General features: G+C 51.6%; 2 protein-coding genes and 3 long non-coding RNA genes across 15 annotated transcripts in view; 4 read left to right on the forward strand and 1 right to left on the reverse strand.

Annotated features, from left to right (window-relative positions):
- Nucleotides 1-3,616, forward strand: part of KIF23 (kinesin family member 23) — a 19,088-nt gene extending 15,472 nt beyond the window's left edge. For 2 of the 5 annotated variants that reach the window (XM_090149200.1, XM_090149201.1), the window contains exons 21-24: nucleotides 556-638; nucleotides 925-1,003; nucleotides 1,117-1,187; nucleotides 2,809-3,616. In XM_090149200.1, coding sequence (XP_090005326.1) covers nucleotides 556-638; nucleotides 925-1,003; nucleotides 1,117-1,187; nucleotides 2,809-2,824 — 249 coding nt within the window. In that variant the 3' untranslated portion in view covers nucleotides 2,825-3,616. Of the gene's footprint in view, nucleotides 1-555; nucleotides 639-924; nucleotides 1,004-1,116; nucleotides 1,188-2,117; nucleotides 2,775-2,808 lie in introns of those variants that run through there. The other 3 variants (XM_031587899.2, XM_031587903.2, XM_090149202.1) reach the window with 2 other exon arrangements.
- Nucleotides 3,617-15,184: 11,568 nt separating this feature from the next.
- LOC116225582 (uncharacterized) lies at nucleotides 15,185-62,001 on the forward strand. The gene is made up of 4 exons (XR_004166117.2): nucleotides 15,185-15,248; nucleotides 15,484-15,592; nucleotides 17,325-17,779; nucleotides 61,205-62,001. It is a non-coding gene; the product is annotated as an uncharacterized LOC116225582 (long non-coding RNA).
- Nucleotides 62,002-72,104: 10,103 nt separating this feature from the next.
- LOC149916314 (uncharacterized) lies at nucleotides 72,105-73,312 on the forward strand. Its single transcript, XR_016470540.1, has 3 exons — nucleotides 72,105-72,457; nucleotides 72,621-72,753; nucleotides 72,843-73,312. It is a non-coding gene; the product is annotated as an uncharacterized LOC149916314 (long non-coding RNA).
- Nucleotides 73,313-79,775: 6,463 nt separating this feature from the next.
- LOC149916315 (uncharacterized) lies at nucleotides 79,776-83,010 on the forward strand. Its single transcript, XR_016470541.1, has 3 exons — nucleotides 79,776-80,138; nucleotides 81,048-81,182; nucleotides 81,752-83,010. It is a non-coding gene; the product is annotated as an uncharacterized LOC149916315 (long non-coding RNA).
- Nucleotides 83,011-125,752: 42,742 nt separating this feature from the next.
- TLE3 (TLE family member 3, transcriptional corepressor) overlaps nucleotides 125,753-141,184 on the reverse strand; it is an 18,802-nt gene continuing 3,370 nt past the window's right edge. The window contains exons 5-20 of one of the 7 annotated variants that reach the window (XM_031587913.2): nucleotides 138,046-138,108; nucleotides 137,847-137,921; nucleotides 133,451-133,652; nucleotides 132,752-132,768; nucleotides 130,729-130,848; nucleotides 130,462-130,512; nucleotides 130,221-130,376; nucleotides 129,997-130,129; nucleotides 129,689-129,870; nucleotides 128,992-129,068; nucleotides 128,582-128,831; nucleotides 127,769-128,016; nucleotides 127,386-127,533; nucleotides 126,449-126,599; nucleotides 126,126-126,202; nucleotides 125,753-125,984 (exon numbers count right to left, since the gene is read on the reverse strand). In XM_031587913.2, the coding sequence (XP_031443773.2) occupies nucleotides 125,877-125,984; nucleotides 126,126-126,202; nucleotides 126,449-126,599; nucleotides 127,386-127,533; nucleotides 127,769-128,016; nucleotides 128,582-128,831; nucleotides 128,992-129,068; nucleotides 129,689-129,870; nucleotides 129,997-130,129; nucleotides 130,221-130,376; nucleotides 130,462-130,512; nucleotides 130,729-130,848; nucleotides 132,752-132,768; nucleotides 133,451-133,652; nucleotides 137,847-137,921; nucleotides 138,046-138,108 (2,058 nt within the window). In that variant the 3' untranslated portion in view covers nucleotides 125,753-125,876. Of the gene's footprint in view, nucleotides 125,985-126,125; nucleotides 126,203-126,448; nucleotides 126,600-127,385; nucleotides 127,534-127,768; nucleotides 128,017-128,581; nucleotides 128,832-128,991; nucleotides 129,069-129,673; nucleotides 129,871-129,996; nucleotides 130,130-130,220; nucleotides 130,377-130,461; nucleotides 130,513-130,728; nucleotides 130,849-132,751; nucleotides 132,769-133,450; nucleotides 133,656-137,816; nucleotides 137,922-138,045; nucleotides 138,109-141,184 lie in introns of all 7 variants that reach the window. The other 6 variants (XM_031587911.2, XM_031587912.2, XM_031587910.2 and 3 more) reach the window with 6 other exon arrangements.

The raw sequence follows: 141,184 nt of genomic DNA on the forward strand, positions 1-141,184 counted from the left end.
CCCTGTCAAATCCTATTTCTGGCAATGTATTTGTGCTACAGGCTCGTGCCTTGCACAAAGGTATGTTTGACTCCATGTGCTAAGAGATTTGCAAGTTTTGTGCTGTTGGATGCAAGGGAGGTTTTAGAGTCTGAAAATGCTTTTCTTGAACTTTGTCATTTATGTATGCATCATCACATACTTATTACTTTATCACTTTCTTGAAAGTAATTAAGGTTTCTTTTTCCCCTCTAGTAAAACACAATAATCCATTCATAATGAAAGTTTCTTAGACTTGTGACTGCAGCTAATCTTGCAGAGTTGCTCTTGTTGGAATGATATTTGATTTAGGTGGCTGCAGTGATGGATGCTCAACTGCTCCATAACAGAATTCCTAGCATACAACCAATGAGCAAATTGGTGGGATGACTTAAGCTTTGAACTCTTGCACGTGTATGCTTACTAATTTGAAAGAAAGCTGTAGCAGTAAGTGCTTAAGTTTTCATGTGAAAACTGACAGTGTAGCTGCCACAGTAACCTCATGGCTGTAACTTCTTAACTGTTTTTGGCTCCCAGGGTGATGTTTTCAAAACCAGAGGTGGTGGACAGGCTGTGCAGTTCACAGAGATAGAAACTCTAAAGCAAGAATCTCCAACTGGGTGAGTTGTGCCCTTAACTTTGGGCTCTGGTTCTGTTGGAAATGTATAACTTCAGTGTTTGATGTGTAACTGATCCTGCTCCAAATGACTGAGTAAGAAGTTGTTGTGTCTAACTCAAAATCATATGAAAGTAACTTTGAGGAGCTTTTAGGTGCTGTTGAGAGGAAAAAGTATTTAATTGAAAAATATATAATGTATTCTATTGTGCATGAGAATCTTGTAGATTCTTTAAAGAAAGTGACATTCCTGTAAAATTTTCTTGTTTTTCCTCATCCTTGTCTTACAGTCGAAAGCGAAGATCACCTTCCAATGCTGATCCACCAGAGGATGCTGCAGACTCTGAATGGACTGATGTGGAAACCAGAGTAAGCTACAAAGGAGGGAGAGAGATCTCACATTTGATCTCAATGAGGGCTTGGATTAGTGTTGATAGCTGGGTCAGGTTAGGGTTAGAGACTGACTTTCTGTGTCTTCTCAGTGTTCTGTGGCAGTGGAAATGAGGGCGGGATCTGCCCTTGGACCTGGATATCAGCATCATGCTCAGCCCAAGTAAGTGCCTCTCTTCTCTAATTGGTGCACTGTTCTCTTTCCTGGTAACTCCTAAAGTGAGACAACACTTTTTTTTTCACCTTGTTGCCCTTCCTGCTTTGGGTTTGTGATGCATACACTTTTAATATTATACTGTGAAGTGAACAGGCTTGTTGAGTGTTGGAAATACTGACTGTACAGATCTGTAGGGGACTTTTACCCAGAAGATGTGTTCTGGCACGTTCTCTGGCATTTAGTGCTGTGAGCAGAATGTCAGGTTTGATCTTGTCCTTCTGCAGCAATTCGGAGTGCTCTTAGCTGGACTGTAGCAAGCGTGGGACTGTAGCATGCCTGGCAGGTCACAACTGGAGTGGGATCAAAGGTGACAGTGGCATAGGGCTGCACCGTTCTTCTCCAGTCCCTCTAGCCTTTATCAGATTCTGATGTAGTTAAAACAAAACCTTCATCTTTGTATTTTTAGATAAATTTAAATATGGTTACAGATACCTCACCATTCATTTTGGTGCCTCAGTGAGGAAACTGAGGGAATCATTGGATGTACTTAATAGTATACCTGAATGCAGCTAATATTTTAGCTGCTACCTGCTATGCAACTGCTAAGGCATCTGCTGAGGAGGCATGGGCTGTAGTCATGCTAGAAGAATCTTTCTTCCTCTTGAGGTGCATAGATAAGTCTGAGTTTGTCAGGGTTCTCATCTATCTTTAATGTGATGGGATCAGAGTTGCAGTTACACAGCACACCTACCACATCAGAAGCCTCAATTTCTAGGAAAAGTTGAAAGGATGTACTTGGTAAAGTTAGTACCTAACTCTTGAACCAGACATCTAAAAAAAATCTCTTGCCTATAAAAGAAATGTTGCAGATGATCTAGTCTTGCTAAACTCGATGTTGCGGAACAGAACTAAGTATCCAGGTTTGGACTCTTGCAGATAGGTGCTGGCAATGCTGTGGAAGTCACCTGTTCAACTCAGGGGAAGACAACTTGCAGTTTTGCAAGACATGTTTACAGGGAGGAGAGAGGGCTGGAGAGGTAAAGAGGCTTCTACAAAGCCAAAGCAAACCAAACTGATTATCTTTGGAATCAAAATAGTAAGAATTAGTAAAACACAGGTTCTCATCTCTTGTGTGATGTGTATTATTTGTACAAAAAGGGTTTAGAACTGTAGCGGCGAGGTGTTCTGGGGAGTTTCAGAAATGAGGAGTTCCTGTTCTGGGTAAGGTCCCAAATGTTTGTTGCTGTGTTGATATGCACTCCATCACACTTCTCACAGAACCTGTTCAGGGTGGCTGCTGCTACTGGCAGCCTTGCAGCAGCCTTACAGTACTGTTGTCAATCCCGTAGTTTTCCTGTGTATTGAATTGCAACTTCTATTTTTTAAAAGTTAATAAATTGAACTAAAACTCGGTTTTAAGCCCATGGCTATTTTAAAAACAAGAAAACAGAATTCATCTGTTTCTGGGTAAATAAGCTCTTTAGTTTGCTTGTAGTGTTTCTCAGCACAGAAAGTACATTAAATTTATGCATGCAGCAGAACAGATAAATGAGTTATTGACTGCTGTTACAGAAAATGACTGCTGTGTAAGATCTGAAAGTTGTTTGATTGCCTTCTTTTCTTTTAGGCGAAGAAAGCCATGAACTTAACGTACTGCTGCGTTGGAATCTTGTTGATTTTTATCAGACTTATCTGCTGCCAGTGATAAACTAACTGCTTTGTTATCACTACAAGCTTGTATTTTTTTTAATACTGGCCTATGCTAGGCAATGGTTACATGGAAAATACTTTTTGCAAACCTGAAGAAGCATGTGAGTGGTGCAAATACTTTCAGTGGACAGGGGGAGGTTCTGCCATTGCGCGCTGTGGACTTCTGAAGAAATCCTTCTGTCTTGTATTCATGAAGCCCTCGTTATTAAGCTGTACCTTTATAGAGTAATGACACAAGGCTTCTGCCTTGCATATATTTCAGCTCTTTATAGGATGTACTTGTACTCTGGTCACTATCCCTTTCTTGTTAGGCCCTCTGTTTTGAAGAGGTGTAAATGCTGCAATTTATTCAGATGCAGTAATGCACTTTAAGAGTGTTCCTATGCCATTTCACGTATTATTATAGCCAGCAGCAGCTTGGTAATCTAAATTTCTTCTTGGAAGAATTACCTTTAATTATTTAATATACGAATCAGCTTATGAAATCAATTTCAATCTCAATCTTCTAGTCTTCATGGTAACAAAGTGAGAATACCAAGATGATGAGTAATGATGACTTGACGTCATGGCTACTTTATTTTGTAGTGCAAGTAAGTAATTAAGTATTTTACATCTGTAGATATGGGGTAAAAGGGTAAGTGCTCACTGATATGGTGATGACCTTTTATATATGTGGCTCTGCAAGCATGTTAAAATAAATATAAATAAATAAATAAATAAAAATAAATACTTTTATTCAGTGGCTCTTACCAATCATGTTCTTGTCACACCACCATACGCTAAACTACAAAAACTAAGGTAAGCCCTGCAGTTTGTTTTGCTTTTCTTTTTTTGGAGGGATTTTGTGAGTTTGATGTAAATGGACAAATCCTGTACTGCAATGGAACTGTGGGAAGCTCTGCCATGGCAAGCTAGTGCCACTAGGTGGTGTGAAATAACCACTGTGGGGTGCTGGCCTCGGAATCCTGTGCTCATCTGCCCTGCACGGAGGTTGGCTTTGACCTGAATTCCTCTTCTGAGCACTGCTGAGTTTTGGGGCATTGCTAACCTGTGCTCTGTGTCCCCACTGCCACACATCTCCTGCCTTGGACAGGAAGGGCAGCCAGCAGAAATAACAGGCAAAGAAACTCATCAAGGCTGTACTCTTCTTTCTGGTGTTTGAATTAACTCCTTCACGTGCTGTAAAATAATTTGTCTACTATTAATGATAAGCAAGCTATCAAAGGCATTATCTCTTTGATTTAGATTCAGTCATTCTGTCATCAGCATAAGTCATATTGAGTGTTTCTGGGGAAACCTGGGAGGGAGCCTTGGGAAATGAGTGTTCAGGACTTGTGAAAGAAAGCAGTAGCTGCACAATGTGACTTCATCTGAGTTGCTTCAAAAGCAATGTGAATGAGGAATTCTGACTCAGCTCTCAATGTGCTGTTTTCTCTGTCACTTGTGGCAAAAGATGTTTGGCTGAAGTGTCTGTTTCTCAGTCCTTGTGAAGTTCTGTGTCTCGACACACAGTGTTTTGCAGGAGCTTTTCTCAGAAGCTCCATGTTTTGGATGAGGGTGCACAAAGAGTTGCTGCAGCCGCCTTGTCCAAATAAAGGTTAATATAAAGCAAATCTGAGACCATGTGAAGGAGGATGCCTGTGTCCTTGGCAGTGCTACAAGGAAGGTGGCAGCTTGTTAACAAGTTGTATCAAGTCTGTGACTTGTTCTTCACATGCTGCCCGTGAGGTCAATGCGAGCTAGCTGCTCAGGTTTGTGTTTGGAAAGAAACTGAGCTCAGCAGTGTGCTCTGTGCTCTTGGGATGGATGGAGCGTGAGGCCTGGCAGGGAGGGCACAGGGACTCCTGCACTAGTGATGGCAGCAGAATTTCAGTGCATATCAAGCTGTTTCCTGGCCCAGATCTAGCAATGCTTCTCCATGGGTGGAATTGCATTCAGTGCCACTCAATTGCATTCCTGTGAAGTCGTTCTTCGTGTCTTTGCGTCTTCTTCACATATTTACTCTAGCACACAGCACTGGCGGTGTTTACTCTGCAAAGATTCCTCTAAGACTCAGCTAAGCACACAATTTACTCAGCTAACAAGGGCTGGCATTTATTGTGGGTATCTTTGTGTACTTGTCATTCTTTCGTCTCCGTTGACATTCAGTGGGAAGCGTTAAAGCAAACAGCAGCACGCAGTAGGAGGGTTGCCTGTACCAATGCTCCTCTGTGCAATAGCTGAGCGAGGCCTTCTGCTTGGTGTTGGCCCTCAGCTCCCCCCACTTGCTGTCAGTGGGGGTGGAAAAGCCTTCATGAAGGAATTGAACTTCTTGGGGGGGGGGGGAATGGTTGGAAATGCAGGTATGGGGCTTTGCTTGTTTCTGCTGTGTGCTAACGCCTACCTTTATTTTTCCCTCGATCTCTGCACAGACTGAGGCTAGCATTACTTAAAGCAGGTAAGAATGTGGCCCTATGGAGTAAATAATTTTCAGTTATTGTTGGGCAGGATTTGAGGAGGTTGGCTCTGTATTTGTATTGCCCAAGCAGGGGCTCTAAAGCCAAGGACATCTTGGGGTCTCACTAAGTAGGACGCTTGAACATGCTGCTCAGGAGAGCTCAGCTGTACATGAAACCAAATCAACCAGGGGGATGTAGAGGCATGGTAAATTATGCAGTGTTACTTCTAAAAAAAAAAATATATATTAACTTGAACAGGGAAGATCCTGGTAATTGCTTTCTCCAGTAGCTTCCTCTCAGAGCTCTCCCAGGTTCATTGCAGGCTTTTGTTTCTTCTGCCAGTCCTTCCATTGGCAAGCTGGATCAAACCATATTCCAGTGGGATGCACCACTCCGTTTTGCAGAGGCGTGGAGCCCACTGGTGAAAGCAGCTCTTCAGTGCTTTTGTTCTGAGGCTTGTTTTCGTGATCTCTAGTTCCTGTAGCTAGCAGCCAGCAGCATTTCAGCACTTCAAGTCAGCTTCTTTGGAAGAGAACTGATGAGCAGTGGATGCTCTGTGCTTTCTGCAGGCCAGCCTGGTGTCAGAAGAATCTTGATTAGTTTGCTTGTAGTTAAGTTCTTTGGTATTCTTGGCAAACACTGCTGTACACTCAGTTTGCTGAACTGAGTTTGTGTTTACCTTTTGAGGTAACAAATTCCTACCACAATGGGCTGAAGTCTGCAGTTAGTGCTGCCCGTTCTTCCTGCCAGCTCTGGAACATCAGAGTTTCCTACTGGCATAAGGTGGAGGCTCTGGGCTCCGTTGCCTGTGTTGCTTGGATGTTCTTGGCATTAATTGGCTGCAGCCTCTGCTGAGTAATAAAAAGCAGAAGAATAACATGCAGGCTCGACCTTGGAATCACAGACTTCTCACAGCGAGCTGCAGTAGATCTGTTCTTGAACCTGGGCTTTTCTGGAATCTGTCTCAAAACAGTTCAGGATATGGTATGAAAGTTCAGGGCATCAATCTTATTCCAGGTCGTGTTCCACCCCTTTGCCTCGACGGCAGTGAATCACTGCTAAGCATGTAAGCACCAGAAGCCTGTAGGATTAGCTGAACTCTTCCCAGTGAAGTTAACGGGATTTTACTGCCTACCTCACTACCCTGCCTGCTCCTCCTGCCAAGTGCTTTGCAAAAAAGGTGACTGCACTCTGCTCCTGTGAAAGCGTTCTGGCTGAACTCAGCCTGCGTGCTAGGCAGCCTGCCAGAGAGCAGGGGATGAAAAAGCTGATACGGAGGAGCCTGTCTGCTTTTGGACCTGGCAGCTCCCGTGCGTGCTTCACACTTGCATGCTAACATGCTCCAACCCTGACCCCGGCAGCTACAGCTGTTCTCAGCTCAGGGCCTGCCATTCCCTGGATCCTCCCGTGCTGCCTGGTGGAAGCTATTTGCAGACAGGGATCAAAGGTCCAGCCAGCAAAACTGTCTGCTTGAGGCTGACACGGGTTGTCTGAGGTGGAATCCTTTAGCTTAAAGTCACTGCAGAGCACTTGCACTGCGGCCACGTGCCCTGCTGGAGCTGCTGGCGGTGCCGGCTGCTGTTGCCTCATCCTGGCTTGGAGCGGCTGCTGGGCTGGCATGGGGTGGAGGCATCACCCAGGAGCTGTGCTCCATCCCCACCAGATCTCTGCTCTGTCCTTCTATCTGTAACAGCAGTGGTGCAGACATTGGGCTCCCAGCTGTGCCTTCCCCAGAACAGAGCTGAGGATCAGGGAGCAGCCGCTGCTGGCTGCCCAGCATGCAGTCATGTCCTTGCAGTCGGTTTTGGTTAAGGAGCTTTCTCTCAGTGAGCTGTCTTTGCTGTTTTCTGCTCCCTTTTGTGATCTCTGTTACATCCAATGCTGACTTTTGCAGAACGTGTGTGGCCTCTGTTGCCTTCCAGTGGGACACTTCTTGGTGGTGGCCCATAGCAGGGTGAGCTCTGCATCCCTGCAGCCAGTGGGACTCAACGTGCCAGAGTTGTGTGCGTGGCACCTGGGGGCTGGGCACGAAGGCTGAGAGCTCTTCAGAGCTGGCAGCAGTCAGCTTAAGGTGGCCTGAAGGAATTGGAAGCAGAGCTGCTATTCTTCTGAGAGAAGCTTCACTGCTCACAGCACAGCATGAATAATTACAAGCAATAATCCTGGCAGGCGTGAGCGGCCCTCTTGAAATTGTGAAAGTGGATGAACTGCTGGCAAATGGCAGTGCCTGTGCTGGACAAGCAGGGTGCTGTGGCACAGGGATGGCATCGCAGCTTGCTGTGCCCCCCTGCCAGCGTGATGAAAGCCACCCTGACTGCCCCGCTCAGGGCAGTTGTCACCTTGCATCTGAAGGACACTGGTGGCTGCCAGCTTGGCAGCATGCACTGAGCGCAGGGTCTGATCCCTCCTTGTAAACAGGGCTGATGTTTATGTGCAGGAATCCCCCACTGCAGTGCTGGGCTGAGCAGAGTGAGCCCAGGGCTGCCCGCTGTCCCAGCAGTGTGTAAGGAGCTGCTCTGCCCATCCTGCACACAGCGTCTGTCTGCAGCCTCTGTCCTGATTTATGTTGAGCTCAGAGGCTGTTAAAAATAATCCTCCCACATGCTAAAATTACATCGTCCCTGATTTATATTCAGTTTTGTGGACGAAGCGCCTATAAAAAGATGAGTAAAGCACTGCTTGTGGTGGCAGAGGGGAGAACAGCCTTCTGTAGGAAAGAGTTCATCGTCTCTTTGGCTGCAGGAGAACAGCGCAGGGACAGCACTGGCACAACTGGGATGCCCACGTTGGTGCCCAGCACTGTGAACCCTGCAGGGAGGTCAGCTGTGTCCAAATGTGTGGGGTTCACACATCTCACCAGCAGCTCAGCTCTCTCCAATGGCGCAGTCAGCAAGAACTTTGTTTGAGACAGTGGCAAAGCAGCCCCTTCCTGCCCCAACAGCTTGTTCTGCAGCTTTGGGTGCTTGGATTTATATTGAAAATACCGTGAGCTGCTCTTGTTGTTTTATTAGGAAAAATCTAGAGTCTGTAAAATACAATTCCCTGGGATAGGAGGCTAATCCTCTTATTTCTACACATTTCTGGATGATTAAATGGCTGGATTATTTAAGTAGTGATTTGTTGCTGGATTGCATCATCAAGGAGATCTGAAGCATAAATATTAGCTTTGGGCTTTTGGCTCTTTACTGCTGAAAGGGGTAGAAGGTGTTCTGCAGACAAAAGCCAGGGAAATTAAATTAAATGAGCATGTGGAGTAGCGGGTCACAGCGGAGTCCCTAAACCCTTATTGGCTCCGAGAGCTTTAACCTTTATAAAGATCGTGTCCAGTAAGTAACATCAGCTTTGCCTAGTAAATCTGGTATCCTACTGTGTTTCTAAGTGAACTGGCCCTTCTGCTGTACTTGGAAATGTTTCTGCAGTGTTTGTTAGCTTCTAAGGCTCGGATTAGTCTTTCCCTCTCACCGAGCCAAGTCCTGGCAGCCCTTCATACAGCTTTGCCCAGCGAGTGGGCATGTGTGATGGGGGCTCAGTGGGAGCCCCAGTGCTGTTCTGTGCTGCTGGGCTGCCCTCCTGCTCCACTGCAGGCTGGGAGTGAGCTGGGCTGTGTGGACGGGGGGGTCTGGGGGCTTCCAACAGCCAACGGCAGCATGAGACTGATGTGGGGAGACCAGTGGTGCTGCTGGGATGTGGCCTTTGGAGAATGACTGCAGAAACACTGGGAGAAGCTAAGGAGAGTATTGGAGATGCTTGGGTCGAAGGGGGCTGTGGGGGAGCACCCTGCCTGCTCCAGCATGCTGCATCCTTGTGCCTCATGGCAAGGCCCAAATGCTGAAGGCTCCCATGCTGTGCATCAACACGTGCTGGACATCCTCCCAGTGCATGAATTCCCCAGCACGTTGGTGTGAGAGGGGGGTGGTGGAGATGTGCTGTGGTTAGTGGTAATGGGTTGGAGGTTGGATTTGGTGCTCTGAGAAGTATTTTCCATGGTTCTGTGATTTGCTGCTCCTGTCTGCCTGATGCGGGAAGATAAAAGCTGCTGTTGCAAAAATGCTGTGACTTCCAAAGGTGCCCAAAGCACAGCACATCTTGGTGGAGTGTGCTGCTTGACAGGTCTGGCTCCTCAGCAGTGCTGAGGGTGTCCTCATCCTGTCCTTCACCAGCAGTTAGAAACCTGCAGAGAGGGCAGCATGCAGATGGGGGAAGGGTGGTGGTGAAATCCCCACCTTGCTGCTTGTTGTATTGCTCTGATGTGAAGGATGCTGGTGGGGGCTGCCTGGGGCTGTGTGAATCCAGCCCTGCCTGCTGTGCAGGAAGCAGAGGCAGGATCCTCTGTGCAAATCATCTGCAGCAATGTCCTTTGCTGACAATATGCATCAAGTCTGATGCGCCTTGAGGAGAGGAGGTGGGAAAAGGAGGGAGAAGCAGGAGAAGCTGTAGCAGGCAGCCAGAGAAGCGTGGGGCTCCCAGAGCATGCTCTCCTGTGGGCTGCTGGTCAGGTGCTGCTGGTAGATATCATACCTCAAAACACCTCTGCACCTCCCCCAGGATGCTTGGCTCTTCCCAAGATGAGCCCAGGCTCCATTTTAGAGCTTATGGTTCTACTAGCACTGATTAGAAGATGCCTAATTAAGTGTGGCTGTTGTGTGTTAGCCGGTGGTTCAGCTTTGTGCGTATGCAGCACTGGTTGCATTTGGTGATGGATGAAAGGTTGGACTGGATGATCTTCTAGGTCTCTTCCAACCTTGGTGATTCTGGGCAGCATTTATCATAGTACCTTCTACTGCTTTATGCGTTTATTGCAATGCCTTTTACCCCTTTGTACCCACTAGGCTGTGGTTGTGCTCTACATCACAGACCAAAAGCTGTGAGGGGAAAAGATCTTGGCCCAAAACTGCAATGCAAAAAGATGAGTAGGTAAAGAGACAAGGATGTCCTCAACGTCGGTGGTAATCGCTGACACTAAACCCAATGGGGCAGTCATTCACAGCCTGCTGGGATGTGGTGGTGAGGATGAGAGCACTTGGGACACCCCCTGTGAGGTTGCCTTTGCTGGGTGATGGAAGTGAGCAGGGCTGGCTTTAAGGATGCAGCCTGGCTGTGCAGGGACCACTGCTACCTCCAGGCAGCCGGGAGAACCCCACCTGCCACTGGGTTGTGCTGGCATCACCTCTCCTGCCTGGGGCTGCAGCCCTGCAGATGCAGGACACAGGCTGTGCCCAGTGCCATGGATCCCTGCAATGTGCTCAGATCTGGGACTGGAATCACTTGAAGGCTGCCAGATGGAGGAGGTGTGAGGCTGAAGGTGGAGGACCCTCCTGCTTTGGGTCTCCGAAGTCTCCGAAGTTTGGAAGAAGTGCAATTAGAGTGAACTAGTACAAGGAAAGATGCGATAACAGAGGTACGTTAATCACAGTACAGGTATGAGAATCAGTGCATGCAGGAAGGGCGCTTTGCTGCGGACTCAGAACTGGAGCAGAGCTGGAAAGCAGAACTCCGCAGCCACTTTAAGAAATCCAGTTGGAAAATAAGGCAAAGTAAATATTTACTCGTGCCTGGGCTAGCTGCATGCATGATTGCAGTGGGAATTCTTCACACTGCCCCGTTAATGCTCTCATCTGCTGGGTTAATGCACGCCAGCAGCGGGAGGAGCTGCGGGCTGAGCCCCTCCAGGTGCTTCTGGAGCCTCTCTGTTAAACACCACTCCTGCTTTTTAATGAACCCAACCTCCAATGCAAATTAGATTCCAAATAATAAGTAATTAACTTTATCAAATTGACATTACCATTTATAACAAAATGTCAACACCGCCTTTATAAACAAGGCAGAGCTGCTATTTGCGGAGTCAATGGGGGGGGGAGCGTGGGTAGGAGAATGCAGCGGGGATGGGGTGGAGAACAAATGCTTCATTCTCTTCCCATGGCTGTTCTTCCGCTGCTGCTTGGAGCAGCTCCTCGGTGTCCCATACTCTTTGTTGACATGAGATGACATGGATGGGATGCATTCCCTGCTGGGCGCAGACACTGTGCCTTGGGGAAGGGCGCAGCTATGGGAAAAGCCTTTGTGTTATGGAGCTCAGGGCCTGTTTCTTCATTAAATGGTGCTTAACTGCAGATGAAGGTTTTGCTGATGGTGTTTCCAGAGGTGTAAAGCACAGCAGAGGTTGCCTCCAGCCTGGATTTCCTCACCCCTTCCTCTGGGTCCCATCTCATAACGGGAAGAACTGCGGAATGAAGGCACGCGGTGCTGTGCTGGGTGCCAATGCCGTGATGGATGGATGGACCTCATAAAAACGTGCAAATGTGCAAAGCAGGAGCCGGCTTAACAAAATAACTGCTGTGTTTGAAGGAGGAAAAAGGAGTGTTTACTCTCACGTATGGAAATGAAATCACTCCTCCGTGCGCATTGGCGGCAGCGCTGTGTGTTTCTGCGTTACCCAAGAACTGGAGTTACTCATTCACCTCTGGTGTCCTCGCAAGCAGAGGTTAATGGCTGCAAGGAGGATCACGGTAATCCTCCTTCCTGCAGGCACCGAGTGGAGCAGAATGGAAGCGCAGGAAGGTGGGAGAGCTGCTGCAATGGGGGTCCCATGGGGAGCAGCACCTGCTGCCCTGGGTGGTGTGCAGGGGGAGAGCGGGGCCCTCCAGCCATTCCTAGGGCCACGTGTGGAAGTCTGCCCCAGGGATGCTCTGAAGGAAGCTGCCTTCAATGTGTGTTGGGTCACAGCTTTTTGTTAGACGTTATTTTCATAGTGGGGAAAAATATCCGTTTTATTGGCATGGGTGTTGCTGTGAATTTGCCTTCTTACCACAGCTCTGGCAAAGTCAGCCCAAAATTTGGCAATCTGAAAGGAAACGTTAATATAAAACTGTGTGTAGAGGAAGGGCTTGGATGCTTTCTGCCCTAGAACTGGATGTGCCGGCACAGAGAGGCTTTAATGCTCTAACGAGCCAGGTGCAAAGAAATTATTTATTTTTCTTAAGGTTACCGCTCTTGAGAGTCCATTCATCTATAAGGATGCCAATGGGATTTGTGGCCTTTCCAGTTCACGTCTCGGCAACGAGGAGCGGATGCTGATCCCTCTAAAGGGTCACTTTGGGTTGGGGCAGTGCTGGGGGGGCTGTGCTCCATGCTGGCCTCTGGGAGCAGCTCTACCCCTGGGGCAGCTCCTGGGAAACGCATTTGGTTCCATCCCAAAATCCATCTCTGATTTCAGATCTTAAAAAAAAAAAAAAAAAAAAGAAGGGAAAAAAACCCAACCCACATTAATCCCATCAGTGGAAATAATCATGTTGGGCCCACGATCTTAATCTTTTATGTCGTACACATCTGGAAAAGTAATTCAGGGAAATAATATAAACTTCAGCTAAGCTGTATAAACCCAACAAGAAAGTGATTTCATTTCGCTGCGGCTCGGCAGACCTTTGTCACACGCCTTCCTGTAACAATATTGATTTTATAACACCTACACTTTGTTCTCTTCCTTAACAGGACAGCTGCTAAGTGCTGGTAAAACAAACATCACATGTTCCGTGGGGCTCCTACAAGGTTTGCAATCAGGCGCTCTCTAATAACTGCTTAAATACTCTCATCAAGCTTGTCCTTGCTGTTTGCTTTAGGACACGGTGTTTTTTTTCTCCCCTCCCTATCTATTCTGCATGAGCGATAGGCAGAGCTGGAGGTCACACAAAGTAAATGCAGGTGGTGCTTTGGGTTTTTTCCTTTTTTTTTTCATTTTTTCCCCCCCATTGCTGAGCTTGCCTTTCCGAAGCAGCGGAGCGGATGTCCCCCTAAAAGCATTGCCTTGTTCTTCCAGGCATGGTGATCTCCTGAATGCAGGTCCCTATGAGCTCCTGGCACGTTTTCAAGTCCAAGCTGAGCAAATGCAAGATGACAAGAAGAATAAGAGCTTGCTTAGCAGGGAGAGGAGCAGTGAGCCTGATCTGGGGGTGGCTGCCCCTGCAGTGCAGTGATGTATCACAAAATGAGGTTCCTCTTTTGGATGGGCTTCAAGGTGAGCAGAAATGGGAGAGGATGGAGCTCAGTGCTGGGGTCCTGTCTCCCTGTATTGGTGCAGCCTTGCCCTGGGCCGTGTCCTGGACCAGCAGCTTCCACCCTGGGCAATCAGAGAACCATGGGAACATTAAGGTTGCAGAGAAAAAAACCTCTCTGCATCCCAGCAAACGCCACCGTGCCCACATCCCTCAGTGCCACATCCCTGCAGCTCTGGAACACCTCCAGAGATGGTGATCCCACTGCTCCCTGGGCAGCTGTGCCAGTGCAGCACTGCTCTTATGAGCCTGAAATTGTTCCTAATACCTAACCTGAGATGCAGGGGTTGATGCCAGCTGCTGTTGGCTTTTTGGCTTTGCTTACAGTTGTCCCAGCGCAGCTGCACCTCTCCTTCAAACCCACTGTGATGTACAGCAGGCACCACGGGTGGGACATCAAACCCCACCAAGGCCTACTGGGAGCTGCAGGTGTGAGAAAAGGGGAGCTGCGTGGGAGCTGCTGCTTCTGCTGGTTTGGCTCAGGTGGGTGGAAGGGAAGGGGGGAGCACATCTGGGGGGCAGCAATGGGTTTTTTCTTGATGCAGTGACTGTCCTTGTTCCAAATCACTGCATTGTGTGTTCCCTTTAAAAACAAGGGCGATGCTGCACGCTTCCTTGCTTTCAAAAAAAGGGTTTGCTCATGCTGAAGTCCTCCCTGAACACAGTGCTGAGCTCTGGGCGCTCCCCAGGTGTCACAGTCACTGCACCAGGAGCCGTGGGTGTGAGCAGGGTGTGTTTGTGCAAAGGGTGATCCTGGTGTCAGGATGGGACCCCGCTTTGTCAGGGTGTGCTTTGTCCCTGGGAGCAACAGATCGGGGCTGGGGGCTGAGTGAGGATGTGGAGTTAAATCACTGCATGGGAAATCAGTCTGCAGAGCAGGGGAAGCTGATTTTAGATAATTTTTATGGCTGGGCTGTTGATATTTCTGCATAAATAGTGAAAAGCATTCCGAGGGGGCAGCTGACAGCATGCCGTATCCAGGGTGCCATACCCAGGGTTACTGGGGTGCAGGACGCAGTGCTGGCAGTAGCAGGCTGCTTATTGAAGCAGTGCTGATTTAGTAGGACAAAAAAAAAGAGATGACTGCACTGGGAAGCGATGAGCAGATTGGATATCACACCACTATGTGGCATGGCTGGTTTGTGGCAGTGGCAGCAGGGTGCTCTTCCTGCAGCAAGAGCATCCTGGGGCTCATTGGCACTGCTTCCAAAGAAGCCAGGCCTTGGTGTAGGTGTTCTCCCCATTCATCCTCCTGGATGGGATGGTGTCCCCTCTCCCCTTGTCCTTGGTGCTGTGGAACCCAGCCCCAGGCAGGAGCTGGTGTGCAGCATCCATTACCTTGGTCTCTGCAATCAAAAGCCATTTATAGTAAATGTGTTTGCTTTGTACTGAATTACTCACAATGCTGCCAAGTACAACCACACCAGCTGTTAATTAGAGTTTAGCTTTTATTACCAAAAAGTCTGCTCTGTTGATATGGAAAATGGGAATAAAAAGTCATTTAACCTATTGTGATGTGAAAATAAACGATGACTTGTTGGTTTAATTAAATAGTCTATTTATCTAGCCGTCAAAGTGTTTGAACATACACAGGATTACGAGCGGCGCTATCCTGCCTTGTCTCCTGTTGTCTGCATAATCCTGTTGTTGGAAGGGAGTCACCTGCTGCGTGCCCCATTGAGCCCAACGCGCATCTTTCAGCAGAGGAGTCCCATGCATTGCTGCACATCCCTCCCCTTTCCTCCCATCCAACAAGGAGGCGTCACCTCCTTTCATAGAGTCATAGAATGGGTTGGGTTGGAAGGCACCCCAATGTTCCAACCCCCTCCCACAGGCAGGGCCACCAACCTCCAGATCTGGCACTAGCCCAGGTTGCCGATGTCTTTTTCCATGTGCTCACATTCTGTGCTTCCCAAAAGCACATCCTTTGGGCTCATTTGGGAATTTTGCTACATGTTCCACAGCAGAAGGAATCTTAGGACTTCCAGAAACCTGCGTGCTCCTCAATGCCTTCATCTCTTCATTGAGATGGTGGTGAAAAGGGAGGTTCTCAATGCTCACATCTGAAATTCTTTCTATTTTGTGCCATTTCTTTGTCCCCGACAGCTCTGTCCTGAATGGTGCATGGATTTCCAAGAAGAACACGGCCAACTGCAGAACCTGGAGCTGGCTGGCGGTGGAACCAGCGGATCTCATACACGTGGGCTGCCGGATGGTGAGGCTCAAAGGACGGGCACGGGGAGCAGGTTTGGTCAAACGGTTCCTTTGGTTCATCTGGTTGGATGCCAGTCTCTCCTCGGTGTTCCTAACGGGTGTGGGTGCTGCTGCTGTTTGCTCCTGGCCGCGGTGCAGGACACGCGCGCTGCGTCTCCACCGGAGCGCTGAACTTGTCAGCGCTGTTTACTTACGCCTTCGCACTGTTTGTGTAGTCAGAAGTCTCAATCTCATATTTATCTCCTCTTAAAGCGGCTACAGTTTATACTTTAAACACATTAATCATTTCCAAGCCTTTAAAGGGCTTTTAAGTGGAGACACTGGTTATGTTTGCCTTTTATTTAAAAGTCTCCCTTCCGAATTGGGAGGCAAGTGCTTCAAAGGACACTGAAGGAGCGTGCTCTCAGATGAACTGCAACTAGTAAGCCTTCCCCCGTGCAAAAGATAGAGCCAAAAAAGCCTTGTGCTTCAGAGGGCACCTCCGTGCCTGGCTGGGTGTGCACATTTTTTGGACTGTCCTTGGTCAGTGGTTCCTTTTGGAAGATATGGACTCTCCCGGGTGCTCATCTCCATTAGGCTGTGGCTTGCTCCCTGCAGTCTGTGGTTGGGACTCTGTGGTCCCTGGGTCTCATGAATCAATCCTGGAGTCTTTCAGCTCCAGCTTAGCAGTGACAGAGCACAACCCATGGAAAGATTCTAAGACCCACACCCGCAGCTGCACCAGCACTGCTCCTGGCCCTGGGTTTGGGGCTCCAAACCCATCCTGGTGTTCTCAGGAGGAGGTGCTGGCTCCTGCTTGGGTCACCAAAGCAGCCCAGTGGGGATACAGCACTCAGGAATGCTTTTGGTAAATACTGGCACACTCGTTTATTGGACAGGAAGGAAGTCCTACCAGAATTAAGAACACTCGCACAGCATCTGCTTCACGTAGGGTTGGTAACTGCTGCGAGGCACTGCTGCTTGGGACTGGAGGTCAGGCATGCACAGCCTTTCCTTAGTGAGGCCTTGGGACCTCAGATGTGCGTGCTGCAAAGCAGGTGGTGCTCATGATGTGTCGCAGCCAACTGCTGGGGGTGTAAATAAAGCAGTGATTGGACTGGTGAAGGATTTCTTCACAAAGGTGTTGCTGCTGGCTTTTGGTGGATGGAGGTTTTTGTTCACGTGGCATCTCCACACCTGGCTGTTGGGATGTGCTTTGTTTGTAGATTGGTCCTTCAGAAGCCTTATTTGTTTTCTTTTCCTGTAAAACCATTGGAAACAAGTAAGCTGGAGGTTAAATATCAGACCTGCAGCTCCAAGTCCTCCTCCAGGCTGTGCAGAGTAGTGGTGGGAGTCTTGCTTACATTTCAGTAATGGCAGAGAAAATCCTTTGGGTTGGAGCAGCTTCTGCTAGGATAAGGAGAAATGTTTTTTGGGGAGAAAATTTGGCTTTTCTTTTCTTTTCTTTTTTGAGAATCTGCCCTTTAAGATTCCCATTGGCACTGCGTGCTCAGCACCAGGCACAGAGCAGAACCCATTGCGTTCATCTTTGCTCCCCTTGGCCTCTATGCTCCTCCGCCTCCGTAATTGTAACAAATGCTTTTTCCATAAGATGTCAGTGTGGCACAGGAGTTTGGATGCTTGTTTGTTAGTTGTGAGTAATCCATCACGGGAAGTGAGGGAAAGCCATCTTCTGGGCTGTCCCCAAGTGTCAGCTCATTTACGGCTCGCGGCATTAATTTTTCCATTGGCAGAGAGGCAGAGGAATGGCCACACTGATCCCATACCATGAAAGGATGGCTGCTCGCCTTCAGCGATGTCAGGAAATGCTGAGGAACCAGAAAATGAGCATGAGATGCTCCCAGCTGCTCAGTTCCTGCTCTCCCTGTTCAGCTCTTCCACCCGACCGATTCACGTGCCTCCAGAATTGAACCTTGAACACCGTTTCCACCCCTCTGTGCATGTGAAACAGCAATCTGGAAAACACATTGGTGTTTTAATAGCGTTTCTGGGTAACCCTCTTGTACCGTAGGTATAGCCAAAACAAGGAGAAAACCCCTCAGGGCTGCGAAACCTAAGGACAAATGCCGATGGGGAGGCTTCTGCTGACCTCGCTGGGAGCTGGACCGATGCCTGGTGGCAGACAAAGGCTGTGTGAGTGGGGTGTGCTCACCCCAGCCCTGTTCTTCCTATGGTGTTGGGGCCCAGGGTATGTATTTCCCCCCCTGGCAATGGGCAGACTTGGATGGGTTGGACGTTGCGCAGCTCTCTCCCTTCTCTGGTTTCAGCTCGGTTGTTAAACCCAGTAATATGCGCAATAATCTGCCTGTCTGGGATTAATATAACGTTATATGTTTCTTGAAAGCCTTTCTGATCCCGCAGTTAATTTAATCTTTTATTAACATTAACGAGCTCATGTGGTGTCCAGCAAGCCTGGGGAGAATGCTTTCCAATACCAACAGATGACAAAGAGATGAAAATATAATAGCAGATGAATTCCTCCTTCACCGCAAAGGCAGCGAGGAGGGCAGAGCAGAGCCTCCTGCTCAGCAGAGCACGTACTGCTCGCTAACGTGAGCTGCCAGGAAGCAGTGCTCGTTGTTGAGGCTTTGAAATGGCAAAGGGAGAGATTACTGAGAGGCGTATCTCTGGCCGAGGAGCAGTGCGCACTTAGCAGCTATCAGCGCCCAAGTGCCAAAAGGAAAACGTTAACCTCCCTGGTGCCAAAGAGGCTCTGTGGATCCATTCTTTGGCCTCAGTGCAACGTTATAAAACAGAAATAATGGCAGTCTGGAAAACGGCCATTTCGCTGCTAGGAATTGTGTGCTGCTTTGTGCACGTGCCAGGTTCCCACCTCGGGGCGCAGGAGTTGAAGCGCAGGGCAGCAGTGTGCCCACCCCCAAGCAGTGTCAGGAGCTTCCATCCTCCCTGCATCCCCCCATTGACTCAAGCAGGTGACACCCATCTTGCCCCCCCTTTGGGCTGCGCTTTGGCAGCAGTGCTGTGGGCTCTGCCCAGATTGGTGCTGGAGGATCAGAGGTGGTGGATGTTGCGTGGCCGCTGCTCGTGCCGGGCTGCCTTGGCGCGTCACCCGAGAGCTGCAGCCAGACCTGGAGGGATCCAGAAGTTTCATTAATTTCCAATTGAGCTGGAGCCGGTGTGGGTTGCTCCTCTCGCTAGAACAAAGTTGTTCTGCACACCCAACAGCACCGGCATTGGATCCAGATGGAAGAAGCTCTGCTCCAGCAGGCAGAGGGAACCCATTAGGAGCGTGCTCCATTCCAAGGAATTCCTCTCCAATTTCCTTCCCGATTATCCTGCTTATCCACACGCATGAACCCTCCCTGCTCTGATGCTGCTTTATCTCCTGAACGGACGGATTTTCTTTATCCTTTGTGCTCTGTGCTGATGTTGTGGGGCCATGTTGTGGCAGGAGGGGCTGCTGGATGCAAGGAGAGGGGGTGTCCCCTGGGGCTGCTTTGTCTTTAACGCATAAGGCAGAAACCTGCCAAAATACAGTGCCAAGATCACACGAGGTGCGTGCTCTTAGCAGGAGGCTTTCATAGAAGCATTGAAGGTTGGAACAGACCTCTGAGATCCCCAGCCCATCCCACTGCGCCCACTGGTTATGTCCCCAAGCGCCACATCCCCATGGTTCTGGAATTCCTGCAGGGACAGGGACACCACTGCTCCCTGGGCAACTTGTGCTGGAGCAGCACTGCTCTTTCAGAGGAGAAATCTATGGGGCACAGGGATTGCCTTTTGCGTGCCACCAGCCCTGCTTCTGCACACTGCCCAGGAATGAGCGCCGTAAGTGACGGACATGGGGTGGGTGCACTGCTCTGCACACCAGCGTGAGCAGGAAAGAAGCATAAAAATGAGCTTGTAAAGAGGAGGGGTAACAGAGTTTGACTGGGTCAGTGAGGAGAAATTAGTGATCGAGTTGGAGTTTTCTGAGCCGCAAGCTGCAGTTTACTTTAAACTTTAGGAAAGTGTGGTCTCTGCTGAGGTCTGCGCTGTGGTGAACGCGGCGCTGCTTTCCAAGCCTCAACGGTTTTGCTGGGCTAATAAAAGTGGTCAGAGGAGGAGGGAAAGATGTGGTGGAATCTGGGCACTGGGGAGGCAGGACCTGAGCTGGAACTTCCCATCTGGGGCTGTTCAGCTCTACATAAAGCAAAGTGAAAGGCAGCTCATGGGCCAACGCACGGGCAGGGTGTGGAGGTGCCAACATTGCTGTAAGCCATGCAGATTGGGGCTGGCGGGCCCAGGTCGCTCAGTTCCCAGATGGTTTCCCACCATTTTTTTTTTTTTTTTTTTAAGATTTTTTGGCTCTGGGTCAAGTTTTAATTTGGTTTTTGCTTTGAGCAAAGGTGCAGCGCTGTGTGCTTGGGGAGGTGCAAGCGGAGGGCGAGCCGTGAAGCAGAGGCAGAGGAGGTGGAAAAATCACAGCCTGGGAAAAATGGGCTTTGCATATATTTGGGAAGGTTGCTAATTAGTGCAGAGAGTCACCACACCAGGGAATGCCGTATGAAAGGTAAAGCTTGGCTGTGCTCAGGATTGAGATGGCGGGGGAATACTGATGAGAGCTGCTCAGCTTCACCTAAATGCAAACCCATGCAGAAATTCAGGAGTTAGTGCTGCAGAACATCACTGAGCAGGTGAGGAAGGCTGTGGCTGCATGAGGCTTTGCTGAGGACCCCAGCAGTCTGCTCCTGGCTCTGGGATTGGCAGAGCCTGCTTTAGGATGGATGGGTGGATGGCAATTGTGCTTTGTGGTGGGTAAGATGGTCCCCAGTGGGAACCTCACATGTAGGCTGTGCAAAAAGCTGTGTGCATGTTCAGCTTCTGAGCTATGGTGTCACATTTAATTTTGGCTTTAAAGCAAGCTCCATCCCAGCATTCTCACATGTCCACCATTTGCATTGGCTGTTGGGTTCTGTGCACATGAGCACTTGGGGTTTACTTGATGCCTTTCCTGCTCCCAAAGAGTAGTGCTGAGCTGTGCTTGCAGCTTGCTTTGCAGTTATAGTGAATGAGAGATTTGGTGCCTACAGCACTGGGGTGTTGGGAAATGTTTTGTGTTTCCTTGCAGGAGGCTCCTCCTCCCCAAACCCATCTTCAGCATAAAACTGCTCAAAAGTGCCTTTCCAATCAGCAGCGCAGTCGCTCTCGCTCAGCAAGCTGTGTCTTTATGCACTCTAACACATGCCCTGTTACGTCTTTGTATTCAATGGGCACTTGGCATCTCCTTGGGGCTGGGCTGTCTGCAGAGATACTCCTCCTCCTCAAACAGCTGGAAGTTTTTATGGTGCTGTTGAGAAATATACCTGGGACGAATTGTTGGTTTATGTCTCAGGGAGGTAAGAGCAAAGAGGCCTCCAGATGCCGCAATGGAACCATCAACAATTACAGTGAAGGTGTAATTTGTCTCTCCTCCTCTTTAACGTAGGGTGGGGGGATCCTATCCAGGTAAATACAGCACTCAGCTGGCTGCTTGGCACGCTGGGTGGGGGCAAATCCACTTCCTTGGCAGATTATAATGATATACGTTAGCCACCCGATTTAGTGAAAAATATTGTTTTCTCCTAATTAAGCAAATTGTTGCAAGCTAGGTCGCTGACTCTTGGGAAGCTGCACTTTCTGCCTTCTAGGCTTGCTGACAAGAGAGTAGATTTATCTCCAATTCAGATCGCGGGAGATGGCGTTTGGTGTTTTATTACCACGTGCAACTCTGTGGATGTTACTGGGAGATTAATGAAGAGGAGAGGGCGGGGGTGAGGGGAGTTCAGCAACGGTCTGTGCATGACAAATAAGAATTATATTTCATTTCACATGCAGATGATGCAATCAGCTGCGCAACACTGGAGATAACGCTTCTGTCGAGGTTTGTTTTTTGACCTTGAGAGGCCACGTTTTCCTCCCCCCACCTCTTCCCTGCAAATCAGAGTTCGTCTCTTAATTACGCTCTGTGATTTGAGTTTCACACGCGCAGATCAGCGGGTGTTAACACGCGGGATGGACGTGATAACCACCTGCAGGTTGGTGCCTCTGCCCTGCACACATCCCCATAGACCCCGCTGGTATCCCCATATACCCAACTTGACTCTGGGCACATCCATGCCCATGGTGTCCCAGTGCTGCCCTATAGCTATCCAGGAGCGTATGATGGCCCCTTGGATCCTCAGTGCTCTTAGAGGTCTTTTCCAACCTTAATGAATGTGAATCCATGGTGAATATTGAGATAGGTGTTGGGTGAACACGGAGTAGAACTGTCCCTTAATCACCTGTATCTAAACATAATGACGTCTATATATCTATCTCTAAGGATACACACACACAGATCTATCCATAAGTATGCCTTTACGTAATTGGAAGTGCCTGTAAGTGTCCAAAAGCATAAACGTAGCTAGCAAAGGCTGTGGATTCCCTTAATGTTCCATCTGAGTGGCTCTCAGCCAGAATTCCCCCTTTTTATTAAAATTTGATTCAAAGCCTTCACCCACGGTAGTATATTTTTCTGTCTTTAAGATCTCAGTGCTTGTAAATGTCATCCTCCCCCCCGGCTTTTATTCAGTTCCATCAGCTCTCTGAGGCCAAAGATGTGGAGGTTATTGGGGTGGGGGTGGCTCTGCACCGTGAGCACCACGTCTGCCAGCCCAGGGCAGCGCCCATGCACACTGAATAACCATAATGGAAAGAGACGCTGTCGGCTTAAATACATCAGGGCTGTTTCCTCGCAGAGTGGCAATTTGCTCTGTCATTTGGAGTTATGCAAAGTAAGGCTAAGACAGCAATATCCTGGTTGCTAATAGCTTACAAGTGACTTGTTGGAGGAGCGCCGCTCAGGGATGCAGGAGGCAGCTGCTGGCAGCCCGGGCTCTGACAGCTCTTTGGGGTTTGTGCCTTCCCCACTTGGGCACATTTCCCTGCTTCTCGTATTCCTCAGCCCCAACAACCGTCTTTCATCCGCTTTTCCAGCCCTTTGCACCCTGGGCTCCTCATTTTTCTCATGCCCAAAGTGAAGTTGGCATTCCCAGGGGTGCTCTGATAGCAGAGCTGAAGATGCTTTGTGTTGTTATCTCTGCCAACTGCAACCCCTGTTCCTTAAAAGCTGCTTCTATGATTTGAGAACATAAGGGGAGGATTTCCAGAGCAGTGAGAGCTTGAGCTGACCAGCCCCTGTGTTACCTGCCTGGGCATCAGCTAATTACTGTGCAGCTGCCTCAGCTAATTAGCAGGCAGCAGCATCCCTTGCTCCTTAGCAAGCAGCTTGTGAAGCACTGGGAGTTTGCTGCATGGGCTCATGATGGGATGCTCTGGGGTCCTCCTCTGCTTTTCTGGCCTCTCCCCTACGGAACACAAAGGCTCTGAGCCTTTTCAAGAGCTCTGCCCGGCAGTAGGGAGTTGTGCTATTCAGATTGAACGGTGGCTATTTCACGCGTTGGGAGTGCTCAGGTTGTTAGTAGAATGCTCATCCTCAGGGGTATCTAAGAGACACGAGAATGTGGCACTGAGGGATGTGGTTGGTGCTGGGTTGGGCTTGATCCTGAAAGCCTTCTCCAGCCAGAGTGGTGCTGTGATTCCCTCTGGCTCAGGGCTGTACGATGTGTCTCCTTCAGGTGCTGTTAGCGCTGCCCCTATGCCAGCAAAACTGTCTCTGCCTCTCTGAGGTAGAAAAACACCTCTCCAAACCCCACCCCCCCCGCCATGCCCATTAACCATGGCCTCAGTGCCACATCCCCATGCTCTGTGCCTGTGGTGCTGCTGTGTGTCCAGGGGCACGTGGGAAAGGCTGGGGGAAGGTGTTGGCTCCTCTTGCTCGTTTCAGAGTCAGGACATCCCAATTTATGGGATGGTGATGTCTAGGAGCTTGTACCTCTGCCAGTGTAGGGCCATCAAGGCCACAGAGACAGCAGCCCCCAGTGCAGGCTCAGATGCTTTCCTGTGACTCTCATTGGGTGTATGCCCACTTGTGGTGTCCATCTGTCCTGCTGGGCTCAGCCCTGATGCCCGGAGCCGCTTGGCACAGAGATCCTGTGCCCTGCATTGGGTCCTTTGGAGCTGCTTGCCACAAAAAACACAGTGAGAACACCCCGACTTCAGTCTAACCCATCAGGTGTTTAATTGATTCATCATTTTCTGCCTCCCCTGTATAGGTACGAGTGTTTTCCTAACCCTCCAATTCACGCAGCCTTGTTTTTTCCACCGTGGGGCTTTCTTTTCCCCCTCCTCTGCACACAAGCAGACAAGATAGCTTAAGAGCTCTTATCTGCAAAGGAAAAAAAAATAGTCTTAATCCCCATTTAATAACATAATATCAGCAGGTAACATGTTCAATATGGCAAAGGAACTCCAGCACCAGGTCAATAGGGTAGCTATAATTTTTAGCAATAAACAAAGCCTGCTTTTAATTACTTCTGCGAAATTGCTTGATCCGTGCATGATTAAATATTCATTCTGTGTAACTAGACAGTTTCTTTGTATATAGATCCATATTAAATTTAGCTGGCATCCTGCCCACACAACACATCTCATAAATTCCTTTTAATGTGCAGCAGCTTTGAAGACGTCCCTCCTCCCTCCTCCCCCGGTGTAAATGGCTGATGGCTCTGCCTTACCTGGGCGGCCGCCGCTCGGGAGACACATGGAATCTTTTAGGAAGGGAAATGATGGAATTTAGGGGAGACATGGGAAAAATAAACCTCCTGATTGCTCCGTGATGGATCTGCGAGGGGAAAAAGTGACTCGCAGACCTTGTTTTCTCGCAGGCTTGCCAGCTAACTACTTTGGCAGCGCGTGTGAGGGGAAAAAAAATCCCTCCTTTTAAAGTCAAGCCAGGGCTGATGTAAATATTTATGTAATATTTTATTACAATCAGAATTCACTTCTTGATTGAAAAAATTTCCTAGGAATCCTGCGGAAAATTCAAATTAATACGGAATTTAAGTGTCTCGATTTGTTTTTAGCAGCGGCTTTGCCGGGAATGCCGACGGCCGTGGGGAAGGAGATTGGGATCGTGGTGTGCAATCAGGATCAGGCCCTGCCTTGGTGCCAGTCCTGCAGAGCGGGTCTCTCTTTGTCTCTCTTTCAGTGCACGGAGATGCACTGGTCAGTGCAGCATGCAGGAGAATGGAGCAGGCGTGGGGCTGCGGGCGGCTGCTTGGGCATCTGACTGCAGGGCAGTGGGAACAGCTCCCCTTCCAGAGCCACCCCCAGCCCTCTCTTATGTATGGTGTCCCCTCCAGAGCATTCTCTGCTTGTGCTCTGTGAATGCCAGAGGTGGAAATGTTTGGTGGGTGGGCTGCGGTGGGAGGAGGTGCGGCAGTGGGATGCTGAGTGTGCATGGGGCTGCATGTGTGCACGTGCATGTGTTGCACACCCATGGTGCTGGGTGTGTAAAGGGTTTTTACAGAGGGGTGTGGGGGCTTTTTGTAGGGCACAAAAAATCCTGTAAATTCCTCAGAGGCCCCAATGCTTAGGGCTGGAGTCACAGGCTGCCTTTAAACGTGCTGACGAGGAAACATAGGGGTTGTAACGAGGAGAGGCTGTGCTAAATAAGTGGCAAGCCAATTAGCTTGCTTTAAAACATCATATTAATTAGCATGAAAATAAAGCCAAACTTTTTCAAGATAATTGCATCTTTCAAATATCAGTATTCTTGATCCGTGGTCGTCTCATAAATATGCATTATGATATAATCCTTTAAAAACATGCTGTTAATGAGGAACACGAGGAATGTGCTCGATGTTGGAAATGGTGGCACAAAATGGAGCAGCGGTGGCACTGCCCTTCCCGAGGGGTGCAACTTGCATGTGGCTTTTTGCCACGAGATGCACAGAAAGTGGTTGGAAGGTGAATAGAGACAGAGGGAATGGAGCTGGCGTTCCTCTCCTCTGAGTGCTGCTCATGTTCTGAGCTTCACCGGAACGTCGCGCTTTAAGGCTGAGCTACCAGGAGTTGCTGGCATGTGCAGTTTGGAGCTGATGTTGTAAAAATGGAACTTAGTCATCCCCTGTGGCTTTATTTATGGCTTGGGGAGAAGGAGGCTGGCGAGAAAAGGAGCTGTGCTCAGCACCATGCATGGCAGCGTTCAGGCTCTGGGGCAGCCCCCACTGCCAGCCCTGTGGGTTGGGGTGGTGTCTGCATCACCTGCTCAAGCTGTGAGATGGGGGGAAGATTCCCTGTTTTGTGGATGGCATCGTGCAGAATTTGGGCACTTTTGGAGGTGCAGCCTGCATGCTGGTAGGTGGCCCTAACCCCATCCTGCTGCCCATCCTCACCATGCTGCTCCTTCCTAAACATCACAGGGGTTGGCTGCTGGGATGGTGCTTCCCTCCCGCACTCTTCGCCCATCTGCAGAATCATAGGATCATAGGAAAGGTTGGCAAAAGCCTCTGAGATCACCTCATCCAACCAAACCAAAGCGTAAAGGACTTGCACACTGCTGACAGCCCAGGTCATGGGTTAATCAATGTCTGTATGATATTTTGAGAACATAAAGCTCCCACATTAATAAGTTATTGCTGTGTTATGGCCAAAGTGTTGCAGGCTTGGGCTGACGATGCTGCACAATGCCCGTGGAGTCACAGCAGAATTTCTGTTATTGCACCCATTATTCCGGTAAGCAGTTGCTGCTCTATAGAGAAACAGGATAATGTCCTTTCTACAGGGCAGCCATATGCAACAGCTGCAGGCTGTACAGTGGGGATGAATCCAGTTCTTGCCATTTTGCTTTCTTTGCCATTTTCTCCTGGGGTAAATGGGTTCCTGCGGCTCCTGCTCTTTTCCATTCCCTCCTGGCTTTATTAAAAAGGTGAAGTTGCAGGATGGGACACCTTGTTGGTGGTGAGCCACCAAGACAGCACTCATCAGCATGCATCAACCTCTGCCTTTGGAACCTGGATGGAGGAACCTGGATGGATTTTCTTCTTTTCTCACTTATTTTGGTGTCCCCAGAGGATGAGGGGGTGTTCTGGAGGGAGCTGACAGGTTGGGCAGGCACAGAGGTGAGCAGGGCTGGCAGTGCTGTTGTCCCTGCTGGGGACTGGGTTATCCCAGCTCCTCCTGCTGCAGGAAGTGGTGGGAGATGCATTCCCAGCCTCCTTCCTGGGATGCTTTACTTTATGGCTGGTTGCACAGACTGCTGCGAATGGAGTGCCCGACTGCGGCGCTGAGCGTTGCCTAAGTAATGCCTGGCATTAAAGAATAATGCTAATTTCTCTTAAGAGATGGCGGTGCTAATGGGTTTTTTGATTGCACTGTATGCTTTTGTTCTTCTGCTTGGCCAGCAAAGAACAAGTCATTCCTAATGAATGCAGCGTTTCGAGGCCAGCAGGGGAAGGGATGCCCCGCCAGCTCGTTAGGTGCCTGCTGATGGCACTGTGGTGGCACTTCAGATGTCAAGGATGGGTCACCCGCAGCATGTGACGCCATTCATTGCAGGTTATCCCTAAATCACCCCTCGTTGACATCACCAGGAAGTTCCCATTGGTTCCACAGGGCTGGATGTGCCCTGCAGTAGGGCATGGCGTAGCGGGGTGAAGCTCTGGGTGCAGAAGCCCTCCCCAGACACGAGGCTTTGGCACATGTCTGGCAGCTCTTCACGGGTTTAGCGTGACTGCAAATGTGCACCGCTTGGGTTTAATAATTAACCAGGGCTTTATTTAACTCCATCGCTGCACTGCAGTAATGATTCATCAGATACCTCGTAATGTGTACGCTGTAATTTTTATTAGGAGGTACTTCTAAAACACAAAGCTGGTTGTTACCTGTTTGTATTCAAACATGTCATTAGTTACTGTGTACCGTGGGTCAACACGCGGGCATAAAACAATCCCTTTTCTTCTCTTGCAATGATTAACCCATCTATCAGCAGAGTCTGTTTAATATCTGTCACTATAAACAGTCATTACTTTCAAGAATAGCCAGATGGACAGATAATTTAAAACATAACTTGGAATCTATTTTAATTTTTAGAGGCCTAACTTAAGAAAAAAAATGGTAGAAATGCCCATGCAATCACACGCCCAATTTGTGTGCGTAATTACTTTGATTACATGTGTGCTTGTGGTAATTGTCACCACAGATGGCACTGGGATGCATGAATGGTCACTTGTGCATGCAGAGCTGCTCCACGTACCACGCCAGGGAGTTTGCAGATGCGAACTGGGTGAGCGCTCTGTGCGCTGTGCTGCAGGACAGGTGTGCAGGGCTGTAGGGCTGCTGAGCCCAGCCTGGTTCAGGCACTTGGGTGCAGGCATGGGGAGCTGGAAGGGGGCTGGGAGGCATTGCCATAGGGCACAGCGTTTGGGGCCTAGTTGCAAAATGTCTCCTGCACCTGCTTGCTGGGCTGTGCTGTTCTGTAGCCTGGGTGGTGCTGATGGGGATCAGAGAATCATAGAATCACTAAGGTTGGAAAAGACCCACAGGATCATCCAGTCCAACCATTCACCCATCACCAATGGTTCTCGCTAAGCCATGTCCCTCAACACAACATCCAAACGTTCCTTGAACACCTCCAGGGTTGGTGACTCCACCACCTCTCTGGGATCATCATGTCTGCCCTTCACCATGACAAGTCATCCTCCAAATGCATCAATGGGCCACTCATGCGCTGTCCTGTTAGCTGCCCCATTGGTGCATCCACATGTTGCTCCATTTGTTGCACTGTCGGTGCATCCCCATTGCCCTTGGTTTTACATCCAATGGCTGCTCCTTTAGCTCAACCACATGCCACCCCTTTAGCACAAACAATCATTAAGGTGGGGAAAGACCTCTAAGGTCATCAGGTCCAACTGTCAACCCATCACCACCATGCCCACCTATAGAATCGATAAGGTTGGAAAAGACCTCTAAGGTCACCAAGTCCAGCCTTCAACCACCACGACTGCTTATGGAGTCATGGAATTGTTAAGGCTGGAAAAGGCCTCCAAGGTCATCAAGTCCAACCCCAACCCATCCCCACCGTTCCCATTAACCACGTCCCCCAGTTACACAGCTGCACCCAGTGGCTCCCATCCCAGGCCAGCAGCTCTCCGTGCTGTAGCACTGCCCTTAGTGGAATTAAGGGTGTCCGCTCATCAGGGTGGGGGGAGAGAGACTTAGGAGGCAGTCTATCTAAAAGTTATTATTAATTTTTATTGCTGCATGGATTTAGAGATTTGGAAGAAGATAAATTCCAAACAGACATCCATTACTAAACCGACAGTGTAGCTTAAAGATAACATTTACATTCTTACGGTGTTGATCTGTATCTGATCCCACTCAATCTGCTCCCTGTTCAAACTTTTTGCCACCTTCAGAAGGATCAATACCTACATCAAAGGTTATATGAAGGTGGCCAGATTCTTTTAAGCTGTTTGCATAGCCCTCAGTTTGCTGTGCTAACACAGGCTGGTACTTCTTCCAATAACTCTGTTTGCCTTGTATTAGGGCTGTTTGCTGAAACACCTAGCAGAATCCAATAGAGGACAGACTTTCTAAACATTTGGTCACATCTGTCAATCAATAACACCAATCGGTTTCCTGATACAAACAGCAAACTCTGCCAAATCTAATATTTGCCCAAACTTTTACTGACTCTTGCTGGTTTAAAACAGTAAAAGGCACCGGAGCAGACATCGGTGCGGAAAGGTTCTTGCTAATATTTAACCCTGGGCAAACAGAGAATAATTCCAGCAATGGAAGGAGAGAAAACAAACAGTGTCATTATTGTCCCCTTTTTATTGGAGATAATTTGCTTAAATGTACAGCTATTATCTGTTAATATGGCGAGGTATAATTAGAAGGAACAAAATACAGGTTTGGCCGACGCGGCGCGGGTCTCAACTCTTGAACCTTGCCCCCTGCCCCCAGAACGTGTTTATGCAGGTGATCTTGGAACAAACACACGCCGTTATCAGCGAATGGAAAACACCTGACTCAAAAACAAACAGCAAAAAAAAAAAAAAAAGAAAAAAGAGGAAAATGTACTCAGAGGTCTCAGGGCAAATCTGGATTGTGGATTGAAACCAAGAGGAGCGATGGGGATGGATGTTTTTCTGGAGTGGCTGCAGGGCTGGGGTGGGTGGCTGGAACTGTAAACTGGGGGATGCTTTCCATGTGCATCTGGAATGAGGCGTGGGGATGGGTGAGATGTGGGTCCTGGCAGCCCATGGCCTGGGAACACCTCCATCCATGGGGTCCTGGTTCCCACAGTGCCACCACTGGAGGCTGTGGGTGATGGTGGCACTGCGGTTGGTCTTTATTACATTGGGTTGTGGAAGGAGAATAACTGGGACAGATAATGGCCTGCCCCTTTTGGTAGCCATGTCTGTCTTTGTGATAAGCAACAGTCACTCCATGTGCAGGTAGGGCACTCCATCCCTGCGCCTCAAAGAGCTGCTTTCCCCAGAACAGGAATCTAAGTGGGCTCTGATTGAGAGCAGAACGCACCTGAAAGCTGCACAGAGCACTGCTTCCCACAGCAGACAGCCTCTGCATTTTGAATGCAGCCTCACAACGTGCATGGCGTGTACTCTCATCTCTAACACTTTGTTTATTGCTGTGCACTGCTAAATATTGGATAATGGCAGTTAGCAAATGCTTTTTGCAGAGGGAAGCAACTAAAGCAGAAAGTAGACGTGCTGCTTGGCTTGCAAAGGGAATTATGCTGCAGGTGATGGAGATGATGCTCTGAGATGAGTGGTGAATGAGGTTGGGTTGAGCAACGCTTCTCCTCTGCCCCTGTTTTGCCCAACAAGTGGCTGCCAGCCCTTGGGGGTGGTGTCCTGGGCAGGTTGAGCCCACACTGAGCCCGTCAGCAGGGTGAGATGGTGCAGTCCTGAGTCACTGCTATTGCAGCACATCCCAACCTGCATCTGCAGTGGGTGTTTGTGTCTGGCCCTGAGCCCTCCTCACTGGGAAAAACCACGTAGGTTTGCAGGAGAACATCTTCAGAGCAGCCCTTGGGGTATCCAGGTGACATCTGCCCATCCTGGTCGTTCCAGAGAGCTGAAGCTCACGGCAGCTTAGCAGGCCAAAGTGAGAAGTTTGCATGCTACTCAGGGAGGGAAAATCAGAGGCACAGGGCACCATGGACAATTGCATGGATAAAGTGCATGGATATGGATTAAAGCCCAAGTGTGGGGCAGCCCAGGAGCAGCACGGTGTGATGGCAGCGCATGGCAGCAGATGGCAGTGGCTCCGTGCTGCCTGCAGACAGCCCTGGGCAGTGCTTAGCATGGCAAGTGTCAATGTCTGGGGCTCTGGGATTCAAAATGAGCTCTTATTTTTGCTGAATGGCAGGTGGGTGTAACTTGTGGGCCCTGAGATGGAGCTGAGTGGATGAGAGATGGGAATCAGTGGGTGTGCTGCAGAGCCCACCCTGCACTGTGCTGTGGGGGCCGTGACCATGAGTTTGGCCCCATGGGAGATAGCCAGGATGGCATCAACACCAGGGAAGGCTGCAGGGGCAGGGGCTGCCCTGTGTGGGCACAGTGCCTGCCTGGGGTGGGCCTGAAAGGAAGGAAGAAAGGAAGGAAGAAAGGACTCACCCGCAGAGCAATGGGATGGGAGCCTGCCCCGAGCCACACCGGTGGGAACTCTGTGTTAATTGCCATCCAGACTGCTCTAATTACAGGCTGGAGAGGAGCTGCATCGGACCTGTTCTTCCTTATCAGTTTATTGCCGTGATGTTTTCCTAGACGCTGGGATGAATCAGAGCATTGCGTTGCCTTTCGTGCTGGCTGGAATATATTTCCTGGAGAATGTGAAAGGTGTTTTAGTGCTATTAATGAGTGATTAACCTGGATGCTCTGGGTTAGAGGCTGCTTGGCGTTCACAGCTCATGGGAAAACTCAGCACGAGGAAGTTGGGAGGCGGCCATGCCCAGCACCTGTGGGAACAAAGCAGGTTTCTGTGCTGTGACAACAGCAGTAGAGGATGGCCTTGGGAAGGCGGCCACGCATTGATTTGTTCCTGAGCTTCGGCAATGCCTTGGCTGGGGTGCAGCGTGCTCTGAGGGATGAGCAGTGAGCGTGACTCAGCGTGCAGCACGGCCAGGCACTGCTGCCCCATCACCGAGGAATGGCCCTGGAGTAACACTGGAGTGAAATATTTGGGACCTTTCTGCAGATGGATGGTCAAAAATTTCAGCTTCTGCTTTGACTTTTAAATACGCTGAAACCTTATGTCTGTCTGCAGGTTGATCCCAGGGGACAAAGTGATGGAGAAGTTGCCATCAGCCCAGTGCGATCGGCACCAAAGGGGCTGAGCCATCACAGCAGAGCATCTCAAAGGTTGCTGTGGATTAAGGAGATTCTGGTACTGGGGTGATGCTGCCCAATGGCAGTGCTGCCCGTGGAAATGAGGGACTGTTGCAAAATGGAGGCCAAAGAAGTTTCTGGCATGACAGAGGGGGGTAGATCTCCATCACTGCCGTGGCACAAGCAGCAGCTCCAGGCAGGACAATTAGAGTCCACCACCATGAAGTTATGTGCAGGAGCATTAGTGCTGCTACAGAGCATCCCTATGCATGGCCAAGGCTGAAGTCCTCTCCAAAGTGGCCACAGCCATTCTGGATTAGAGTTGTTCGATCTGAGGACCTCCAAGCCATCTCCCTCTGCTCCTATGTGTGTGTCATTGAGCCATATGTGTTTCCTTGATGGCAGCAGAGTGAGCTGCAGGAGAGATGATAGCAGCGCAGCTCCGCTGGCTCTGAAGCTTTAAAATGCTTCAGGAGTAAATGCCTTGTGTGCTAACAAGCATCTCTGCTGGCACCACGCAGAGCATCCCTCCTCCTGGGGCAGCGAGCTGGAGAGCTGCTGCGTGGCAGAAGCTTTGTGTGTGCCTTTGCTGCAGGACAGACCCCGGGGTGCCAGCTGTCCCCTGTGCACAGCAGGTGGGCTCCTCTCAGAGCAGCCCCAGCTTCATGGCTACATCTGTGGGTAGGAGAGCTGGGCCCCTCCATGGCTTGCTGGTGGCATGAGCCATCAGGTCCTTGCCCATTCAGCAAGTGGGAACATCTGTCCCCACTGCCCAGGGTGATGCTACAAGAGGTTTAGGAGCCTTTAAATGCCTCTGCAAAGCAATCTGCATCGTTGCCATTTATTTAGGATACAACACTGACCCAGACCTCAGAGGGCTTCCTGTGGGATCCAGTGTGTTGTGGCCAAGGCAGATGGCACAGGGTGGGGAATGACATCAGGGATGTGGGTGAAGGTGGAAAACCCCACTGTGCTTTAATGGTGGGAGGTGCTTGCCTTTCTGCAGGTGAACTGACCTCAGAAATGGGGAAGACACAAGAACCAGGAGCTGGTGGCTGTGCTGATGTGTATTTGGAGGCATCACCAGCCAGCAGAGCACGGGGACAGGCACGGCTATGATGGGTCTGTGGGGATGACCCTTTGGATGCACTGAGTGCTTCCATCCATCAGAGGGATAAAACCCCACAGCAGGCACTGGGATGGTGCAAAGAGAAAACCCTGCGGGCTACAGGTGGGAGAGTCTAATTGCTGCACTCATTGCATGCCATGATGCAAGATGCAGTGGCTGCAGCACGCCCTGTGCTCGAGGAATCCCCTGCAGCCATCCCTGGAGATGCAAGGATTTGGTTATTAAAACCACCAGAACACCCCCAAATTAGAGCTGCATGCATTTTCCTGCATACAGTCCCCATCTTTGTGTCATGCACGGATCAACGCTAGGATTTCCTTCCCCCCCATCTTTTTCTTTGCCACTGGCACAAAGTCCAGCGTTGGTTTAATGTTTGTCAAGAAGCACCTGAAATGAAAGGTGCTACGCAAGCAGAGGGCAGACTTTAAGCCTGTGTGATGGGCTCTATAGAAATGCATGTATAATAATAATGACATTAATAACAGGCTGTTGTTTGTCATCGAGCAGATCCAGGGCCTGGGCACGCCCAGAGCAGCTAATAGTGAACAGAGAGCTTCAGCCTGCACACTGCTCCAGGAACAATGGGTGTAATAACACCCAAATTGCTTCCAAAACCCTGGCGTGGTCCTCCTCAGGGCCTTTCCTGGGACACAGACAGCTGAGAACAGGGTTTCGTGGAAACCAGATACCTGCTGTGCTCCAGCTTTTGTTGCTGGCTCGTGCTCTGTGAGTCATTTATTGCCTGAATGTACCGTCTCAGTTTTTTTCTATCCCAAAAAGAGGAGAGGAATCTTTCATCTTCTCCGCTGTTTGTGGACAGCTGGAGCAGGAGATGGGTGTGCTTGGTGATCTCAGTCATCATTTCTGACCTTACTGATTCTGATTCTGTGACTCTAAGATCCTTCCAGCATCCAGCCTCCATTGTAGGGCAGGGGGAGCCCTACTGCTCAGTGATTCCCAACGCAGTACTGGTGGGTCCCTAAAACTCGATATATTAATTATCACATCAACATCTCTCCATCACTGTGCCTGCTTTCCGCCTTTGCACGCAGCTGTTTGTTGCTCCTCAGCAGTCAGCGCGTGCAGAAATGTGGCGTCTGCCTTATTTGTGGAGCTCATGGAGGGAATGCCTCCAATGTGGATGTCACGTCCTGGAGCTTGGATGCAGTGTGACCTCCTTCATAGCATCATAGACTCATAGAATTGTTAGGGCTAGAAAAGACCTCTAAGATCACCATGCCCAAGCGCCAGCTCTGCCTCTCCTCTCTCTGCCTCCTGAAGCAGAGGAGGAAGAACTTCCCAATGTCAGCTTTAAATACCAAACCCAGGGCTCGCAGTGATAACGTGGAGCTGGGAGTCTCATGCAGGGCTGCCCCGGCAGGAGCCGGCTGCTCAGTGCGCCAGACGGGCGCTGCTCTCTGCCTTTGCCTGCTATGCACACACAGCTATTTGTATAAACTGGTGGACGCACGTGGGAGGCGAGCGAGGCAATCAGTCTGGCTCTGCAATCTGGAAGGGAAGTGAAATATGTCTGTAAAGTTGGGTGTGAATGGGGAGAAGTGACAAACGCAGGCAGTTCAGAGAGCATGCTGCTGCAGGGGTGGGTGCCACATGGGTTTGGATTTGTTGGGTGGCAGCATGGGATGCTTGCAGCACTGATGTCTGCTGTACGATGCCCATGCTTCTGCATCAGCCACCATAGAGTCCTTTAGGTTGGAAAAGGCCTCTAAGATCACCAAGTCAACCCATCCCCACCACGCCAAGCCATACAGTCACCGAAGCATCAAGGTTGGCAAAGACCTCTCAGATCCTCAGCCCCAGCCCATCCCACTGTGCCCACTGCCCACATCCCTCAGTGCCACATCCCTGCAGTTCTGGAACACCCCCTGGGATGGTGACCCCACCACTCCTGGGCTGCTGTGCAGTGCAGCACTGCTCTTATGGAGAAGAAATATTCCCTAACACCCAACCTGAGCCACCCATGGCACAACGTGAGGCCATCACCTCTTGTCCCGTGGCTGTGAAAACACCGACACCCACCCCACCGCAACCTCCTTGTCCCTTCCACAGCGCTCTCACCCTGCTTCCCCCCATTGCGGGCTGCCATCTGTCTGTCCATCCGTCTGTCCATCCACCCCACAGCACGCACACGTATGGGAGGATCCTTGGCACAGGGCAGCACACGCTGACCCCAGGCAGGGAACAAACCCCTGGGTCCTGCCCAAGGTGACGGGCAGCAACGGAACCGCGGTGTAGTGTTTGCTTTGTGCGAGTACACAATAACGCTGTAACCTTGGGTTGTTTGCACTAGCCAGGAGTGTCATTGCCAGCGTTGCATTCAACAGTTGTACTTGACTGAATAAGCAGACGTTTGTTTTTTTTTTTTTTCCCCCTCTGTCATAATGGCACTGTCCCACGGAGGGGCGATGGATTGCTTTTTCGGTTGCACATGCTGTTATCGCTGCGCTGTTCTAATGCTAGTCAAACAGTACTGTGAATAGCCAAACTCAATAGCAGCAGTGTTAGGCTGGAAAGTCAATATTAGCTGAGCAAACAAAGCAAATAAAGAGTTGCTATTTGCGTAGCTATGAGTATTTGTATGCTCTGCTGCTGAACAGGGTACTTTGAAATAATAATTAAAAAAATGTTGTTCTTCAAGGCAGGGAATGTTTTTTATTTAGGGTAGAGGAGTCAGCTTTTATGAAAGGCAGCGTTCACTCCCCTGTGAGCAGCCCCACGAGCATTGGCTGCTCTCTGCCCCATAGGATGCTGCTGCGTGGCGGGGCCGTGCGTGTCGGGAGCGCGGTTCCTTCTGCTTTCTTTTGCACTTCACTGTTTCTTGTTAAGGTTCTGGCGTGTTTCGTGGTTTGCTGTGTGACCTTCTAAATGGCACATGCCTATTTATAAGCAGCTGTCTGTGGCCCGGTGCCACTTTAAGAAGGCCTGGAAATGAAATCCAATAAACCCTTCCTTCATTAATATTGGATATCTCAGTGCACGCACACAATGTGCACGTTCAGGAGGGGGTGTGGCAGCCCACCTCCCCCTGAGGGCTGTTTCCTTATGGGAAGCGTTGCTGACACCATGTGCAGAGGTTGGATGGGATGTGGGCCCCTGGCTGCTGACCACCAGGACCCCGACCTCATGGGATGAGCTGCACCACCGATGCCATCTGCAGAGAATTTTTCATGCAATCTCTGGGCCAGGATGCTTCAGATCTAAATAATACAGCTAAGGGATTAAATAATTAATTCCAAGGAGGAGAGTGGTTGTGAGGCATAGGCAAGTGAATGAATATATACAGCAGGTTGGGCTGAGCTGCAGGGAGATGGAGAGTCGGAGTGGTGCAGAACAGGGAGAGTACTCATGCTGGGGGGGGCAGGAGACTGAAGGAGATGAGGTGGGGATCACAGAGCCATAGAATCACTACATTTGGAAAAGCCCCTGAGATCCGCACATCCAACCAACCCATCCCCACTGTGCCCACTGACCATAATGCCACAGAATCATAGATTGGCTTCGGACAGAGGGGACCTCCAAGTCCTCCAAGTGCCACATCTCCATGGCTCTTCAACACCTCCAGGGCTGGTGACCCCACCACTTTCCTGGGCAGCCTGTGCCAACACCTGACCAGGACGAAACAGATCAAACAGAGCTTGTGCAATCCTCCTGCAGTGTCTGGGCTCCAACTTGTTGCATTGCTGGCTGCTCCTGTTGGTCCCATATGGGCATCAGTCTCCCCTCCTTCCCTAATTTTGGTACTGTGCTTCCATGGTGCTCCTGGAAATGTAAGAATGTCTGCTTCTCCATGCTGCTCGGTGTGTCCTGATGTCGCAAAGCACATTTACTGCACAATTATAGCGCTGGCTAATGCTGTTTGGAATAATTAAATTCACATGACAAATGTAGTTGCATTAATTTTATTTATCTTGAGTGGCTTAACAGGAACTAGCAATGGAAAAAGTAATTATTTTGCTTCTAGGGCACTGGGATTGCTGATTTGGAAACCTCTCTGAGACATATTCCTTAAATGTGGAATAGCAGCATGTGAAATGCATGAGGAGCTAATACAGTGCATAAAAATGAACGTAATTTCTGAAAAATGGAATTAATGAGGCAATGAGACTGTTTTAATGAGCATAAGGTCTGCAGTAAATGTCGCTGTTCCCATGTCTTTATTGTAAATTATAATGAGCGTTGCAGCCAACGCTGCAGGATGCGGAGGGGAGGCAGCAGGAAGGGATGGATGGAGCCCGATTTGGGACCCCCTCCTCTCCCTTCTCCCCCTTTTTTGGTGGAAATGTTTTTATTCCCTCGCATACCTGATAACTCACACCACTGCCTGATTCCTCTTGTTAAATGGGTGGATGAGCATCTCCAAGCCAGGGCTGTGGCTGCGTACCGCTGGGAGAGGCACTGCGTGCCGTGCGCTCCGAGCCAGGTATAAACCAAACCCTTCTTTGCACTGAGCTATTGCAAATTGTCTTGATGACTTTGTTTCCGACCAGCAGGGCTGGAGAGGTTTGCAAAAGTGGCTTCTGCTGAGCACAAGATAGGAATAACCACAGCGGGCAGATGGCCTAAGGCCGCGGTGATGGGCACGGTGACGGGCACCGCATGCGGAGACATTTCCTCTCTGTTTTTTCTCATTTTCTCCTTAATGCAGCCTCACTGTGAAACTGTTCTATGTTTGCAATTTAGAGAGATACGACAAACAGGATCATCTTTGCCTTAGCTTTATTCTGAATTTTGCTTTCTTTTCCTATTGCTGCTAGCAGGGTCTCCGTGGTCCCGCTGGATCCTGTGGGGAAGGTTCACGCTGACTTTCCATGCTTTTCCCCCAAACCCAGCAGCAGAATGATGCAGGACTCAGAGATCCTCTTTGCCTCCTCCCAGCCCAGCAGTGGGTCAGCACCCCGTGAGCACCTCCAGCTGGTAAATCCCTACTGCCCAGGGGTGCTTTGGTTGCCTTTACCACCTCCGTTATCAGCGCTTCCACTGCTCCACTGGGGAACTGGGGTCTCCGAGTGGTTTCTATGGCAATTCTCAAAGATGTGCCCTGGGATTTCTGCACAGAGCTCCTGCTGTGCTGCAGGGCCCTGCCCTGCATCAGTGCTGCCCCAGTGCTGGGATGGATGTGTCCCTGCAGGAGCTGCATGAGGTGGTGATTTCAGGAGAAGCAGCAGCCATAACCTGCGGGTGCTGGTGGAGCTTTGCAACGGAGCCTTCCACACCCACAGCGGAAGACACAAAGAAAAACGCCATTTTGAGCAGAATTTTGAAGCTTTTTGAAGTCTTTCCTCCTTTTGTACTTGGGTTTCCCTTTCGTTTAAAAGGCAGGAAAAGAAAAAAAAAAAAAGAAAGTATTACAGAAAGGGCCCCAGAGGGACTCTTCGCCCATTTTTTCCCCCATTCTTCCATGGAGGAAAGGAGAGAAAAAGGACACAAGTGGGAAGAAATGCATTTTCTCATGAGGTGCCCAGGTGCGGCGTGGCCACCCCCATCCCAAATTCCCTGCACTCCTCAAAAAGGGCTGCCCAAAACAGGGCTTTGTTTCTCTCAGCAGAGGTTGGAGCGCTGTGACCGCTCTCCCCTGGCAAGCGGCTGCCTGTTTACAGACATGTAAATACAACTTCACAATTGCCATAAATCCTATTGTGCAATATTCTCTCGAACCAATTAGATCCTGACATCTGCTTAATGTTTAATTACTTTTTGACGAAGGAAACGGAAAAATTGACAAATAGTTTAATCCATCAAACGCCGGCCTTTTGTGAGCGTGTTTATATAAAGCTCACATGCCAACATCTCTTAATTTTTCTTGCTGCTCTGGCAAGGATGAGGACAAATATTTATATTCCAGGCACACAAGATGGCTTTCATATTGTTTTCATGTTTAACTGATTTCAAATGAACTAAGATGGCTCTTAATGTGGTTACAAGAATTTGCCATTAATTTTCACTTAAAATTGGATCCAGCTTGCTACATGTCTGCAATATATTAAAGTTAATAACGATTTGTTTAGAAAGCGCGGTGCTTACTGCTGACTGATTGGCACACGGTCACTTGGTGGAAACATTGGATTCCTATTATATTTAAATGATAATTAAGCTTAGAATATTACTCCTATTTTGGAGTGCTTAATGCAGAATACTTTGGTTAATGGGATGGGAACACACGGCGCAGTACCTCAGTGGTGGGCACAGTACTTGGGGGCTGCTCTCCTCCACCCACTTCTACTTGCTGCTATGATGCTGCTTGCATAGATACACAGAGTTATAGAAGCACGGAGGTTGGGAAAGACGTGGATTTAGGACCATGAGTGGCTGATGGGGGATGTGGATGGTGGTAAGGTCTGGCAGTGGTTCTGCTCAGCAGCACCTTCACACCCAGGGTAACATACAGTGCACTCCTGGGTGCCAAAGGAGAACGTGTGGGTTATGGGTGAATGGGCTGGGTGATGGGTGGTAGGGTGGATGGGTGGGGATGGGTGAGGGGTGAAGGGGATAGAGGATGGGTGATGGAGGAAGGTGATGGCTTAAGGGGATGGGTAGAGAGGTGGGGTGGTGGGTAGTGAGGATGGATGATGGCTGATGGCTGATGGCTGATGTGTGATGGCGCTGTTGATGGTAATAGATCATGGGTGATGGGTGAGAGAGATGGATGATGGATGAAGGTGATGGAATTCCTCATGCTGTATCCAGCCGTGCCTGCAGTGGCTCCAGCCCCTCAAACGAATTGGGTTTTCATCCCAAGCAGCACTATGGGGATCTGGAAGACCTGCAGCTCCTGCTGCCTTCAGGCACTCCTTGATGAACACGGTGATGCAAAACCTCCCCACCCTTGTTCTGTGCTCGGTGGCCTCAAAACTCAGCTTACAAAGAGCAGGGGGTTGGTGAGTAAGCCTTGCTTTCCTACAGTATTCTGGCTTGGGTATATCAAAGAGCTTTTTAGAAAAAAAAGCTTTCTGGATGGGATGTGGCTGCTGCTTATTGAGGCGGCCTTTGCTCTCTATGCTTTACTTGCTGTATTTATTCTCTCATTTATTTCAAGCTGTCCCACGCTGGCCCTGTTCTGACCATCCCCTCCAGCCTCTGGGCCCAACCCACGAGCAGGGCCCAGAAGATTCTCCCACTGCTCCTACAGCTCCCGCACCCCATTGCTTGCATTCATTCATTCACCAGAGCTCAGCCCTGCTGCTGCATGCCTCTGATCACAGCAGGCACCAGGGCTGAGTTTGAATTTCTCTCCTCTCCACCGCTTTTGGGAAAGGCGTGGGAGAAGGAAGGCAGCCCAGCTCTGTGATCCTTCACTTACACATTTAATAAAAGGAATAAAATATCAGAAATGCTGGAGAACTTTTAATAATTCAGCATCTTCTAGTTGTTTCATTACCTTAATATTTGCAAAAATTGCCAGCAGCTCTTGACACCTTTTTCTTGCTCGCAATATGAACCAAAAAAGCCAGAAGGAAGTACAATACATTCACCTGCCCTCATTATGCTAATCACAGCTCTGCCAGGTTCGCTTCTAAGTGTCCTCACTCTGTGTGATGGAAAAGAAGCTCAGCGCGATGAATTTGACCTAGAATAGTTGTTGGGAAGAGAGGAGTAGGCAAAGCATGAGAAACCCACTGATCTTACTCATCGCATCTTTGAAAACGCTGTTATTAACTGACAATAAATCTAACAAACTTCGTAATTAGGTTACTTCTTGCCTTTGAACTCCCATTGCCGGAGCCATTAGCGAGCGCAGCGCTGTGATTTACAAGCCAGCAGAAGCACCAGGTTCAACGCTTTATCGGCTTTCATTTTAAAAGGCGTTTGTTTCCCAGCCTGCTAGGAGAGCTGCTGCTCCCCACCGCTTTGTTGTAAGCAGCAGTGTGTTGCTCTTTGCTTTTTGCTCCTGTCAGCCCACACACCAGCCCCCATGTGCAATAAAATCGCCATCGCGAGGCTCCCAGCACCACCGCGTCCCTCTGTGCTTATCATAGAATCACAGAATGGCCTGGGTTGGAAGGGACCTCGAGGATCATCAAGCTCCAATGCCCCTGCTGCAGGCAGGGCCACCAGCCTCCGTATCTAGCACTAGACCAATGATGGGTGCTGCCATGCCACCGCCGTGCGTGGGCCATGCTGGCATGGCTGCCTCGCCTGTTAGCAATCTCTCAAAATCAGCCATTTCCCTGCAGGCTTTCTTCTCTCAGGTCACCGATCTGAAATACAAACGCCCCAACATGAAAAGGGTTCCATTTCCACCGCCACTCGGCGGGTTTTCCCACTGCCTGTGCTGACAGAAAGGGTTTCTCATTGTGCATCAATTACTTTCAAGTGAATGGGAGACATTATGTTATTAAATCCCACCCTGCCTCTCGAGGTGCTTTTAATTTGTATGTTTAGGTTTAAATTTCTCCAGGAGTGCCAAACCCCGTGTTTGTTTTCCTTGGGCTATTTTCATTTCGGGTTTCGGTAACTGTCAGAGCCTGCGAGTTAATTGCAGCTCGCAAGGTTATCTTCCAGAGCTTGCTTATACTGCAGCCATGTGCCAGAGCCAGTCCTTGGCCTCCTATCTTTATGATACTGTAGATTCTGACTCTTGTAATTATCCTTTGAGTTTAAGCTGATTATGTCGACTTTATAACCAGTGTTTGTTTAATTTACCCACAGCGTGTTGTTTGTACAGTGGCTCCGAAGGTAAACACGAACCTGATTAAACAGCCCTGCCTGCCTCCGATGGCCGCGTTCCCAAAGATACACAAAAATAAACAGTGGGAGGGGCCGGGACCCCCGCCTGCATCCAGTGTCTGTGCCCCCAAGCCCCACCATCCCGGCCCTGCCTGAAGGTCTGCTCTGAAATTGTTATTTCCTAAGCTTGTAGGCATCTCACTGCTGCCCAGTGCAGCCTGCGGGGCTGCTGCTGCCTGCTGCCCTGTGCCACCAGGGAGGGGACGCTGCTTTGGGAAGGGCAGCCCCGAGAAAAAAGGGTAAAAGCGATCAGTAAGTGCAGCAAGCCCTGCAGCTGGGTCTTGGATCCATCGCTGCTCTTGGGATGAAAGTGTGCTTGCTCCTCGTTAGAAGCAATTAGCTCGTGGAGTGACACCGGTGTGCATCGTGTGTTGTGGGGACATCGTGCTGGGGATGCTGCAGGTGATGCATGGCTGATGAATATTTTTCTTTGAATTAATCAACGAGCCTTAAGCTGACTCTTAGGCAACTTAATCACATTATCCGGTCTCTTGCTGCAACGGACAGGTTAAAACCTGTGCCTTTTATCTGGCTGTTTGCTTACTCTCGTCCCCATGCTCCTGAGAAACGGCTCCTGGAGAGGTGAGGATGGGTGCAGGAGGCAGCACGCTGCTGCCCAAGAGCCACCATGTGGGGCCGTGTCTGCACTGCTGCCGAGGTGCAGGAGACGGGTCAGGGCTGCAGGCTGGGTGGTGGGCACGGCGATGCCAGCACTGCTGCTGCATTAATGACACCTGCAGGGAAAACAAAAGCTCTTTTCTGCTCCAACTGGTTGCACGGGGAGGGCTGGATGGTTCAAGGAGCACTGCCCGAGGGATGGGAGAGGGAACCTGGGAGGTTCCTGCAGCTCAGCACCGCTCCTACCAGCACACAGGCTGCGGGAAGAGCCCCTCTGGTGCCAGCTGCTCTGCGGCGTGTTTTGGGTTGCCAAAGGTGCGAAACGGGATGGAAGGCATCCAGCATTCCTGCGGTTTCTTTTTAATATCGGTTTCAGGCAGATGGGAAAAACTCCTCATTCATAGCATCGCGGTGGGTGGTTTGCTCCACTCTCCCCTTCCTGGCACCAGATGCCTCATGCCAGGTGCTGCTGCTGCTGTTTGGTGCCCCTCTTGGTGTCTCCAAAGTGTTGTCCTCCCTTGCTGACCCACCCCTTGCTGTCTTCCCTTTGATGTCCCCACCTCTTTTGTTCCCACCTGTCCCATTTTTGGGGATGATAGCTGCTATTTTCCCATTTCAGCATCTCTTTGCAGCCAGCTGGACCGGCCCCATGCTGGGCACCCGAGGACGGATGGACACATGGGCATTCTGATCCCTATCACCTGCAGCAAGCACTCAGGCATCGTTTGTGCTGCTGGACAGCAGGAGCTTCTGAGCTAATAGCCAGCTCTAGAGAGAGGGAGAAACCCAATGAGAAACCCAGAGGGATTAAGGAAGAGGGGCTTTAAAGAAAAAGCTTTTCCATCTGACCGAGGACAGCCCCAAAAACCCCTCTGTGCTGCAGGGAGGCTCCGAGCTGTTATCTTTCAGATGCGAGTGCTGGAGTAGCACTGCAGAGCAAGACCCAGGACTGCCCCACAGCTCTGACCCCCTCCCTCCACCACCTGCTCTGCACTCTGCCTGCTGCCTACATGGTTCCAAACTCCCAAAGCAGGCTGCCCCGCTCCTCCTACCCAGGCAGGTGCCACCCAACTCCAAGTTAAGATCCAGTGCCATAGGGGGAGGGCTTTCATCTAATTTTCTTCCCCCAGAGGTATTTGGAGAGGTTTCCCAGAGCCGACACAGCATCTCCATACCAGCTCTCCCGGCTCAGCACCCAGGGAAATTCCTGCAGCCCTCATTAGAGCGGCACCTCTGGGCAGCCCTAATTGGAGGGAGGGAGCTGGAAAATGTGTAGATGCTGTGAGCCACCCTCTGCTTTGCTCTGGAGCCGGATCAAACAGCGAGGGTGGGGCGGGGTGCCCGCGGCACAGCACTGCATCACTGGGTGGCCCTGCATGGGGGGCTCTGGCAGTGTGGGGGTCCCAACAGGGTAGGGGTCCTGGATAGGGAAGGGTGAGGAGCTCTCCTAAAGCCACTTTGTTGCTGCAAGAACCATTGCATGTTCCCATTTGCATGGTCCAGCATCCCTGCTCCTGTGCTGGGCTCCGCAACTTGTGGGTTCTCCTGAAGTCAGGGCTGGGGGGGAGCTCATAGGCCACCCCATCACACAGCACCAGGATGGGCTCACAAGAGAACCAAGCTTCCCTGCAGGGGATGGAGAGCATGAGGCTGCAGAAGGCACTTGCCGTGCTTTGAAGGCTCCTGCTGCTGTGCCTTGGTTTGGGTGTGATTCTCTGGGACCTGGGCAACCCAGAGAGGTATCCTCAGTGCAGAAGTGCAGGAGCTTTGCTGCAAGCTGTGCCACGTGTGTGCAATAGCTGTAGTGTTGTGCATGATGTTGTCCATGTTGCTATCCTCTGGCCTGGGCTGAAACCCTGATATCCTTGAGACAAAGGGAATGATGCTCATTGCCTGGTGTGCATTGATCACTGTGTCTTGCTATGTGTCACAAAGCTATTTGCAGTGAGCATCATGGAATCATAGAAGAGCTCAGTGCATATCTCCTAGTCTCCTTCCTTCCCATGGAAAGCAGGGGATTCTCAGCCCAGTGGTGATAACCACCCAGGGTCAGGAGCAGCCTGAGGGTTGGCTTCTTTTCTTCTTCTTCTTAAATGTATTATTAATTGCCCTTTATCCTCTATTTTCATAGTTTCATTAGTCTGTATCCTTGTGCATGGGGGGAGGAGCAGGGAAGCTGCCCTCTATGCCCCTTCCTGCAGCACAGAGTGGGTGCTCTCCTCCTGCAGAATTTCCATCAGCCTCAAAAGACAGAAGGATTCTTTTCCAGGAAAACATCAAGGAGCAAAAAATGCACTCAGGCTCCTGGAAGAAGCCCAGCACCTGTTGGCTTTAAAAGCTTGATGGGGCTTTCAGCTCACAGCAGCACAGCGAGTGCATCGCTCTGAAGCCAGAGTGCCCCAGTGCTTTGCAAAACGTGGGCGTGTGTGCGGCTGCAGAGCACAGGAGGGCTTTTCTTCCCCTTTCTGGCTTGCACTGTAGACCCACGAGCTCAAAAAACAAATCAAGCTCTGCACACATTTTAAAAGCTCTAAGCCACGTGATGCCTTATCAGTCAGCCCCCTAACTTATGGGATACGCACACAGTCCCCAACCCGTGCTAGATCAATATCTCTCTGCAGATGGATGGAGAGATAAATTTTAAAGAATAAGCTTAATTTTATTACTGCCTTCTGAGCGGCCATCGCGTGACAGCGTGCGTCAGATTGACAGGGGTTTGATGCTGGGTAATGGCACATCAGTGGACCCCGCTCCTTTGATGTACGATAATGGCGCATCACCAGAACAATGGCGTTTTGATAGATTGTATTAGAACATAATCAGGATGATGGGGCTTTGATATATTATGTAAGTACATCACCAGAGTGGTGCTGCCGTGACACATCACCGCAGAGCGCTGTCGGAGCCGCCACGCCGTAATGGATTTCAGTAATACATCAGTGGGGCTGGGAGCTGTTGGCGGATGGAGACCTCTGCTCCCTGTGTGTGGGCATGGGGGAAACGAGGGTGGTGGGGCTCCGTGGGCTGCATCCTCAGTCACTGCCTCTGGAAATGGCGAAGGGTGGGGGGGGGTTGGTACACGGGTCCATCCTTGCCCCATGGGTTCATCCCCTGAGCTATGAGAAGGGGCAGGCGATGGTGGTTGGTTGTTGGTTATCTTCATGCTGGGGTCAGGTAGCTGTTTGTGATGGGCCTGGTCTGGTTTCCTTCTTCACTTCAACAACAACAAAAAAGCAAACACAAAAATTGGTCTCAGGTGAAACCTTCTTCCCTGAAACTGTCACATTTCACTCTCTGGGCTCTTTTCTTTCTTTTTGAATGTTGGCTGCCCCTAAACATCCTCCAAGATAAGAGAGGTATCTTTCTCTTTCTCCCCCTCCGCCCCCCAGAAAAGCCAAAATAACAACATTCAGCTTTCAAAACTCCTTTCTTTCCCTGAAACCATTTCATAGAATCATAGAATGGTTTTTGGGTTCGTAACGGGGTGTTTTTAGTCTTCAGGTTGGCATCCATGCAGAACAGCCCGTTGACATGGAGGTGGTTCCATCCCTGGTGCCGATGGGTTTCTGAGCCCAGTGCCAGGCTGTGAAATGGCTTTCTGCTCTGAAAATGAATTAGAAAACAGAGGAGGAGGCAATGCAGGAGACTGCCAAAAGGGATCTCTCGGAAGTGGAGAATGGCACTAATATTTGGGGAAATTGAAATTCCGACCATGAAATTGCCTATCATTTATCATCCCCAACCACCTTACAGAGTAAGAAAAACAGGCATTAAGCCTTATTGCTTTTTAAATACTTATGATCTCAGGGAAAAGCAATCTCATCTACTTCCCTTAATGTGCGTTCTACGAGAACGTCCGCCAGTGTAACGGTGACATTTGTGCTTGTTGTGCCTTCACACCTCCAAATCAGCCATGTCAGGCTGTTGTTGGGGGGTCAGAGGATACACCGCCATCTCTCTGCATCTCAGGGGCTCTTCTCCTGCTGTAACCACCTGTGCTGGGAGCAGTGGGGCCAGGAAGGCAGAGCCCAACAGGGATTTCCATGTTCCTGCCCCTTCGGAGCCCAGAAGAGTCAGGTTGGCCCTCCAAGCAAGGAGGAGGTTTTGCTGCTGCTCAATACGGAGTGTGATGCAAAGGCTGCCGAGTGTTGAGCAGCACTACCCCATCCCTGTCCCTCTGCCATACCCCATGGCAAGATGGCAGCTTCCACCCTGAAAATGAGCATTTTCAATGGTTATACCCCAAAACTTGTACGTGTTTCCACCAGCCTCATTTCCCCTGCACGCCCAGGGATTGCCTCCCTGGTTCCAAAGGCAGTGATGCTCCTTCCCCTCCATCCCAGTGGCAGATGATGGACTCCGGGGCTGCTGAGTACTGCAGATGTTCGTGGTGGTGTTTGGAGTGCAGGGACCACTTGGGCACACGCAGCACCCACTCTGCTCTGCATCTCGTGGGATGCAGAAAGGGCTCTGCTGTCACCATCCTCATCTCCTCCAGGAGCTGATGCTGAGCTTGCAAGCAGCACATAGCCGGGTTGTATTGCTCCCAGCTCCATGCACACAGCGTGCAGCAGCTCCCCTTGCTGCGCCCACACCTCGTGCCCCAGCTCTCACCTGCTGATGGTCAACCACAAAGCAAAAAAAAAAAAAAAGAAAAAGAGGAAACAAACAAACAAACACAACCCCCCTCGAATGATAGGGGAACATAAATTATCCAGAACTGGCAAGAAATGAAAGTGTTGCGTGGTCCCCTGACAGCAATGGGATGAATAACTGATGATGATTAGTTAAATCATAACATTGCTCATGCCATGCATAAATGATGAGCCAACTGCTTGCCGTGCCCTGATGAGATGCAGCGTTCTCCGCTTTCTATCATTCCCACTTTGTAGCCCCAAAGAAACTACCACATTTCTGCATTTTTGTGTTATCTGGCACATCAAGCAATGCGACAATGAATATATATTGACCTTATTATAGCAGCCGGCTGCTTGTGCCAGAAGCAACCAGGCATACTTTGCACAAATTAAAGCTGTCAGCATGTAATTTATGGTTCATTGCAAAAGAGGAACAGAACTCTGAGGGGAACATTGTGGTTTGGGAAGCAGGTAGGTAGGCAGATGAATTGCATGATAAAATATCTTGCTAATGATGTGATGTTAAAGCTGAAGTGTCATTTTCATTCTGTTTTGCACATTTTTAGTTATTTCTTGCTCAAGATGATTTTCCCCTTTCCACGCTTTCTTTCTTTCTTTCTTTCTTTCTTTTTTTTTTTTTTTCCTTCTCTCCAAAAGCCAAATTACTGCTTATACCTGAAAAGGATGGAGTAGGTGTGATAATTTGTGAACAGACAGCCGCTGTCTGCAGACGATGCGGTGGCACTGCGGGGCCACGTCTCACACACTACCAATGGGTGACAGCTGGGGCAGCGTGCAGTGGGAGCTCTGCTCTTTTTCAGAGCAAATGGCCTCAAGGAGAAGCAAAATAAAGTCTGTGTGTGTGTGCGTTGGTCCTGTTGTTGTGCATGGTGACAAAAGCATCCATCCGCCGTGGGGAGCTGCAGTAGGATCTGGTTGCCATAGGGTTGGGATCTCCTGCACCTTTCTGCTTCCAGGCCCTTGGGAACAAAGGGAAGAGAATGTAATTTGGAGGACTAAGTGGGAGAGTCCTGTTCAGGTGGGATTAGGTCATCCTGGATGATGCACAGCAGCACGCAGGTGCTGGAGGTGGCCCCGAGGCTGAAGGGAAAAGGAGGTGGGGGAGTGGGGATCTGCAGCCTGCCGAGCCCAATCAGCAACAGATCAAATAATTAAATTCTGCAGTAAGACATTGCTGATTTACTGCAGGGCTCACCCAGCACTGTGACTCACCCAGCCCCACACGTGGAACCCAAGAGAAACATTTGACAGCGCAGTGCAGCAGGGGCCACCTCTGCAAATCTGGTTTGGGTTCACCTTTGGAGGTTGTCCAAAGCACTTGTGGTGTCCTGGCACATCAGGGCGAGGGGAGAGAGCTTCCCCAGACAGGAGCAGGTTGTGCTGGGGGCTGGGAATGGGGTCATCACTGGGGGGACGTCCCAGCAACCCCCAAGCCCTCAGTTCCCATCACCTCTGTCCCCATGCTTGGGGCAGCCCTGGTGTCACCAGTGTGGGGTGTCCACATCTGGGTAAAGGCATGCAGTGATTCTGCTGGTGCTTTGGAAAACATGGTTGTGTCACACAGTGTCCCCAGGAGCAGCACAGCCCAAAGTGCTGTGTTGTTCCCCTGATCCTGGCCATTCCCTGCTGCCACGCTTTCCCAATGGGCTTCACACATTTATCTGATACAACCCAGAGACGTGGCTGCTGCCACAGCCACATCCCAGCCATGGTGCTGTGGGGGCAGCGATGGGGACAGCGTGTCAGTGCCCATCCATGAGGCTGTGACGTGGAGCCTGATGCCAGCACACTGCTCAGGGTGGCACTGAGAGCCACAGGGCAAGAGCATGGAGCTGGAGCTGGGGAGCAGCAGGAGCGATGCTCCAGCACCCTCTATCCACAACCCCAGGGCACCACCTGGAGCCAAGCACTGTGTTTGCCAGCATCGATTTCCCTCTTGGCACACTTTGCTTACCCCACTGCCCGTCAGCTCAGCTCCTTTGCCTATGAGAGGACACTGCACTGCTGTAATTGATGCTAATTGGCAGAGGTCTGCAGCTGGAGCTGGCTCCTGCAGTGCTGCTTCTCACTGCTCCATCCACCTTCCAACGCATTGTGCTGCTGCAGGCAGTGATTCCTACCCTCTCCTTATGTGCACGAGCTCTTCCTTGAGCTTTGCCCATCACCTCACGCACAGACAGCCCTGGGGCCGCCCCCCATCAGACCACAAGAGAAAGGGGGGAGAAAAACCTAAAACCCCAACTTTTTAAACTAAGAAGGAGCCCAAGTTCATTGCACGCTGGCACTGCCTTTGAACCAAACGTCTCTGCAGCCACTGACAGCTCAGCAACAGGAGTGGTGGCAGCATTCGTGAACTATTAGTGTTAAATTATTCCAACAAAAGCAGGCCTTGATGTTGTGTTGAAGTTGATAACTTGAGGACGTGTTTGAAAAGGATAAAAGCTTTGCCTTCAAAGGATGGATCCTCTTTTGTATGAGACACGCTGCCGAGCAAATTAACCATTTTTGTAACGAGGACGCCAATCATGGGGCTAATTAGCAAGCCTTGAGACTCATGATTTGGCATCTATGCATTAAAAAAACAGCCGTAACTGGGCTTAGCTGTTGTCTCGCTGCCCCGTGGCACGTCTTAAGCATCCCACATTTGCATCAGTACCAGGAAGAGATGAGGTCCCCCACGTTGGGGACTTGGGTGCTGCTGGAGCTGTAGCACACTGATAGCCCTCCTCACCCCACTGCAGGGGGAACCCACCCCAATCTCCACCCTCAGCAGGGCTGGCTCAGGTGGGCACTTAATGAAGGGCAAATTGAGGTGTGCTCCATTCAGCTGAGCTGCCAGGGTGATGTGAGTGGGTGGGGATGTGGGAGGAGGGAGCTGAATCATCACCTCTTCAGCTGTGGCTCCAAGTGGAGCTGGGTGAGGGAGGCAGTCCTGTGGGATCTGCATGCTGGTGCTCGAGAACCATGGAGATGTGGTACTTGGGGACGTGGTAAGCATGGTGTGGTGGGGCTGGTCCTGGTGATCCTTGAGGTCTTCTCCAATCTTAATGGTTCTGTGTCTAAGAAATGGCCCTTGGGTTGCACTGGGGAGGTTCAGGTTGGATATTAGGCTATGCTTCTTCTCTGAAAGGTGATAATATGCTGGCATTGGTTGCAAAGGGAGTGGTGGGCTCACTGCCCCTGGAGGTGCTCCAGAACCACGGGGATGTGGCACGTGGGGATGTGGTCAGTGGGCATGGGGGGGTGGGCTGGGGTTGGGCTTGGGAATCCTAGAAGTCTTTGTGAGTCTGTGATTCTATGAGTGGAGTGGGGTTGTGTTGGCTGTAGAACTTGATCTTAGAGATGGTTTCCAACCTTGATGCTATGGCTGCCTTCCTGCAGTGGGCACGGGGCTGTGTGTGTTTGGGTCACACTCTGCAGTGGTGACGACGTGAGGGGAGAGCAGAGCCTTCCATTCACAGTGCCATAGAGACAGGCTGGAAAAAGAGCCTGCTGGGGATTAACGCCCTGGTGGTACTTCAAGCTGTCACTTACAACTCGAGATCTGCTGCTCAGCCCCTGGCGGGGGGGGGAGGAAAAGGGAGGAAAAAGCCTTTTCCAGGATCTTCTTACAACCATGATAGCCCACAAAGCAAGCCCCCAGCACACAGAATGTACCCAGTAATTAGCTCTATAAACACCCGATTCGGTGGATGTAACAAAAGCTGTAATTTAAAATTTGACACCATCTCCCTTTCCCAGGAGACGGGGGGGGGGGGGGGGATGTTATTAATAGCAGCAGTACAAGCTTGTATTTTTCTTCTCTGTGGCACTTGGGAGGGGGGCAAATGACCTCAGTGTGAAGAAACTTTATTTTCTACTGCCTCTTGATTTATGTGGGGAATCTGTTGCATGATTAGCGCCTATCATCAATAACCACACGGCGCGGGCTGACAGCTGCTGAGTGGAATGAAGAAACCCTGTGAAGCAAATAGCTACAAATTTCCCTGACAGCCCCGGTTCGATTACACGGCGTCAGCTGCCAAAACACCAGTTATTACAGGCATGGAGTGCCACGAATAGCTCGGCGCGGAGGAGGGTGATGTTAACACCCCCAGAGCTCCTTCCCCTCCGTGGGGGCATTTGGGGATCGTTTATTTGTGGCAGCCTGTGCTGCTGATGGAGACATCGCTGCCCTGTCTGCGTTGGGCTGAGGGGTGGTGGGGCATCGCCCCCTTCCCACGTTGGGGCTGTGAGTGCTGGATGTTGCATCAACCCCAAGCCCTGGTTTTCCAAAGGAATCCTCTCTGAGGGCTGGCCAAAATGCACGTTCTAAGGGAAAGAGTAGAGGGGCCTTTAGGTTCTCTTCCGATCAAAGACCTTCTGTGGTTCTAGGATTCCTTGAGTCAGTGGTTCTGCAGTTCTGTGATTCTGTGGTTTAGTTGTTGGCGACCCTGCTGGTGGGGGTTGAAACTAGATGGTCTTTGAGGTCCTTTCTTTTCCCAGGCCATTCTATGGCTCTGCAGTTCTGAGGTTCCACGACTCCCTGATTTTACAACTCAATGATTCTGTGATTATGGAGGTGAAGGTGGCACCTTCCTGCTCCCTCGTGGCATGGGAGCCATCGGTGCAAGCACTGCGCAGAGCCCAGGGTGGGCGCAGGGTGGTGGTACACACGGGGAGCCCCACGCCGTGCCCCACATCTCACACTGCTCCGTGCAGGAGAAGCAGGCTGTTGGCAAAACCGGAGCTGTTTGCAAACAAGCAGGCACAGCCAGCGTCATTCACAAAAACTGCATAGGAAACAGTTGGGGATGACGGATGGATCCGAGGAGCGTTCTGCTGCTGGCAGCCTTTCCACGTGGGAGCAGAGGTAACACCGAGCAAATTGCTTGCTGTAAATTATTCAGCCCACACCGCTTAATGCGTGCGCCCCGGTGGGCTGGGAGCTCGGCTCCTCGCTGCAGTAAAGCATTCTGTCTGTGCAGGGGGAGCTGCTCGGGTCCCACCCTGGGCGTGGAGATGGTTTGGGTCAGAAGGGAACGCGGTGGATGAATAGGGTCCAGTGTTTTGATGGGGATGGCGGTGAGCAGCCATAGGTCGTTTCATCCCGCTGAGCTTCACGGTTTGCATCCTGGCTTCTTTCTGCTGCTTCCCGCTTTCCCCATTACAAAGCGGTGCCTCTGGAGCTGCGGTGCCCTTTGCTCTGGTGGGAGCAGTGGCAGGAGCACCGTGCAGCACGCAGCCAGCTGACACGAGCCCCCCCTGATGTTTCGCGTAGGGAAAGTTTTCCTTTGCAGGAAACTTTTTCCAGCTCGGGGACTGTTTTGAATTTGGGCTTTCGTGTTGCGTTCAGTGCCAATGTTCAGCATTTAATTTTGTTTTGATGTTTATTTATTTAATTTTTTTCTTTCCTGAAAGCTGCACAGCACGTCCCAGCCTGAGCAATTCTGGGGAGATGTGGTTCTCAGCTGCCAGGAGTGCCTGTGGGGTGGCTTCTGGGGGGGGATGCTGCAAGGAGAGCCAGGAGAGCTGGCCATGCGCCCTGCTGAGGCTTGCAAATCCTGCAGGCACCTCCTGCACGCATCCTATGGCAGGGCAGGCACTCTGTTGCAGGCACCACCGTGCACTGATGCAGAAATGCTGGGCTGCAGTCAGCTTGTGTCCATGCAGTGCCCAAACCGTGTTGCTTCCTGCTGGAAACTCTCCAGCTGCTAATGCAATATTTATGAATAGAGGCAAAGAGGGACTCTGATGTAAGGGAAGGAACTGCCTGCGTCGCAATGATGAATTTGAGGGGAACATTTTATTAGAGAGCACGCTGTTGCAAAATATCCTATTTGGAAGGCTTGGTGCACGATTTCACCCTTATGGAGCAGGGCTTCAGCACTGAGCTGGAAAGCAAAGAATTTCCTCACCTGCATTGGGCTGAGGTCCTCCTAAAGACAAGGTCTGCATGCAGGAGGAGCGTGCGCCACACTTGGGGAGCTGCCCATGCCTGCTCCGAGGTCCTTTGACAGGTTTGAGCTGCTCTCAGCTTTCCTCTTAAAATAATGGATGTGTCAGCTCTGGTTCACGGACTGGTCAAAGTTTTAATTCCAGCCTAACTTTATAAGGCAATTTCATGAATTATACAGTGTGGTAACAGAAGGAGCTAAATAAAGACGCAACACTAGCTGTGTTTAATAAATACACCCTTGCTATCCACGGAAGCTATTTGCAAGTCAAAAATACGGCACATGATGATATAGCTGTCGATTGCAAATTATTTAGATTACAGCTAGGTCAGCACTACTTTATGCTAAATCCCATCAACTAAAAATAAAAGGCGACGGCTGTGCAGGGAGCTGCGAAGCAGAGGTGGCTCTGCCATGGGTCCTTGGTGCTGGGGATGTCGTTCCCATATGGGCACTCAGTGGGAAATCAGTGGGGCTGTGTCTGTGTTAAGGAAATGTCTAGCTGCGAGGACATCTTTGCAGTTTTCTCAAGCTATGTTGGATGCTGTCAGTGGCCCAGAGCTCCCATGGGGCTCATTTTGGGGGCTGTGGAGCTGATGAGGTTATCATGGGGTGGGGATACGTGCAGGAGCTCCATCCTGCAGATAGCACTGTGGTCCTTGTGGCCACGCTGGGAGACACAGATCATGCAGGATGTGCCTGCATAGAGGCATTTGTGACTGTGGAGCTGCAGGGCTTGGGTTGGTTTAATGATTCATCCAACCTTGCTATGGACCAAGTGAGGTAAACCAGCAACGCCTGCTCTTGCCCTCTGCATGCTCCATGAGTTGACCATTAGGCACCAAACTGGCCCTAAAACCATTCTGAGGGTGATATCAGGCAGTGACATCAGCCTTGGCTCCGCAGCTGGCAGAGCCATGTTTCCCTTCCCATGGGTATGAAAGGCATCCCAGTCTTTTTCCAGTGCGAGAGCAGAACGCATTGGAGTCATAGAATTGTAAAGGTTGGAAAAGACCTCCAAGGTCACCAACCATCAACCCATCCCCACTGTGCTCACTGACAGAATCATTAAGCGGGGAGAGGACCTCTACGATCATCACAGCCAACTGAGTACTGGGAGGGAACCACCATGGAACAGCCCTTGGTCACTGGCTGGCAGCATGTTGTGCTTTTCACCACCTGCTGAAAGACAGTTCTGTGTGATGGGGGATGTCTGTGATTCCCAGTCATTTGCGGCTCTCTGCCTTTTGCATGCATGAAGCCAGAGAGGCGTTAGTAATGTAACTTTGATGAGCAGAATGATTCATGGAGCAGCAATTCTTTAAATAGAGCTTAAACTTTTAGAAGATGTATTTGTTTTCTAACTGAAAGTCATCCTAGTGGTAAGACATGTATGTACCACGTAGGTTAATTATGCCATTTATATATAAGATGAATTGCTCAATGGGAAGCACATCCACGCTCTGGTTTAGGTTGATGTTAATGCTTTCTCGGGGGGGGTTTAATCCCCTGCAAACTTTGCAGTGAGCTTCTATGGCCCCTGAAGCTCCAGGGGATGTCACACTGCTGTGTGACCCTCATGGCCGCGTTCCTGAACTCTGATTGGAATTTCTTTGTTCCATCTGCTGGTCCTTCTGGAGCTGCAGAGGAATGGTGTGTGAGATATTGAATTGCAGCTTCTTGTCCTTTAAGCCCTCCTGTGATACTGCAGCCTTCAGAAGTCCCCTTTGCCAGGCCTTCCCTGCCCTTCTACCTTCATTCTGCTTCCTCCGCACTCAATGCCATCTCCTGTTTGTTCCATCTGCCAGAGGGATCCCGAGCACAAAGCTTTCCTCCCTCCCCAGCATCCTCCTCCTCGCATCCTCCATTGCTCACAGCTATTCCCAGTGTCCCCTCCATCACTCGGAGCTGCAAATCGCTGCTGCCCCACATGTGCACATGGGTGTTCGGATTTGCACAGCGCTGCATCCCGAGGATGGAGGCGTTTGCTGTCCCGTTCAGCTCAGGGCTGGATGAGGTGGATAAGGCTCCCAGCAGCTCATGATCCTCACTCTGCTTCCTGCTCCAGAGAGGTATTGAGGAGCACGCTGCTCCTGGGAAGTCTGCCCATGCACATAAGGAGATTTGTATCCTTTCCTTCCAGATGCTGCAGTTCTAAGTGCCCGGGTGCATTTTGTTACCATTCCCCAGATAACACCATTTGGAGTAGCACTCCTTCAGAAAATCCATGCAAAACCATCTGTGATTTTTCTGCTCGTGGATGGGTAATTGGATTGGAGAGGAGGGTGGGCTGGGGGCCGCCTGTGCTTCACTGCCAGCCTCGGAGGCGAGGCTCACAGCCCAGCAATAGGGAGCCCCCAGCACTCAGCCCTGGCTGTAGGGAGCAGCTTCACCCCACAGCCCCCACTGCCTCTGCGTTATTGAGGCAGGAACCTCATTTTTTTACTTCCCTATATTTTTTTTTCCCCCATCTTTTAAAGCACCCTTTAAAAAGCTGCAGATTTTCTTTGATATCGTTTTAATATCTGTGATAAATTCCTTCGGGGCAAAACCCAGCTTTGTTTCTATAGATTCATTAAGCTTTGGGTAACAGTGGCCCTTCAAATCTTCCATAGGCAGGGTGAAGGCACTGCCAGCATGCAGCCCTCCTCACCCTGCCTGGTTCTGAATTTTGCAGGGAGATCTTATTGCCGGCGAGCTCCGAGTGTCACCAAGGACCACCAGGGTTGGGGTGCTGCTCTGTGGGCACCCACAGCATCACCCTGCAGCAGCCAGACCCAGCTCCGTGACAGCAGGCAGGGTGGGCTGCTGCAAGTCAGCACTACCAGCTGCAAATCCCAGCATTGCCAGCAGCAACCCCCTGCAGTACCAGCTGCTGTGCAGGGCTGCAGTGCGTTCCCAAATTCCCCAGGTGGGGATCAGGTCCTGGCACACTGCAAGCGCTGCACTGCTCCACACCATCACCAATCCTGAGCAACCAGATGGGCTGCGGGTGCTGTGCTGTTGCAGCTGCTCTGCTGAACTGGGCAGGCACAGAGCTGCAGGTGTTGGGCATCTGCTGCTGTTGTGGTCCAACAGACTCGCTTAGAGAGGGCTGAGGTGAGCACAGTTCTACGCATACCCAATGTTGGTTTTTTTGTTTTTTATTTTTAAGGAAAATCAGCTGTCTCCAGCAGGTCCATCATCTGCCAGCTCCAATGCAGGCGGTGCTGTGAGTGCATCCTTAGCTCAGATAGATGGCTGCAAAATAAATCTCTGTCTTTTACCCCTCTGGTCCAAGGAGCCACTGAGAGCTGCTTGCTGTGGGATAGCAGCATTCCTGCCCCCTGATTTATGATCTCTGCTCAGCACTGAGCATTACTCACAGGAAAACTGGCGGCTTGGAGCAGCACCTTTCTGCTCCCCTCTGGGGCAAAACATGACTGCTCCTGGAGGAGGAAGCTACAGCTCTGTTGAACACAGGTTTGGATGTCTCATGGGATGGGGGCTCCTCTTCCAGGGATTCAGATGCAAGAATGACAAAAGAGGTTCTGCCAAAAGAAGCTTCACCCAGAGATGCAAAGAGGATCAAAGCTGCACTGTGAAGTTCAGAAGTGTTTCCCTGCATGTTTTTCTTTCTCCATAACATACTTCTGCATCTCTGCACCGTGCATCGCCTGGGAAGGAAGCAGAGGCAGCAAAGGTCCATTTGTCTCCGGGGATTTACAGAAATAAAGAAGTGTGACAATTGCTTTGGAAAAAGCTTGATGTGAGGCATTCCACGTCCCGGGGACACTCTGTTGCGTTTATAGGGAGAAAAAGAGAGCCAACACCTGCAGCTGACCAACACCTGCACCCCAGCATCCTGTGGGCTCAGTGCACAGAGGTCAGCATGCACTGAGTTGTGAGGGCAGCAGGGCTGAGCAGCAGCAGTGCAGCTTTCCCTGCAGTGCCCCGTGAGTGAGGCTGCTCAGTGCCCTCCCACCACCCCCCTTTGATCTCACAGCTCCCCGGAGGCTCTGTGCTCCATGCGCTGGGATGCACAGCTCTGCTCCCAGCAGCTCCCAGGGACACCTTTGGGTCCACGAACCCTTTGCAAATGGTTCTCATGGTTGTTGGAGCACAAGGGGGAGGGAGAGGAGGGAAGGGCTGAGTCTTGGACGCCGGCTCAGCAGTGATTGTTTGCAGGCCAGTAATTCAGGTTGCAGACAAGGCCCTATTGATGCCGCTCCCAGCACAGAGCGGTTCAGCTGCTCGGCCTGGAAAAGTGGCTGCTGCACAGTGTGGGGTCAGGTCCTGTGCTATGGGGAAACTGCTGCACAGGTGGGGCAGTGTGGGTTTGGGGGCCATGGGGAGCCCCCTGAGCCTGGGGCATTACATGAGGATTGCAGCCATGAGGGGTGCAAAGAGGGAAGCGTGGCAGCTCGGGATGCACTCCAGCGGCTGCAGGGTGGGGGCACAGTGGGGACCTGGGCTTCTGGAGGTGTGCATGGGGATTTGCTAGCTCTGCTCCCTGTCGAGCAGCACTGTGTGCCATAGCAGCAGCCAAACCCACAGACAGGTTTAATTCACACCAATAAACCAACGCAGGATGAGCTGGAGCTCCGTGCCCTCCTCCGTCACTGGGAGAGCAGCAAAGCTCGGCTATCACTCATGGCACATCACATCCACGTGGTCCCCACGCTCCCCTCCCTCCCAGCTCCAGGCAGGAGGTGCCATCAGCTCCCTGCCCAAATCCCCCCCCCGGAACCCACACTGGGAGCTTTAATTCTGCCTGGCTGTGCCTAGCCCTAGAACATTAGCTTAACGTTATCACAGGGTAAGTCAACAAGTATGGAAAAATCAACCGAGGTTCCATTTACCCACTTCTCTTGCACCTTTGGAGATGAAACCAGAGCTGTGCTGTTAAGTTACAGTGATTTATTGGTGGGCTGAGGTGCCGGGCTTTAAATACTGCATCTTTGGGATGCTGGCAGCCCCGCTTCCTATAAATCTTAGCCGGTATTTCTTAGCCCTTTTATGCCAGCTGCTTTCATGTATTCAGAACCTTTTCCGCGCAGTAGCCTATGAAAATATTGAACCGATGCCCAGAGCAACACCAGGATATGAAGGGGAAAACTTTAAGATGTTTAGTAACTATTTTTTAGCAGAATCTGCCAAATCTTAATTTTTCCAGTTTACAAGTAAGAGCCTCTGACCATCTGTTTGCTGTCAACCCGTGTTTGTTTGGAAGGGAGTTTTATGATTTTTTTCCATCTCGCACTCCTGTTCTTACAACTAGTTTACTGAACTTCATAAATGTCAGCTTTCACAGTTGTTTTGCGAGCCAGTTATGATTTAGGATTTAATCAAAAGTGAGCAGTCAGTGTCTTTAATCAATCTGAATGGAGATCAAAAACAAAAGGAATGGAGACTGAAAAATGAACCATTTAATGTATCCCAACAGCCTTTGAAAGCGCCTTATTTCCACCATAATAGCTACCAGGAATCATTAGAAGAAACTTGAAAAAAAACAACAACCCAACAAAAACAACTACCCTTGGAAATTGCTTGTTGTGTTTTTAAAGATAAAAAGGGGCTGAGACAATTTAAGGCTTAAAAGCAATCCCAGTCTTTTAGCTCATTAAGTATTAAAACCAACCGGCGTCAGGCGCTGCGGGGCGGGCGGCTCTCGGCGGTGCCTCGTGGGGCTGCATGGGCACCCATGGGTGTCTGTTGGGCTGGGAGGTGCAGGGTGCATCCTGCCAGCAAGCAGAATGTTGTGTCACGACGCACCCGTGGGGCAGGGAAACCAAGTCATCCCAATGGGTGCAGAGCAGCGCCGTCCCCCCTTGGGCTGGGGGCTGTCGTGGTGTGATGGAGCGCTGGCAGTGCGCGAGGCTCAGCAGGGCTGATGTGGGGCAGGGAGCCCAGTGCAATAGGGTGAGAGATGTGGTTGTGTGGTGCTGTGTGGCAGAGGAGCAGCCCCAGAGTGGGGCAGGCTGTGTCCTGTGTGCTTCTGCCTGGTGTGCAGATTGCATGAGAAGGAGAGCAGCAGCCAGAGTGCTGCTTTGGGTCATTTCACAAACCAGCTCCTGAGCTTTGAGTTCCAACCTCCCCGTTCTGCCTCCTGTTGCAGGGCTTTGCTTTTTCTTTTCTTTCCTTTTTTTTTTTTTTTTTTGCTTTATGCCTACTTCTGTGTAGCGCATCACCTTGAGCTGGGATGTGAGTGCAGCTCACAGGGCTGGAGGTGCATTGAGCAAACCCTCACCAAAGGCTGAGCTGCTCTGAGCCCCGCTGCGGTCTCTCAGCCAGCCCCTCCATGGGGAGGAATATCCACCCGAGGCTGTGGCAGCACACCAGCATGTGGATTTGCAGTCCTGGTGCTTTGAGCAACCGTGCAGCACAGAGGAAAAAAACCAAACCTGCAGCGCTGTAATGCTGCTCTGCTGCTGCTGACACAGCCTGTGGGAGGCAGAAGGGAGCCCTGGGGGCAGGGGGCTGTCCCTGAACCCACAGCTCCTGCTTTCAGCAGAACATCCCACTGCTATGCTGCATCTCCTCCCTATTGATGGTTTGATGCAGCCGCAGTGTTCGTGTAGCAACAGGAAAACATCATCCTGGGGTGATGTTCTGTTCCATTTGAAATGAGCTCTTGGATGAGACACAGGGAAGAGTGGATTCGAGCTGTAAACACAATCCCATTTATCTCCTTAACCACATGCATTCTCCTGCCTTGGGGAAGGGAAGGAAGGAGTGACCCCCCCCCCCATCCCCCCCCCCCCACAGCCCAGGTACCGGGGCAGAACCGAAGCCATTCTGTGATTCAGTGTTGGATGCCAGGTGTTGGGTGCCAAGTTTTGGGTGTTGGATGCTGGTGTTGGACACTGGGTGCTGGGATTGGATGCTGGGTGCTGAGAAATGCTCCCTATTCCAGGAAACCTGGGGGGGGTTCATTCCTGCCTGAAGCCCCGGCTGGGTGTCGCCTGGCCTTGCAACAAACATTATGCATTATGTTGGTTCTACTCTATAAAATTCCTTCTGAATCTGGGGAAATGGGTTTTTAAAATCAGTTTTAAAGCCCTCCGGGGGCTCTACATATTCTCCCAGGCTTTCCTCTTTATTTGTCCCCTTATTGTAATCCACTCCACTTATGATGTATGGCTGCAGCCGAACATCTGGCTCTCATCACACCTTCTGTTGACTCACTGCTCAACAAAGGGGCTGAGATGAGTCCCAGATGTTCTGCTGTGTCCGTGCTCCCTCGGCCGCACGCTTTTATGGTGAGGAATAAACAGAGGTGGGTTTGAATGTCGGGGGACCAAATGAGTGTTGCCTTGGGCTTGGGTGCACAAGGGGGGTTGCATGTGTGTGCTTCCTGTAGCAAAATGGCACAGATCAGGGCTTCTTTATGGGTTGGAATAGGCACGTGTGGGAGGTATGGCACTGGTGCTCTGACACCAAGTGAGTGGTGGCGGTGGGTCTTTGATGCTGTGCTGTGCTCACCCCTGTCCCCTCATGGGGAGCACTGCAGCATCCTTCCCACATTGGGATCTCCATGAGTGCAAACTCCTGCAGTGATGCTGACAGGACAAGAGGTGATGGCTTTGAGGTGCACCAGGTCAAGTTGGATATTAGGAAATATTTCCTCTCCGTAAGAGCAGTGCTGCACTGCACAGCTGCCCAGGAAGCATGGGGGGGTCCCCATCCCTGGGGGTCCCCCAGAACTGCGGGCTTGTGGCACTGAGGGACGTGAGCAGAGGGCACGGTGGGGTGGGTTGGGGAACTCAGGGGTCTTTTTCCTGCCTTAATGATTCCATGCTTCTGTTCCATGAAGACATGACGCTGCCCGGGGGACGGCACGCACGTACGGTGCTGCTGAGCCTCGGGACACCGGAGCAGGGCTGGAGCCCAGCGCTGAGCTCTTTGATGCTCTGAGCACTGATGTCGTTTCGGTTCATCCTTTTGTCATTGATATTACGTGTTTATCTAAAAGGGAATCTCACTTTCATCATTGTGGATTTGGGGCCTTTTTGCTCTGCATGACAACGAGGTGGGAAGCAGCTATTGAGGGCTGGGAGTCTCTCTGGAGAGGCTTCCCTTTAAAATGCCCTCTGCAAATACCGTGTTAGACAAAACAGCTCTGCTGCCCGAAGGCATTTCCATCCGCAGCCACAGCCGGGAAGGCAGCATATCAGAGAGCAGCATTTCTCCAAGGCAAATGGATCTGTTCTCATCTGGTTTTCCTCTTTGATGCATTTTTATGTTAAGGGCTCTAAGTGCTCCTTTAATAGTTCTGGCCTTGTCAGGGAAGCTGATGGTTCTCTGCTTTCTTGTCTCTTCCAGCCTTCCCTCCTCGAGCTCCCCGGCAATGCCCTCTCTGGGAAATGGCTTTCCATGTCCGTGCCGCTCCGCCTCGCTGAGCCCGAGCAGGGAGGATCTGTAGCATCCAACAGCGTTGGCCCAAAACGCGGCGTGTCCAATTATTCGCCTGGATGGCAGGGAGCTCCCCGGAGAAGCCCGATGACAACAGCCGAAGTGAGGAAATCGGTGTGCTGTGGGGTGTTGGGACCCCCAAGCTGGGGCTGAGCAGTCACAGAACTGCAGAATCATGAAGGCTGGAAAGACCTCGAAGAACCCCAAGCCCACCGTGCCCTCAGTGCCGCACCCCCACCGTTCAGAAACACCTCCAAGAAGCCCTCGGGTGCTGCTGTGCCACGGGTCTCATCACACCTCAGCGCTTCCCATCCCTCCCCCTGCTCTGTCCAAGGGCACAGGGTGGTGTCGGGTGGTACCGGGAGCCTCCATGTCCTGCTTTGGGCAGTTTGTATCCACAGCCTTCAAGGGAAGGACAAGAGGATTGGAAAAGCAGTGGGCAGCAGGTGACACCACCACGGCACTCAGGGAGGGTCACTGCAGACAATTGTTGGCAATAAGCTCAGGCATGAGCTCCACATAGGGGTGACCTTCCCCACAAAGCATCCTTGCCCCTGCTGGCCCGTGCTGCTAGGGGTGGATGCAGATCTCCATGCAGTGCTGAGCATCAAAGCGCGCACACCAGGCAGCAGTGGCTTGGGTTGCTTTACAGATCACTCTCCCTGCCCTCCTTCTTGCATGGAGGGCTGGGTTTTTAATTAGCTTTTTGAAATGCAATTTTAAACTTTTCTTTTCTTTTTTTTTCTCTTATGGAATCTGCTTGCATTTTTATCTCAGTTTAGAATGCACAAAGCTTGACAATTTTGTTCTCAGAGTCAGTGGAATGATCAAGGTTTTTACAGTCTACTAAATTATTAAAGGAAACTCAGTTACTCACTAAATATTATTGCTTCCATACTGTCAGGGAGAAGATCACAGTAATATTTTGTTAATTCAAACATCTTTCTCTTTCTCTGAGGCCATTGATGACAGGCAAAGAGCTTGCATAATATACAAAGGTGCTTGTTACAGCAAGAGGACATAATTAATGTCAGCAGGAGCAGCGTTTGCACCAGGAGCAGCTTTTGCACCAGGGCTGTGCAGCTGGCTGGAGCATGTCCACAGCTTGGATGGCATTTCTGATGGGCAATGGGAGAGGGTTGGTGCAAAAGGAAGGGATTTAGGTAAGAGGTTAGGGGAAATTCTCCACGGAGAGGGCAGTGAAGCACTGGAACAGAGAACTGGGTGTCCCTGAAGATGCCCAAGGCCAGGCTGGATGGGTCCCTGGGCAGCACGCTAAATCCCTCCATGGCAGCAGCTTGGAACTGGGCGAGCATTGAGGGCCCTTCCAACCCAACCATTCAGTGGCTGTAGGACTATAGGATTCTGTAATCCTATGGTATCCTCCACAAGCAGTTCCAATGGGGAATCGGATGGCCAGCAGTGAGCTGGAGCATCCCATGGTGTGCTGTGGTGTTGTGCTGTCCCCTTCTCCAGCCACCACACTGGTGACCAAATGGGAACACAACATCCATATCAGCACCAGGTCCGTGCCCTACCAGCCTGCAAATGATGCCCCCAGCCCTGCAGGGGAGAACGGGTCACCCCAGGGACCACGATGGGGACACGTGGCACGTCCCCTGTTGGCACAGGGCAGCAGGGACCCACGGGCAGGTTGCCTTTGGGGCTGCTTGACAGAGGACGCCCGCAGCAAGATGCTGCCACGCACAGCCTGGGGCTCGTGTGGCTGTGTGGCAAGTTGTATTTTCACACCAATGTTTTTGGGTTTTTTTTTTCAAGTCATTACAAGCTAAACAGCTCAAATAGTCTTCAAGGTGAAATCTGCTTTTCATTACTCTGTAAGGGCACTGCGGCTTCATTTTCATAAGTTACATTACCATATGCAGCATTATAGTGCTTTGCTCTGCTACATATTGTCAACATTAAATAACCTCTTTTTGTGGTTACATCATAAAAATTCTTTAGATCTTGGAAGCAGACTGTGAATATTTGCATATGTATATCTTTAATTTTCGCAGAACAGGCTGGCTACCAGATGGGTGAACCAAATAAGCCTCCAACATTTATCTGAGAGTTCGACGTTTTCCTGTGTTGTTAACCACAGAGGAAACTAGGTGGTTTGCAGCCACGCTGAGCCGCTGCCAGCCCCCAGCCTTCGAATATTTTCACAGGGAGGGGGAAAAGGGAGGGGGCTTTTTCCTCCAAGCCAGATGGCCGTATGGAATCAATAAAAGTCCATTTCAAAAGTTTGTTTACTTAACATTGAATATAATATGCCTTTGTGGTCCCTTTGCACTGCAGAAAAATGTGATCCAGCACCAAGCTAATGAGGAGAGCGGTGCGGAGGACATCGCTGCACCGGTCGTTGCCTTTTGCTCCCACCTCATGGGCTCTGTGGGGGCTCTGTGGGGGCTTTTAGGGCTTGTAGGGCTGAGGGGCAGCAGGGACTCTTTCTTTCTTGCTGGAGCTCTGGATGGTGGCACGTGGGCTGTGAGGATGTCAGTTGGTAGTCGGATGTTGGAAGTCGGATTTTGGATGTTGAAAGTCGGATGGTGGGTGTTGGGTGTTGGAAGTCGGATGCTGGATGTTGGACATTGGAAGTCGGATGCTGGATGTTGGATATTGGAAGTCGGAGGCTGGATGTTGGATATTGGAAGTCGGATGCTGGATGTTGGAAGTTGTGCGTTGGTATTTGAAGTTGGGTGTTGGAAGTCAGATGTTGGATATTGGAAGCTGGGTGTTGGAAGCTGGATGTCGGAAGTTGAATGTCAGAAGTTGGATGTTCGATGTTGGATGCTGGAAGTTGGAGGTTGATTGGGTGCAGCCCCTAAAACCTGTGCAGGAGGAAGGCTCAGCATGTGCGAAATATCTGAAACCTTGTAAGGTATTCATCTCGTGCTGTAATTATTTTTAAACATCCCAAATTATATGAGTAGTACAGGAAAAACAATGTCGGCTTGTCTTTAAAACACAGCCTTTCATTACGGAAATCTGTCATCTGTTAATTCATTAGAGCCCCGACAGAAAGAGCTGAGATCAAAACTATTTTAAATGATTCCTGATGACACACAATGGCAAATTTCAGCCATTATTCCGGAAATGTAACCATCATTCTTTCTGCTGGATTCAACAAGGGTACTTCCTCTGATATTAATTGACTTCTAAGTAGTTGCACATGTTGTTGTTGCGTTATTGCTCAGATCTCTTTCTGAAGTGCGTGGCGATGTGAGCAAGAAGCCTTGGGTTCCTCAGATCTCTCCATCAGACCCACACAGCACTGAGCTCTCAGCACTGGGAACCAGGGCCTCAAAAAGCTCCGGGCTCTGCTGCCTTCACCTGCTTTAGTGAATGGGGGGCAGCTCGCCTCCATGAGAAAAAGAATAAAAACCACCACACATCTGTTTTGTTTTTCTGCTCGGTTTCTTTTCCTGAAGATCCAAGGCAGAATTTCAAAGCAAATTCCAAATTTTATTTTGCTGTCTTTGTTTCCACGACTTCTCTGTGGGCGCAGCTGTCTGCACTGCTCATGGAGCCATCCAAGAGTCCGCATGGCAAACGCAGACCCACGGTGCTGGGACAAGCTCTATGCTGTTATGTATTTGTTAGATGGCATTTATTGTCACTCAAAGCAAGCTGTAGAATCTGTGGAATATTTGTCATTTGCATGTTCTTCCCTTTGCATTTCAGGCTTGGCTGGAGCAGGGCAGGCAGTGATTGTCCTGGGATGCTGGAAAGCCACGTTCCTCCTCTTTGGTTTCGTGGCTCAGCTGATGCTGTGTGGGTAATGCCTCACATTTGCTCTGTGCACAGCACAACATGGTCCTGGGAACCTGAAAGACATGGAAGAAAACCAAGTCCTGTCCTTCGTGCAGCTTCTGCCACAAGGTGAGAATCCCGACCACCATTCAGTCTCCAACAAATGCTATTCATGTGAGTGAAATGTGCTCCCCAGGGCCATCATGGTGGACATAGTCATAGAATAGGATCACCGAGGCTGGAAAAGCCCTGAGATGCCCAAGCCCTCCCCACCCCATCATCCCCACCGACCATGCCCCTCAGTGCCACAGCTCTGTGGTTCTGGAACACCTTCTGGTGACCCCAGGTCTGTTCCCAAGGATTCCTGCTGCTGTGTCACAGAACATCTTTATTCTTGTTGAGTAACCCAGGCCAAGTGTAGGTTTTACCCTGGATGTATGGGGCAGCTGGCAGGCATTGATGGGGGGCAGCAACGTGCTTGTGGAGGAGGAAAAGCGGTTTTTCGCGTTGCCAAAAATCTGTATTTTGTGCTGCTAAAGCTGGCTCTGTACTTTTTCCAAGTGAAGTATATGAAAATCCTGCTCAAATGATGCGTGAGTTTCTTATGAACTGGGCTGAGAGCCGATAAATTGCTGTGTTTAATTAAATACCTCAATTTACTGAACTTGAGGTGAAGCCAAGCATGGCGAGCAGGGCCGCTTTTATGAATTATAAGTAGACAAGAAAGCCAACAATGAGCCATAAAATATTGCAGGACCAAAACAACAACAAAAAAAATGGGATGGGGTGGAATTTGAGCGCTCTTCTTTTTTTTTTTTCCAGCAGAATCCCATCCCTGCTTTGGTTTAACACAAGGGAGACACACAGAGGGAAGGATGCTGGGGTGGTGCAGGGGAGATGCTGGCCCTGGGGGCTGCCTGCTCACGCATGGCCACTCCAATGGCTTTGCACCATGCCTGCTGCAGTGCTGAACCAACCCACGGCCTCAGGGGAGCAGGGCTGGGCTGATTTACCTGCACAGCACCTCAGCGTGTGAGAGCATAACTCTTCTGCACATCACGCAGGGCCTTTGTACTTCGTCGCACTTTAAATAGCACAGCAGAGAGGAGAAATAATTATTCTTGTAGGTTGGCTGGGGCTGATTCTAAATCTGCACGGCAGCGCTGCTCGGGGACTTTTGGTGCTTGAGTCAGCGATCCTCTGACTTTGTGACTTCAGAAAGGGACAAGCGTTTGCCTTTTCCTTTTTTTTTTTTTTTTTTTTTCTCTTTACAACACATAATGACAAAGATATAAATCTGTGCAGCCCTGAGGCATAAATAGCCGTGGTGCAGCAGGCTTGCTCTGCCACCCACGGCCCACGAGAGGTCTTCACTGCTTTCTTTTCATCGGTGAACTCGCTCCAGCAAAAAGCAAACCGGTGTCCCCCCCCCCCCCCCATCCTTACTGAGATGCACTGGGAGCATCGCTGTGGGGTGGCCCACCGTAGCGCTGTGGGATTTGCTGCTGTGAAGCCCCTGCTGTATTTAGGGCCTAACATCGTTCTGCAGTGCATCTCCTGTGCTGTCCACGTGGTGTTTGCACGTCGTGCCTTGCACCAACACGTGGGTGATGTGGAGCACGGGGTGTCCAGCAAACACAGGGATGGGAGTATGGGATATTACCCACAAATAGAGGAGGAGAGGGGGAGGAGGAGGAGGAGTGGGAGTTGGAGGGCTGCATATGGGTGGTACAGGAGTAGGAGCAAATAGAAACAGCCCATGGTGCACAGCTGGACCTGGGGAACACTTGTCCCTCTGGGTGCTCACGAGTTAACCAGGGAGGCCCGTGGCTCCAGGAAGGAGCAGAGCCCGACGGTGCCAGCAGAAAGCTGTGAAAACATCGAGCAGAGTGTTTACATGGCTTTTTCTTTCTTTTTATTTTGAGATGCTCTGATTACAAGCCAGACTTTTAAAGACAGGAAGTGCCCAGCAGATGAGCGTATCAATCACTGCCTTTATAAGCTTTTGAAGATTCTGCAAATCATTTTATGGCTCAGATAGCAGCCTTCCTGCAAAGGCAATAAACCTGGCAATGAGTCAGGCTGAGGATGTGTGCCGTGCCCAAGGACTCAGTGCTTTGCCTCTCTGGGTTGGCTCTGCGGGGTGACTGCTCTTCTTCCTGCATGGCTGCACTGGGAATGGGTGGATGGAGCAAAAGGAGACACATCCCCATCCATGCTGTGCTCCTTCGGGAGTGGGTCCTGTGCATGGCGAGGATGCACAGAGCTAAATAACCCGTGTGAGCTTAGTGGGTTCTCAGCTTGGAGGTGCAGCACTTCCCAGGGCAACCACATCCACAATTGCACATGAAACTCCTTTTAAGATAAGATGAAAAACGTCTGGAGACTTTCCTATCTGTGGGCATTAGGAGAGTCTGGGCTGACTGCAGCCCATCACTGATGCCTCTGTGATGATGCACGTCCTCTCCTCCATACCAATCCCTGAGGGGAGAAACTCTGCTGGGGCTGCAGCCCATCCCATTGCTGGGCCAGGACTTGGAGCCAGGCTCACCAGCCCTACACAGAGCCAGTGCACAACTGCTCCTCGCTGCTTCCAGACGGTGCAACCAAATAAACCTCCCGCTCCTTCCCTCTTCCTGGTGCCATTACCTCCTCACTCCCTGTAACTCGCAGCCACGAGTGAGTCAAATTCATTTTTATAGCAAGTGTGCAAAGTGAACTGTAGCTGGGGAGCAGTTCGGTGCGCGCTGTCCCTCCCCAGCCTGACAACCAGCGTTACTGCCCAGCAGGGAATAGCCTGATCGCTCGTTTACGGCTGCAATCATCTCTCTGTTACAGCATTAGAAAGGAATGAGCACCAAAAGCCATTATAATTAAGATCTCTCCGGAGCTGACAGTAGAAATAGATGGCATGTGGAGCTGGAGCTCCGTGGCTCAGCTGTTTCTTTTCGAGCTGTCACTGGAAAATTACAGAGGCTGACAATCATATTCTGAGCTCAGCTGTGCTGAGCAGCGCACATCCAGCACAGCACCAGGCACTGCCGTCGGTGCAGCCCTCCAGACCCAAAGGCTTGCTGCACTGGGCCACCTGCACAGCACTCAGGTTGGTGTTCACCCCACACGGTGTCCCCTGCTGATGTACAGGAGCACCCAAGGTGGATCCAGGGCTGTACAGAGCTCCCATGCCAGGCCAGGAGGTGTGGGCTGCTGTGGGTGAGTGCTCTGGTGCTCAGCCAGGAGGGCAGATCGGGGCTGTGTGTCCACATCTGAACCTGGGCTGTTATCTGTTACCTGATGCTGACAGCCCACAACCACTGCTGGCCTGTCCCCAAATGCAGAGGTGCTCACAGAGCCCAGAATGTTCAGAGATATTCAGGGCAGCAGCCAAGGAGCACTGCACAGCGCTGTGGGTCTTTGTACCTCGGGAAGTGTTGCCCAACAGAATCGAAACAGTAGATGATGGTTTCCCAATTATTGCTTAATAACGAGCAGCTCCTCCCCTGCTCCCAGACAGCAAACAGCACACAGTGCTGCGGTGACGGAGCTGCTGAGCGACGCCTGCTGCACCCTCCTGCTTTTCTCTATCTCCAAGCTGGGCAGATCTCCACCGCTCTGCTGTGTGTCTCACCTTCTTTTCGCCCATTAAGAGGCCCTCTGTGCTCAGCAGGACGTTGGGATGGGGCTCTTGCTGCTCCATGCATGGCAGCAGCTGAAGGCACGCGCTTGCTGTCTGCATTTTTTGCTGACAGTCGGCATCAAAGCTATTCCTTTTAAATGTCTGATGCTGTATCTCGTTGCAGGAGGCTGTGTTGGGTTCCTCCTTGCCACATACCGCTGCGAGAGGGTGTGTTATTTAAAGAAGCAGTGCTTAGCAAACCTCACTCCCTCGCCCCATTGGATAACGTGCCATAAGCACGAGTGGCCTTGCTGTTCTTCTCAACGGCTGTGTTTTGAAAGGCACCCAGATTAGAAACCAATTTGCAGGTAAGGGATGCATCACCCCTGGCGTTTTCTGCTGGGTCAGTCCCAGCATGGCAGCAGGCATGAGCTGGTGTGCATCTGGATATGGGAGTTTGGGTCTATGTGGATGTTTTGGGGCAGGTTGGGATTCCATACAAGCCTTTGGGCCTGCAAAGAGCAAGGGTTTTGGAGAAGCTCCCTCTGCCTCAATGCAAAAAGCTCTGGAGTCACGCTGCCCCTTCCCACCATCCAACATCAGCAAAAGCTTCCTTCAAAGCTGCCAATGAATTATTGATGCAATTATTCATCCTCATTTAAATATCTATTTAGTGGCATTTAAATAACAGTGCTCAGAATATGTCAACAGTTTACACAATAATTTGGATTCTGATCTTTATACCTCTGTTTTCTCCCACACAAATAATTGGAACTCATCCATTCTAAGTGACAATTGCAGATAAGCATCTTTTTTTTTTTTCTGTTGCACACGTGCATTATCTAAATATATTAAAACACTTACTCAATTTTAATTTCATTTGAATGATTAATCAGTTACTCGGCTGTAATTGTTTGTGTTAAGACATCTCAGATTAGAAAACAGATCAGGGAGACAATTAGGAAAGCAAGCGCTGTGAAATCGCTGCTGATAGCTGCGTGAGCGGCTGAGGATGCAGTGCTGTGTGCTGTGCAGAGCAGTGATGTTCTGCTGCGGGCTCTGTGCACCCCACTGTGGGACTGGCACAGTGCTGGGACTGGCACTGGTTTTGGGGGCTGCGTGGGATGGATGCTGTTGCTCCCATAGGGATGCAATGGAGGCCGAGGCAGGGGTTCACATGGGGACCTGGATCCATCCTAAGCTGCAGAAAAGGGGAAACACTGGAAAAACCCCATGAGGAGAGGAGACTAGAAAGGCTCTGGGCTGGGCATGGTGCTGCTCTGCAGCCAATGTGTTTTGCCCAACCACAGCAGTGGGGCTGCAGCACCCGTTCCCACATCCTTCCCTGCAAGTTCTCATTGATCATCCCACCATATTAATTATCCCTGGGATTCTCCACTTATCCGGAGCAGCTGCAGCTCCACTCCTCTTGAAGGGCTTTGCTCTGGTTCATGCCCAGATAGGAGGGAGCTGTGCTCTAACGTCACAGCTCGGGTCCTGACCACCCCAGCACAAAGCTTGCTGGCAGCGAGGCGATGACAAGTGGCGCTGACCCATGCTGGCATCACTCCCATGCCCAACCCAGCCCGGCTGACCCCCCCAAAGCTGGGACAGAGGCTCTGCCAGGCTGTGCTGTCCCCATCGTGGAGGAGTGGTTTGGCACTGCCCTGGGTGAAAATGCGGCATAAGGAGCCAGAACAGGCGCTGGCTGGAGGGAGCTGGGTGGCAGCCAGAGGCTTGGCCCCATCCCCAGCAGCAGGAGGTCTGTCCTTAAATGTGTGCTTTAAGGAGAAAGTACTTCAGACAGCCTGCACTGAGCTGTCAGCCCACGCTTACCCCCACCCTGCAGAACCTGAAGCTCTGCTTCAATCCCAGACCCCTACCTGGTGATGGACTGCAGTGCTCAGACGCACGGTCCTGCTGCTTCACTGCAATTTGTATTTCTGGCTTCAAGGAGGAATGCTGGAGCTGCCCCAGTGCTTCTTGTTGTTGAAGTGCCTCAGCACTTTCTGGGCTCCTTGGCTCAGGAGAAAAATCAGGTTTTTATTTTGCTGATCATTGCCAGAAGCAATGCAAGCAGGGTTTGTGAGCTGGGAGCAGAGTGGCCACCTGCACTCCTGCAACGATCTGCACCACCACTGCATTGGGGTGCTGGTTGTGGTGAGAAGGGTGCATGGCTTGAAGGCAGCACCACAACAAAGCAGTTTTGCAAAACCTGCAGATCAGAAGCAGCGGTGCAGCCCTGAGCCCCTGCAGCAGAGAGCAGCAGCGAAATGTGGGTGGCTGCTGATGGAGGATCACAGAACCAACGAATATCCCATGCTGGAAGGGATGCACCAGGGCTGCCACGCGCCCACCCTACAGCCAGACACTGCCACGATGCAGGGAGCTCGTTCTCCATCACCAGCAGATCGAGCAAACTCAGCTGTAATGAAAAACCAATATTTCCCACAATCCCCTCCATAATGACTTTAGCACATTGATGAGCTGGGAGCTGCACGCCGCAGGGCCGGCTGCACGCAGAGGGGTGCAGCGAGCGCCGACAGCAGGTCCCAGATCCCTGTTTGCTAACAGAGAGCTCGGCACAACCACTGCTGCACCACTGCGCCATGCACACCCATGCACCCACCAGCATTCCTTCGGAAAAAGCCCTCAGCATCCATCAACACCACGCTCAGCAAAAGGGAGCAGTGCTCTGAAGGCTCCTAAAGCAAACCCACAAACCCACCCCTGGCAGCAGTTTTCACAACTGACCCCTCATCAGCTGCCGGAGGCGGTGGGAGCAGTTTGTACACAGAAAGCTTTTGTTCTGCTCCTGGAGAGATCCCCCATCCCCTTCGAAGCCACTCGGCCTCTTGTATTTTTTTTTTTTTTGGACTCCAGTAAGGGGAAAAACATCTTTCATTTGTCCTAATTTAATGCTGTTAATGAGATTGATGCTGCAGGCTGCCCAGAACATCAGCAAGACGGGAGGGTCGAGCACCCTCCATTAACAGCAGCACCCAGCCCGCGGCTGTGACCCTGCTATCAGGGGGCAGGCCCTTTGGCAGCAGCACAGCACTTTACCAGCCCTGTTCTCACCCGGTTTTCATTTTCTTTCCTATTTTTGCAGCTCTGCTCCATTAATCTTCTTCCTGGCATCAGTTTTCTGAAGCCTCAGTATGTAATGTGTTCAGCAGCACTGTGCGTTTGCTTTTTATTTCTCCTTCTCCCCTAGGTCTCGTTGGCTTTGTAACAAGGCACAGAACGACCTGATGACAGGAAGGATGTACAGATGCTTCTCAGTTGGGCACTGTGTGGCTCTGAGTGCTCACCTCACACTGCTGGCTCTGCCCCCAGGTGCTCCCCCATTGGCAGGAGGGATGCTGCTGCTCCTGTCACAGCTGTCCCCTTATGGCTGCAGAACCCTTGCTCGGGGTTCCTGACACCCAAGGCTGGTCCAGGTGCTCCTGGAGCCCAGCCAGCTGTGATAAATCTCCTTAATTGCAGCTCATTGTAATCATGCTTTATATGGAGCTGATGCTATTACTGTTGGGAGCTTTGGCCTGATGAACCCCAGGTAGGAAACCTGGAGTCCTCCAAGGGGGGTTGGAAGCATTGAGTGGGAGCTCCAGGGCTTGTTGGGGCTGATGGAGCTGGCTCTCAGCCCTGTGCTGCAATGGGCAGAGTGCAGGAGCAAAGGCAGTGTGGTAGATGGCAATCTGTACCTCACCTCTTTCTGGTCCATCCACCTGAGAACCCATCTGGTGCATGAGCAGAAGAACCTTCAGTGTTAATTACCTCTCTGCGAGGTACGTGATCAGAGAATCATTAAGGTTGGAAATGGCCTCCGAGATCCCACCCCCCCGTGCCCACTGACCACGTCCCTGTGTGCCACATCTTTGTGTCCCATGAGTATCCCCAAGGATGAAGACCTCCACCGCTCCCTGAGCAACCTGTGCTGGTATATTACAGCTCCTCAGAAAAGAAATGTTTCCAAATATCCAATGTGATCCTCTCCTGGTGCAACGTGGGGCCGTCACCTCTCATCCTATCAACACCGCCGCCATCTCCAGCCCTTTTCTAAGCATCACTGCAGCCACAGCAGGTATTGAAGTCACGTTTTGGGCACACAGTCCCATTTGCTGGGGGGGGGTGAGGTGGGCGTGTTGTGATTCAGAATGAGTTTTCCCATAGGAAGTGCCCCACAGCCTCTTCCCACCCAGCAGCGGGCGCTCCCGACCTGGGTGCTCCATGAACGTGGCACGGCTCCATCCGGCTGATCCCAAGGAATGCCCGGGCGCAGCCGCAGCTCCGGGGGATTAAACTGAAGTCTAACGTTACACCCCTTGGAAGAGCAGAGCTTTACTTGGAAACCGAATCGCATTAATTAGCATTCTGCTAATGGCTGTTTTGTATAAATATAGTGTGCCTTAATACCAACACGAGTCGCAGGTTGACGTATTTAGATCGCTGATATCAAAGTCATTAACGCCTCTCCGTGGTAAACCTATTCTCAGTTCGGGCTGCAAATGGGATTCTCCTGAGCCAATCAATCTTCCTAAAGCCTGAGCAGAGCCTGTTGATCTTTAGCCACTGAATGGATGCAGCTTCCCAGAAATGTGCTTGCATCTGTCAGAATTATAAGCAGCTGGCAGCCCCAGACAAGGGTCATATTTGCTGCGAGTGTGAAAATAGGATCCCAGGACAAGAAATGCTACTTAGCAGCATATCGATTCTGGGCGTGCTATTAATGTTGCAGCACAATGCGTGTGTGTGTGTCCGTGCAGGCACTCCTGCACATGCCAATTATGTATTTATACACAAGGTCTTCTCTCACAGAGACCCCGTGGTCCTGGAGCTGATCCAGGGCTTATTAAAACTTGGTGACATCAAAGGATGGGAAAGGTCTGCCCGGGCTGAGGAACTTGGAGAGCTTAACAATGATTTTGCCTTAATTCCCTCCTAATTTATCGTCTCTTTATTGCCCTGATTAAAAGCTCCCCTGCTTGATAGCGGCAGTGAAGGTAATGGTGTTCTTCCGAGACCGATGGGTGGCAATTCCAGCAGGGGCTGCTGCCATCTGTGGGACACTGCTGTGGGTATCTGTCACGGCATTGTCACCGTGGTGCCATCCCTCGGCTGCTCTGTGTGCCGAGCTGTGCGCTCAGCATCGTGGCTCCTCGTGGCACAGCCCCACAGCTCGACCCGCTGCTCAGCGCAGTGCTGTTCCGTGCTGGTTATTATTAGCTGGCAGTGACATGGATCAAAGCACGTAAGCCCAACTTCTGAAGCACGCAACCACCGATCTCATCCAGGAGACCTTGCTCATTGCTGCAGCTTAAGGCCAAGCGTGTTAGCTTGAGAATTTTCAGTCTTGAATTACAAATTCCTGTGTTTCTGAAGCTGTGGGACTCAGCACCTTCAGTTCCCATACTGGGGATGGCAAAGGGACACTCGTAGGTCTGTTCCGTGAGCTTGCCAAGGAACAAGCACCATGATGGGAAATGTGCTGGGCATCACGTGGGAGTGGTCTGGTAACAGTGAGAGCTGACTTCATTAGCAGAGTTTTTTGGTGTTATTTTTCTAATTTTTTTCTGTTTTTTTTTTTGTTGTTGTTGTTGGAAGGTTATAATAAATTCTGTACTTAGCGGATGGGTGTTAAATGATGCTCCTCTCCTGGATCAAGGCAAATGGTATGTAATGCTGAGGTTCGTGTGCTGCACTGATTACCCTGACCTCCTGCTTGGGGTGTTTGGAGCTGAGCTGCTCTCTGTGCATCCCTGGAGCGACGGCACTTCAACAGAAGTTTCTAGAATTGGGCCCATCGATGAAGGTACTGCACAAAAATGAGCATGAGGCATGAGAGCAGTCAGGGTGTGGGAAATACACTTGGTATGGATGATGTGATTGATGCTCCCAGGCATCACCACACGCTCTCTGCTGCCTGTCCTCACTCTCTGCGCCACGTGTGTCTTCAGCTGCAACTGGGCTGCTTGCTTATCATACCCAGGTGCCTGCCAAGTGGGAAAACTGTCTTCAGAAATATATCAGTGGGGCTGATTCCTATGCCATTATTGCACCAGGTCTGCTGAATGCTTGCTGGGCAAAGCAGTGCATCCTTGAGAATGTCTGAAACGCTGCTTCAGTACGCTGTGTTATCGGCACGCCAGTTGCAAAATAGGTTTCAATTATGTCGAGTAACATGCTGCGGAATTTATGCTTCCAATTTCTCCATTTAGTGGTGAATCAGGCTTGTTTGCATTGCCAGCTAATCTTTATGCCAGAGTTGTTAATGTGCTCTGACCCCTCTTTAACTCTGCATGCTGAGCTCACCATTCAGCCTTCCTCTCTCAGCCACGTGTGCCCGAGCCCCACTGCACAGCCCCCGTGGGCTGGAGGTGGCCTTGGGTGGCTCTTCCCAATGGGACACTGAGATTTCATGTGCTTGTGAGAACCACGAGTTCTCTAGACGTTGCACCTTGCTTTCTCTGGAAAGCTTCCAGCATTCAGTCTTGATGGAGAACCAGTTCAGGCTGCTGTCCTGCTGCTGGAGGGCACTCCCAGCCCGGTGCTGTTGGGAAGCCCTGCTGCTCCCACACCAGCACAGTGCTTTTTGCACTGAGTGTGGCCCAGGTTGCAACCACAGCCCATGACTCATTTGTTCAGTGCTTGCCAAGGCTGCTGAGCTGCTCCTGCTGCTCCCAGGGTGCCTCCCATGCCCCGCAGGCTGCTGCAGCATCTCCCTTCATTTTGTGCTGGCACCACAGATGTCAGTGTACTGCACCTCCTTAGAACCATAGAATCGTTCTGGTTGGAGAAGACCTCTGGGATCCCCCAGCCCATCCCACCATGCTCACTGACCAAATCCCTGAGTGCCCCATCTCTATGTTCCTTCAACACCCCCAGGGACGGTGACCCCACCACTCCTTGGGCAGCCTGTCCTGGTGCGTTTCAGCTCTTTTAGAGAGTAAATTTCTCCTGATATCCAACCTGAACTCCCCCGGCACCACTTAAGGCCACTCCCTATACATAGAACCTGAGAACCATTAAGACCTCTAAGATCACCACGTCCAACCACCAACCCATCACTGCCGTGACCACTCATCCACATCCATGCACTTCTTTAGGGAGGATATAGGATGTTGTAGAAGTGTTGATCCCAGTGCCCAGCATCCACCCAGGGCTCCCATGCGTCTGAAGCATAGCCAGCCCACCACTAATGCCCCCTCCTCAGCTGGAGCCATGGTGCAGCCCCACGTAGAGCACACCAATGGGGAATCCCCACACGTTGCACTGAGGGCACGCTGCCCTCGACGCTCCCACACAAACGCAGCCTGCGAAATCGAATAACAACCAGTTTAAAAACATACTAAAACCAGAAAATTTATGTAGCATGACCCAAATTGAATTATACATTACAGCACTGTAATTGATTTTTTAGAAGAGAGATTAAATTTATTTTATGCCTCACTAACTAACAGCTAGATTTACCTAATTGCTTAGAGTGCAGAGTTAGTATGATTCATTAAACCCCATACATGCCTGGGTACATTACACTGTGACTAAAGCTTCCCTGCTTCGAGCAATTAAAGTGGAGAAACTTGGGGCCTCATAAGTAATTGAATATAACAATACGGCTTGGAGTTGCTATAGACGTCTTATTAAGTTCTTCAAGCAAAAAGACACACGTTCCCTCCGTTCTCCAGTGAATCATTTTGTGAGATTCTCTATGACTGGTGTTGTTTTCTCCTATTGCCAGGAAAAAAAAAAAAAATTAAAAAAAAAAATGTATCTACGAGACAGATTTCATGCCTTCATTCACAGTTTAATTTTATCAATCATAACATTTAAAAAAAAATTGACAGCGCCGAGTAGACATCTCCACTATTCCAAGGAGAGAAATTTTGGGTAGAATGTAGGAACATTTGGTAATTACAGACACATTGCAAAAATAAAGGTAGCAATTTAGTAAAACAGGAGTGGAGAGAAATGATGGTTTTAGCTGGCAGGAATAAATTAGAATTGTTTGGCTGGGTTTAATAAAATCCCACACACACGAGTCGCGCTCGGAACAAAGCGCCGGCTGCTGGGGATGGGCAGCAGCCACACTGCATCTCCTCTTCCACCCACACTATGGCATCCTCCGTGTGAGGAGGACGGAGGAGCCCAGAAATGCTCTCGGTGCCCCCAGTGCAATAAGCATGGCTTCTTTGTGCTAGGAAATAACGGGGTGCTTTATCCTCGGTTGGGTCCAGCGCGCCGTCCCTTAATTGGAGCACCAAAGCCATCCCCTCATCAGTGGAACCACTGCACAACATCAAACAGGCGAATAAAGTTTGCAGAAATTTGCCTATTTAAAATTAGAAACCCAGCAGGACTGCGCCGTGCTCTCGTTTCAGGAAAGGGTTTGGGGTGAGCAGACGCTTTGGGTGATTATTAGAGGGATGATTAGTGGCCTTCCCAACGCAGGGGTGGAAGCGCACACAGCATTCACATTTAATGAGCGTTGCACAACCCAGGATCATCAGTTTACTCACTTTGCGGAGCCCACAGGTCATAAAATTCGGGCTGGATTGTGTGAAGCATCTCACACAAAGGGCTTCCCGTAACAAAATAAGCCTTTAATTAGCAGAACATCAGGCGAGGCTGAGGTGCAACTTTCCCAGACATATCACCGGTGACGTTAATTACTGACAGACTTTGCATATGCATGATGTGCGCCATTTTTGCTGGTGCACTGCTGTTCTCCCTTTGTGCCCCTGGGCTGGGGTTGGGGCACGTCCACAGCTCCATGTCTTCTCCCATTTACGATGGAAATTCCTCCTTGAGGACGCGGCCGCCGGCCCACTGCAGCCATGGGCACAAGGATTTGGGGTATGATTATGGCATTACAACTTTGGATTTCATTTCATTGGGCTCCTTTCAGAGCTTGGAGGGGGAAAGCAAGGGGGGAAACATCAGTAGCTGACATGAATATACTAAATTCATCAAAATTGGGTAAAAACTCAATGCCACCAATTTTGGACCACGACCCAAGACGCCAACAGATGTTGGGGAGCATCAGACAGCACTCTGAAAATTAGGGAAATGACCGTGGTCTTCTTAATTACAACAGGAGCTGTATGACAGGAAACCCTTCAGCGAAGGATGCGCCGTGCTATTGGGAACCAAAGCGTGTGTGCTTATCAGCTGTGTTGTTGCACTGCTGGTCTTGGAGCCCTCTCTAGCACTGTGGTTCAGCCTTAAGAGGCTCCTATGCGATGCCAATCCCAGACTTTTGTTGTTGATTTGGGATTTTTTCTTTTTTCTTTTTCTTTTCTTTTTCTTTTTTTTTTTTTTTTTTGGAAAAGGAAAGATCAAGGGTTGCATTTAACAAAATGAGATGCCCTTTGTGTCTGTACACACAACCACCCCTCGTAGCTGTTACCATGAAGGGAGAGCATCATTAAGGAATAACGAATGGCCCTGCGTGGGCTCCACCCAGCTCTCTGTGCTGGGAAGCCTAATTAGAGCACAGAGATAATGACGGAGTGCTGGGGTGAATTTGCATGGGACTCCAGCCTTCGAGAGGGACAAAAGTAATTTGCCCAGCTTATTAGAGGGAAGCATTTGACACTGTGGGCTGAGCCCTGGTGCGACCCTGGGACCTCCAACGCTTGCAGCTCTGGGCTCAGCCCACCACCACCATGCAACTCCAGGAGTCTGTTTATTCATAGGCTTGTAGAATCATAGGATCAAAGAACCATAGAATGGGTGGAAGGGACTCCAAAGCACACCCAGCTCCAACCTGCTGCCCTGGAGGGGTTGAGCAGGTCACCCAGGACCCCATCCATGGCCTTGGGCAGCTCCAGCAATGGGGCATCTCCAGCTCTGGGCAGCAGTGCCAGCGCCTCACCGCCTCAGAGTAAAGGATTTCCCCCAGCATCTCACCTGAATCACCCCTTTTAGTTTAAAGCCATTCCTCCTTGTCCCATCACTATCTGCCCGTGTAAAATGCCAGCAGAGCACAAAGGAGCTGTCTGATTGGTGAAGGTGCATTTTGCCAGCTTTAGGGTTGCTGCCTTTGCCCTTTCCAGGGCAAAGCTTTATTCTCATCCTCAACTGGTCTTCTCTCCTTCAGAGCATTTTGATTATTACTTTTCCTCATTTCTCCCTTCTTGAACAAGTGATGCTCCACACTTGGCAGCATTTGGGGGCCGGGGGCTGCTGGGAGCACTAACTGGAACAGCACCAGGGAAGGCTGTCCCTCGCCCTCCCCTCTGATTAAAGCTCCTGCCATGGGATCGTCATTAACGCTGCTCGCCTAATGAACGCAGCTCACGGACAATGGCAAGCGTGTAAACAGGTTTCATCATGCAGGCTCTGATTAAAGCTGTGGTTTGGGTTAATGAGATGGAAATGCCTTGGTTTGCTTTCCCTTTTCCATGATGGTCTGTGAGGAGAGAAAAAAAGAAAAATGTTGCAAGAGTTTTTGGAGACGTTTATTTGCAGACACAACAGCGGGTTTCTGGGGCTGCATCGAGCTTTGGTGGAAAGCTGGCCAAGAAAATCCCTTCAGCACGAGAAAGGAGGGGAGGAACTGGGGGAAACGTCTTCCCTGCAAAGAGATGCAAAGCACAGACTGACTGCTTGGGTTCCCGTAAGCCTCGCTCCAGGAATAATGTGGTCCCAATAATTGGTGTTAATTGGCACTAATCGTACCCTTCCATACCGGCGCTACCTCTGGGGCCCGCAGAGCTTTGCTCTTTGCTTACGGTTTGACCTGGGAGTGCTTTGTGCTCTGTAATTGCACATTGGTAATTGCACGCAGCCCATGCAGCAAACTCTTTGAAAGGCCTTTAATGGAGCCGCGACTCACCGCAACACTGAGAATGCACAGAGCAGAAGTGTGGGCAGGCAGCTGCTTCCTGCAGCAAGTGTGCAAAGGGAGAGGTGGGACAGCCCCATTAAATGCTCAGGTTCCATCCGTGGGACAGCAGGAGGGGTCAGGGCCATTCTGTTCTATGCCATTTGCATGTGGGACAGAGCCACGCTTTGTGATGTAGGGGTTTGGGCTGCGCCACGTCTGCCTTAATGAAACATAACAGCACAGAAGGCAATTACGTTTTTGTCTAGACCTGTCTAAGACCATCAACAGCACCTCATTGCTTTACAGATTGTTAATGCTGCTGGCAGAAGTTGAAGATCCTCCTTGGAAAAAAAAAAGTCAAATTTATTCTCTGTTGTTACATACTTTAGCTGATGATAAATGATAAATAGGGGCTTGTGGCTAATTAGACCTCCCTTTGTCCAGAGGCAGCTACATAACTGTAAAGCGTAACCGTGATAAAAGGAAGAAGGGAAATGGCAGAGAACTCACATGAGGATTCTTTTAAAGATCGTTAGGAGCTTTAGGGAAATTAGGAAACAAAACTGCTGCTGGTCTATCAGCACATCTCTGCCTATGCAGACCTATGGCCAACAATTAATCACACCGCTCTCCGTGCACAGGTTTGTTATGTAAATTTCTCTCTGTTTTTCCATTTTTATGTACATACCCAACCTGGTAAGGAGGAGGATATCCCCGAAGGGGCTTCTTATTGGAACCTTTCCAATTTCCAACCATGCAGTGCAACGGTTCCTTGCTTTCTTGCTTTCCCACCCCTGCTCCAACCTTGCCCCCATGCCAGGGGTTGCATGCAGGGGGTATGGGGGTGTGGGCAGCTGGGGTGGGGGCACGGCCCTGGAGTGGGGGGGCACCCAGAGAGGGATGCAGCAATGACTCAGCTCCATCAGCACACTGGTTGTGAAAGCAGAGATGCGTGTTGCGAGCTGTCAGCTGACAGTAATGGACTTGTTAGGCTCCTGATGGATGGCAATGGCCTTGGAAATTGCCAGAAGCCATTTCAATCTGTGTCTGGCTCAGGAACAGCAACGCACAGAGATGGGGATGGGGGAAGTGCTGGCAGAGTGCTTTGGGCAGCGTCACAGCAGCCTGCAGAGCGGCTCCTGTGATCTGTGATCCTAGGATTCTGTGATTCTACAGCTGTGTGACTCTGATTCTGTGGTTCTATGATATTAGCAGCAAAGTATTATGCAGGTCCCCTCCAACTCTGTCAGGAGCTGAGGAGCAGTCCCAGAGGGAAGGATGCAGGGATGCATCACAGTGGATTGTAACTAGAAAGTTTCAGTGGGGAAAAAAAAAAAAAAAAAACACATTAAAACGATGAGTGAGTGGGTCATCTTCATCTCAAAGCTTAGCTTGGGCTGTCTGTGATCCAATGGTCCTGCAACGAAAGGAGCAAAACTTTTATAGGAGAAACCTTGGAGGCATCCATAGTGCCCTGGTCAGGACTGAAGGCCGGGAAGGGGTTATCTTACTGCAGAGCATCTCAGCTGTGCTTATCTCCGGACTTCCAGGTAAAAGTGCAGTGGCAATCATGAGTACAGATGACTATACAGTCATATTTTCTTGGGATCTGGAGGTCATGTGCTGGTGGGAAAGGAGGAGGTGGAGTGCTGAGCTCTGTGCTGGTCCTGTCCACAACAGCTGAGGTATGGGCAGTTATGCTGAGCAGGAGCAGTGTGTGTCTGTGTGGTTATCCCAGTGCCCATCACCCGTGTGCTCTGCCCGAGGACAGCATTGCTTCAGTGCCCACAGCAGCCAGGGAGGTGGTTGTGCTTCACAGCCGCGTCTGGCCAGGCTGGCAGTGACGTGCAGCACTCCTTGCCTCAGGAAAGTCTCCTCTTGGTCAATGCTGGTACTCATTGCATGCGTTGAGGAATCACCCCAAGCACGCTGATGCTATCCAGCACAGAGAGGTGGAAGAGTCTGCCTGGAGACCTTTCCATCAGAGCAGACGGGCTGGGAAGCATAAGCCTGGGAGATGTGTGGATATGCAGATGCTTATCTCGGGAGCTGGTGGCTTGGCAAATAGTGTCTCCATGTGACCATGGATGGGGAAAGGGTTTTGGCTTGTTTTCCTTAGGCTTGGCCTTGCCAAGTCACCATGTGGGAATGTATCAAGGAGTGGATGTGTGCTGTTTGCTCATCCCATCTCTCACAGTGGTTCTTTTCCTTGTTCTTGCCCATTACTTTTTCACCACTTGTGCTTTATTTTAAGGTGAAATAAGGAGAGAACCCAACAAAGGAGGATGCAATCAGTGCTTCTGGGAGAAGTCTTTCCATTCAGGGCAGAGTAAAATTGCTGTTCTGACAGCAAGTGAGGCAGACCGAAGGCACAGTGGAGCTGGGGTCGCTCCTGGGGTGTCATCCAGAAGGAAAGCCTGTTCAAAGGTGAACTCATCCACAGTGCAGTCATTAGAACCAAGGTTGGGTTGGAAGAGCCATCCAGTTCCAGCTCCCTGCCATGGACTGGGTTGCCACTCGCCAGAGCCCCACTCGACCTTTTACCTTGGGCACCTCCACGGATGGGGCACCCAAAACTCTGGGCATTAGGATGGTTTAGAGGATGGAGAGCTCCGTTTACAAAATTAGACAGAATTTGCTTGCTGAATGAAGAAAAACAGCCTCTAGAGGAGGTTAGGCTTGAAATTAATAGGGACAGAAGCATGAAGAAAGATGAAACACTATCATATAGATGTGAATACATGCAGGCTTGTCTCCAGAAGAAGGCTTGCAGCTCTCTGAGAGGAGAAAAAACAGGTTCACCTGGGAGAAGTTTCCAGGTTGGGACTGACAGCCCTGGCCATGTGCAGCACACAGCACCCCATCCTCCCGCAGAGCACCCATTTCTGCAGCCAACACGGATGCTTTGAAGGAGCCCAAAAAGCCCAACTCAGCTAATGCACATTGTTTATTCTCACTGCTGAAAGAAAATTAGAGGGAAAAAAAAAATCAAATCATAGTCCTGGAATTCACTGCAGTGTTTATGACCCCCTTTGGTATTATCTCCAGCCCTAACCCGGCTTTGCAGCCATGCAACGCGCTTGTTCGGTGCTCTGCCAAGGCACTTTGCTGTGACCTGGAGGGATCACTGTGTCTTAGGTATGAAATGTTATTTTGTTCCCTCTTTTTCAATCTCAGGGCTCATTTTAGCCAATGCGGTCGTTCTGAATTGTTCTCAGCAGTAAGGTATTTTCTTTAATGGACTATTGAGCTCAGATAACAAATTTTAAATTATAACACACATGACCCGAGCCAATTTAAACTTAATCTAAAATGGCGAAGAGCTACTGCTCCAAAGGGCTGAAGGAACACACACTGAGCTGTTGTTCAAAGACAGTTATGGCAGCAGAGCAAGCAAGGCCTCCAACCCACGAGGAAGTGGGAAACTTGCTCGAGGAAACCACCAGACACTCCATGGAGAAGAGCTTTTTAAAGCAGATGCGTGCACCAAAATCTCTGTTGCAATATTTTTTTTTTTTTTTTTTTTTTTTGTGGCTCGTCCATCCACATTCAAAAGCAGCGGTTGGATGTTTAACATCCATTTGTGTCTGGGCTCGTTAGATCACTGAGACTTTGGTCAGCCCATGGCACTGCTGCTGCAGAGGGACGCACCCAACTGCAGTGGGTGCCCAACACTGCTTGGCTACGGCGCGCCCGGCTCTGGCAGCCCAGACCCTTTCTGTAAATCATTAGGCAACTTGATTTAATATGTCACGCATCCATTGTGCTGTCCTCTGCCAAGGAGGGTTGCCCATGCTTGTGGGGTTTGCTTTGAATTACTCTCATTGTGTGCAAACACAGAGCATCCCGGAGGGGCAGGGATGGAGCTCAGAGCACTGTGCCTTGGGTCTGGTCCCTCGTTCCCAGGGCTCATCTCCTGGGATCTGGGCTGTGGAAACGAGGTTTCTGTGTGGGCTGCTGCAGCCCAGCCCAGCACTCAGAGATGCCCAGCTTTGTTACAGCCCCCGCCCTGCAGTGAGTGCAGCACAGAGATGAGCCGGGTATGATCCTGCCTGCCAATCGGTGTGGGTAAGGCTCTGCTGAGGGCTGTGCTGTGCCAAACTGAGCTGTGCCAAGGCACGTCATGCCAAACTTTGGTGTGCTGAGCCATGAGAAGGTGTGCTGTGCAGTGTTGGGCCACACTGAGCCAAGCTAGGCCATGCTGAGCTGTGCCGAGATGCATTGCGCCACGCTGACCCACGCCAAGCTGAGCCATCCCGATCCATACTGAGCTTTGCAGTGCCAAACCGAGCCACGCCAAGCCATGCTGTGCTGTGTTGTCCCACACTGAGCCAAACCAAGCTGTGCTGAGCTGTGCCATGCCGATGCATGCTGAGGTGTGCCAAACTGAGCCATGCCGCGTCGTGCCAAGCCACGTCAAGCTGAGCCGTGCCGATGTGCACTGAGTTGTGCTGTGCTGTGCCACACTGAGCTGAGCCATGCTGGGCTGTGCCGAGCTGAGCCACTGCCAGCTGTGCCGAGCCGTGCTGAGCTGCGCCAAGAGGCGAGAGCAGCCGTGACAAGCCTGCAACCATAAACCCTGTGTGCAGGAAATCATCCGTGCTGAATAAAATGACAACAGAGCTGTAATGCTTTGTGGAGTGTGTTTAATGAAAATATCAGCCCAGGCCTACGACATGAGGCATTCATGTATAATAAAATGAGGTTCCTGAAACACTTCAGAGCATAAACCATCTGGTCTGCTGTGATGTACTAACAGCTTTGACTAATTTTTAATGCAGGTTTTATGACGGATATGCACATCATGCCACCCATGCATAAGGAAGATACAGCCTGGCTGCACTTTGAACTGAACTGACTGATGATGAATTTGTCTCCCATTTTAATTACTTTCTGTACATTAAAGGTGTAGTGGACCATGTGAAGTGCTTTGTCTGCCTTATCCCCTCTGTGTCCCCACATTTCCGCAAAGTGCTGGAGCTGCCTCTGCTCCCTTATCGCCCATAAGCAGTGCGCACGGGCAGCAGAAAGAGGGAGACAGCATCCAACCACCACAGAGAGGATTTGGTCAATAAACACATCAGGCCACCAGCAACACATGCATTTCAGGAGGTTAATTAGTTCTTATTAACGATGTCCCTTGAAATGTTCTCCAGCCCATATGGCCGGGATCGGTGCTGCTGGCAAAGCGTTTCAGGGAGAACTCGCTATTACACTCAGCACAAATCAGAGCGGTGCCCGACATTTGCAGAAGGCTTTCAGGCTGAAATCTCTGCCTGTCCTGCCATGCTCTCAGCTGTCTCTCGCCAGCTTCTTTCTCTTTGATGAATTTTTAAAGCCCTTTATCAGCTTCAGAACATATTTATTTATTTAAGGCAACCCGAAAGCAGAACCACTTACCCAAGCAAGACCCAGATATTGGGGATGCTGCTGGGATGGAGCTGGCTGCTTTGGGATGTCCCCACTGAATGCAGGCAGGAGCCTGCCCACCTCTGACCCAACTGAGGAGAGCCGTTGCCTGAAGGGGAATCCCAGCTCTAAAGGGTGAGCTTCTCCTGTGGGTTCTTTCCATTGTGCCTGGAACTGAACTGGCCATTAATTGCAAATGCTTTATCTCATGACTCTGGTCTTTTGTTTATTTTGAAAGTCAGCTGTGAACTGACCATGATTCCTCTAACTGCTGTCATCTCCCTCTCACAAGGAGATGAAGGAGTTTTACTGTAGGCTGGGAATTCTGCTCTGGCTATCCCAGCCCCTTTGGTCTGGATGTTCACAGTGTTGTTGTCCTGGCTTCACTCCCTGACTGGCCAGATGCGTGCATAGTGCTGTTGGATGGGTGGTGATGGGGCTGCTCTTCCATTAGCAGCAATAATAGTGAGTTCAGCTCCTACAGCCATGCACTGATTGAAGCAGTAATGTCTCAGTGGTGCTTGATCACCGAGCACAGATATTAAAAGCATCTCTATCGCCGTGTGCAGCTCCAGACAGCTGCTGCATTTGCATACCGTGTTCCCAAGTACAAACACAATCCTGCTTTTCAAAGTTTCTTTGGGGAATACCTCGCAGTTGGCCTTGTTTGTTTAGGAAAATATTGAGACAAGTTGTTCTTTGAGCAGCAGTGCTGGCTGAGAGAGGCTTCCCAACAGCAGGGTGAATAGGAGGGGCTGCAGGGTGTGCAGGTTGCATCTGATGCTGGCAGTGCCCCTTTGTGTTCACAGAGCCCCCGTGGGGCATGCTGTTCCAGAGATGGTCCCTCCTTGAAATGCAATGCCTCTCCAAAACAGTGCGCTGCACCAACGCTGGGTGCCATGTTAGGGTAACCCTAGCCCTAACTGTAACCCTAACCCTAAGCCATCCTGTCCCACACAGCAGAGATTTCCCATATGGATCCCTGTGCACTCACTGAGGTTATCCACTGCATCCACAAAACCCCACAGCATGAGGCCTGCTGCTGCTGTGGGTTCTGGAGTGCTGAGTGTGGCTGTGTGTTCCTGCACTCACCCAGGCTCATTTCCCTGCACTCAGTGATGGCCAAATCCCATGTCTGTCCTTTTTATTTTTAGGAGCTTTTTATTAGCTCAAAAATGTGGCTGATTTCTTCCCATCCAACAGCACATTTCCTGTTTTCCATGGGGACCTGGAGGGAACACACTGCGGGAGGGGCTGCTCCCATCAGACAGCAGAGCAGTGTGGGTTGCCCCGAGGTTCCTCCCCAGCTTTGTACACATGGGTGGTTTCCATCACCCAGACCTCTTCAGATCCGCCCATTTCTATTTACTGCCCTACGTCTTACATCTCATTGTTACATAAGGACAATGCTGCCCTTCACCCTGCAGTCACATTCTCCTGTTTGGACTTAAATAGTACAAATGTACATACAGAAGATGTGTACTCCTCTGCATTTAGACACAAAGTGCTTCTGCCACCTGAACCACTCTGCAGAAGGCAACATGCAGTGAGGCACCTGATGGGGACACCCAGGCTGATGGTTTGGATAGGCACTGAGCACTGGGGATGGAGGGGAGTGCCAACATGTGTGACAGCATTCGGGTTGAGTCCAAACCCAAGGAAACCAAGGAAGCAGAAGCTCCCTCCTGCACAGCAAACACTTGCTGTGCTCTGTGATGCGGTCGCTGCAGTCCCAGATGACTCAGAATTGGACCAAATTGGAAAGGCGTGGATGTACAGGGGGGTTAGAAAAAGAAAGCCAGGGTTTTGTGAGCATGAGGGGAAAGCTGTTTGTAACTGCTGGGCAGCGGGAGACGAGCTGTGAGGTCATAAATGGGTTCTGCATGTGCTCTGGATAAGAAGAGCTCAGGTTCCATGGCATGAGTGCACATGCTAACCGCAAGGGAAACAACAGTGCTTGCTTGTGCTTCAGGGGACTGTGAGCATCCCAGGGGAGGGGAGGAGGAGCCTGAGGCTTTGCATGCACATTTCTGAGGCTCAGAGCTCAACTGGGAGAAGGCTGAGAGCTGCAGATGAGAGCAAGAGGAAAACAGGCTCTCGCAGACTTGCACACACACAGCTGCTTCCAGTTATCTGCCGCTCCCCAGGCGGACGGGAGCTGCGCAAGAGTTCATCGTTCATTTTTGGAAGGGAACGTTTTGGTCACACGTTTCTCTTTGCTATTTCAGCTTCTGGGAGGGATGAGCGCTTCCTTCCCACCGCTGTCTCAGAGGGATCCATCCTCTCTTTGCTCTGTACGACCTCTGCATCCCCCTGGCCGCATCCTTTGGGGTGCTGGGAGCAGCAGGGGCACCCCCCGAGCCCCAGCTATGGCTGCCAGACACCTCCCAGCCTCTCACTGCTTTTTGAAGCCTTTCTTCTCAGGGAAAGCCCTCCTCACAGAGCCAACCCTGTTGAAAGCAAAACATGTTTAGCAAAAACATTCCTGGAAACGGCTTGTGCTCACGCACCGCTCCGTCAGTGTCATTATGGCTTCTCCTCCGATCAGCGCCAGCCCCAGCGCTGCTGCCAAGCCAGGAAAGTTTGACAATGAAAGGATTCCATCATCACTCTCACACACATTTCCTAACGCTTATTTGAATGCCCGAACATCTGGGAGAGATACACGCTCCGCTCCCAGAACCGTTTGCTTTGGCTGTGCTGGAAGGGCTGCGCGGGGCGGCAGCGCCTGTGTGGGCTGCAGCTCTGCTCAAGTTGGAAGTGCGAGGAGAGAATTATTTTAAAAGTGCATGACAAGTAATTAACAGCTTCCTGAAAACGAGAACCAGTTGAAAAATTTCACTGGAGGTTTTTTTAAGGGTGTTTCCTCCCCCCCCCCCTTTAGAAAAATGGCTTTTTGGGCAAATCATTTCTCTTTTGTTCCTCTGGGGAACTAGAGAGGTTTTCTTTAAGAGCTGATATTGTGGTATTTTTGGTCTCAGGAAGAAAAATCCTTTCACATCATTGGGTTTTCACAGCGTTTGGAAATGATGGACAAGCCTGGCCCAGAAAATAAGGAAGGAAGGAAAGCATTGGCTGGGAGGAAAGCCACTAGTGCCCGCGTGCAACATAGTGATGGAGAGGCAACTGCACACATGGTTCTATTCTACTCAGTTACATTGGAAACAATTAGATTAGACCACGCAGCTAATTAATGGCAACCTTCATGGTGTGAGCCCCATTAGAAGCACAGTATGACCTCTAAAGGAGGCAGAGGTGTCCTTTCTGTGCCCTGCGCTGTTTTGCAGCTGTGGGAGTGCTCTCTGCACCGCTGCTGGACTCGAGGGACAGCACTCCCAGGTCTGGCTGTAATGATGCTAATGTGCCTCTTTCTGGTAATTTTCTATTAATTGTTTGCACTCCCTATGTGTCTTCCATCCATTAGTTACACTTTCCGGGATTGAAGCAGGCAATAAATCCTGAAGTCCGCCAAGGCTCCCGCAACGCCTCTCATGCGCTCCTCCCTGCCGTAATGTTCATCATGCAATTGCAGCAGTCCCTATCAGGCCCCGTCCCTCCGCTCCTCGCTCTGCCAAAGACAGTGAGAGCGGCTGCCGGATCCCCCGGGTCGTGCCTGCAGAGCGCTGATAAGGGAATCAGATCTCAGCGGCGACACGAGAGGTGAAACCCAAAGATCCAGAATATTTAGCTGTGTTTACCCACAGTAATCAGCTTCTCAAATAGATGTCACTGGGAAAGCTCTTGCTACATTGATTGCACTGTTCCCCGCTTTCTGCCCAGGGGCAAACAGCTCTGATTAATATTTCACAACACTCTTTTTTTTTTTTTTTTTCCCTGTTTCTTGTGCTCGGAGAGCTTTGATAGAGAGACACGGAATATTTTACCCTCTCTCGTGTTTGCCTGCTCCAGTAATCATTGGATTCAATCACTCTCGCAATGTTTTTATGAATTAATAACAGGCACTTTGGAGGGCTGGCAGGGAGATGGGAAATGCAATCTGTACAACCTTAATGAGCACCGTGGGGACCCGGTGCCATGGTTTCCAAAACCCTCTCTGCGCTTCGCTCTAAATCATTGTCTCTGCAATTACCTGCGTGCAGCCCTCGGAGCTCTGCACACACACCTGCCTCCCGCCGTGCCCCGCTTTCATCGCAAGGGCTCATTTGGAAGCTGTCCCAATTAATTTTTGGTGGGTTTTCTTTCTTTCTTTCTTTCTTTCTTTTTTTTGGTTTGCTTTAATAAAAGCTCACCTTTGTCAGCGCTGACAAAATGTTTGTCTTCGCTGCCTCGTTAGTGCGTGTGTGTTGAGCTGTGTGCCCAGCACCAGAGCAGGAGGGGATGGGTGGGAATGGGACCTGGGAATAAGGCACCCTGGGTGCTTTGCTTGGGCCAGTGGGGACGCGTATGCTCCAGCAAACACTGCCTCTGTGGATGCAGAACACCTCAGAACCCTGCGGATCCCAAGTGAGCTGGGTGTATCCCATGTCCCCAAATGTAATGGGATAGGGATGCAGTGACCAGAGCTCTGCTCCCCCATTGCAAGGTGAAGAGGAGTCCAAAGAAGAACTTCTGTCGTTTCTGCCCATCAGTGCTGCTGTAGGTTTTGTCTGCAGAGCTGGCTTTGCTCAGGTCTTCATGCAGGCTCTCCTGCTCTCAAGCAATAGGCATCTGTAAATGTCCCTTCCAACTCAAATGATTCTACATTTCCATCCCTGCTCTCTGACTTGGCATCGTTTCTTCTCCTCTGCCAAGTGGAATCCAGTCGGCACAGTATTTTCCAGGAGCATGAGCAGACCTCACCAGGGAGGACCACAAACTGAGGTCCGAGCTCTGCTTGAGACACTTCTGCTCTCACCACATGTGTACCTCAGGTCAACCCCATCCACAGCACACCACACGGCGCACACTGAGCCCCCAGTGCTGCCTGGTGGATCCTCTACAGCACCTCCAGAGCACCTGACCACAGTGGACACCTCCAGTGACCCTGAGCCTGATGTCCAGTGCTGAAGGAATGGGGCTGACCCACATGGGAGTTCTGACCCCTTGCCATGTCCTTGGGCTGCAGCAGCTGTGCTGAGCGTTCACTGCGTTCCCGCAGGGGCTTTGAGGATTGGGATCCAGACAACCTTAATCCAAGACGTACGACTGCGCTTTTAAAAACTGTCTGAGTGGAAATTTGGCCACGGGCAGTGCAATTGTGTTTCAGGCTCTAAAGCCAACTGGAGTCATTAAAACACATACTGCATTCCTCTGGAGGAGACATAGTTGTTGATAGGGCATAATTTTACAGCGCAAGTGTTGGGTCTTAATCCAACATTAGTATTTGTACAAGTTCATGTCTGAGGAGTCCAGAAATACCAAGTGGAGAGGTTCAAGCTGTCACTCTTTTGGTGTTTCCTGGGGCGAGTTGCACTGGGAAGTGGCTGGAGGACACAGGGAGAGCTCAGTGCTGCTCAGTGGGGACACTGCAGAAGGAGGAGTGATGTGCTGCTTCTCCAAACCTCTTCCAGCATGGCCAAATGCCTCCAGCCACAGCTGTCCCAGCTTTGCATCTCTAGGAGAGACAATGGATGTCCTGTATCAGCACCAAGCCAGGATCACTATGGCCCCTGGATTGGGCACAGCACACCGGGAGCGCAGTGGTGGGGTCACCATTCTGGTGACATTCCAGAATAGTGGAGATGTGGCACTGAGGGACGTGGTGAGTGGGCATGGTGGCATGGGGTTGGGCTTGGGGATCTCAGAGGTCTTTTCCAACCCTAATGATTCTATGAAATGCTGATGGGGCCTCATCTGAGGGCTACCTGTAGGGCTGCAGATGGGACATCCCAAGCAGAAGGTCAGGCTGGTGCTCATCACTGCTGGCATTGCGGACTGCAATCCTGTGCCTGCAGTCACAGACTAAACAAATGAGAAAAGCAAACCAGCAGGGTGCAGCGGGGCTGAGCTGATGGGGACAGCCCGAGACCAAACAGAATGGGAAATGACAAATGTGCCCAGCCTACCTTCACCAACCCAGCCATTCATTTTCAACCCCATTGACAGAACATTGCGCTTCATCCATCAGTGAGCCCAGAAGAGCTACGACTCCAGGAACTTCCCTGTTTTCACTCTGTTCTGTTTACTTCTTTCTGCCTTTTTTTTTTTTCTTCTCCTTTTCTTTTTTTCCCTAATTGCTTTTTAGAAGTCTGTTCTCAGCCTACAGCTATTTTGGAGATGTGGCACGGAGATCCCGTCTGGGTGACTAACAAGTCATTTATAGAGCTTTGGCCAGCCCTGCTCCAACATTCTGCCAGCCAGACAGGCACTGCCTCTCGCAGACATGTCAGGACACCTGCAGCAAATGCATTTGAGCAACACCTACAGCTCCATAATCAGCTTACAGCAGCACAAACCCAGTGACGTGGGGAGGAAACATGTCAGCTAACGCAACCTGCCCTCGGTGTCGGGCTGCGGACACGCAGCGATGCTGCAGGCTGGGTCTGGCCATGTATGGGCACAGCCCGGCTGGTTTGTACAGATGCGTGGCTGGTGAAGCTCATGGCGAAAGAATTTCCCCCAAAACAAGGCCTGACTGTTTGCCTTCCCCATCGAGCATTGAGGCGGGCTCTGTGTGGCCACACAGATTTCCTGCACTGATGCATAGAGTCTGCAGAGCTGCACTGCCCAGCACCCAGCTCCCATCTACACTGCCCCCCAGAGTGCCAGGATGGGTCTCAGTGGCACCTCTCCCCTAACCCTAACCCCACCCCCAGCCCCACACACAGCATCCTCCTCCTGCCCTCACCTTCACGCTGCCAGCTGATTTTTTTCCCCTATTCTTTTTCCCCCTTTGCTCGATGGTGCTGTTGTAAAAGCTCCCGAACAATGGCCCGCATTTATCCGGAGCGGACAGCCTGCCAGCTGGCGGCCCCAGCCTTCTCATCCCCTTCCAGAGCTCTTAAAGACGACCGTCCCAGAAACTCGGCTGTGCACTGCTCTGAGAAGTCCCTGCCCTCTTAAATGTCTGGGCACCAATACAATTAATGTTTAATGCGGCATTCTTGCTTCCCGGTTGCCATTCTCTGCGAAACAATGGGGTGTTTTGCCCATGAAATTACTGCTCTGATTAGGAGGAATATGTCTGCCATTAGACTTTCAAATGCGATCCTTTCGCAGTGCAGCGTTGGCAACACAGCCCCGGTTACCCCAGTGGTATTTCTGTTCCTAAAGGAAAGAGCACGTGTAGATAAGGGGCTGTTATACACCTCGTGGGGAAAGAAGGGGCTTTGCCTGGATGGAAAGATGCAACAATAGCATCCAGGGAACGCAGGGATTTGCTGGGACACAGCAAACCCACAGCTGTATATATACGTGTGTGCCGTAGTCCATATTTTAATTGGGACTTTCCCTCTCCTCATATGCAGTCTGGGCTGAGTTGCTGGGGCTGCTTTGCTACAGGTGTGCTCCTGAAATTCCCCTGAAGGCAACACCCACTCCCCCTAAAGACCCACAGCTGCAGGGCCTCTAAATCTCAAGGCCTTTAAGTTCAGAACAGTTGATTCAGGTTGTTTGGCTGAGAGAAACATTGGGGCAGGAAGCTCTGTTGAGAGAGAGAAGCAGAAAGGCTCAGAGGTGAGAATCCACAGGATGGTGTGTTTGCATGGCAGTGGTGTGGGGTGTGAGCGCAATATGGGGTGCCCAGAGCGGACATGGCACCCAGTTATAGTGTGGGATGCACAGGACACTGTCTCATTCCTCCTAGGAATGCTGGCTTGGGGTTTTTCTCAGCAGGAGGCTCAGAAGCGCAATGGGACCCCAGTAAATTGTTGAGGTTCCCACTCCATGTGTGTGGCTGCATCTGTAAAGAGGAGGTGCTGGGGATGAGGGCTGTGCAGCCCCACTCACAGTCCCTGGATAGGGGCAAAGACTGAACCCAGAATCCTGCTCCCCATGGAGGGTCTCACCCTGAGGTCCTGGAAGCCCCGTGAGCAGCAGGTTGGTGGGACAGGCAAAGATACAGCCAAGCATCTGCATTGAAGGAGGAGTTGTTTATTCCTCCCCATTTCTGAGCACATGAGAAAAGAGCACAGAGGGAGTTGGGATGGGACCAAGGCCATCCTGCCCCAGCCAGAGCCCCCCTCACCAATACGTGTCTCTTCCTGAAGTGCAGAGTTTCTTTCCGGAGTTCAGCTGATAGAAATTCCCACCGGAGCAGCTGAGGCTGGCAATCAGCTCGCTCATTCTTTGCTTATCATCACAAAACCTCTGACCTTCAAACAGTGCTGGTGCGGTGCCCAGCTGAGCAAACTAAAAACTAGGGGGCAGTTTGCAGTGCTTCTGCACCACCAGGATGTGTGATGTGGATCCCCATCCTATGGGGCAGTGAGGATGCACAGTATGGGTCCCCATTTCATGGGTGACCCCGGAGGGGCTGAGCATGGACCTTGCAAGGTCCCAGCCCTGGGGTCCATCATAGCACAGCCATGCATTGCACTGTAGGGTGGCCCAATGTGCCCAATGATGGAGATGGGCACCTCTCCATCCCTGCATTCCTCAGAATCTCTCTGCATTGTGATTCTGATGGAACAGGGGTTGGGTTTTGAGGATCCCGCTGCCTTTCAAGGTAGCGCTTTCTGCTTCCATCCTCAGATGCTGCTGATGGGCTTTGTGATTTCTTCTTCCTAGAATGAGCCCCATTGTAACCCAAGAGCCACAGTGATGCTCTGAAGGCAGCCCGTGTGCTGACCCCGCTGCTCCCATGTGGGGACAAAGTGGGGCTGTGAGGATGGAGGGGACCACGGCTGCTGCATGAGGGATGGAGGCAACTGGTGTGCCAGCAGGCATGGAGGAATGCAGCGGGGGGGAGGGGGGATGAAGGGGGGCAGAAATTAATAATTATCTAAGCACACCCCTATCACTGTTCATCAAAATTTGCCCGTGCTTCATTCCAGCCTCCTTTCTTCTTCTTGCCTCCAGTAAGTACTTCAACATCCTTTTTAAAAATTAAAGGGGGAGGGTTATGGAACAGATAAGAGATAATTGCCTAGCTTTGACTCTTCTATTGATGTGAAAATAGGATTGGAATTACTCACTCTGGTTGAAAGGTTAGTTGAAGGTTATTACAGGAAAATTGTTATTCATACATTTTTTCTGTGCTGCTGGATAGCCTAAAAGATTAAATTCACAGAGTGCATAATGACCCATCACAACGGACAATGGTGGGAATAATCTCCAGAGACTCAGATAACAGAACAGAGACTTCTTTGAATAATTCATGGCTCAACAGACATCCCTCACTAACAGATTACATGCGAGTTTTCATTAGAAAGGAGATAATTTAAAGTAGCTTTAAAAATAACCGCTATTTTTAACGGAAGTGGAATTACCATAAGCATTTATGCGGTTTGTTTATGCTTTCATAAATCTGCTTTCCTCCTGACCTTCGTGCCATGGGAACGCAGCACGGGGGTGGGGGGGGGGGGAAAGAACGTCATTGTTTGTGGCAATCCGACGCTGATAGTGCACGTTGTTGGCTGTGCGTGGAGCCCGCAGCTCAGGTGCTGTGGGGTGCAGGGAGGGTCGGGGGCTGCGGGCTGCCCTTTGCCGGCGGGTGGCAGGAGGAGGATGCTCGGTGCTGTTCCCATCCGCTGCCTGGGAATCGCACACCTGTTTGGGTTCAGCTCTGAACTTCATCCCGTGGGATGGCAGTTGTGCCCGGGACGCTGGCTGTTGGGTAATGAAAGTGTTTGTTAAGGTCTGATAGAGGCCCCCGATGCGCATCTCTAGCAATTGTTCTGCGCTTTAACAAATCGATCTTAATTGATATTTAGTAAACAGGCGAGAGGTATCATCTCATCTAAATTAAATAGTAATTAAAGCCCTATCATTTGGGGCTGTGTAGAGCACAAGTTTTCCAGCAGCGGGGATGAGGATGGTGCTGTCCCTGCTGTTGGGAGCATGGGTGGGTTCACCCCCCTGGGCACTCCTGTGCTGGGGATGGGGGGGGATGCTGTGAAGCCTTCCTCCTCCTTTTGCAACCTCCTCACAGCTTCAGGTCCAGCTGAGAAGACCAACACAGTGGGGCAGAGGAGGCAGCAGTTGTGCAGCACGGTGGGATAAGTGAACACCTGAAGGATAATCCAGCCTCAGTGCTGCTTACTGATGTGCGACCGCTCTTCTGGAGCTGCTGCTCTCCCAGAGATGTTTGTTTTCTCCCATCAGGTGAATCTGTGGGCACTGTGTAGGGTAGCTGTTAACTGAATTAACACGGGGCTGCCTAGCAGTGTGCCATCACATGCGATCTCCTCTGCCTCCATCACTGCTGCTGGCAGAGCTTATTTAGAGCACACAAGGGAAGATTTTGACCTAGAGCAGCTGCAAAGAAGGAAGCAGAAGCAATTCTGCTGCAATCAATGGCATTTCCCTTTCTTCCGGCCTTGCCAAGAGCAGAATCTGCTCTCAAGTCTGCAGGAAGCAAAGTTTTCCTTCTCTTGCAAAAGGTGTTAACTCTCATTGCTGCTTCCTGTGACCAAGCAGTTGTCCCCACTCCCCTCCAGCTGGGGACAGCCATGGGGCCGGGCTGCCCAGGGCACGCTCTGTGCTCACATGTGATGGAGCATTGAACTGGGGCTGCTTGGGCCCTGTGCCCATTACGTAACAGCTGAGAAGGGTTTATCCCTGCAGGAAAGCACAGCAGCTATGGAGGTTTTATTCCCACTCACTCCTCCAGGTATTAGGCTTGGAGATAAATCATACTTGAGTCTAAAGGAGGTGAATGAGGACTTTTACAGATTTAACATGAAACTCTAACATCTCTTTCCACTAAAGCTTCTGTCAATAAATCATTTTCTAATTATCAGCTTAAATTATCAGCTAAGCGTTTCTAAATGATCTCTGGAGTGATTCCTGATGGAAGATGTTGAGAGCAGCACTAAGGAGGTCTGAGAAGGTCGCTCTCCTTCCTTCTGGAAGGCTTTATTTAAAATGCTCTCTTTCTTTTCCCCACCTCTCAGAATCCCATCCGCTGAGTGTGTGTGTGTTGGGTAGGGTATGGATGGAATAAACCCCAGCACCCCTAAATGGGGGGAGGTACAAACCCATATCCGACCTCTGACCTGTGGCAGTGGGTTAGATGAGGTGCTGCCTCCTGCCTCATTAATCCTGATAGCAATTAGTGGTGCCTGCTGGCTGCAGGGTGGGTGCCCTACAAGTGATGTGCAGGATGCTAGACCTGTGAAGTGCTGTGCTGGGCCAGGGCTTTGTCCCCTGCATAGACATCTGCTAGCAGATGTGCATGTTGGGCCCTCTGCATCTCAGGTGTTTTTCTATCCGTGTCATGTTTTTCACAAGAGCTCTGAAGAACTCTGGTTCAGCCCAAGGTGGCACAAGGAAAGCACTTTAATTACTGCTGTTTTCAAGGTTGGAATCAAGCTCAGCCTCTAATAACTCTCAGGAAAGAAGGTGCTGTCTGAAGGTAAAAGGTTAATGGGACTACTTCCAGCCCCTGTAGAATAACAGCAATTAGAGCTGACCAGCATAAGCACTCATTAAAACGTGCAGTCAGGTGGTGAAGCAGTGGCACACAGCACTGAGCACCCCTCCCTGTGCCCACGGCTGTGATACGAGGCAGAGCATCCTTGGAGGAGGCGCAGTGGTTTGGCTCCCAGCTGCAGCCTGCTTGCACGTGGGGGAATGCCTCCTGCTGCTGTCTGCACAGCCTGGGCAGGGTTGTGCTGTTTCTTTGGGGAATGGCCAAAATACAGAGGAAGAGAGATGGAGAGCTGCATGCTGGATGTGGGTGGAGGTGGAAGGGTTTGGCACTGTGTGGGTTTCCCTGGCTGCTGAGCTGAGAGAGCTGCTCGAGCACCCACTGTCTGCTGGGCACAGAGATCCCGTGCCGAGGATGGAGCCCAAACATTCCCATGGGGTTTAATTGGCCCAATGGGATGAGCCAGCTCAGGGTCCCCTTTGCTCTGCGCACAGCTCTGGCCGCTGAAAATCAATTCAAAATTTATTTTCTTCTCCATAGGAGGAGTTTTACAGGGTTTCTCGTGTTTCCCATATTGCCCTAATTAATGCAATTAACCAAGGCAGCGTGGCACATGCCCTGGGGCGGGAAGCTGGGAGGGCTCTGTTCCATGGGGCGGGATGGAAAAGGCCCCCAGCATTTTCCAGTGCCTTTGCTCCCCCCTGCAAAGCGCCTCAATTGTTGCGTGAGCCCACGAGCACAGCAGCACACTGCTCCTCCTGGGAAGGAGTAGCTGAGCTCTCAGTGCTGTGAGAGGTCTGGAGAGCTCCAGATGAGAGCCGTATTGGTATTCGATGGCAATCCTCCTCAGCTCCTCTCATTCCCCCTCCCGCTCTCTGATTTCTCACTTTCTTTTTCTCTGCCCCGATTAATCTTATTTCATGGGCTCCATGACAACACGAGCACCCGAGGAGCTCGCTCTCCAAACCCTTATTGAATTACGTGCGGGGAGATGGGGTTTGCTCAGCCCCGAACCACATGAACGTGATGATGCTGTGAAGGTCGAACACAAGAATTAAGTGGGGTTGGGAAGCACATCACCCAGCAGCGGTGTGGGGGCTCAGCGTTTCCCTGCTGGCTCTGAGTCACCCTAAAGAAGGGTGCAGGGAAGGGAATGTGGGGAGAGGGTTGCCCTCTGTCCCCCTGGCAGTGCCCTGAACCCTATGGAGCATCTAAGGACCCCCAAAATAAACTTTTCACGCACACACCATACTTATCTAATGCTTCCTCTCCCCTTAACATTCCGTTTCTGTGGGCACCCACCGAAAACAGCCGCAGCTGCGGAAGGATGCTCTGTGATTTACACCCATTCGGGACCGGGGCAGCACGAAGGACGCTGGAGGGAGGGCGGGGAGAGCTGTTTGTTTTTATGGCCTCCTCCCTTTCAGCTAATGGGAGTCTCCCAGCGAGACCGCTAATAGGTTTCCGTGTCACGGCGGTGCCGAGGTCAGCGCGGCCCCGCGTGTCTCCCGGGGATGGAGCTGCTCCTGGATACGCGGCCGCAGTGCAGGGCACGCAGCTGCCGCAGGGCTGCATTCATGGGGATGCGGATCCCCACCCCGGAGGGGCTGTAAATATCCCTGCCCCAGCCTGCCTAAAGGCTTTTGTCTGTGCTTAACGACGCGGCTGTTAATTCACCCGTGAGGAGGTAGGAGCTGTAAATAATGGTTTGGTTTTTTGGTTGCTTTTTTTTTTTTTTAAAAAAAAAGGCCCTCTCAGTGGGATGCTTTTAACCCGGAGCTTTGCAGGGCGCTGCTCCTGCGAGGTGTTGCTGGAGGATGCACGGAGGCAGGGGGATGCACAGGGCTGGGAGCTCCTTCAGGTGTCCCCGAGAGCCCCAAGACCAGGCACACATCGCTACCTGCATTTTCACTCCCTGAATCAAATGCATCCTCTGAACTCCTTTCCATTCACAGCTGAGCCGACAGCACATCAGCAGAGGTGGCTCCCACCTCACCAACAACCAGTGCAGCTCATCAGCACGAGGATTCCAGTCGGAGGGGTTTGGGTGCTCCTTTGGGCAGTTTGGCTGAGCGTGGCTGCAGTGTTTGCATCGTGCTCAGCAAACCCAGACAGTGCTGGTGCATGGGGGCTGTGCTCAGCCTCGGCCCTGCCTGCTCTGAACACGTGCAGCTGCAACAGGTTGCATCCCTCTATTGCAACTGCAGGGCTTTCTGCTCCTCACAGAGCAAGTGCGTGCTGCAGGATTGCTTTCAAAATGGAAAAGATTTGGTAAAAGCAAGGTTTTGCCATTGCTCAAATAAGGGCTTCCCCACTCCAGTGGTGATGTTTGCTTTGGGAGCAGCCAGAGGACTGCCTGCCTGCTGCACAACCTCAAGGCACATCTTTCTCTGCCAGTGAACTCTTTAAAAGCAGCAGGAATAGGGCAACTGAAACACACCATGCCAGAGCTGATCCAAAACACCCTGACGTGATGCTGCTCTGCTGGCCTTCATCTTGTCTGCCTGAGCAGCCCCAAACATCCCATGGCCTCAAGCACTGACTGTGTGTGTGTGTGTGTGTGTGCCTTCCCAGGAGCCATCCCTCCCGAGCACACACACACAGCCCTTAATAATGAGCAAAGCAGATGATGCATGAGACACTCGCAGGCTGTTAGTGCTCCCATGTATCACTGCTCAAGAGTTTGGGAAGGAAAATTGCATTAGAGGCTTGTGTGAGGGGAAGCTCCCTCTGGGCTCTGCAGAGGGGGAGGCTGCTGCACCCTGAGCTTTGGGGTTTGGGTCAGGTAGGCATTGAGCTCCAGCCCTTGCTGCACCTGGGGTAGCCCTGGGTTTTGCTGGGGGTTTTGCTGGTGCTGGTTGGGCAATGAGAACCACCAGGAGCTGGGAGGTACTTCTGACTTTGCTCTGTTTCTTTATGGAAAGGCCCTTGGGGAGTGTTTGTGGGGTGGAAGGCACTGCTTGGAGCCTTCTTGCTGTGCAGTGCTAGATGTGCATGGACCCAAGCAGCCCAGCCCCCATGCAGCCACCAGCATGACTTTGGGGCCACACATTGCCATACTCAGATCTCATAAATGAGATGGAAATCACCCAGAGCAGCTTCCAAGCACTGGAGGATTATAGCCTTCAGGGCAGGTTTCCATATCTGGCAATGGATTGGCAGCTTCTGGCTGCTATGTCATGCTCACAGAACTGTGGGATGTGTGTCTGAGCCCATGGGCGCTCCCTGCAGGGTTGGTGATGGGATCTGTGCTGGGATCCGTGCTCGTCCCACTCTGTCTGCCTGCTGTGCCCTCGTGGTGATGTTTTGCTGGATGACATAAGAGCAGGGCTCTGGCCTGAGGAGGGATTTCATTAAGAAGTGCAAAGTTTTCCACTCCAGTCCTCGTTTGCCACCTGGTATAGCCCAGAAGGTGTATTGTTGTTTTTTTTCCCCACTCTTATTCGCCCTGTTGTTTTCAGACCAGACCCAGACCCGTGGAGTATTTAGTGTCAGCATCCAAGCGTGTGCTTTCATGCACGGCGTATGCAAATGCAAGGTGATTTATTTTATAAAAGTGTTTTTATTGCAGCTCCCAGCACTGCTGCTACCAGCTGCTCTGAGCATCGCTTGGATGTTAAAGTGCTGTCGACAAAATTGTTCCCAGCGGCGCGCAGCACAGATGTATGCCTCCCTTCCAGCTGATGCTCAGCGCCTCAGGAGGATGAAGGCAGGGATGTGGTCACGCTGTCCCACCAGCTCTGTGGGTACAGAGGACACGGCAGGACCAGAGGAAGAGCCCAGCCCAGCCCCCGGGGAGGAAGGCTTTAGGGGGAAGCAGCTCAGCTCCTTTCATTTAAGCACATTGGCTAAGAGAGGACGGGGTGGGGAGAAGGGGATGTGGTATTACTGCAGTAATGTTTTCTGGTAATCGTGAGAGAATGATCTCAACACCTGGTGAGCTTTGGAGGGTGCCCTGTAGGCGATGCTGGGTGATGGGCCAGGGCAGGGAAAGGGGTTGAGGCCATTATGTTCCTTCTTCTGCCATTTACCAGCCATGGTCAGGGACTGAATGCTAACATGGGGTCCTGGGAATGCAGACAGGAAATAAGGTCCTTCAATGTGTGTTCCAATGAGTCCTTCAGTGGTGGCTAGGGGACAGTTTGGATGTCTTGGTACTTTGGGATCCTCAGCTATGCACCCACAGCAGGCACGCAGCACCTGGAGGGACCACCAGCACCAGGAGGAGAAATGCATGGGTGGGATTGCAGGGAGGGCTGGAGGACGGATCCAGGGCTGTGGGCATTGCTGCAGGAGCACGTGGTGGGACCTCGCAGGTGAAGGAGGGTGTGCCTGCATTCACCCCCAGCAGCAGGGCCTAAAATAAGTCTAAACCCAGATCTTCTTTCTGGAGAGCTGGTTCAGAGGGATGGGAAGGCGATGACAGCCGAGTCTGGGGAGGAGGAGTTAACAAGCAAGGGAAATAGGAGATAAATAGCAAAAGAATGCTTCAGCCCATTCATCCCGGAGCCTTACTAAATGTACCGTGAATGATTCCTTGCAAAATTGAGCTGTATGTACACTTGCTTGATGGCACTGCAGTGAATTGCTTCTTTAGTGAATCTGTCATGTATGCATAGACATTATGGCTTTTTTTTAATGTAAGAACTGTGCATGTCTTCAGGTTGAGTATCTCTTGCCTTGAGCAAAATTAGATTCCAGTGCTCCATCCTGAATCCCTGGTATTCATGCTGGGGGTGATGGTGGGACTGCTCTGTTCCTGGAATGTCTCTGTGCCTGCCTCAGATGTCGTGTTTTTGCCCCAAACTCAACAGGCATGGAAAGGGCCAGGGCAGCCTGAATAGCAGCAGCCATCATGTCCCTGTCCTGATTCTGTGCTCTCGCCTTGGCCGTGGGCTGCAGGGATGCCATGGCTGTAGAAGTGGGACCCCAGGAGCATGCCATGGCAACGTGGCTATGCCACATCTGGTTGTGTGGCCAGCCAGGTCTCTCTGTGGGGCAGTCACAGTGCACGCAGAGCTGCTGTGGGGTCATGGTGTGGCTGCAGGTGCCTACAGAGTGCATCCAACATGTGTCCAACGTGGAGCCCAAATCATGCATCCAACGCATGCACACAACAGATGTGTCTAACATGTGCACCCAGTGTATGCATGCAACCTGCCCAATGACTGCATCCAGCACACGTATCCAGCACACATTCAGTGTCTGGCCAACATATGCACCCAAGAGAGTCCAGCACACGCATTTGATGTGTGCACCCAAAGTGTACATCCAATATGTGTAGCCAACACATGCACCCAACACACACACCCAAAGTGTACATCCAACACACAGAGCCAACACGTGCACCCAACACATACACCCAACATGTACATCCAGCACACAAAACCAACACGTACACCTAACATGTACACCCAACACACACACCCAATATGTGCACCCAGTGCAGTGGCACTGCACATCCATTTCCACAGCCCACGGGTCACTGCATGTGCACTGCTTAGAAACAACCTCTTCATGCCCTGATTTCTTCCTTTGCTAGTCCAGAAGAAAGATTTCTTATTTCTACTAGCAGGGTCACCGAGAGGGTAAATGCATTAATGCTGCTCCTGGATGGATGGTGCTGTTAAAACAAAGTCTTCCTGCTATTTGTACACTGGATTTTGCTCTGAGAGCTGCTGGCCGTTGGCTGTGTATTTACACGCTGTGCTCCCGGTCCGTGGGATGGAACAGATATATTTCCCAGATACTTTCTTTTCCATAAAAATATTTGATTGCAGTATTGACAGAGCTACTGATGTAAAAGGGCAAGGAAATATTTCCAAATGGTTTATCTGACAGCCGTAAATTTCATCTCATGTTGCTTATTGACCTCTAATTGTTTCCAGTAGTAGCAGGAGACAGGAAGATCAATAGGGCCGGGGAGGTAGTTAATATCCTTGCTGTGTGCTTAACTGTAGTTAGAAAACAGTGGGATTAATCTCCCTGTGATTTTTAGCAGGTTTGTAACTGAATCTTCTGGCAGTGCTTCCTGACCTTCTCTGTGTGCTGGTTTCAGGTGAAGACCTGAACTCCCCTCAGACCGTAGATTTGGGATTATGACTGCCTGAAAACAAACAGAAAGAGGTGAGACGTGCCTGTGGGAGAAGGGGAGCCCAAACACTGCCCCAGAGCACACGGTGCCTTTAGGACTGCAAAAGATGCAATTCCTGCTGAAGATGCTTCTCCTGCTGAAAAGCACAGCCCCCCCCTTAGCTCTGTGTAGGGGAATTTCGACACAGCCAACGCTGGGGTGCTGTAATCCACTGCTATCAACAGAGGATTTTTTTGCCATTTGCAATTTATGACCTTCAGTGGCCAGAGAAGTGCAACGATTTCCCATCACTTCAGGAGCCAATGGGCGTGCGCATCGATTGCTGCACACCGCTGCAGCTCTGCTCCTGCACTGCCATGGCTGTGCTGGGCCATCCAGCTCAGAGCTGAGAGCAGGCCCTGCGGCACACTGCACCAAAACCACTGGCCCCAACCCACACCCATTTCTACCACCGTTCCCATGGTCCTTGGCTTCCTTCCTCCTGCTCAGGCATCAGCTGCTCAATTTGCATCCCAACAGTTGCACAACCCAAAGGACACATTTGCAATGCAAATATATGGTTTGCTCATGAAAATAAGGAGCAGCAAACCGACATTTGCTGCAGGGAGTGGGCACATGGACACTGCCTTCCCCTCCTCTTTATCTAGTGAGGATGCATCAAGCTGTAGCCCAATATGCAGTATGAATTTGGCACTGCAGACACCATGGGCACTGCGTGCATTGTATGCACTGCACCCACTGCAGGCACTGAATGCATTACAAAGACCACGGGCCCTACAGGCACCATGGGCACCAGCATGGTGAGCACTCAGCCTCCCATCAGCACCACTCCCAATCAGAGCCACAGACAAGAAATTCTCAGCCATCCTTTCACCACTTCTGCTTGCCCACGCCACCCCATTCCGATTCCTCACCTGGTAGATGCTGTGTTGACTCCTGCACCTTGCAGGAATGAAAAGTTCTGTGCTCATTACATTCCTAAGTCTACTTTGGAGCAATCCTGTCCTTCCCATCTTATGCTCTGGGGTTTGCTATCAGTTTGGGCGAGGCAGGGTATTTTTTCTCTTCTACCTTCGGGGGTCTTCATGCTAAGCTGTGCCAGGAGAGGCTCTGGTGGGACACTGGGGGGAACTTCCTCTTTCAAAGAGCAGTGAGACACCAGCACAGGTTGCCCAGGGGGGCAGTGGGTTCACCGTCCCTGGAGGTACTCAAGAAGCACAGGGATGTGGCACTGAGGGACACGGGCAGTGGGCATGGTGGGATGGGTCGTGTTGGTGATCCTGGAGGTGTCCTCCAACCTTAATGCTTCTATGGCTCTGTCTCCATCTCCATCCCGCAGGCACAGCATCAGGTGGGACAGGACAGGGGTGCAGCCCCTGGCTGCAGAGCTGCAGTGGGCAGCAGGGCTGCAGGTAATGCCGTGGGGCAGCTGTGTGCACGGCGCAGCACAAACCGCTGCTCCGCCTGTCAGCACCAATCACGGCGGAGCAGTAATCTTTCATTAGAGCATTCAGCACTAATTGCTGGCAAAATGCCACGTGCCTATTTTCTCATTTTAACAAAACATTTATGCATGAAAGATTTAATGCCAGGTATCAAGCATATCATTGTAAATTTACCACTAATTAAGCCTAATTAAAATAATTAAATGGCTGCGGAGTCACAATGTGAATTGAAATCACATTTCCTCTTGTGTGCGCACCACTCCTCCCGCTGCCCTTACTTCGAATTGAAGATACAAATATTTTCCTATTCAGATTCTGTGTGGCGGAGGGGATTTAATCCCAGATAATGCTGCGATTCCACGGCGAGTTTTTCAATTGCGGGACCTCTTGAGAGTTTTCTTTATCTGGATGAAGTACGGACAATTTGACAAATCTGTTCCTCCGAGCAGTCGCTCGCTTTTGCATATTCATTACTCCTTGGGTTTTTAATCAAAGTCGCTGGCGGACCCTCTGCACGGCGTAAATATGCTCATGCATAATGGATGGTGCTGCGCTGGTGGCTGCGCGGTGCTGCCTGGCCCGCTGCACGCACCAAATGGTGCTGCAGATGTGTGCACCGTGCACTGCTCCGGCACCAGGCAGCAGCCCCTGGCGCTCCATCTGCTCCTTGGCCCCAGGTGGCAGCGGGAGCAGGGAGCTGTTTGCTGTCCTGCTGCTGGTTGCTTTGCTTTTTGCTTCTGGTAGACCACGCACCGCTGCGCATCCTCAGAATGCAACGGGTGCTCAGCCTGCAGGTGCATCACTCGCTCTCCAAAGGGGAAAGCTGCTTTCCCAGCCCAGAAATGCAGTGTCTGCAGGATGGGCAGCTCTAATCGCCCCCTGGTTCAGAGTGCAGCACTTGCAGGAGGTGCAGAGCAAGGCACGCACTGTGAGTTAATGAAGGCGCTGGAAGAGCTGTGAGAACGGCTCTCTTATCACTGAAACAATTAAACACATGGTTTTGACCTAAAAGGACACGAGCAGAAGGGGAATCATAATTGAGCAATTGAGAGAGAACACACTGTGCTCGCAGGGCCCGTGCGGCCCATTGCAGGGGTTGGTTCTGGGCACGTTCACACCACTGAGACTGCTGGCAGCCCTAAGAACAGCCCCAAAGCAGTGGGGGAAGCAGAGGGGGTTTATCCCTCCTGTGTCCCCCAGCCTCTGTGTGGTGGGATTAAATCCCCGTGCTCAGGGTCTGCTAATCCGCTCAGGGGAAACGGGAGAGAGCACAGCAGAGAGAGACGATCCCTACTGCAAGGGGGTCTGGCTCTGTTGGGATCACGGTGAGGTTGGGCTCCAGACACAGGAGCTTGCAGCTTGCTTGGTGTCACATTGCAACGGGGGTTATGAAGAACTCAGCAGCCACCCCTGTCTGCCCTACAAAGGAGTTTTCCTCAGCGTGTTTTCTGGGTGAACTTCATGCTGCTGCATTGCTTTATGCACTTGACCCAGTTTTCGCTGGATTTCAGGAGGTTGGAGCTGTCAGCTGGCTTTGCTGGTTGCTTTTGCTCCTGCAGCGCTGTGCACGCTGCTGTTCCACTGTGAGCAGCAAGCAGGAGCTGGGAGCTCTGCAGGGAAGTGTTTGCACTGCTGAGTGCCCCCTGCACCTTCCCCTGGCCTTGTGTGTGATCTGTCTGATCTGCACAGTGCGAACCAGCACGGCCCTTTCCAAGGCTCCAGTTATCCCCAGGCACCAGAGGATGCAGAACCAAATACGCTGTCATGCAATAATTCCACTGTCAGGCTGCTTCGTTGATTTATTGCTGCTTTTTGCTGTCTTATTTATGGGCTTCATGCATTGGCCGTTTTATTGATTCATACCCAGCTCCTGTCTCATGCCCTTGGCTCCAACGGAGATAGCAGAGGGTCCTGTGGGATTTGGGATGGCTCTGCTGGTGATGGCCCATGGCATGGCTCAGGGAAAACATGGTGTCACACCAAGGATTTTTTAAACTCTCTGGGTTTTTGCCTGGAGGGCTGTGTCCTGGGTGATCTGCTCAGCTGCATGCTGGGTCTTTGTAAGGGGAAACCCAGTTGGGTTTCTGGGTGCCACCAGCAATGGACCCGAGGAGATCCCTTTGCTACTGGGAACAGACACAGCCAGCAAACAGGGACAGAGCAAACCCCTGCAGGAGAAGCAAACCCCCTGCAAGAGGAGTAAACTGCTGCAATAGCAGCAAACCCACACAAATCGCTGGGGTGGGGGTTTTGTCTCCATAGCCATCATGCAGCTCCTGCTGCTGCTCATCTGAGTGGGTTTTGGGGGCAGAAATGGGGGCACCCTGCAGCATTACCCTGCACCTTGTCACCACATTGCAGCCACCACAGAGGAACTGGGGTTTGTTCTGGAGCCAGCTGATCTCTGGCATTGCCACAGGTCTACTCACAAAGCAAAGGCATGTTCCTGTCCCTGGCTGCAGGGAAGATCTCAAACACCCCAAGCCAAGCCCTGAGCAACCCACAGGCTGTGATACCCCATGCTCTACTCTGTATGGGGCAGAGCTTCATCAAGTTCCCTGTTTCCCTGCAAGGAGCAGGGCAGGGCCGTGTGTTTGCAGCGCTTTCCTTTCCTGCAGGTGGGGGATATTTGGCAGCCTGGCAGCCTGGCACGGGGCTGGAAGGAGTTGACAGAGGCAAATGAAAGGGAGAGGAGTGAGGAGCGGGGCCGGCCAGGCAGCCATGCATTATTTACCACCTCTCACATGTGTGGTCCCAGCCAGGTCTCCGATGGAGCATAATGGATTGCAAAGCTGCCTTTGTGTGCTCGGCATGGCCGCTGCTGGATTTTAGACTTGAGTCATTCAAGGGAAGCCTGGGCAGTGCTGCATGCAGGGCGGCTGACCTCTCTGTCCCCAGGAGCTGGCTCATTTCCTTCAGTGTGGCTCCAGGTCCACTCATTATGCTCCAGCATAATGAGTCAACTCCCATCTTTGGGTCCCGCTCCATGCTGCAAGCTCACCCCATAGGCTGGGGCCCCCGTTCTGTGCACCCTCTTCCCCTCAGCCTGCTCCAACCCATGCAGCTGCAAAGTGTGGCCCATTCATCTCCCTCCTCTCAGTGGTTTGCATGATGAGGCCGTATTTCTCTTTTTATAACCGAGGAAAGAAGTAGTTAGGTTAAAAAAAAAAAAGAGAGAGAGAGAAAAGAGAACAAGAGGTGTTGGTTTTCTGCAGAGAGCTGCCTGTAATTGTAGCTGTGAAGGTAGATGCTCTGCAAGCCCACAGGGAAAAAGCCCCTCCAGGTCCATAAATAATTCAGCTGCTCTGAAATAGACTGCGGGCACGTCGGAGGAGTTCCTCTGCTGCAGATAAATCTATTGATCCGTGTTTGTTCTCAACCCTGGAGACAGCTCCAGGCATCCCCTGTGCAGGTGAGGAATCCCCACGGTCACTGCGTTCCCATGGCTGGCACTGGGCAACTGCCCCAAGGGGCACCCAGTGCCACACATCACCTCCTTGCACCCAGTGTCACCCACTGATGCTCAGTGCCACTCATCACCTGCTGGCACCAGGCACACGGAGGCCAGGCTGGTTGTTCCCTCCATGGGCTCACCCTATGGTGACCTCTCCTCTTAACTCTACGATCAATAATTAACCTACCAGACTAACCAGCCTGGAGCTTCCTAAGTGGAGCATTTCTAGTCCCCAGCTTAAACACCAGAAGGCAAATGTTGGGTTGTCATCTCCTTGGTCTCGGGGGGCTTTGGGGGCTGCAGTGATGGGATCCAGTGTCCCTCCTGCTGCTCCCTGCTGGGATCTGCGCTGCCATGGGATCTGAGCTCCCCTCCATCAGCCCAAGCACCCAAAGCACCACAGATTCCAAGTCCCCTTACCCAGCCCTGCTTTGTGCAGAGCTCCCGTCCAATGGGACAGCCATGGTGGAGCCGGGGAGCTCTTTGGGTCCCTCAGTGCTGCATGGGGCAAAGGGTCTCCTCCTTGCTTTCCTAAGGGCCACAGCCTGCAGTCGCACAGCTGGCCATGAGGGATCCCTGCCCCACACTCTGCTCCCTTCCTGGAGTGTCCAAGCAAACACAGCTCGGACACAGCTCTCCTCATCGAGCACATGGAAAGATTCCACTGCTTCACGTGGATTAAGCATCAGTTTTACTTGGATTGTTTTTTTTTTTTTTCCTTTTTTTTTTTTTCCCCGTGAATATAAACCATTTTGCATTTCAAAATCCTTCAGCAAACAGAGCAGTTTGTGTTTGCTAATTTAAAAACAAATATTTGCCTGCCAAGCAAATATAGTCTCTGAGGATGTGCTATTAATAGGATAATTAGGCAGCCGGTAATGAAAAGGATTGCTGGTAATTATGGCAAGATTTGTTTTGGCATTTGAAGGCAGAAAGGGAGGCTGAAGTGCTAAAATCTACCTTAGAGTTAATTAGCGCTATTAGAATACACCTGAAAAAATAGGGCAGCTAATGAACGCTTCAGTCCGCCTTTAAAGGGGCCGCGGCAGCACCTTCCTAGGGGATGTGAGCAGAAGGCAAAACCCTCTCCCAGCTCTCCAGGAAATGTTTGGGGATGAGGTGTGAGGTCGGGGCTCTGCAGCACCGTTTGGGCTCAACATGCAGCATTTTGGGGCTGTGGAACCGACAGCACGAGGAGGGTTTGGGTTGAGGATGGGTGGTTGTGGCATTGGGATGCTGTAGGTTGAGACCCCCAAGCAGAACGGGGCTGTTGTGGAAACCTCCCCTTGCTGTGAGCTGCAATGGATGCGCATTTGTCGCCATGCGAAAAAACCACCGCGGCGGCTGGCTCCGAAATGATTAATTAGAAAATTACATTTATATAACCCTCTAATCTGTATTTGTGCGTTGCCAAGGGCAGAGGCAGAGGTAGGGGAATTACATCCAGATTAGCTCCGAGCCAAAAGAAGCCCAGATCTGAGATTATTTGGAGGGCAGAAATGTACCGACGATGGGGGGAAAAAGAGCCAAAACTGGGATTTTTTTGCTTAATTCTCCCCTCCCACAATTAAAAGAGAGAGAGGAAATGAATGGGGCGAGGCGGTGCCTGCTGGGGTTACTGGGTAACCCTGCAAAGCAAGAGGTGAGATTAGAGAAAAAGCTTATTTCCAGCTGAACATGGCCTTCAGTTTCCCAAACAAAATTGCTTTTATTCTTCTCAACATGTGTTCAAAAAGATTAAAGAGCTGTAAGCTTGCACGGCTTAATAAGAGTGTGCATTAGAAGAGTGGCCTGGAACGGCGGTGCAGAACAAGTCCATCCTGGGTTGGGAGGATTTGAAATCCTGTTTATTGAATTATAAAGAACCTTAAAGGATAAAGGATATTGAAGTAGGGGATTTTAATGCTTTGTGGTATTTGGGGGGGGAGGAGGGAGGGGGAATGGAGTGATTCGATCACAACAAATCATTTAAAAAGTATTTTGTTGGGTAAAAAAAATGCCACCGGTTGGTTTCCCAGGCAGGGGAGTGGGACTGAGGATGGAGGGTTGGTTGAAAAATGGGTGGTGCTGATATCCATACTGATCCACAGTCTGATCACCACAAAGCACACGTTCGCTCTCCAATTACATGGACAAGTTAAAGGTGGAGCCTGAGTGCTCTGCAGATGCTCTGTCAATGGAAGAAGTTGTATGATGTTCCCCCAGTGGGGAAGTTTGGGGTTATGTGAATGCAGGGAGGCGAGCACAGTGGAAGGCGCATCTTCTGCGCATCACTCCCAGCTGTGCTTCAAGGGGACTGGGGATGGAAGAAAGGAAGGGACCCAAAGCCCTCAAACCACCACGCTGCCTTGGGCTGCCATGTCCTCTCCGTTTCAGGGTCAGCCCACAGGTCCCAGGTTTGCCATTGGGATGGGTGGGGGACCGCAGTTCCAAAGCAGCCGCGATGCCTGTGATAACTTATGCTGTTCTGCTCCCTAAGAGGATTGGGCAGATTAAATGAAATCATGAGACACGCTATGCAAATTACATCCCAAATCAGACTGTCTGTCGGGGATTAGGGTTAAAATATTGGAAGCTGTAAACTTTTTCCTTGCCTGGTCCAAAGGGTGCACTTTCCAGATGAGGCGGGGGACGCTGGATCTCCTTGGCGCTTTCAGGGCTGATGTCTGACCTTACAGAACGCACCCCTCTGCTGCTTCAGCTGGACATTGTGGTTTCTGCACCTCTGCCACTTCTTGCTGATTTTCCCTACATTTCCTGGGTAATCTCTAGCTTGTAGCTCCCACTCTGCTCGGGCTCTTAGCAGCTCCCCACTCCTCACACTTGGGACCAGGATGGAAATCTGTTCAGTCTCCAAAGCACTGCACCTGGAAATGGGTGCAGCAAAGCAAAGGGAAAGGGACACAGCCTGTTATGGAGCTGACAGAATCACAGAATGGTTGAAGTTGGAAGGCACCATTTGAGGTTATCCAGTCCATCCCCCACGGGGGCTGAAAAGGATATGGGGTAGCCCTGTGGCCGCTCACCATGCAGAGAATGGTTCCCATTTTGGAGCAGCTGCTTCAGCTGCAATTTGAGGCTGTTCCCATTAGAACTCCAGTAACAGAAATGCTGAGTCATATCCTGAAGCAGTGATGGAGCACCTGGTGGGAAGGCAGGACCAACCCAGAGCAGCTCAGGTGCATCCAATTCACCTGAGTGACAAGAAGGGGTGGAGCCAGGATCCACCCCTTCCCAGCCCTCATTTAAGGGTTGACAGTGGAGGTGGGGGTGTTTTGCTGGAGATTTTTGCCTATCTGAAGTCTTCTGAAGGTAAGGCAACTTTTTTCCTTTGTTTCTGTATCCATGGTTGCTTTGTTTGGGCTTGTTCTCATTTGGGAATTTGTCACCCTGGCATTATTGCTGTGTTTTCCATCACATTATAGCACTGTATTATTGCTTCTTGGTGCGTGCCCCAAAGCCCCACCTGCTCTCCAGCACTGAAGCTCTGCCCTGTCAGCTCCCCACATCAGCCCCATCTGATGGGATTCTTTGAAGACAGAGAGCATAGCAGGACATGGTAGGACACAGTAGGGTAGAATGGGACAGGCAGGACGTCCCCACTACAGCCAGTGTCACAAGGCTCGGCCCCTTGGCTCAGCACTCTTCCAGCCTGCTTCAATTTGTTTTCTATTAACATCAGCTCTGGTGCCTGCACAGTTTGTTGATCAAAGCAGAATGTGTTGGTTGACGTTGAAATGCTTCCAAAAACTGGGGGGAGAGGGGGTTCACCACTTCCCTGTAAAACCCTTGGAAAAACGACCCAAGTGGGGGCTGGCTGGAGGTGCTGCCCCTTGCTGAGACCCAGAGCCATCATCATTGCAACCAATTAAATCTCTGCTGAGGCATGCACGCACTCTGAGCTTCCCCTTTCTGTGCATTTCAGCCCTGTGTGCCACGGCCTTCAATGCTGCATGGAGAAAGGAGGTTTGAAGGGGTGAGGAGACAGTGTCTGAGCAGCTCAGCCATGGGATTAGGCAATGTTTGTGGCCACAGCTGAAGGCCTCTAAAGGCAGATATAGGAGCTGGCACCACCTCGCTGCTCTATTTGGGTTTTTGATCTGTTCCTGGAATGTGAATTAAAGCAGAAGGAAAACATATGGGGTCAAATCCTGCTGCTGGGTTGGTGGGTGTCCATCCCCCTGGCTGGGGGTTGTGTGAGGTGGGGAGTGGGGCATGGAGACCCCCAGTGAGCCCTCTATGAGAACAGGATACCCTGTGTCCAGTGGTGCCACAGGAGCTGGCTGGGCTTGGGGTGAAATAGTGCAGGAATCGGGGCAGAGAGCTGCTTTGAAATCTGGAAAGCAAATCCTTGGCCCCAGTGGCCTCATAGGATCCAGGCTGTGACTTCTGCATTCTGAGAAACCTCAGCTGGATCCACAGAGGAGGAGGCTGTTGGAGTGGCCTTCTATAGCTGCCTTCTATAGCTGCAGTGACCTGGCCTGAGCGGAGCAGAACCAGAGAGCTGAGCTGCATTTATTCGGTGTCTCTCCCCATTAGCACGGCTGCAGCATCCTGAAGATGTGACACAGGAGATGGAAGTTGTCAGGAGAGCCACACACCTCCAGCATCCTCTAGAGCGTGTGTATGGAGCTGCCACTCAATAAATAATACAGGATTGAGATGCAGGGAAGCGCTGTGCTCAGGTACTGAAGCGTGGTGCTCAGCAGCACCTGGCACTACTCCCAGATTTTCTATGATGTCTGCAATCCAATCGTCCCTCAGCCACAGGCTATTAATGCTGAGGAGGAGAAAAATCTTTTTTTTTTTTTTTATTCTCCCCAAATGGAGTGCTGGAGGCCCAGATTGCTGCCCAATATCCTGGGCCAGGGAGGGGAAAGCATCATTGGGATAGAGGAGCCCAGACTGGTGTTAATCCTTGGCAGAAGACTCCCTGCCCCATTTTCTTGCTGGGAGCAAGCAGCAACTTTGGGCTGGGGGTTACATTCAGTGCTCTGTGCCCCCCACTGCCAGGCTGTGATCTGCTGATGCTCTATGCAGTAATTAATGCGCTGCTAATGGGATTTCCAGGGCCTGGAGCTGAGGGGCAGTGGCTGCAGCATGGGAAGGGATGCGGGTATGTGGGTTTTGCCCATGTCCCCCAGCACAGCTCTGCACCCGATGCCACACTGCTGGTAGCAATGAGCACTGCTTTTCCCCTGCTCCAAAAATCCACTGCCCCTCTACATTAATGCCTTCCCTCCTTTTTGGTCACCTAATTCAACAGAGAGGATTAAAGCATAACTCCCTGAATGCAGGGACTGCAGCAAGCCGTGGTTCCCCTATGCTCCTGATGGAGCACAGCATCTCTCCAGCCCCTCTCCAAATTCTCCCAGGGGCAGATCACAGCTTCTGGTACATCCTGCAAACTGAAGGGGGAGGCTTGAGAAGAATTTTTATTTTATTATCATGAATTAATTATCATAAGGGGAGCACGAAGGGTAGGTCATAATAACAGGGGTTTGAATTAAACTTCTAAACTTCGAGCCCCTAAGCCTAATGAGATTAGAGTGCGTGTAGCTCAGTGCCAGGTTAAGAGGTCGTGGTGGCTGCCACCCCTATGGGAGCACCTGGTGCTGCCTTTCTGAGAGCTCCCAGGGCAGTGCAGAGGAGGAGTGTGAGGTGCAGCTCAGAGCAGGGCCTGCTCCTGCCTGGATGGTTATGGTGTTTGGCTCATGGCAGTGTTCTCAGCAGAGCCTGATGCAGAGGGGCCCCATAGGAGGCAGAAAGTCCCTTTGGGGTGAAATGCATTGCAGCACTGAGGCTGAGCTTTGGGTGAAGTCCTCCGTGTCCATGCAGCCCCTCCTGCACTGATGTTTAGGGTGCTTTACCACCCCGATGAGCAGCAGCAGCACAGATGGAGACAACAGCTCCATCCAACTGTGTGTGCCCAGCACCTTCCAAAAAGCCCTCAATGATTCCATCTCTTCATTTCCATCATTCGGTGTGAAATTCTATTGCTTCCATCAGACAGAGCTGTGAAGAAGGAATTATCTCATTCACCTGAGTGCCCTTCCCCAGCACCCCTGCCTTGCACAACCGCACTGCTTGCCTGGAGGATCGATGCCATCCTTCCTCCTAACACACAGGAAATGGGGCTCTGTTTCATTTCTCCTTTCCATTTTCACTTTTCCTTTCCAAGGATGCACACTGCTCCACCTACCCGCCGTAACCCGGGCTGCCCCAGGGGATTTACAGCCTCCATCCAGTTTTATTGTTGATACAGATCTTTATCTGCCCTGGGCTTATAGCTGACATTTAAATTACACTGCAAACAATGAATCAATATTTATGGATTACCGGTCCAATACATTCACCCGATGAGTTGTTATGGGATTCGGTCTCCCAGCAAACAGGACAATGAGGTCAAGGTCAAGGCTTTGTCTGATGAGAAATAGGCGCAGACAGGAGCTGCCAGCCCGATATTGACTGCCTAATAGGAATGCATTTATGTTGGTCATTTAGCTGCACGTATTGAGCTCTTTGTTAATTTTCCCATTCTTGTCATTTTCCTGCTGATAATTGTTCATAATTTAAAGCCCTGAGCCCGGAGTGCTTCCCCTGCCCATAGCAACGCAGGAGCAGTGGTGCCCATATGGAGCGGTGTGCACACTCATACTTGTGCTCACGCTCTTGTGTAATCCTGGTGCATGTGATGCTTGGGTTATCTGCTGCCCTGGAGCTGAAATGATGCTATTTGCTATCCTGTTTGCACTTCTGTGCCACTTGGCAACTTACAAACACTGATTTATTACATTCTCTGTGGCCGTTGGAAAACAGAGGGAGATGATTGCTTTGATGAGAGGGCTACAATTTGCTAAACCCTGGCTGCTGGCTTCCCAGGGCTGCACGGCTCTGCCAGCTGAGCACAAACAAGGTCAGTGTGCACTCACTTTCCCACGCAGCGCCTCCAGACGTGTGCACGAGGAGGTGAGCAGCCAAGGTCATGAGGCAGGAAAAATAAGAGCAGCTCCACTGGCTGGGAGCTGCTTCTGCATGCCATTGCTCCCTGTGTTTTGTATCTCAGGTTTGCTCCTTGCATTGTGCACCATGGGATTGCTCCATGCGTTGTGTGTCTTGGGGTTGCTCTTTGCATGCTGTGGAGCTGCTCCTTGCACGCACTGCAGTGCTGCTCCCTGTGTTGTGCACCATGGGATTGCTCCTTGCATTGGGCATCTTTTGGGAATGCTCCCTGCATTGTGCATCTTCGGGCTGCTCCATCCAAGCATTGCAATTCTGCCTGCACTGTGCACCATGGGATTGTTCTGTGCATAGTGCAGCTTTTTGGGGCTGCTCCTTGCATCGTGCACTATGGAATCGCTCCCTGCTTTGTGCATCTTAAGAGGGCAGCTCCTTGCCTGCCATGGGGCTGCAGCTGGCAGCACTCATGCCGTGGGGGCTTACATCAGTTCAGGGGGGACAAAGCTGCTGCAGATCAGTTCCCCATGCTATTAAATCAGCGTAAAGTGGCACAGTGCGACGTGCCTGCTTTGCCCCCCCTCCAGCCGCCCGGTTGTGGGGCTGTGCAATGCAGGAAGGGGGCTGTGCTGCTCGCGGCACGGCTTTTAAAGGCTGTGTTTATTCCTCTCGTTCACCGCCAGATGAAAAGTTGAAGGCCTAAATGAGTTTTGTCCTCTCCCATTCGTTTATTTACATTATAATAATCCCGCGTCTGCGAGCTGTGTCCATTATTCTTTCCCCTTGGCAAGCCGAGGGCCCTTTGTTCCTCGCCAGCGTACAGAAGCGCGGTGTAGGTGAGGTGCAGGACCTTCGTAATCCCCCGACGTAAGGAGCGCTCCCCGCACACAGCGCGGTGCTGCGGCCGCAGCTCAGGGTCCGGGGTGTCCCCTCTGTCCGTCGGAGGGTCCTCATCTGACAACGAGCGGCCAAAGGGCCCGAGAGGACCGCGGGGTCCTCGGCAGCGGCACCGGGAGAGGCCGGGAACGCGGCGGCAGTGGGAAAAAAGCCCTTCGAAGGGCTGCTACGAGCCCTAAATGAGGATGGAACCCAAACGACACGAAGGAATAATCCTTCGCTCGGCCCTGAAAGGATTATTCTAATTACTTTGATTATTAAAGATCAGACAGATTTTTTTTTTTCTCTCCCCTCTTTCCCGGCGTAAGTAAACCGACCCAGCAGCACAAATCCGCGCTGGGAACTGCGGAACGCCTTAAGTAAACAGCGGGAACAAACGGGGCAGTGTGACGGCCGGGGGGGGATGGGGGGCGGCCCTTTGTGCCGCTCCGTGCGGGAACTGCGCCCTGAAATCAGAGCTCCGCACTGCGCGGGTGGGGGGGGCGGGGGGGCCGCGGCTGCGCTCCTTTCACATGCAAATGGAGTGGTTGTCTCCTTTATCTCGCGGCAGGATGGCGGTGTCAAGCTGGGCCCGGCTGAATAAAGCGGAGAATTTATGCTTTATTGAGATCTATTTTGCTCGCTCAGCCCCGCTCCGCGTGCGGGGGGAGCACAGATGGTCCCTCCCGACCGCTATTTATCAGCCCGGCAAAAGCTCCCTCCGCGTCATGCTCCGCAGCAATTCATTGAAGGGCTCTGTTTGTTTCTGCTGATGAGGACTGTTAATTTGCACAGCAGTCTCATTAGGCCTAAACCACCAATTAATTTCTTTTGTTCTCATTAAATGCCTGATTCCGAAACATTGCAGCTCGGCGGCGGGTGCAGGGATGCAGCCATGAGGGCGGCCGTGCAGTGACTGCAGCAGGGCGGGTCCTTGCATGCAGAGCAGCTTGTTGCATGAAGCAAGTTGTTGCATGCAGAGCGGGCTGTTGCATGTGTGCACGTCATTGCACGCATGCTGCGTGCTGTCCAGAGCATTGCGTGTGTGCAAGGCCTTGCATTCCTGCAGGTCATTGCGTGCAGACCAAACCATTGCATCTGTTTCAGGTCGTTGCATGCATGCAGGTCATTTCATGAAGTCCAGGCTGTTGCATGTATGCAGCTCTCTGCATGCAGTCTGGGCCATTGCATGTATACAAGTTGTTCCATGCAGATCAGACTACAGCATGTGTGCAAGTCCTTGCATGTGTGCAAGCCATTGCATGCATGCAGACCAGGCCATTGCAGGTGTGCAGGTAGTTGCATGCACAGCAGGTCATTAATTGCATGCACCCCACCAGCAGCTCTCTGCTTTGCTGTTACCAACATGGGTGACACACAGGGCTGCACTGCACGCTCTCCAAGCAGGCTGGCCTGAACAAAGCCCTCTGCAATCATTTCAGCATGTCACAAATGAGAGGTTGGTGTCTGTGCTCCATTATGGTTTTATCTGATGATGGGTGTGTGCGGGCCAAGAATATCTTGTGGCTTGTGTTGTGCTGCACAGCCACACAATGTGCAGCCGCTCTGAAGAGCCCTTGACTGTCTCTCAGCAATTTGTGCCAGAAAGTGCAGCTTTTGTCTGTGGGCGCTGCAAGGGCAGCTCCTTCCCCTTGTCTGACATTGCTCCATTCAGGCTTGCTTTGGAGAATAAAGCACCCAAGTGGGGGGGAGGGGGGGGGAGGAAGGTTACAAAATGGTCTTTTTACAAAATAAATAAAGAAAAAAAAATTGAATTAAAAAATGGCACAAGGGTGAGTTCCCCAAATCCCTGCTGCAGTCATGCTGCTTTGCTGATGGAATTCCTTTCCTCTTGGTCCATAGATTTGTGTTTGGACATCTCTGCTCCTTCCAGGTGAGATCTAGAGGGTTGGAGCAGTTGGGGCTGCACAGTGCTGAGCTCACCCTTCGCCTTCCCCTCCTTTCTCCCAGTGGCAGTGACTGCACTTCACTGTGTAAATACTTTCTTCCCTTTCCAGCACTCACTTCTCTTCTTTTCTCAGCATCTGGAAGAGCTGAGGTGCAGAGATAAAACAGGAGAGGGGGGAACGCGGCACTCCCCTGTCAGCCCATGAGCCCAGCAGTTGCCCTTTGTCTCACCGTGGCTGCAGACACTGATTTTATCCCTCATTCTCAGCCCTGCACTGGTTTGCTGGATGCTGTTGCCACTTGCTTGGTGCCATCTTCAGGAGGGTGTGGAGGGTGGGATGGGGCTCTGGCCCAGCCAGATGCCAGGGAAGGTTGGGTGACGGTTCAGGAGCATCCAACTGAGTTCAACAATTGTTCATTGTGTTTGTGGGGTTGGCCAGGACATACTGTGTCAGCATGGCTGGGTGGTGAGCAAACAGCTGCCGGGGAAATCCAGCTGGGATGGGGCTCAGCAGTGCTGCAGCTCAGCACCCATCAGAGCACAGTGCCATAATGGCAGAGCACCCATTGCAGCTCAGCACCCATCACAGCCCAACACCCATCACATCTCAACCCCTAATACACCTCAGCACCCACTGCAGCACGGAGTCCATTGCAGCACAGCGACCATTGCATCCCAGCACCCAGCACAGCACAGCAAGGATAGCACAGTGCCCATCACAGCTCAGCAATGTGAGGCTGAAAGAAGGCTGTTTGCAGCAGGACAACCTTGGCTCATACTAACGCTGAGCTCTTGCTAAAGCCAGGTGTTTGCAAATCAGCAGGTCTGGCTCAAGAAGTCCTAAAGCAGTCGGTGAAGGAGAACGGTTGGGCCGTTAATGTTGATTTTCAATAAGTCATTGAGCACGGAGGTGGTTCCAAAGGGCTGGGAGAAAGCTAATGTTGTGCTGGTATTTCCAAAGGGCAACCAAGATGACCCAGGTAATTACAGGGCTGTCAGCCTGACATCGATCCCAGGAGAAATAATGGAGCGCCTGATACGGGACTCAATTAATAGAGAGTCGGAGGAGTACAGTGCAATTGATGCCAATCAGAGTGGATTTACAGAAAGCAGCCCTTGTTCAGCTCCTGTGATATCTCTTTGGTGAGATCACCAGTTTGGTGCCACCAAATGCTTGTGCACGAGGACCCAGCTCTGTGCAATGCAAAATGTTGCACGGACATGCGGGTGATGGTGCAGGGCTGCTCTCATAGGGACAGCAGGGTCCCAGCCAGGTGCTTGGATGCTGGCACTTGGGACGTTGGGCACAGCCATCAGGGACTGCAGGAGTGTTGGACATCTCTCCTGGTGGCAGTGGGTGATAAGCAGGGTGAAAGGGACGATGCACAAGGGCAGGGTGAGCCGTGGCTGCTGCTGGCATATAGAACATGGGGGGCATTTGGAAATGGGGATTCGGTGTATCATCCTGGCAGTGCCCAGCATGCACTGCTGGGGAACCTTCATGTCAGGTCTGAAGCAGGGTATAAGGATGTCACCAATGATCTGAACTGTCACTACAAATTTACAGTCGGGACAAAATGCAAATGTGGGGGGGGAGGGGAGGAATCTGTGTTTTCAGCTGAGCCTCTCCATAAATTAAGGAGATTTGCTTCTGAGGTTGGTCTGCAGAGCTGCATGCTGGAATTGTGTGTGCTCACAATGGGAGGATCACAGGGTTGTGTGCTGGGAGAGGAGTAGAGACCACGGTGTGTTGTGGACAGCAATGTGCAAAGTGGACCTGAGCAGCACGGCCAACCCATGCTTGCTAAACCCAAAGCCCCACATCTGGCAGTAACTCCTTAAATGCACCACCAAAACCCAGCTGTGCTGTTGCTTTCTGCCTTGCTTGCATAAATGAGCAGTGCCCACAGTGCCCTGCATGCAGCCCATGTACTGCTGGGGAGGGAAGGCAGCCCTGCTCCTCCCTGCACCTTTCCATTTTTAATAACACACCTGCAGAGGTCAGACCCATTGCTTACATCATCCCTGGGCACCAGAGTGTTCCAAGGACGCATCCCCACTGTGCTCTGTTCTAATTGGTGCCCATAAACACTGCATCCATCAGTGCTGTGAGCTCCCCCAGATAGGCTGCGCCGGGGGATAATATATTTATCTGCAAGGAAGGTATAAGGCCACAAGTCCAAAGCTACAAATCCTCACAAGTGAGTATTAATGGATTATGCTTCTGCAATCCATCGCGTGTTCTGGTTATACAACAAAAATTGGGATAATAAAACAGCTCTTAGTGTCAAAATGTAATTAAACCGCTTCGGCGTGCCTCGAGAACAGCGCAGCTGCTTTGTGCTGCCATGAAGCTCTGTGAAACTGCAGGGCTGTTTGCTTGGGTGCCTCACTGAGAGCTCCTGGATGTGGTGGGGACTCACGTGGAGGGGAAGTGCTCATAGATCTGCCCCGATGTGCCTGCAGTGGGAATGGGCTGTGATGCACCCATGAGGGATGCTCCATGCTGGGGGTGCCCTGCCCAGGGTGGGGATGCAGTCAATGGGCACAGGGGGGGGGATTTGGTGGTCTTGGAGGTTTTGCCAACCTTTTTATACTTCCATGATTCTAAGCCAATGGGATAATGGCACTGTGTGGCTGCTCTGGGGCGTTCAGTGCAGAATTTGGTAATGGCCACAGCATCCTCAGGTGTGTGTGTGTGTGTGCATATGTATGTGTGTGTATGTGTGTGTGTGTGCACGTGCAGCCCAGCACACCCCAGCTTTATCATCCACCCATCTCCTCCCCCCGGCTGTTAGGGGCTGGCTTTTATGTGTGACAATAAAAACGTTCATTGTGGCAAAACATCGGCTGGTCAAAAATGAGGCTGGTTAATTCCAGAGGATTGTTTCATCTCAGCTCAACAGTAATAATGAATCTCTTTTACAAGATGAATTGGTGAACAGCCAGCTTCCTCCAGGGCAATTCCTGTGTAGTGTTGATCCCGCTGGAATTTACCTTGGAAAGGAAAAAAAAAAAAAAAAAAAAAGGAAAAAAAAAAAAGAAGAAAGAAAAGGTTTAAAACTATCAAATGCTCCTATTGCTAACAATGTGTTATTTAGCTCAGCCATTTACTGACTGCGTGTGGATGGGGCCAAGTCTTTTACAAAAGTGCTCACACAACACTTTTCTCCGAAGCCAGCAGCAGCCTACAAGAAATACGAGGTGCTCGCGAGCGAGTTATTATCCTCTTAGAGCCAAGAACACGATGGGCGCTCTCAGAATGCATTGAAAAATTAATGTGCTCTTGGCCTCTACCTCGGAAATGAAAAGGTCCCCACTGGAGCGCTGTGCAGAGCTGTGCTCACTGCTCCGTGCCACTGAGTGTGGCTCCAACCCCCCAAGCTGCCTTCCTCACCATTGCCAACCAGTACCAACCATTGCCAACCAGTAACAATTAGTGTCAGCTAGTGCCAACCGGTGCCACTCAATGCCAACCAGTGCCAATCAGTGCCAACCAGTCCCAGTCAGTGCCAACCAGTACCAATTAGTGCCAACCAGTCCCAACCAGTGGCAGCCAGTGCCAATCAGTGCCAACCAGTGCCGCTCACTGCCAACTGGTGCCACCCAATGCCAACCAGTACCACTGGCTTCCCATCGGGCTGAAGCTCTGCAGGGCTTTGTGTTGTGGTGGCGGTTTGTGTTGTTGTTGTTGTTGCCTTTTTTCATTGTTTTTCTTTCCATGAGGGATTAAAGCCAAATGAGTTTTTATCTCTTTCTGCCGTTTTCCACCGGGATTCAGCAAAGCGCCGGCGCCTGAGAACAGAAAACCGATAAACATCACAACGCAGCCACTCTGAGCACTGCTTTATCTGTGCCATTTGAAGTGATGACACCCTTCAACCAGATAAACAAAGCAACGAGGAGGGGCATGTTGTTAGATGGAGTGTGTAACGAACAGAATACTCCCTGCCACATTACAGACAATGGTAATGCACAATCATTCATTATAACTCAATTACAGTAATTAAAACTGGTGGGATGTAGAGGCAGAACAGACGAAGGGAGTAGTGCCAACAGAATTTACACTCCGTGTCATCAGCTAGCGATAACAACAGCTGATGGTGTCCCAGAGCCTCCTCCTGCCATCTGTTCCCAGAGTCGGCAGTGGGGGATGGCGTGAGTGCCACAGCAGTGCGGTGTGTGGGGGCACGCTGGGGTCCTGCTGGCTGCAGGCTGCAATGTGTGCTCGCCATGGGCACCCCAGCTCGTCCCCAGGGAGACAGAAAGGGGCACCCCGTAAAGAGAACAGCACGGTGCAGATGGCACGGGCACATCCTAGGGAGCGCAGCCTGCAGTGGGCTGTTTGCACTGGGGGGAGCATGGCATGGCACTGTGTGGCATGGGAGCACAGAGCGCAGCTTGACATGGCGCAGCATGGCATGGAACAGCCCTGGAAGGCACAATATGGCACAGTGTGGTTCATTACTGCATGAGACAGCGCAGCACAGCATGGCATGAGAAGGCGCAGCATGGCATGGCATAGCACAGCACAGGAAAACAGCATGGCACGGCATGGCTCATCACAGCACGGGGTGGCACAGCCCTGCACAGCATGGCATGGAACAGCCCTGGAAGGCACAATATGGCACAGCATGACACAACTCCTCATGGCATGGGATAGCAGACTATGATATGTCATGCTTTGTAATATGGCACTGCATGGAATGAAATGGAACAGCATGGGATGGCATGGAATGTGATAGGATGAAGGAGCATGGGATGGCATGGCATGGCACAGCACAGTTCATCAAAGCATGGGATGGCACTGCATGACACTGAATAGGGTGGAAGAAAATGGCATGGTATGGTATAGCATAGCACAGTGGAGGAAAACAGCATGGCATGGCACAGCTTGTCACAGCACGGGGTGGCATGGCACAGCATAGCATAGCATCACATTGCACAGGAAGGCACAACATGGCACGGCACAACAACACAACTCATGGTATGGGATGGCACAGGGTGGCACAGCTTGGAATGGGTGGAACTGCGTGGGATGGGACAGCATGGCATGGCGTGGCACAGCTCGCCACAGAACAGCTTTGCTACACCTGCAGCAACACCCACTACTGCCCTTCAGGGACAACACACAGCATGGGAAAAGCCACGTTCCCATGGGGTGGCCGTTCCCAGCCACCTCCCAGCCCCACCAGGACAGGGCACACATGGGCACCCCATCTGCACGGGGCTGTGACACAGTGGGTGCCAGCCAGGGGTGCGGCTGGGCGGCAGCTGAGAGCCACCCCACTTATTTCCTTCATTGTATTTTTGAAGGCAATCTAACAACCTCTGCCCCAGTGCCAGGCCCTAAACACTGTAATTTGCTAATTATTGGTTACTCAAAGGGTAATTTCAGCTGACGGCTGCCCCAGAAAGCCAGGCGGGGAGGAGGAGCAGCACCCAGACACAGAGCCTGAGGGAGCAGCCGATGCCAGCAAATGCACCATGGCTGGAGGGACCCACGGGACATGGGGCAGGGTATCAGCTCAGTGGGATGCTCTGCACGGAGCCACTCCTCGTGCATGAGAGCACTGCTCACAAAAGGACAAAAGCAGGGAAAGCACAGAAGACAACCCAAAAGGTGCTGTGTGCTGGGGCCTCGAGCATTCCATGGTGCCCACTGCACCAGCCTGGCACGTGGATCTGCCTGTAGGCAGAAGTCAGAGCAGTGTCAGCAATCAAGCATCAAAATATATATATAATAAATATATATATAAAGAGCCCTTATGAATTTATAATACTAAAAAAAAAATTAGTGTGCGAGGCTGGAGATGCTTTAATTATAACATATGCACATCCAGCGCCTTGCTGATAACGCAAATGGAAATCAGAGAGGCTGTGCGTGGCTCCAACACCGCCTCTGTCAGCACTTTGGGAAGGTTGTAGTCAAACCCAATTAATTGCAAAGGGCAGCAGTGGGCTGGGACTGCTGCGAGCAGTGCTGGGTGCCCCCGGGCCGGGCAAAACCCTCCAGCTCTGTGCACTCCCAAACCTTACAACAAAAGATTTCTTGCAATTTTCATCTTTTAATGGTCCCCCGTGCCAGCCCCTCATTCCGCCCAGCTTCAAATCAGATTTAAATGCACTCATAACCATTTACTGCTGTACATTATCGAGAAGCCGAGCGGTTAGAGTGCAGCTCCGGCTTTTTATTTCTCCCTCGCAGCAGGCTCTGTCATGTTCAATCCATCACAGGGAGAGCCCCGCAGGACGCTGCATATGTCCTGCTTCACAGGATGTGCTGGGGCTGTCGGGCACCGTGTTGGGAGGCAGAGGAACAGCGATGTCGGCGCTGGGTGGGTTCGGAGTGCAGAGGTGGCACCGTCCCCAAGCATCACCCGGCAGTGGCACCATGCTGACGTGTCACCCAACAGCAGAAGACAATCCCCATTGTGGTGAAGATGGTCACAGTGATGGCTCCAGGTTCGTTGTGAGAAGGAAACAGCCAAGTTGGGGTTGTGGCTTCGCTCAGCTCCCAGCAAAGCAGGCAGTGCCACGCTGCATCCTCAGGGAACAGCAGCGAGCAAAGCATCCAGCATGGGGACACGGATGAGTTGACTGCTGGGGGTCTGCATTCCACTGCATGGTTCGTTCTCCAGCTGAAATCCACAGGGCGGTGGCATCATCCTGCAGCACCCAGGAGCTGCATCCTGGGGATGGGTCTGCCCAGAAGGGCCCCGCACCCCATGCCCCCCATGTAGGACAGCTTCTTGCTACGCTCGTTGCTTTTACTAACAACAAAGATGAAATGGTTTATAGACACCGTGCCTCCATTTGAGCTTCGTTACATTGACTTTTTATTCTTTTTTTTTTCTCTCTCTCTCCTTTTATACAAAAGCCAGTTGTAGTTATTAACAGCTGTACAGGTTCTGCTACATACTTTGGTGTCAAGTGGAGAGGTCTGATTCAGCGCCCCGCCGCCAGCTCCGCTATGCACAGTTCCTCAGGGGGGCTGGAGGAAAACAAAGCACCAACGCAGGCAAAGCCTGGTCTAGAGGCACAGCCCAGGGGTGCTCCGAGCCTTTCCAGTGCTACAGAGCAGAGGATGCTCCATAGGGCTGTGAGTGCAGCCCGGCACAGCACCCAGAGCTGCAGAATAGGGCTGTGCAGTCCTTTAGCTCAGCCCAACCCCCCTTCAAACCATTCCTCCGATGCAGTTTTAAAAAGCATTTCTCCCTTTTCCTCACTGGGTAATGAGCGCACAGATCAATCCCAGCTCCTCAACCTGGGCACACACCAAGGAGCCCCGCAGGGCAGCCACCCATCAGCCTGGGTTCATCCCTTGGGTTTTGCACAGAAAAAGGCAAAAAAGCTCAGAAGCACCATTCCGAAGGGGAAAGGCCATTTCCCACCATAGCTCCTCTCTCTGCCCCAGCACATCTCCCCAGCAGCCACAGCGGTGCCCACATCACCATCACCCTCCTCAGTCCTCCACTGGGTTACAATGACGGGGTGGGGGAGGGAAACAATTAAAAAATAATCCATAAAAAACGTAGTATCAAAATCCTCTTCCATATGCTACAATACAGGGTGAGCGCTTCTGCTACACAAATACTTTTATTTCCCGTTTTCTTGTTCTTTTTTAAACCCTTTAGTACAAAATGCTGCAATGCAGGCTTGTGTGGGGATGGGTGTTGCTTCTTCGGGACCTACAGACCAGCAGCCACGAGCCCATACAGCCACAGGACCCTACCCAAGCCCCTTCCCCCCACCACACACAAACCCTACTTGTTAGTCAACTTTGCTTTAAAAAAACTGTATTTTAAAGGTTATCAATTCTAATTCTTTACTTTCATTTGAATACAAAACACATTAAGTTGCTATTATCTTTCGTGGCTCCCTGAGCTGAATTTTACTATGCTTTCTTTGAAATCACTCCTCGTTGCTTTATGTCCGAAGACCAAGAAGGGCTCGAGCGGATGATTCCCGGATCGTGGGCTTCCCCTTTTTCTTCAAACATACGAGCACAAAAAAAAAAAAAAAGAAAAAAAAAATCCATATAAAAACGTGATTGTGTCGCCGACGTCCGGCAGCAGCCGGGGATCCGACCGAGCTCAGCACAGCCCCGACAGCGTCCGCACACACACCACCAAACAACGCACGGGGACCACAGGAGGAACGACTTCACCAGAGGACACTTTGCTCAGTCCGGTTACGCGCTGCACGTCCGGGGTCGCATCCCAAATGGATGCAATGGGGGAGGAGGAAGGGAGGGAGGTGGGGAGGAAAAAAAAAAATAATAATAATAAAAATTGCCACCACCAAAACCATCAGTGGAATACAATTACAGCAGACGAAAATACACACCTAGTGTACCGGGAGGGTCCCCCACCCTTCCCATGCTATGTACTAGTCCGGTATTTACAATTTTCACAAGTCTTAATGCGGGATGCACCAAAAGGGGAAAAAAAAAAAGTCACGATAAAAAATAAGTCCTTTATAGTGCCACCAAAGCGCAGACGGAAAGAACCAGGAAACCAAAAAAATAAAAAAAAATTAAAAAGACAAAAAAAAAAAGGGAAAAAAAAAATAGCCCAAAACCCTAAAACCAAACCAAAAATTCGTTCAGGGCTTCGACGTGTGTGCCATGTTTGCAGACCTCCAAATAAATCCATGCGGGTGCCGGGCGGGCACAGAGGTGCAGCTCCAGCGAGCGATCCCATCCCAGTGCTGCCCCGAGCGCTGCTCCAGAGCCGAGCCTGCGGCACCACCACTGCGTCCCCTTAGTAGATGACCTCGTAGACTGTGGCCTTCTTGTCCCCAGAGCCCGTGACGATGTATTTGTCATCTGCTGAAATGTCGCAGCTTAAGACCGACGAGGATTCCTTGGACTGAGAGCGGAGGAATGGGGAGAAAAGATGGAAACGGGGAGGAACAACAACAACAAAAAAATAGGAAATGGATCAGTGTGGTTTCTTGATGGTGCTGTAAGAACCAGGCGGCCCCCGTGCCCCCAGCAAAGCAGCCCCTACCTGGAAGATGCTTGCCCCATAGGGCGTCCTCCATGCGTTGAGCAGGTTGTCCTTCCCCGTGCTCACGAACCATTTGCCTGCAGACACAGGAATGGCATCAGCACCCAACGCGGCGAGCAGAGCCAGGTGGCCACACAGCTCCCTGCCCCAAGCTCACATTGCACAGTTTGGGCATTTTGGAGAATTGGAGCCATTGGAAAAGCAGGAGGTTTTCTGGAGGTGCCCACCCCTCTGCACACCCCCCCTCACCCCACGTGGTTCCCATGGGTGGGCAGGGCAGCACTGCTGCACAGCAGTAATGCCGCAGCACTGCCAACACTCACCGCAGTAGGCGAACTTGAGGGAGAGGACGCAGCTCTCGTGCAGGTGCAGCTGGTACTTATCAGGCTTGGTGTGGTGCAGCACTTCCACGTTGCTGCTCTCCATGCCCACTGCCAGCCACTCGCCCGTGGGGCAATACCCCAGTGAGAAGATCTGGGGGGCACAGAACAGGTTGGCACCTGCAAGCAAACACGGCCCCGCAGCATCCCAAGCCCTGACACCAGGATCTGACACTGGGAGAACCCAGCTGGGCAGGGGAGAGGGGGAGAGCATTCACTGCCAGCTCTTCCTTCACCTTGGTGCAATTATATGCACAGCTGCACCTGTGCATGGACTCCAGCACAAACCCAAAGCCTGCATCCCTCTGTTTGGTTTTAATGGGGCGGCTGTGCCCACAGAGCTGACAGCAATGTCAGCGAGTCTGAGGAGCAGCAGCCTGGCAGGCTGGAAGGGACGTGGCCCTGTCCTCTTAAACATCCCCTTGCCATTTCTGATGCTGTAACATGGGGAGCCAAGGGAAGGCAGCACAGCTGGCACATCCAGAATAGGAAACCTCAGGGAAGACAGCAAGGCTGACAGAGCTCCAAGTTGTGGCTGCTATGGGCTGGAAACCACAAGGACATCCAGCTTTGCAATGCCACGTGGTACCCTATGCAAGCATTGCTTTCTTAATAGCAGCCCAATCTTGCACCACATGAAAAGGCAACAAAAGTGGGGCTAAATCCAGAACCAGAGACCCTTACTGCCTCAAATACTCCTGCACTGCACCCAGGGCACCTGGAGCATGTGCACACACAGCCAGGCAGGGGTGTGCAGGGCACCCATCCAGCAAGAAGAGCTCCATCACCACACTGAGCTCCTGCAACCTGGCCCACTGATGGACAACCCCTCCACAAGGGCTGCATGAGGCCAAGACCTTCCTGAGAGTCCTGTGCCCACCTGGGAGGTGAAGTCGTGCTGCTGCAGCTGTCGCCCTTCCCGCAGGTCCCAGGAGCGCACCGTGTTGTCCAGTCCCCCTGTCCACAGCTTCGTACCATCGTGTGAGATGTCTATGCAGCTGGCACCATCTGTGTGGCCTTGGAATTGCCTTCAAAGGGGAAAAAAAAGAACAATTCACATCTAGAATGGCAAAATGCATGGCACACCCACACAGGTAACACCAAAGGTGGATGCTATGAACACACTGCGCTTGGTGTTTGTCTGCTCACGGTTCTCCTCCGCTGCAGCAGCACCACCAGGAGAGCATCACCACGTGCACCAACACTCGGGTGGCACCTCTGTGGCACCCCCCACCCCAAGCACGCTGGGAACCTCCCACTCACCTGACCAGGGTCTGGTTGTGCAGGTCCCACACGGCGATGTTGCCGTCGCTGCAGCAGGAGAAGCAGACTTTGGCATCGGGGCTGATGGCCAACGCATAGCAGGCGGGCGCTGAGGAGGTGAGCTCAGCCTTGATGCGGGGTGTGGGGGAAGCCAGGTCCCAAATGGTGAGCGTGCTGGCCTCCCCCCCAACGATCAGCGTGCGGCCGTCGGGAAGCAGCTTGCAGGAGCGGATGTAGTTATCCCTGTTCTGCAGGAGGAAGAGACGTGGAGATGCTGTTAGTGCAAAGGGGGCAGGCAGAGAAAGCATAGGGATGGCTTGTATAAAATACAGGGTGGCCAGCAGGACCAGGGAGGAACCTGGGGTAGTCAGCCTAGGGAAGCCTCAAGGGAGAGCTTACTGCTCCCTACAAAAACCTTGAAGGAGGCTGCAGCAAGGCAGGTTGGTCTCTTTTCTTTTCCCCCAAGCCAGAGGAATGCCCTCAAGTTGCAGCAGAGGAAGGTTTAGTTTGGATATTAGGGAGAATTTATTCATGACAATGATCACAAAGGCTTAGAACTGGCTGCACAGAGAGGCAGCTGAGTCCCCATTCCTGGAGGCATTTAAACGGCGCACAGACGTTGCACGTAAGGGTATGGTTTAGTGGTAGACCTGGTGGATGTGGGACAACCGTTGGACATGATGACATCAGGGCTTTTCCAACCTAGGCAGCCATACGAGGGCTCTAAGAAGGCCGCTACAACAGCCCTACAAAGGCTCTCAATCACTCCTGAGCTCACACACGCACTGCAGGTCCTCCCACCCCACTCCTTACCAGGCAGTCCAGCTGAGAGATGGGGCTCTTGCTGCCCGGCTGGCTGATGTCCCAGATCTTCACGCAGCCCTTGCCCCCTGTGTACACGTGCCGGGTGGGGTTGCTGATGGTGACGGCACACACCACCTCACCATGGCTCAGCGTGTTGATCTGCCGCGCGTGCCGGGGGATGCCAGGGCCAGCCAGGGCGTCGTGGGGAAAGGGGACCGGCTGCATCTGCCCGTCAGCGCTGACATGAAACGAGTAAGCTCTGTCAAAGTAGGGGGAAAACACAGAGGTGAGCCCCTAAAACAGCCCTGCTGCAAACGCAGCGTGCAGGTGGCATTGAGGCCACCACTGCTTGGCCAACCCCAAGCGGTGCAGGCAGTCCCCTCCCAGGTGAAACCCCACAAAAACCAAGCGGTGCTTACGGCTTTCCTCCGGGGATGGATGCCAGGCTGGTGGGCAGCCCAGGGGCCCGCATGGGCGGGTGTGGGTCGAAGCCAACCTGTTGAAAGATGTGAGGACGAGATGGGCATGGCAACCATCAGCATCCCATTCACGAGCCCCGCAACCCCACAACCCCCCATTTGTCCTCAATATTACTGCTGAATAGCTTAAAACTATTCCCCCCCCCCCCCCACACACACACCAGAAAGGGGATGGATTTGGAAATGAAACAGCACTTTGGGCCTGCGTGAGTCAGCACAGGACTTGCTCACCCTCCCCACATCACTCCCACATCCCTGGGACAGGCAGCCTGTACCCCAATGCAACTAAGATCCCAATCTCTATATTAATTGCTAGTAGTTTAATTCCTATTTTGATCGTGATTTATCTTGAAGTATACAAATAAGGACTTTTCATATCAGCACTCAGGGAAAGGTGGTCATGCAGGGAGCTATTCTCATGGGCAGAGCATAAGATGCCCATCAACACCACGGGGCACACAGCATCCCAACAGCGCGCACCCCAACTTCTGCATCCTGCAACCTGAGCCAACCCAAACCATGGGGGGGTGAGGAGCCTATTTCAATCCCAACACCAAACAGCCCCACCTCCCCCTCCCCACTCCCACCGTGAGCGAGAAAAGGAGCTAAAAGTGCTACGTACAGCTCCAAAGCTCACCATTGGCGACCGGCCATAGGCAGCGGCGGCGGCGGCAGCAGCACTCATCTGCGGGGGGATGTTGTGCAGGCCAGCATAGGCACCAGGGCTGGTCAGAGAGCCGTTCATCTCGTGGTGCCCCATCATGGCAAACGGGGCTGCGTAGGAACCCGCGATGGAGATGGGCGTCCGCAGGGCTGAGGCTGTGGGAAGGTCAGGGATGCAATCAGGGGACGTGGGGTGATAGGTGTGCCACCCTGTTCACCCTATCCCCAGCACCCTGAGCGGGGTGAGGTCCCATGTACCCCCCAGGAAGCTGTGCTACCCACCCAGTGGGTCCATGCCACTCGGCTTGCCGGGCATTGGCCTCAGCCCCGGGGTGCTGCTTGTCCCTGGGGTTGGGGCATCATTCCTCGGTGTGGGAGTGTTGGACTTGAGTCCAGGCGTTGACGATTTGTCATTCTGGATGCAGAAAAACAAACAAACAAGGATGAAGCTCAGCTACCAGAGGGTTTTTGGAGAGCCTTGCGGCAGGGCACAGCATGGCACATACGTGGCCCAAGTCTTTAGTCTTGGAGGAGGGAGTGCTGCTGGAGGAGGCAACCGAGGCTGGGCTGTTGGGTGCATCCCCCTTCTTCAGCCCACGAGCTTTGTCCAGGCCGTTCTCTGGTGGGGAGTGGGCCGGGCTGACCCGGGGGGTGGCAGGGTCCTGCAAGGCAGGAGAAAGCACTCGTACCCCAGCAACACCCGTGGGACTCCCAGAGCAGTGAAACCAAAAACACCCCTTGGCTCACCTCATTGGAGACGTCAACGACGAGGTCATCACTTTTGTCACCATCGCTGTCCTGAAAGACAGCATGAAGTTACAGCCCTGCAGAGCTGCAAGCCCCGGGGCTGCTCCCACAGAGCTGAATCCCCCTACAGCACCCCAAGGGCAGCCTTGGCAAGATTTTGCCCACACCCAGCCTGCGCCCACCCACGGCACTCCCGTGCTGCATTATGCAGGCACATCCCCAGGCAGCTCGCAGCCCTGGGCTGCGAGGAACCCCCCCATAGCTCACATATCGGCTCATGCTGTCCTTCTCCTCTGCTTTCCGCTTTTTGGAGTCAATGCTGTAGTCTGTGGAGCTCCGGTGCTTCTCGCTGGCTCTCAGGCTTTCCGAGGGCGAAACGGAGTTATTCTGCAATAACAGCAAATGCATCTGAGTTGCATGCATGAGGGAATGGGACTTAAGGGAACGGCCAACAGCTTTCTGCCCAGCACTGAGTCTTCAAAGCACCGCTAGGCTGCAAAACTCCAGCAGTGGAGCAAGATCCAAACCACACGTCCTCACTGAACATCACCTCAAGATGGGCTACTTATGGGCACCTGAGCCTGTCTGCCACCAAAGCAGAGAAAGGCAAGGAGCTGTTGTCGAAAAGAGAAAATCCTGCTAGGAAGCAGCAGGAAATAGAGCAGCTCCCTGGCAGCTGCTGCAACCCATGGAGGCTGCTGGTAAAAACGGATGTGCCATCTACCCAACATGGATGCATCATCAGCCCATTGAACCAACGCAGACACACATCCACGCAACCAACACGGATGCACCCAACACCAGGCTGCAGCCCAATGGGGCTCTGCACGAGGAGCCCGGCCCCAGGGAGCCTGCAGTCTTTGCAGAGCCGTGACCTCCATCCCCAGTTTTTATTAGGGGAGCAAAGGGCAGAGCTGCCAGGAGCTGCTTTATCTCAGCCTCGATTAAGCCAAGCTCCGCCAAGCCAAAGGGCGTTCAAAACCACCTGGAAAAGCACACATCAGTAGCATTTTTCCTGCAGCCCAGCACTGCGGGCAGAGCTCTGTGCGCCCACTGGGACACATCCGACGTGCTGCCTTCCCCAGAACAGCCCCAACGCGGGGATGGAGCAAAAATGGCAGCTCAGAGCTGTGCCAGAGCTGCGGGAAGCCCGGCCCTGTGCAGCAATGAGCTCCTGACAGCCACAGGGGCCGTCGCCATCACCGCATCTCATCACAGAGCCCACAGCCCCTGCTAAGCAGCCGCCTTCCTCAGCCCCTCCGCCCTCCTTTCTTCCCCGTCTGAAAGGGAGAACTAAAGCAGTTCATGTTTCTCCTCGCTACCCAATAAGCAGCTTTGGATAACACCGGGGTCTTTCTTCTCAGGCAGTCATGCTGAAAAAACCTCGCAGCTACCAGAGAATCATGTCAAGCATTTAGAGGCATCGATCCATTCAGCCTTCTGCTGGCGCGCCGCCAAGAAACTAAATATTTTTTATTGCTCAGGCAAGGCTAGGAAAATATGAATGACTAACGCTGATTATCGCACGCATTAAACCTCCGTGGGGAATACCCCGTGTTTTATTTTATAGATTGGGAACGCTCCCATCCTTCACATCCCCCTCCCCACGTGGGCAGGTTAATGATGCCCAATTCCCCTCTCCCCATTCAATAGTGCTTTTCTTCCCCCACGCCTTCTCAAAGCCCCCCTCTCCCCCCCACAGCACGGTGGATGGGGTGGGGGATATGGGCTGCATCCCCCCTCCCCAGCCCCACTACAATGGAGGGAGAGCCGTGCTGGGGGCAGAGGGAAAAAATAAATTAAAGAATCCAATCAGTGCTGGAGGTGATGGCTGCCCTCGACCGCGGTTATTTAGCTGGTTAGTTAACTGCTTGACCTTCCGAGTCCTACTTAACGTGGCATAATAGCCCCAACCAGCCCGGCAGATTAGATGACCCAAGATAATAGAAGAGTGATCAGGAATAAAATAGCTTTCTTAATCGCCAACGGATCTTTTTACCCGCGCTGACTCGGCTGCGCCCATTCACGGCGCTCACTCAGTCGCGACCCGACCTCCGAGCAGAGCAGTGGGGGAGGTCTGGCCCCACACATCTGGGGCTTGGGGAGGAGGGACATCCCGGCACAGCCAGCGGGGGAACCTGGCCTGTTTCTCTCCCTTTTTTCCCTCGGATCAGCCCCAAAGGTACCCCTCAGGGCTCACACCCTGGGGCTCGCTTGTTCAAAGGAGAGCTGAAACAAAACGGCGCTCAGAAGCGGAGCTATTGGGATGGGGAGGAGGTGCTGCACTCACCGCGCTCGAGTCCCGCTCTGTCAGCAGCGGTTGGGGTCAGAGGGCAGAGCCAAAGCAAAAGGAAAAGAGAAAAATCACAGTTAGAACGGGTGCTGGACACACAGCCCCCACCACAGCCTGCTGCCTGCACCCACAACACATCCAGGCTCTCCAGCATTTCCTCCACCCCATTCCCCCTCCTCACCCACCACCTTTCCCCCTCCACTTGCAGAACGCACAGCACATGGAGGAGATGCACAGAATCACACAGGGATGGCGCCGAGCTGAGGGCTTCACCCACAAAGTCGCCAACGTGGCAGTGGTGCCCACCCCCACCGCTGTGGGATGTTTGGCCACTGATGCCCGGTATCCATGGGGACTGCTGGGTTATTCACATCCACACAGAGACATGCGTGCCACTGGATAATTGCTACTGGTATTTTTTTTTCTCCTTCTGCAGGGAGAACAACCCAAATGCACCCAGTGCTGCAGGGGGACCACCGGGCAAATGGGACTTAATGGGAAGAGCCCACATCTCCTTGTGCTAACACACAAGGCTTTGCATGGAAACACTGAACCCACGCAGCATTCTTCCCTTCCAAAAAGGCCCGTTTATGACTCACAACAAGAGAAAACAAGCTAGACTGCAACTATCAGGCATCTGTACGGAGCTGCTCAGGGTGACCCCAGCCCCGGGAGAAGGCAAGGCCGAGCTCTCACCTCTGTGGTCCAGGTCGTGGTGGTTCTTCTCATCCTTGACGGCCAGGTGTGCCTGGCTGCCCAACGCGCCAAGCGCCAGCAGCCCCGAACTGCTGCCGGTGACGGGCGGGATGCCGGGGGGCTGCAGGCCAGAGGGGTGCGGCGGCAGCTGAACCGGGGGCCCATGGGCGGCGTGGGAGAGGTGCTGAGCCTGGAGCTGCTGCTGCTGCAATGAGAGCAGCGGTGAGCGGGGAGAGGGCACGGCCTCGGAGATGGCAGGGCTGCATCTCGAGGTGCGCTCGCACTCCGCTCGGCCGGCTGCAAGAACTGGGTTAGCAGGAAGGACTGGGGGGTGGGCGGCCCCGCGTGCCCTGCACACGTATGTCACAGCATGGGAGTCATCCTTCACTCTAGGCAATCTGAACTGCTGTTGCAGGTTTGCACCGTTTGGCTTTTCAATGGAAATAAACGTAAGTGTAAACACCGCCCAGGATGCAGAAAATGGCTCTGCATAGAGCATCCAGCAGCTGACACTGCAGGTGACCCTTTCCCCAACCAGGCGTCCTGGAGCCATGGGTACAGCCCATCCTCTGCAGCTGGAGGTGGGCATGGCGTGGGAAGAGGAAGGAAAAAAAGGAAGAGCATCCCTCATGCTGCTGTTTCAAGTGCCAAGAAAACAAACTGAAATGGAGTTAGTGGGTTAGGGGTAGCAGGCTGCCCTCAGTGCTACAGCTTCCACAAGCTGAAGGCAGGAGACAGCCCTTATCCCATTGCACAGGGCTCCCAGCAACACATTGCAGCGCAGCCTGGTGCAAACCACAGCAAGAAACCAAAACAACCCCACATGCATGGTTCTATAAGGAGGAGGCTGTGTTTACATCAAGGATATTTCCAGCAACCTGGCACTGCTGGGGGACGCATCACTGCGTGCTCTGCAGTGCTGGGTGAGCCCAGTGCAGCCCCATGGGGCAGTGCAGAGAATGCAGCCCACAGCTCATAAAATGCAACAGAGAAATGCAAAGAATGGCCCATAAGGAGACTTCTGCACCTGCTGTGCCACCATCGTGCAGGAGGAAAGCACACACTCAGATCCTTGCACACTGCTCTGTGCACACTGCAAACGCCCAGGTCCTGCTGCAGCACTGCATGGGACGCAGCTCTCCAGAAAGTCCCCTGCACAGAGACAACCTCTCGGGTCCCACCCAGCTCCTGGCTTCTGGAGCAGCCCCATGAGGCAGCAGGGAGGGGCACTGATGAGGATGGAGCAGGGTGTGACCCACCCCTGCCCACCTCCTGCACCCTCGTGGGAGGCACTGAGGACGTGACCTGGAGTCAGACAGGAAAGCAAGCAGTTGCAGTTTCAGGGGGAGGAGATGCATGATCTGCAAACACAGCTCCTTCCGGGCAGTGCAAAGGTCTCAGCTGTGGCAGAAGCCAGATCCAGAAGGCAATTAGACATCCACAGTGCTGGTAGAGAAAAAGCATAAATCACTTGGTCCTCTCCAACGCAGCTTTTTATTTTTTTGGCTCCATCCATGGTGCAGAGGGGGGATCATCCTCAGGACCCAATGCCCAGAGCCATCCCCAGAGCTCCCATTGTGCCAGCATCCCAGGATCGATCCTCCCCATCTCAGGACAGGAGGAACAGGGCTGAGCCTCCCACTGAAACCAATGAGCTCTTTCCAATCCCAACCTCACGGCCTTTCCACCCCTTTCAGCAAGGCTGAGGCCATGGTACTTGTGCATTCCCTTGGAGAGCAGCCCTGGTGGCTTTCCAGCACTGAGATCCAACGCTTCCCCCTCAGTGGGCACAAGCAGGGACAGGGTGACCAAATCCAGGGAGCAGCAACAGCATCCCAATGGGACAGCAGACAGATTCCATGCAGCATCAGGGCTCACAGCCCTGCTACAGCCAAGCCCAGGTGGGGCACAAGAAGGACGGCTCAGCCCTTTGAGCCTCTCCCTCCAATGGAGCAGAAAAACACCAGTTCTTCCTTTTTAATTAAGCTAGAGGCAAACACATCCATCCTGTGGTTCACTGAGCTGCGTGGAATCAGTAGAGGTGTGGAAATGAGCACCAAGACACGACATCCTGTGATGGATCCAAAGAACACACATAGGGCATTTCCCTCCCTGCAGAGGCAGGAGCAGCACGGAGCTGGCGGCTCAGATCCCTCCTGGAGGATGCAGAATGGGGAAATCCTGCACAGCAGAGCGGTGGGACGCAGCAGGCCCTGGTGATGCTCCTCAGTTGAGAAGTGCCACCCTTCTCCAGCTTCCTTTCATCCCAAGAAAAGGTGGTTTTCAAACCCCGCATCAATGGGGATTTCCCAACAGGCCCGCGGGCACAGCTGCAGGAGCTCCATCCCCAAAAATCCATCCCCAAGGCTGCAGCCCCATAGCTGGAGCTGCACTGCATAGGGGTGTCTGGTGACAGGGGTGGAGGGCTGCAAGCCCCAGCTCTGCTTGACAAAGCACCACGGGAATCGTAGGGATGCAGGGCAGTGGAGGTCCCGCCGCTTCCAGGCCAAAGCTGCTTCTTCCAGCACTGCCCCAACATAGAGGGGAGACGCAGACCAGCGCTCCGCACTTGGACGTTCCACCTGCAGCCAGCACTCAACGCCGCACTTAAATCCTGAGACACCACTCTGCAGCACAGTGCTGCAACGGTGCTGCAAACCCGGCGCAGGCAGACGGCCAAATTCTGCTCCCAGAGCATCTGAGGATCAGATCCCAGCCCACACCAGGAGCCGCGATGGATGCACGGCGCAGAGACGTTTGCGCTTCCCTCCCGGGGTCTCTCGGCGTGCACCAGGCAAATATGGGTAAGATATGAAGAGGTTACGGTTGATGAGAAAGGCTGGCAAGGAGTATCTCATACGTAGAGTGTTTTTAATTGGATTATGTACATCATGCTTCATGCCTTTGTTAACCGATTTAATGGTTCACCACTTAAGTTCACCACTTGCGTTAAATTTAGTAAAGTAGTCTAATCATTTCCAGAGCTATAACCAAATCAAGGGCTCAATTTCACAGAAGCCTGAAGCAGAGGAACTGTGAGACAATGGCCTAGATGCATAAAATTAACAGTTCTTGACCTCGAAAGGGGCGAAAAAAAGGTTTGAACGATTTGGTGCATTTTTTTCTCATGAGTCAATTTGTTTTCTGGCACCTGCACCAGGGCACTGGTGCAGATTAGCAGAACACCTGCAGCATCCCCAGCACTGGGCTCCCCATAGCCCTGCCTGGACAGTCAGATCACCAGGAGCATGATTACACCAACAAAACCCAACTGCGTGGGATGGGATGCCCACCAGAACAGGACGGGATGCCCATTGCCATGCCCAATCCCACGGGACGGGATGCCCATTGCTGTGGGATGCTCTGGGCACACAGGGTCATGCTCAGCTGCAACATTCTCCTCGCTGCCCCCAATTCCTGCCTCTTGCAGCTTTGTCAGGCAAAACGATTACATGGCTGGCTGCTTAACAACGGGGTGACACTCGTGTTAGCGCTGATCCAAGGAAGCAATTACCTTGAAAATGGGGGTCACGAGCCCCGCTCATTTACCTTAATTGAATTCCAATATCTGCCTCTAGCTGCCTTGACTCCATGCTACAGCTTCGAGCAGTGAACCAAAGCAGAGCCTCCCACCCACAGCCGCTCAGAGCACCCATTAAAATGGAATAATGCCTACAGAGCCCCCGGGTTCTGCAGGATGCACAGAGCTGTGCTCCCACTGCAGCAGCAAGGAGCAAGGTTCTCCCTCCACAGCCAAGCAACAGCACGGGTTAAATGCTAACAGGTGAAGAAGTCTCCTTGTACAGGGAGAAAGAAGTGCAAATCATTGCTGCAAAAAAATTAAATAAATAAATCAGTGACTTCAAAAACAGACACCCAATGCCAAAGGTGGGATGCCCATCAGGGATCTGCTATTCACAGCAAGGAGATCCAGCACGGGTGGGCTTCCTGCATGGCTGAGGACACCGTTACATCACTTACAGAGATATTCAAACCCATTAGTCTTAAAACCCCTCGAGATCCACGTAACGCTCAAGTGGGTAAAGGTCAATGCATGGAACAGCTCTGCCACGCGTGCACCACATTTCACATCAACAGTACAACAGAGGCAAACCTGGGCTGGGGGGCTGCGGGGAGTGGGAACCCGGCACAGTCCCAGCCTGGAGATGTGGGTGTTTGGTGCTGGGGGCTCCCGGTGCTGCACCAGTGCTGGGGATAACTGGGGAGCGGTGCCACAGCACCGCCCAGTGCCAGATCAGGGATTTGGGGACGGTCAGATTTGGGGTGCTGCCCCTCCCTGATGCTGCCCGAGCGCAGGGTTGCCTCTGGTTATGGTAAATGATAGGAATAAAAGGGGTATACACACGGTGAGAGGCAGATTGGGAAGTCCACGTACCCCGATGATAGCATTCAACTCCGTCATTGTCACTTGCTTGGCACGTTCAACAGCCTGTGCAACTTGCTGTTGGTGCTGCAGGGACAGAGGCAGGCGTGTGGGTCAGGGCATGCAGGCACCGAGCCGGGATCCCCTCCTCCCAGAACCCCATCACCCCTGTGGGCTTTGCTCATGGGAAATGAGCCCAGGGACACCTTACCTCTTGTGACAGAAAAGGCATAATCTGTGCTAAAATGGTATTCAGCCTTTTAGCAATTTCTGTCTGAAAAAAGGGAAGAAGAAAAAAGCAACAGTTAGCAGAAAGCAGCCTCCTGCAATAAGGAGCCATGTGCACCCCTCCCCCCATAACCCCATCTATACACCAAGGGAAACTGCAGCTCCCAAAAGAGGCAGTGAAAGCACACCCACGTGCACAGGGCAGAGGCTGCTCTTTCACTTTTTGGTGCTTCGGGTCCTTTCCTGTCACGGGACCAAGCGTCCCCAGCAGCCTCACACCAGCCTGAGTTTGGGAAAGGAGGACCATGAAGGTGGATGTGTGCATGGACACTTGCATGGACTGGCAGTGTGCAGATGCTGTGCTGGGCACTTGCAAAGCTCCATGCACTGCTCTGCAAGGGAGTGCTGCATGAGAAACCCCTGCACACACAAAGCACTGTGCACCGAGTGCCTGGCCAGCACTGAGCCCCAGCCAGAGCCACGTGGAGCCTCTGGTTTGCTCTGATCTCATCAGGATCCTTCCCCAGCCCAGACTGATGCCAGAGAGTTGCTTCTGCCCTCCTTACATCACCCTCCAGAAATTTAACCCGTAACCATTTACACCTGTCAGCCTGACCACACTATTTAGGAGTTTAATAATAACAGCCCGTGCTGTCAAACTGTGGTTTCTGCAACGTCTCCATTAACCCAGAATAACATTTTCATCTGGTTAAAAACCCAGGCATGAGCTTGGGGTGAGCCAGCACCGCGTGCTTCAGCCCCAGGGGTGCAACTCCTGCAGGGTCGGGGTGCCCAAACCAAGGCTGATGCCCTACAGAGAGCATCTCCAGGCAGAGCCCTCCGGGGGGCAGCTCCCCCAGACCCATGGCAGTCCCCTTATGCCAGCCCTGCTGCTGTAACAACATCCTCTACTCCAACCCGAGCAATTCCTGAGTAAGGGTTCAGCCCACGGCAGCAGGCAGGAGCACCATCACACGGCTGCAAATCCCTCCCATCAGCAGGGGCACGTGTCTCCCACTGCAGTGCCTCTTCTTTCAGATTTCAGAGGGGAAAATTCTGATTTTGCATTTTGGGAGGGGGAAAAAAATAGCCAACTCAACAGCTCAACATTGCTTTGAGGAACCATGCAGAAGGAGGGAGATGAGCAGTGCAGCACAGGCAGTCCCCAAGCCCCTGTAGCTGGCACCCGGGCAGCTCCTGTTTAGGCTTCAAAGCAGCCACAGTATTTCTGGCCACCAGCTTTGCAGAAAGCATCACTGCTCGGGTTTCACCTGCTGCTTTTCTTAGCCCTCGAGGAGGTCAAGGGAATTTGCTGGCACTCTGCTTCAAGGCAGAGGCATCTCAGAGCTGTTCCATTTGCTCCAGGTGCATTAGCTGCAGCCAGGGCCATAATGGACCTGAATGCACAGACACAGCGTGCACTGCACTTAGGATGCTCCCAGCACAGAAGGGCTCCATCCATAAAGGTAACGCTGCAAAAGCCCTCCAAGCCCTTCAGTGCCCCACAGCCCCCCACCAGTGCCCGCTCTGCCATAGGGACACCTTAATGGCTGCTTTGGCATCCATACATCGATCAGATCATATATAAATTGTGCCTCCATTAAATATTTACAGCTTCTGCTGATGCCCGGCGGGTCGGGATGCAGTGAGCACTCAGTGCTGCACAGCTCCTCCTGTACCACTCCCAGGGAGCAGCTGCTGAGGGCTTCGTGCTGGTGAGCTCCAGAACAAACCCAACCTTTAGCTACAGCCACTTGGGTGCAAATGGAAGAACCCCACACCCAGCACGATGCAGAGGTGGGGGAGGAGGCGTTGGGTGCTCTCTGGGTACTACCAACCCACCCCCACCCCAGCAAACCGCACCAGGAGCTCCCTCTGCCCTCTTATTCCATTTTAACCCAATTTCCAGCCAAGATTTGGAGCAAAGCTTCACGTTCTGCAAAGACACTTTCCACAGGGAATCCAAGAAGCAAGTGGGTGCTTCTGGCTAAGATATGATGCTTACAGCCATGGATTTCCCTGTTCACATGAGATCCAATAACCTCCAAATACCCACTCTGCACACGTGAAGCCCCACTTATCTCCATGAGACGTTTAATTGGTGGCAGAAAGGGCAACCCTGGAGCTGGGGAGGGTTTCACCCCCAGCACTGCCCTGCGCCAGGGCCCATTCACCACCGGGCAGCTCCAGCCATGAAAATTCCCCATTCCCAGCACGGGGTTGCTATGGCAACCGCAGGCACCGCATCCCGCATCCCTGCCTTGGCAGCACGCACCGCCTGCTGCACCCGCAGCCGTGGGGGAGAGCAGGGACCGTACCCAGGGAGGGGGCAGGGAGGGGGCACTCAGCAGGATGCTCCAAGGACCTCAGGGACATACGCAGGCTGGGACGCACAAGGCAGCCCAAGGCAAGGGCGAGGAGTCGGACCCGAAATCCAGACTAATCCCCATCCCATCCCTGCCAGGGCTGTGCCTCGCTGCAGGGAGCGCGGCCGGCTGGCACAACAGAGCACACATGAATGCCGGCTGTAAATCAAGCACCGACCCCATGCCCTGAGGGCAGAGAGCGGGCAGGCGCCGGCTGCAGGCACGGTGCTAAATAGCTGTGCCCCTCCACCCCCCCCCCCCCACACGGGCAGGGCACAGGGAAGTTAAGTAACGCCATAGGGCACAGGGAGTGGGGCAGAGAGGAGCTGCCCAAAGGTCCGAGTGGAAACGGGACGCCCCAAGGAGCGAGCCACCCCCAGCGCCATCTGAGAAAGGATTTTGGGGTCACATCAGAACAAATCTCAAGCAATCCCAGCATCAGGTGGGGACAACAGCGGAGCCACGAGGCCGGGCGCATGGCACAGCTGGCCCAGCCCTTCTCTAAAAGCACGATTTAGGTTTTTCACTGCCATCCCAAACCCCAGCACAGTAGGACAGATAGCACCTCACACTCCACTGCAGCTCCCAGGCAAAGAACAACCACCCACCAACGCTCCTGGGGGAGCCCAGCATCACCCTCACCCCAAACCCACCCAGCTCCCCAGGAAGATGCCCTGCCCCACACACCGCACAGGGCAGAAGGACGGGCTCAGCCCCACCCCCCGCACAGCACCAGCAGCGTCTGCTGAAGCCGGG

The sequence above is a fragment of the Phasianus colchicus genome, chromosome 12 (assembly GCF_987193195.1).
Source record: "Phasianus colchicus chromosome 12, bPhaCol1.hap1.1, whole genome shotgun sequence".
Lineage (NCBI taxonomy): Eukaryota > Metazoa > Chordata > Aves > Galliformes > Phasianidae > Phasianus > Phasianus colchicus.